Here is a 144,179-nt window from a genome sequence, read left to right on the forward strand (position 1 = left end):
AGATTAAGGTTCAGAGCCAAAGTAGCACCATTTTTAAATGTATTTATTACTGTAAATCAGTAAAGAATAAAATACTGATAATCAGTAAATCAGTCAGCCCACAATTACTACAATTCTACAATGGATGTCTCTTTCCTTTGACTTATTTGTACAATATACGATGTATATGATGGCGTTTTTTCATACCAAAGGCTATACTATGATGTTTTCTAAGAGACATACTCTGTTTGTTCTGGCTCTGGGCTGCTGCACTCCTCCTCTGTTGTTTTCTGTATTGTTCTCAGCTGCATGCCTTCGTCCACCAGGCCTCCGTTGACTCGTCCCACCTGCTGTCTCTGGAGCTGGAGCTGGATGGGAACAGACCAAAGTACAGTCCAATCATGATGCCAGTTGCCTATTCAAAAGGCTCCTTCATCTGGCAGGTGGTGGAACTTCTTTTGAGGGGAAGCTGAGCTGGCCTGGCAGAACTTTGGAGATGTGTTCCAGTGGTTGGTGGATGTGTGGGGAGATAGAGAGGGACCTTTGAATTGTTCAGAAAGGAAAACAGGAAACCCATTGGTAGTTTTAGTTTAGGGTGCTACTGCGGTGTGTTCTTGGCTTTTAAGAGGTTTTTTCATATTGATTATCTTTTACTTTGTTCCTGATTGGAATGCCCATCAATGTCAACATGAAGTTCACTTTTAGTTCTGTTTATTTATTTTTATTTTACTAACACCCATTTGTTTTTAACCCCCTCACATGTTGTGTTGTTGTAAACTTACTCTTTCAAATAAATACTCGTCTAACCCTCTGGAAACCAGCATTGGGACTGTTTCTGTGTTGCTCCTCACCTACTTCAGACAGCCAGGACAAAACAACGTTTTGTGGACCAAAGGCAATACTATGATGTTTTTAGAGCGACATGCTCCAGTATGACGTTTTTTGGACGACATGCTATACTATGACGTTTTTTGGGTGACATGCTATACTATGACGTTTTTAGAGCGACACGTTATACTATGACGTTTCAAGAGCGACATGCAATACGATGACGTTTTTTGGACGACATGCTATAACAATGACGTTTTTAGACCGACATGCTATGACGTTTTTTGGGCGACATGCTATACTATGACGTTTTTTGGGCGACATGCTATACTATGACGTTTGTTGGGCGACATGCTGTACTATGACATTTTTAGATCGACATGCTATAGTATGACATTTTTAGAGCGACATGCTATGCTATGACGTTTTTTGGACGACATGCTATACAATGACGTTTTTAGAGCAACATGCTATATTGTGATGTTTTAAGAGCGACATGCTATACTATGATGTCTTTTGGACGACATGCTATACTATGACGTTTTTAGAGCGACATGCTAAACTATGATATTCTTTGGACGACATGCTATACTATGACGTTTTTTGGACCAAAGGGTATACTATGACGTTTTTAGAGCGACATGCTATACTATGATGTCTTTTGGACGACATGCTATACTATGACGTTTTTAGAGCGACATGCTAAACTATGATATTCTTTGGACGACATGCTATACTATGACGTTTTTTGGACGAAGGGTGTACTATGATGTTTTTAGAGCGACGTGCTAAACTATGACGTTTTTTGGGTGACATGCTATACAATGACGGTTTTTGGACCAAAGGCTATACTATGACGTTTTTAGATCGACATGCTATAGTATGACATTTTTAGAGCGACATGCTATGCTATGACGTTTTTAGAGCGACATGCTATACTGTGACGTTTCAAGAGCGACATGCTATACGATGACGTTTTTTGGACGACATGCTATACTCTGACGTTTTTAGAGCGACATGCTATACTATGACGTTTCAAGAGGGACATGCTATACGATGACGTTTTTTGGGCGACATGCTATACTATGACGTTTTTCGAGCAATGTGCTATGAGGTTCTTAGAGCGACATGCTATACTGTGACGTTTCAAGAGTGACGTGCTATAGGATGAGGTTTTTGGGTGACATGCTATGCTATGACGTTCTTAGAGCGACATGCTATACTGTGACGTTTCAAGAGCGACATGCTATAGGATGACATTTTTTAAACGGCATGCTATACTCACGTTTTTAGAGTGACATGCTATACTATGACGTTTTTAGAGCGACATGCTATACTATGACGTTTTTTGGGCGACATGCTACACTATGACGTGTTTTGAGCGACATGCTATACTATGACTTTTTTGAGCGACATGCTATACTATGACATTTTTAGAGCGACATGCTATACTGCGACGTTTCAAGAGTGACATGCTATAGGATGACGTTTTTTAAATGACATGCTATACTATGACGTTTTTAGAGTGACATGCTATGCTATACTATGACGTTTTTTGAGCGACATGCTGTACTATGACGTTTTTAGAGCGACATGCTATACTATGATGTTTTAAGAGCGACATGCTATACTATGATGTCCTTTGGACGACATGCTATACTATGACGTTTTTTGGACGAAGGGAATACTATGATGTTTTTAGAGCGACATGCTATACTATGACTTTTTGGGTGACATGCTATACTATGACGTCTTTAGAGCGACATGCTATACTATGACGTTTTTAGATCGACATGCTATGCTGTGACGTTTTTAGAGTGACATGCTATACTGTGACGCTTCAAGAGCGACATGCTATACGATGATGTTTTTTGGACGACATGCTATACTCTGACGTTTTTAGAGCGACATGCTATACTATGACGTTTCAAGAGGGACATGCTATACGATGACGTTTTTTGGACAACATGCTATACTATGATGTTTTTTGGGCAACGTGCTACACTATGACGTTTTTTGGGCGACATGCTATACTATCGTGTTTTCTGGGCAACATGCTATACTATGACGTTTTTTGAGCAACATGCTGTACTATGATGTTTTTAGAGCGACATGCTATACTATGACGTTTTTTCGACGACATGCTATACAATGACGTTGTTTGAGCCACATGCTATACGATGACGTTTTTTGGACCAAAGGCTATACTATGACGTTTCAAGAGCGACATGCCAAACTATGACGTTTTTAGAGCAACATGCTATACGATGACGGTTTTTGGACCAAAGGCTATACTATGACATTTTTAAATCGACATGCTATAGTACGACATTTTTAGAGCGACATGTTATGCTGTGACATTTTTAGAGCGACATGCTATACTGTGACGTTTCAAGAGCGACATGCTATACGATGACGTTTTTTGGACAACATGCTATACTATGATGTTTTTTGGGCAACGTGCTACACTATGACGTTTTTTGGGCGACATGCTATACTATCATGTTTTCTGGGCAACATGCTATACTATGACGTTTTTTGAGCAACATGCTGTACTATGATGTTTTTAGAGCGACATGCTATACTGTGATGGTTTAAGAGCGACATGCTATACTATGATGTTCTTTGGACGACATGCTATACTATGACGTTTTTTGGATGAAGGGTATACTATGATGTTTCTAGAGCGACATGCTATAGTATGACGTTTTTAGAGCGACATGCTATGCTATGACGTTTTTAGAGTGACATGCTATACTGTGACGTTTCAAGAGCAACATGCTACACTATGACGTTTTTTGAGCAACATACTATACTGCGACGTTTCAAGAGTGACATGCTATAGGATGACGTTTTTTAAATGACATGCTATACTATGACATTTTTAGAGTGACATGCTATACTATGACGTTTTTTGAGCGACATGCTGTACTATGACGTTTTTAGAGCGACATGCTATACTGTGATGGTTTAAGAGCGACATGCTATACTATGATGTTCTTTGGACGACATGCTATACTATGACGTTTTTTGGACGAAGGGTATACTATGATGTTTCTAGAGCGACATGCTACACTATGACGTTTTTTGAGCAACATGCTATACTGCGACGTTTCAAGAGTGACATGCTATAGGATGACGTTTTTTAAATGACATGCTATACTATGACATTTTTAGAGTGACATGCTATACTATGACGTTTTTTGGGCGACATGCTACACTATGACGTGTTTTGAGCGACATGCTATACTATGACTTTTTTGAGCGACATGCTATACTATGACATTTTTAGAGCGACATGCTATACTGCGACGTTTCAAGAGTGACATGCTATAGGATGACGTTTTTTAAATGACATGCTATACTATGACGTTTTTAGAGTGACATGCTATGCTATACTATGACGTTTTTTGAGCGACATGCTGTACTATGACGTTTTTAGAGCGACATGCTATACTATGATGTTTTAAGAGCGACATGCTATACTATGATGTCCTTTGGACGACATGCTATACTATGACGTTTTTTGGACGAAGGGAATACTATGATGTTTTTAGAGCGACATGCTATACTATGACTTTTTGGGTGACATGCTATACTATGACGTCTTTAGAGCGACATGCTATACTATGACGTTTTTAGATCGACATGCTATGCTGTGACGTTTTTAGAGTGACATGCTATACTGTGACGCTTCAAGAGCGACATGCTATACGATGATGTTTTTTGGACGACATGCTATACTCTGACGTTTTTAGAGCGACATGCTATACTATGACGTTTCAAGAGGGACATGCTATACGATGACGTTTTTTGGACAACATGCTATACTATGATGTTTTTTGGGCAACGTGCTACACTATGACGTTTTTTGGGCGACATGCTATACTATCGTGTTTTCTGGGCAACATGCTATACTATGACGTTTTTTGAGCAACATGCTGTACTATGATGTTTTTAGAGCGACATGCTATACTATGACGTTTTTTCGACGACATGCTATACAATGACGTTGTTTGAGCCACATGCTATACGATGACGTTTTTTGGACCAAAGGCTATACTATGACGTTTCAAGAGCGACATGCCAAACTATGACGTTTTTAGAGCAACATGCTATACGATGACGGTTTTTGGACCAAAGGCTATACTATGACATTTTTAAATCGACATGCTATAGTACGACATTTTTAGAGCGACATGTTATGCTGTGACGTTTTTAGAGCGACATGCTATACTGTGACGTTTCAAGAGCGACATGCTATACGATGACGTTTTTTGGACAACATGCTATACTATGATGTTTTTTGGGCAACGTGCTACACTATGACGTTTTTTGGGCGACATGCTATACTATCATGTTTTCTGGGCAACATGCTATACTATGACGTTTTTTGAGCAACATGCTGTACTATGATGTTTTTAGAGCGACATGCTATACTGTGATGGTTTAAGAGCGACATGCTATACTATGATGTTCTTTGGACGACATGCTATACTATGACGTTTTTTGGATGAAGGGTATACTATGATGTTTCTAGAGCGACATGCTATAGTATGACGTTTTTAGAGCGACATGCTATGCTATGACGTTTTTAGAGTGACATGCTATACTGTGACGTTTCAAGAGCAACATGCTACACTATGACGTTTTTTGAGCAACATACTATACTGCGACGTTTCAAGAGTGACATGCTATAGGATGACGTTTTTTAAATGACATGCTATACTATGACATTTTTAGAGTGACATGCTATACTATGACGTTTTTTGAGCGACATGCTGTACTATGACGTTTTTAGAGCGACATGCTATACTGTGATGGTTTAAGAGCGACATGCTATACTATGATGTTCTTTGGACGACATGCTATACTATGACGTTTTTTGGACGAAGGGTATACTATGATGTTTCTAGAGCGACATGCTACACTATGACGTTTTTTGAGCAACATGCTATACTGCGACGTTTCAAGAGTGACATGCTATAGGATGACGTTTTTTAAATGACATGCTATACTATGACATTTTTAGAGTGACATGCTATACTATGACGTTTTTTGAGCGACATGCTATACTATGACGTTTTTAGAGCGACATGCTATACTATGACGTTTTTTCGACGAAGGGTATACTATGATGTTTTTAGAGCGACATGCTATACTATGACTTTTTGGGTGACATGCTATACTATGACGTCTTTAGAGCGACATGCTATACGATGACGTTTTTTGGACGACATGCTATACAATGATATTTTTTGAGCCACATGCTATACGATGACGGTTTTTGGACCAAAGGCTATGACGTTTTTAGATCGACATGCTATAGTATGACATTTTTAGAGCGACATGCTATACTGTGACGCTTCAAGAGCGACATGCTATACGATGACGTTTTTTGGACGACATGCTACACTATGACGTTTTTTGGGCAACATGCTATACTATGACGTCTTTTGGGCGACATGCTATACTATGATGTTCTTTGGACGACGTGCTAAACTATGAGGTTTTTTGAGCCACATCCTATACATAACGTTTTTTGCACAACATGCTATATCATGAAGTTTTTAGAGCGACATGCTAAACTATGACGTTTTTAGAGCGACATGCTATACTATGACATTTTTAGAGTGACATGCTGTACTATGACGTTTTTTGGGTGACATGCTATACTATGAAGTTTTTAGAGCGACATGAGAGCAACATGCTATACTATGACCTTTTTTTAGAGCGACATGCTATACTATGACGTTTTTAGAGCGACATGCTATACGATGACGTTTTTTGGACGACATGCTATACAATGACGTTGTTTGAGCCACATGCTATACGATGACGTTTTTTGGACCAAAGGCTATACTATGACGTTTCAAGAGCGACATGCCAAACTATGACGTTTTTAGAGCAACATGCTATACGATGACGTTTTTTGGACCAAAGGCTACACTATGACATTTTTAAATCGACATGCTATAGTACGACATTTTTAGAGCGACATGTTATGCTGTGACGTTTTTAGAGCGACATGCTATACTGTAGGGCTGCCACAAACGACGCGTCGACTAATCGCCTGAGCACGATGCGTCATCAAAAGCGGAATTGAGCGCGCAATGCAACAGAAATCACCGTCCGAGTGGAGCGCGGAACACGCATGGACATCCGCGCTGTATCGTGCATATATAGTATATGCATATATTATATATGCACAATACAGCGCGGACATCCGCGCCGCATCGTGCCTATACTATATATGCACAATACAGCGCGGATGTCCATGCGTGTTCCGCGCTCCACTCGGACGGTGATTTCTGTTGCATTGCGCGCTCACTTCCGCTTTTGATGAGGTATCATGCTCAGGCGATTCGTCGACGCGTCGTTTGTGGCAGCCCTACTATTCTGTGACGTTTCAAGAGCGACATGCTATACGATGACGTTTTTTGGACAACATGCTATACTATGACGTTTTTTGGGCAGCGTGCTACACTATGACGTTTTTTGGGCGACATGCTATACTATCGTGTTTTTTGGGCAACATGCTATACTATGACGTTTTTTGGGCGACATGCTATACTATCATGTTTTTTGAGCGACATGCTATAGGATGACGTTTTTTCAACGGCATGCTATACTCTGACGTTTTTGGGTGACATGCTATGCTATGATGTTTTTTGGGCGACATGCTATACTATGACATTTTTAGAGCGACATGCTATACTATGACGTTTTTTGGGTGACATGCTATACTATGAAGTTTTTAGAGCGACATGCTATACTCTGACGTTTGTAGAGCAACATGCTATACTATGACCTTTTTTTAGAGCGACACGCTATACTATGACGTTTTTAGAGCGACATGCTATACTATGACGTTTCAAGAGCGACATGCTCTACGATGACGTTTTTTGGACAACATGCTCTACGATGATGTTGTTTGAGCCACATGCTATACGATGACGTTTTTTGTACCAAAGGCTATACTATGACATTTCAAGAGCGACATGCTATACGATGACGTTTTTTGGACAACATGCTATACTATGACGTTTTTAGAGCGACATGCTATACTATAACGTTTTTGGGCGACATGCTATACTATGACGTTTTTTTGGGCGACATGCTATACTATGACGTTTTTTGGGCGACATGCTATATTACGTTTTTAGAGCGACATGCTATACTGTGACGTTTCAAGAGCCACATGCTATACGATGACGTTTTTTGGACAACATGCTATACTATGACGTTTTTTGGGCGACATGCTATACTATGACGTTTTTTGGGTGACATGCTATATTATGAAGTTTTTAGAGCGACATGCTAAACTATGAAGTTTTTAGAGTGACATGCTATACGATGATGTTATTTGGACGACATGCTATACTATGATGTTTTTTGGACGACATGCTATGCTGTGATGTTTTTTGGACCAAAGGCTATGCAATGATATTTTTAGAGCGACATGCTCTACAATGATGTTTTTTGAGCAACATGCTATACTATGATATTTTGTTGAAGGACATGCTTAACTATGACGTTTGCTGGACCAAAAGCTATACTGTGACATTTTTTGAGCGACATGCTATCTATGACGTTTTTAAAGCGACATGTTATACTATGACATTTTTAGACCAAAGGCTATACTATGACGTTTTTTGGGTGACATGCTATACTATAATGATTGTAGAGCGACATGCTATACCATGATGTTTTTTGGACAACATACTATGCTAAGACATTTTTTGGACGAAAGGATATAATATGTTTTTAGAGCGACATGCTATACCATGATGTTTTTTGGACGACATGCTATACTATGACATTTTTTGGGAGACATCCTATACGATGACGTTTTTAGAGCGACATGCTGTACTATGACATTTTTAGAGCGACATGCTATACTATGATATTTTTAGAGCGACATGCTATACTATGACGTTTGTTGGGTGACACTCTACTATAGGCTTTTTAAACTGACATATTACTATGACTTTTTTTTGTTTTGGTTTTTTTTGGTTTTTAGCAACATATAAGAATTTGAACAGTTTTAAAAATTACTATACTTTTACTTGTGCAATGAAATATTATTCTATGTCATTTTTTAGGCAACATATAGTCTGATGTTTTCTTGAAAAACATATTATTTTGACAATATACTGCACTCTGACATTTTTTGAACCACATATCATAAATGACAATTTTAGGCAACATCCAATCATTTTGCACTTTTTGAACCACATAATAATCATTTGGGTTTTTTTGCCGACATGCTATACTATGAACTACAGGCCATGCTATGTTATTCTTGAAAAGTATACTATACTTTTTCTGACATTTTCATTTGTGACATTTTCTGAACTACACTCTATACTATGGCGTTATACACAGAGTGCTTTGGTTACATGTTGAATTCTAATCTAGATTTTTTTCTGTTTTGTTTTTTGACGGGATTGCCACAGACCTGACCGTGAACACCGTTGACACCCACCTGACGCTGCCTAAGATCTCAAGGCTGCTTGGTCGTGGTCTTTCTGGTCCTGCTCCAGAACGCCTTCATCAACTACGTCTTCTTTTGAAGAGGCCCTCAGATGCTGCAATCTCTGACCTTAAGGAGGAATTGCTACTTTAACTCTGTAACGAGACGGCGGTTATTTTAAAGACCCAGCTCCTGGCGGCTTTGAGTGACAGTTTAACACCCATCAAAACTGAACTACAGACAGTTAAATCTGAGCTGTCGGTCAGTATTTCAAACATCAAGTCTGACCCCGGCGCCCTAAAGCACGCTGTGGGTGAAACGGAAACTTCGCTCTCCACATCACCGACGACATCGTCACACTCCAAAGCAGAGCACCTGTCTGCTGAACTTTTAAAAGTGGACTATAAATGTGAAGAATGTGAGCAGCAGCAGACGGTGAGCAGCGGAACAGATGTGATCAGAAAGAAGTCATATTCTTTTTTCTTTTCTTTCTGGTTGACTTGATGCTGTCAGATGCAGATGTTGGAGCTGATTCTGATCTTTCAGGATAAAAAAGCTGCTTTTCCTTCACAGACTTTTCAGGAAATTATTCTCTCAGGTTTTCTCTGCTATTTATATTTTTATTATCTGTGATTATTTCATTATTTCTTTATTGTAAAAATAAAGTTTGAGGCATAAAGACTCATTTAGTTATTTTAATCCTGAAATCTGATGTAGCAGAACTAAACTTCCATTTTCCTTCTTGTACTTCTGATACTGGAACTAAACGTATCTTCAACATGGATCATCTGCTTTTAATGAATCAGCAGCAACATCACAACAAATGAGACAATTTTCAACAAATTAATGAAACTGATGTCATTTAAAACTATCAGAGTCTGTTTTAGTGTCAAATTAAAGCTGATTACTGACAACTAGAACATATATGTTACTGTTTTAATCACATTTAGTTTCCTGAACGTTACATTAATGTCAGCCAGCCACAGTTTTATGAACTTAATGAACCACATTACAGGAACACAACACACTTCATCTCTTTACATGAAACTCAACACATTAGCTTGATGCTACGTTAGCTTTAATCAGACGACTAAGCAGCTAGCTCGGTTAGCATCGCTAACATTAAAGCTAATATTTACTATGCTAACTTTCTTCTCTGGTCAACACACACTGAAACAAACTCCACCAACATCTGGAGTGCATGGCACACATTACATCTGACACTAAAGCTGCATATAAAGTGCATTAAAAGCGGCACCGATACGAAAGTAAACATTTACTTGCCGAACTATCAGAGTCCTTTCAGTGTCTGCTGGTAGAATCAGCCGAAGGTAGAAAACTGGTTAAAACAAGCCAACGGGCAGGAAAACTGTCTGTGGAAAATGTTCTGCTGCTCCACCGATAAATAATCCAAAGGAGGAGAGCAGAGTCTCTGCTGCCTCCTCCATAGGACCTGTCAATCATTCCAGACCAAACTGTCAATCAAGTAGTCCCGCCCCCTGGCTTCGCAAAACTTTAACGCTCTATAAAAAAAAAATCTATATTGCTTTATTTTAGGATCGGCCACCTGATCTCTCATTTTGACCATGAAAACTAACGAAAAAAAATGTATGTACAGTCTATGCACCTACTGTTTGGCTCCACACTTGCTGATGACCATTTCCGGTATCGGAAAATGAAAAAACTGACTTTTTTTCGTTTCTGTCTCTTACTGATTTTACTTTCTTGTTATTCTAAATATAAAACGAAAATCAAAGCATGTTTTTAAAAAAAAAATCGTATATCCCTTTTTGATCATGAAAAGGAAAAACGCCTTGTATTTCAATTTTAATTTTTGTATTTTAAAATGAAAATCAAATAACCACTCGTTTTTTGTTTTTCAATACCCGTTTCAGAACGGAAAATCCAATTACCAGATCCGTACACGGACCGTGGTGGATGTCTGGTGTGTGTGTGGGGGGGGCTGTGTGTCTGAATGTTTTTGTAAAAAAAAAAAAAAAATAAAAAAAATAAAATGGGGCTGAAACGAGTGAGAGCTCGTATCTGTGCAGGCTACAGCCGAAAACTACAGTTGTAGTTGTCGGCTGAAAAACTACAACTCCCGGCAACAACGTCACTTCCTGTTGATGGGGACGAGAGCCTCTGTGGTATGGACACAAGAATCATGTGACAGGTCATGGCCACAACGTGATCACGCTTATTTCAACAAGAAGTCCTCCGAATACCGGTGGTCTGGTTTATAAAGAGTTTTGTTGTGTGCGCTTTATTGTGTATTTTTACAAACCCATCACTGCAACGAAAAAACACCCTGAGACCTGGGGAATGTGTGAAATGTTAGTGTAACTCCCCAGATTTTATATGCAAAAAGAATTATCCATCTATCTTATCTGGTTTAAAATCTCCAGCCAATCAAAAATCAGTATGCAAAACGTAGAGCAGGCGATACGCTGGGTTCTAAAGGGTTAAGTTACCCATTATGAAAACACCTCTCAATGAAGTGTAGTTAACTCCAGATCACATGACCTGCTCCACATGATGTCATTTCCTCCTGAAGAAAAGACTGGCAAGACTCCAAGGCTTTCTGAATTAGTTAATATAAAGTAGTGTGTGAGTCAAGTGAATTTATCGCATGTTAACAGGTTTACTGCAATATCTTTATAAATAGCTTTCAATTTCATTTTTCTTCTATTGTATATATAATATTTAGAAGAATCTTTCTCTAAAAATGCCATGTGGTGTTTGGTTACAGGCGGCCATGTTGAATTTAGGCCTGAAAACAGCAAAAATGTCAACTATGATACCTGTCAACTATGTTACAAAAAGTCCCGCAATTATATATTGCCCCTATTACAACTATATTTACATCTGTAACATTAACTGTATTAGAACCGGATCACATCAGCCTTAACCTTTGTGCATTTTCTGACTGCAAAAACCACCGCTGCAATGTCATTCAGGGCTGTTTTGGGGTACCTGCTGCACGGTAACTACTTGTGATGACCCAAAAAAGCTGGTCTCAAAAGAACCTGATTGGGTAAACTTAGGGAGGACAACAGGCACCTTTTTTTTTTTTTTTTTAGCATAGACTGTTGTACAAACTATCAGAATGCTGTTTCTTACACCTTAAAAATGTAGTAAATTCTGATCATTTTAGCTATCCATACATCAGATATTTGTCACAGGTGTTATGCCATTTTTTTATATCGCCAACAGATGTCTTTAGAGTAACAGTGGAGGATATTATGGCAGCATTATGCCTGTCAAACTAGCTATGATTCTTTATCTACTCTCATCTAACTTTTCCCAGACAGCTTGTAGCTTGTCTGAACTCAGCTTCGGTATTAGACAATATTTTAATATTTTTTCGGAAAAAAAAGTTATATAAACCTGGAGTATTTCTGATTCAATAATATAATCTGTATTTTTATTAATCAACAGCTGCAGCCCTTAATACTATTCGAGTACTTCTTCCACCACAGCAAATAAAAGAACTTGAATTGAATTTAAAGATGTATTGCTAGTGCAAGTCTTCCAGTCTGTACTCTCATTAGCAGACCAACCAGGGTCAAGGCTGAGAAAAAGTGCAAAAACAAGGACAGCATGTTTTGGAGGCTAATATACATTTCCAACTGGAGACGGAAACCTCAGCTGGTGGACCGCTGGGAAACAACAGCAGTAACAGCAGCAAAAGAACTGTGATGACTACAGGCAGCAAAGCGGCAACATCGACTGGCACCAGCAGCCTCTGCAACAGAAGGTCGAGGAAACATTGGGCAGATGGTTGTGCTGTGAAACATATCTAAGGTCTTAAAACATGTAAAAAATGAGCCGTTTCACATTCATCTAATCCGCCGTGTTGAAGACAGAGATGTAAACAGCGCAAAGTGCCAGCAGTGCTGCCATTATATGTGACAAATGGTGCCCTTTAATGAGCTCATAGGGGAAATCACTCCGAGGTAAGACAATAATAGACGAGCTGTACGATATATTTGCAGTGTTGGTGCAGAGATGCTTGTGTGATTGGAAATAAGAACAGACAATTATATATATATATATATATATATATATATATATATATATATATATATATATATATATATACTTTAAAAAAAATAAAGTGCATTACAGTTTTAAACGCCAGAATTAAGTGACTCTTTAGTAGTGACCACATCAACATACACATCTTCAGTTCAAAGAGCAAAATGAGTTTTATTTGTATACAGTGTTATTAATACAGTTCATCCATATAATCTGCCTCATACGTCTACTTCACATTATCATACTGCAGTAAATATGTTCGCCCTACAGTATTTGTAGCAGAAAAGTTTAGTTCACTGCCTGTTTTTCACAGCTGCCCACACTGCAGGTGTTCTTTGTTTGCACAAATTAATTTAACTATCTTAGTGTAAATACTACACAAAAAAACAGAGCTGAGTGAGTACTGCAGAGCTGTGGTGTAATTCATCTGAAATGACTGCTTGGCATCCACCGCTGGTTATCGTTGTTTTGTGCGACTGCCAGCCGTGTCACACATTACATTAAGTTTATTAACAAAAGCTATCCAAATCTCATTTAGGAAACAAAGCATCTATCTGAAATGGTGAAATTTTGTGCCATGCAATTACTTCTGAAATAATTATTTCTCCACGGCAGTTGTGTGGCTACGAAGTAATCGTCCTAAAACCATGTGGAAGTCTGAGGCCGCCCGACTGGAATAGCTGCTGAACTGAAAGAGGCTGCGTGGCCTTTTCTCTTTGAATACGTTTTCACTTAACTCATCGCTAATGGGCTCATGGAGGACGCACAGCTGAGCCACTGCCTGTCAATAGGCTTTCACCGCCGAGCTGAACACAAAACACACGCTCAGACATACACAACATGCGCACGTAAATGCCCAGTCACATCCACTTCTGTGCAAATGCGATAGTTCAAAGAGGTGCTGTGCAAATTCAAGAATATAATACACTGAGGATGCTCCCTTATACCCACTTATTTATATGTGATGTGTGTGAATCTATTAAAGAAGAGCATCTAATGTTATCCCTGAAAAGAAAGTTTATTTCGGTGTACATGTTGCCACACAAAGGTGAAGGGAAGCAAATAGCTGCCCTCTAGAATCAGTCAGAATATTAAAAGCAGCCATACCGTCCTCCTGACAGGATCGCACTGTTCATATGGTATGATCCTGCCAGGAGGGGAGAAGGAAATGCACCGAGCTCCTTATATCTTGTTCTGTTTCCATTCCAACCCCCCTGCAGACATCTTCCTCCTCTGAAGAAAAAGCAATCAGGCTGAGAACGGTTCTCCTGCGAGTCAGCCAGCAGGGGTCAAGCTAGTCCTTCTCGGGAGCTGCAGAGGAGAGTTGGACACCTAATTTCCCTGCTCCTGTAGAGAAGGCTAAAGGCAGTGTTTGGGGGTTGGATGACTAGCTCCTTCTCGTCAGTTCTCCACGTTGGCTCTGAGGGTACGAGGCTTGAGTCTTTGATGCAGCCGGTAGTCCTGGCTGGCCGCCCTTCGCAGGGGAGCCGGGGAGCTGAGCTGAGGGTTGGTGAGGCACAGCGTCTGAGCTTTAATGGCTCGTGGCAGCGCCCTGCTGCAGCTCAAAGAGCGTCTGTCCTCGACGCCCGGCTGGGGACCCAGCTGAGCCTCGCACAGCTCCAGCAGAGACACTACCTGCTCCTTTAGCGCCAGGGATTTGAACCTGCGACCCGCCAGGTAGAAAAAGGCTTCCACAAACGCCTGGAGTCCCATTCCTGAAAAGCAGAAGGCGGGGTTTTACTCGACAAAAATAGCAAAAAGAATTTCATCGACATGACCTCATCTGTTGCTTAAGTCAGTGACTGTCGCCCCTTTTTGACCAAGCTGGTTCCAGTGCTAGATCGGAGCCAGTACCTGACTTAGCACCAGTTCTTTGTGTTTCCACCACCCAAGCACCGGCTCCAGGCTCCAAGAATTGGTGCTTTTCAGGCACCAACTCTTTGCTGGGTCAGAGTTAAGAACTGAGTAGGTCATGGGCTGGGGGTGGAGTTACGGTGACCAACGATCAACGGCGGAAACACAGAACAGCCATTTTTAAACAACCGAGCAAGTAGTAGTAGTAGCGTTTAGTGTTAGTGTTTTGAAAACAGGTAAATATGAATGCCAGTAGCGTGATCACACATGTGTCCAGGCAACAGCTGACCTCTGCCTTGCAATTAACCTTAAGATCATCTATAAAGATAAACATAGATATTATCAACTTATTGTGTATGTTACACCGCTAACGTAGATGCGTAGGATGCAAACGTAGTCGAAGCTAAGTAGCCAAGCTAACGCTAACATGTTCACTGTTAAGAATCAAAACATCTGTCAATTACCTGATCTTCTATTCGCTGTTGCCTCTAACTATGATGAAGACAGGTAGCTGCTAACAGTTTGATTATTTGTTTCTTCATCGCAATGTAGGCTTGCAAAGTCAGGAACAGCACTTGCATGGTTACGATGCACGAACGTTGCTGAACGGCTACACATGCAGTGACGTACTGACGTTTTATGGTGACGCAATGATGTGGCTCTAACTTGGCTGCTTGTCAATGGAAAAGCAAACCGGTTCCTAGGAGGCAATAGATTTGAACCAACTAAGCACCAACACCGACTAGCACTGAACTAGCATCTGGTTCTTTTTGGTCCAAAAGGGGTATGTGTGGATTCAAAAAGTGGTGCCCATAGATTAAAAGAATAGTTTGACATCTTTGCCTTCTGTTAGACAGCTAGATGAGAAGATCGACACCATTTTCATCTGTCCAGCAAATATGAAGCAAATAGTTAGCATAGCTTAGCATAGAAACAGAAGCTTCAGAGTAAATCGTGTACTTTGTCTTTTGATTTTAAGTTCCTCATGTGCTGTTTAATTCAGTATGAATACAAGTGGGACATACTACTTCCTGTTGCAGTCTGCCGTGTGAAATGAGTGGTCATCTTTCCATGCGATCTCAGCAGCTCAAGTCTGTTTATTCGCATGAGTCGCCATGTTACATGTGATGTAACTGCAGAGGATTGTGGGTCAGAATGGCCTGAAACGTACGCTGGTTTGGTTGCTGCGGAATCTGACGGGACGCAGTACAGCATCCTGGTATTATTAGCATACTACATATGTATTAAGATGTACTAAATCTTTTTTTCTGCCATAACATATAGTATGGTAGTCTTGCAAAGGTAGCAAAATCTCCCAATCAGCACTTCTATAACTCACTAATCAACATATTATGTCTTGTTTAATCCACAGAAATCTAAAGCTTAAGAAGTAAATTCGCTATTTTACAGGGGTTTATGACAACTTTCTTGTCTCTCAGCTACTCCCAGGCAGCCAGTTAGGACTCCAGCCAATAATTCGTCTGTCTTTAGTACAGATTCAAGCCAAATTCTTTATACAGTGCCCAGTTTGTTTACTTCAAGTAAATCTCCAAACTTCCTTTCTGTAGTGTATTCAAAAGAAATTCTGTGGCATCTGCAGGATTATTACTAAATCCTCACTTTAAGTATATGGCCAGAATTAGTCTCTGATAATATTTAAAGCAGAGGTATAAAACACATAACACCATAGACTGACACAGGAAACTTTTTAGGTGTTGCCTTAATTGTGTTCTAAAATAACTTAGCATGCACGTCGACACACACACTGCCAGGAGTTTCAATCTCTGCCAAAATATAAACTCAGTTGCTCAAGGTTATAGTGTTCATTTTTGGCTGATTAAACTTTATGATCATTTTTGTAAGATGCAATTTGGGATGCTGTTGAACTGCGCTCAATAATACAGAGAGGTGTTTCTTCGTTCATACAAATGGGGATGGATAAATGTATGAATAGTAACACAATGCAAATCCACAGCAGCACAAACTGTAGCCTCCCAAATGATCATAAAGTTGAGTCAGCACCTCTCGGTTCCAACAAAAACGGAACATAATAACTTCCAGAATGAAAGGTTTTTCATTTACCCTTGTCGGTGGATGCTGTATCACAAACCAGATATGAATATATACCGCTGTAAAATATACAGCACCGACTGCATGTTTGTATGTATGTTTTTGCCTCCGAGGGAAGAGCAGTGCCCTCCTGAATGCCAGGTTGGACTCTCCTCTTGGCTCGTTAAATCATTCAAGTGTATGCAGCTTTTAAAGAGAGGCTGATGTGATTATAATATTGTAATTTTAGCATTTTCAGATCTTGCCTCGGGGGCCAAGGTCGGTGCAACTCGAGGTCAAAGAATGCATGAGAAAACACCAAACTGAGCTGAATTTAAACCCCAAAGATCTCCTTCCTATTTTCTGTTTTCAACCTAGAAAACCAGTGAATAAGAGTAATGATATGTTAAGTCACACTGGACTAACAACGTGAAAGCTGGTAGGTCATTTGTAATTTGGAGTTCTTTCATTTGTCCTTTTAAAAGTTTGTCCCAAACATAGCTAGAAAAAAAAAAACGTGTAAATGCAAAGTTTTTTGCTTTTTCTCTGTTCCCCACAAATCCACCAGTGCTCACACACACACACAGAAATAACAGACCCTGACATCAGTCTCCCTGCATACGTATGAGCTCATTCTAAATTCAGCCCACAATCTCCTCTGTACAGGCCCTTCCATCCCGGTCCATGTGATCTCCATCCATCCGCTCCGCCTCGCAAACATTCCTCGCAAGGTGCAACGTCTGAATAATTCATGTCGGAGAGTCTCTTCGCTGTCACATTGTGATCTCGGCTCATTTCAATTACGGGAGCGCAGTGTCAGAGGGAATCTGACAAAGAATGACAAGCAATTATCTCTGAGCATATTATTTGCTCCGAGTCTCAAGGATGCCCGGCTCTCTGTCCTCTACATATTGTTTCTTTGAGAGGATTTTGTTTTCGGTGTGTATTAATGTGTGTGTTACCTGCTTCTCTGGAGTCGGGCATCGCTCCCGACCACCGACGTGTGATGTCTATGTAGAGGATGTCCACTGAGGCCATGGTGAAGTTGCTGTTGCTCAGTTTGCAGGTCCTAAGAAACAATCAGGATATATTCTAGGTCAGTGCTCAAGTGCAGCTGTAATTCTGTTTTACAATTTCAAAGAATTTCAGCGCGTTTTGTCACGCTAAATATTTTTTTATTACTAAAAGGAGAAGAAAAGGTCTTAGAAGCAATGTCAGAAATGGTTCATCTCAGCTGGATAGCAGCATGTGTCAGTGTTTGATAGTCAGCAGGCTGTCAGAGTGTCGGTGTTACACTGGAAGGAGCGAGAAAAATTCTGGTAAACACTGTTTAGAGAGTTAGCATATTTAGATAGCTAGTATATGCCAAATTTGAAATCCCTCTTTCTCCCATTGCCCCCATTCTCTCCCATCTCCTGTCCTGTACTAACATGTATAGGATGTTGGAATAATGTTATGAGGTTCAATCCCAACCACTTTTCTTGTCAGAGTTGTGTATGAACATTTTTTTTTTTTTTTTTTAAATTACCACACAACAGAGGTGGGCGGATCAATCCAAATATCGATAATATTGATACCAGCGTTGGTATTGATATTGAATGATACCAGTGTAATGATACCGACACTTTAGTTTCACTTTCTGTCCTATATGTCTGAATTAAACATTACAAAAGTAACTCTGTGCAAAAAAATAATGTAAAAATGCATCCTAAAAGAGAATTTCCTATTTCAGTGCCAGACATCTTACACAAATACTGACCAAACTGTCAAAAATGAACACTGAGGAGGTTATCCACACTGTGATTTCATTGGCACCCCAGATCCTTCCTTGTCTGGCCCACAGAAAACCTACCCAGGAATTAGTCTGATTCTTAGACCCTGTGAGCATTTATAGCCCCATCTTCATTCCAGATCTGGACCATATACAGCACCTAAACTCTGCTCTAAATACCGACTACTGAAAAAGTTAGTCTCGAGTATCGGTATCGATATCGGCCTTGTATTTAGTTGGTATCAGATCAATACCAAAACTTGCAGTATCGCAGACCACTACCACACAAGCAGAACAGACACACACAGCTATATAAAATCATTTAAAAGGGTAACGTCCTGTCTAGCAGCTCAACAGCACTCTGAGGTTTTTTAGGTATGTATTTATGCTGCTTAATGCAATGCAGCTGCCTAACTATTTAACCTATAAACTAAAGCAAAGCAATGCACTTCTCCCCAATGACTGCTGGTGCTTCGTTATGAGCAAAGGTGCAGGACGAGACATGCATTCATATTTGTAAGTCAGATAAGAAGACGACTTTGGCAGGAAAGCAAATATGTCTGTTGTTCAAAGTGTGTCACATAGCAGGCAAAAAATAATAAATACAAGTGCTTTATGTAAGATTTGATTGGCTGTATGCCTGCAAATTGATCATTTAAACAAAGAACTGATGGTTATTTCTCAGATAAAAATGCAGAGGTGCAGGTATGTCATCAGGAAACCAACAAATATGACACAGACTTTTTTCTCATTTGGTCTATAATTTGGTGAAAACACAGACCATGTGACAAACGTTGCACTACATACTGTGCCTATGTATTTATTTATGTTTCTATATGCATTTATGTATGCTGTACCAGAAAAGAGTACTTCCAGTTGGACCATAAGAGTTTCATCTTTTCTTAAAATACTGAGCTGACAGAAACAGCATTATTTTATACTAACCCTCACCCTACAACACATGGAAATCATTCAAAATTAGAAACACAAGATAATGTTCCCCAGACCTGCCTATATACAGGATGATCAGGGGGCTTTCAGACAGAATGCAACGCCGCTGTGCTCTGAAACCCATCATTTCCAAGGGCTTGCACAGCGCAGCAAGAGTTTGCTGGCGCGGTGAGCAAAGTGCACGTGCGGCGTGGTGTGCCGCCCGGTGAGCTGTGCATAAACTTTGACTGTGATGAATACCTGTGCAGCCAACAGTAACAACAACAGCATCCAGCCGGGCACAGAGGGCAAAACGGAGGAAAAGTTGATGTTGTGTGTCTGAATTTTCTGAATTATGACACGAGTATGTGTTTGGGGTTGAGACGCAGGTTTCCATCCAAGTGAGCATGTCAGGTGTGTTTGAAAAGTTAGGTAGGAAATATGTGTAGCTTAAGTTTGTTATGCGTTCTCCCCTAAACAGCATCACAGACCTATTCAAGTTTCGTAATTGAGATGATGAGATGAAGAAGTCTAATTTTAGGAGTCTAAGGGTTACAAACGTATCTTGTTCTCTGCATCCTGACAATGCTGTTCCGAAAATTTAAAAGGGGATTTCTATTAGCAGGAAAAATTGTACTTTTGTCAATCCACTGGTCGTGAAAAATTGCAACTGCTAGATTAGCATTCTCATTCAGAGCATCATTTACTCTAATGATCTGAATTAAGGATCTTGATTAACTTCAATTATCCCAAAGGCAACTTCTTTGAATTGCTCTTCCTTTTTGCATCATATAGCATGCAACCGAGGCTCTCAGGTGAAGCCAGATTAAAAGCCAGTCTGCATGCGAAATGGATTAAGTTACCCAACAGCACTAAATAATCAAAAATTGCCTTCAGTTTAGAGTCAAAAATGCAGAAGAAACTCAAGCAGGTTCGGGACTACATTTTTTTCCTGTATCTGTTATCCTAGTCTTCATTAAGTGGATGGAAAAAAACAATCTGTGCTTGGATGACACGATCTTTGCCTTAATTTTGTTGACATATTGATGATAGTTTTGTGCTGTTATTGATGTGGTTATGTCCAAACTGGTTCGGTTGAGTCAATTCGTTTGAATATGTGGCTTCTAATGGGGATCGGATAAATCAGTCAAATAAAGTTTTGTACCTGATGAAGGTTCGGAAGGCAGTGGGACCGAGACGCATGTTGCCCTTGACCCCGAGGAAGCGTATGAACAGAGCTGCGATTCTCTCCACCAGCCGCAGATAGTTGAACTGTTTGGTGTACTTTGGGTAGACCTGCTTCAGACACAGCGAGGGCAGAGATCCTATTTCTTCAGGGCTCCTCTCTTGCGACTCTGCTTCCATTGGAATCTCTTCTCCATGTTCAAACCCACCAGCCCTTATTTGGGCACTTAGGAAAGAAACAACAACAAAAAAACACACATTATTAAGATTTTTACCACATTCTATTTCAATGACAGACTTCAAAAGTTAGCAAGCTGAACTACCATTTAACCATCAGATTTTGAGACTTAAAGCATTTTTTTGTGCTGTCCTTGACTGAGTAATGGCTCTCAGGCCCTGCAGCACCGACCATAAGACCATCCCAGAGAGCTTTTGTCAACCGAGCTAAAGATAATACACCACTGGAGGTAGATAAATGCACCAAGCCTTTCACTTCAATCTGCACTTACAGTCCGGCTTGACAGGCAGAAAGGAAAAATAAAGCTGTATGAAGGCTAAATAACTCTCGTCATTCCCTGTAGCGCAGTCTGTGCACAGCCTCTTCACAGTCCTTTATTACATCCCCAACATTCACTAGCAGTACTAAACATTCTGAATTTTGTTTTTTTATTCATAACCAGCTGATATTTCTTACAAAATTTGGAAACTTAATTTTGCTGAAAGAGGGGGGATACACTGGTGGAAGCAGCATAATAGCTTATCCTTCACCTGGTATATTTTCCATTAGTCAGTGAAAGCTGAAAAACACATAAAAGCACTTGTGTTGGTAACTTAAATTATCCAAAACTAGTCAGTAGACTACAGATTTGGTCCATTGCTCTCCTGTGCCACAAAAGTGGTTGAGATGCTGGTGAAGAAGATGTTTCTTCCATGCAAAGAGTGAAGCACAGTTTTGTTTGATGATAAAAAGCCGACACGCATGTTTTTGTTTCTTTGTCTGTTAGAATTACTATTCCACAGGGTTCCTTTAAAGGTCATCCACAACAAGCCCCGAGAAAAAACACCATGCTGTGGAGCAACTCTGGCATAATGGCTACAACCAGAATTTCAGCCCTTTTCCTCATTTCCATTCATTTCACAAAGACATTTTTCTAAATATGTCTGAAGTGAGATTTTGTTAACTTAATACCTAATCCGTCTGGTGTAATAATCTTTAAAAACCACCCTGAGTAATTCCTAAACAAAGTTCTGTTTAAATTCAATATTTCAAAAACAAAATGCATTCTGTGTGTTGTTAGGGCTTAATAAAAGCGTTGGATACATTTCATTACCTCTGCCAAGGATGTTATGCTTTCATTACTGGGGTTTTTACTGCGTAGAGGAGCCCCCTAAAGAGGTTTCAGCCAACACCAGAGGAGAAGCACCAATGCCAAAATACTAAGAACTTGTTTTGTTTGTTGTTGAAGGTTCATTCACTCGACCATAGTAAATCTTTTTGTTTTTCAAGTAATCAGAAATAACAGAAAATGCATTGATTTCTATCAAATAAGGTGTCAAAGACTCATTGGACTGACTGTTTGCAGGATGATCATACTAACTATAGTGTGTAATCACCCCCCAAAGGATCCCCTCAGAGCCAGGAAAGACCCTGATTACGGTTTTCTTGTCTGTCTGGAAGAAGGATAACACAAAACTGACCAGGCCTATTTTCATCTAAGTGAGATCCTGTTAAGTTTTGATGAGGATCTGGTTTGGGTTGCATATTAAAAGTGGACAATTAACTTATGTGGAGACCCGTGTTCTCGAAGTGCCCTTATAACTCCACATAAAATACTTAAAAAGCAAACAAAACACTGATCCTCTTATCAGAGCATTGCTTCATATCCCAAAAACTCCTCAGGGTACCTTTAAGAAGCTTCAGAGAGCGGAAACCCAAGTCGGATTAGTCCATCTATTCTGATAATCAATTAATCACTTCAGTTGCTTTTAAAGCAAAAAATGTCAAGCACTGCCTGGTGTTTCTCCAAAGTGTCAGATTTTCTGCTTTGATTTGTTTTATATCATTGTAAAATGAATATGTTTTGGCTTTTGTACTAGATACATATATGGAATGAAGATAATCTTTAGTTTCAAGCAATGTCAGATGTGATTGGTTACCACGCAATGACTTTCGAAACCTTTCGTGTCACAGTTCATTTATTTTAACTTTGCCCTTCGTCCCTTCCGCCAGCTACACCATTGTCCTTTTCCTGAGGGTTATGGCACTTCTCATAGAAAATTAATCTGCGCTCCAAGTTCTGTGTGTTTCTGCCCTTGGGCTAGTGTGGGTGGCTACACACTGTGCTTGACTGACATCTCCCTCACTCTTAATTTAGCTTTGTTGCACCTGAGAGGTCAGAACAAATTATACGTTTATCATTCTTATTAGTACACGGAGTCCAGTGACCTCAAATAATTCCCATCACAGAAAGCTGAGCGGAAGTTTCGTCAGCCAGAAGAAGTATAAAAACACCTGTGTGGCTGTGCAGGACCTCCAAGCACAACTCCTATTGTATGCGAGTGTGAAGACACGCGTGCAACAAAGGTAAATTCACGCCAAGGGGATACAGTACTGCTGACTTTTATGAGGCAGTTTCTTTCGCCATGAATTAGTAAGCAGTGTGAATGGCACTGAGAGAGCACTGCTGAATGTTTAATAGAATCAATCATCCCTCAGCAGCCAGAAGGACACCACCCACATCTATTTAGACAGGACAGCCTCTGCTAAAAATGGACACATCTTCAACAGAAGCTGACAGCCCAGACAGACAGCGGAGCGAATGTCTACAAACACTGGAGCAGAAGGAGAGAAGAAAGTGATGGAGGTGAAGCGAGAGGGTAAAAGGTGAAGAGTGGCAGGTTATTAGGAGAGCATACAGAGGCCTGATGCCAAATGTTAGGTGAGTGTACATGAGGACGCCGAGACCTAATTCTGCTATCATTAACCTGGACAGATGCTGTTGCTGTTCTTTTGGTGTATTAAACTTAAAAGGTGCAGTGCACTGTCAAAGTGTTGAAAAGTGACAGCTGTGTCAGTAAAAAGAAATCCAAGTCTCTGCATGCCTGTCTCCATTTTAGAAATTGGAATATTTTGCCTAAACTTTTCTCAGTGCACAAGTCATACCAAACAACTAAAAGGTTTTTGTTTACATATTTTTTTTAAACACTCTCTTCCCTCAGTTGTTTCTATTCACAAACCCACAGTCAAAAACAGAAAATGAGGCTTACAAGCATTTTATTCCCATGGTTCCACAATAAAAGCCAATTCATGGTCCCTATGCACAGACCAATGGGGGGAAATCGCAGTTCTATTCATACTAGGGCACAAGACGGTCGCACTGTCCTCTAAAATCGAACACAGAAAAACACACAGGGCTCCATGGATGTTCCTGAAAGGTTGGCACTACAGGGTATTGCAGCTGGTTCCAGATTCGGCTGCAGCACCATGGCAATGGGATTATTCCTTAGGTGTGCCGAGTACAGTGGGCAGACATAGCACAGGATTTATGTTCAACTTAAACTTAAGGATTTGTTTTGTGCAGTTTGTCCCAAATTTAGGGTTGTATGTGGACGTCAACAGCGTGGTCTGAGTGGACCTTTGTGGACTTGGACAGATGACAAAATTAATCTCACAAACACCATTGCGGACATGGGGATATCAAAAACATGAACTGGCCCAGGAACATCTCAACTTTAAAGTTTCCCTATGGTAAAAATCCCCTTTTATGTGTTTTGTAGTCATTATAAACACAGAGAGCGTCTTCATCTTGAAGAGGGCAGCTCTATTTGAAGCTACAGATTGTGAAAAAAAAACATTAACAACAGGGCTAAAACCAGGCGCTTTATAGTCATGGGGAAATAAACCATCTTTGCAGTACTATGCAGTATTCTCAGCTGAAAAAAAAAACACACAGTCTAAGACGTGAGACTTCCATTAACTTGCTGAAAAGAGGCACAGTATCGGGCCTTTAAAATTAATGCAATGCATTCAATTCACCTTGTTTCTCTTTATGCAGATGATGTTTTTGTAATCATGTCCTTTGCCCCCTATTTTAGGTACATGTGCCTATGAATATCAGCTTTTTGTTCTCACCCACATTCACCTCTCATAATGGCTCATAAATCACCCTCAGAGATATCATTCACAGGATTAATGAGCTGGGTGCAAGCAGTACATGTCTGATACCATCACACACTCCTCCTTATAATTCCACATTTATCTCTACTGCTGTCTCTCCAAAATACCAGTTTTCTGCCATTTTATACTTATTTATCTCTTATATAAGTCCTTACTCTGCCTTCTTTAAATAGAAATAGTTTTTTACTCAACTATAGCTTTCTATCATGTGCCTGGTCAGATCTCACCTTCATTTCACTTTATCTTAACAAGTGAAATTCATACATGGGTGAATCCAGTCTAAACTGCGTTCTGAATGACTGAATCCCATCCATCCCACTGCAAACCAGCTGTCAGCAAACAACACAGGTATATGTATTTACTGGTGGACCATCTGTGCAATAGGCAGGTTACTTAACCTCCCATAACAATGTTGGGAACAGTTTGTGCTCTGAAAGACTGACTGTTAATAATTCTCAAAGTCTGCAAGAGGAAAAACACAAACAAAAACCCAGTCCTCTCCATTAAAATATTGTAACTGAATCTATATGAGAAGGTTAGATCATGTTTTATTAAAAGCTATAATCCACTGCATCCCTGAGATTTTAATTTTATCATACTGTGACACTAAAATTTTCAGTCAGAAGACATATCATACTAAACGGATCCCCAGTTCTTATTTCCTTTGATTATTTCCTCTAATCAGTCAGAAGTGTGTTCCTCTCCATCAGCAATCAGATTTTTTTTTTTGGTAAACAATGGCCATGAGTTTTTAATCAGTTCACCCAACAAAAACATATTTCTCTTCTAAATTTCGGAAATGATTTCATTTGAATAAGTGTTTGAAGCCTTTTTCCTTTCTAATGAATCATTTCATGCCACTTAAATTCATCCTTTTATTCCACACTGTATGAAAGCTGTCCAAACTAACTAAAGCAGTAACATACTTTATGGAGGTTGATGCCTCTGTATTAATAATACAAAAATGTCATTAAGAAAAATAAATCAGCTGTTATATAGAATGTGTAATTTAATGTTTGATGTTTTCAATACATTTGCTGACAATACTTCTTTTGTAGTACTTTAAAGGGCTGCAAATCAAGATCTGTAGAATTTTTTTCTAGATTAATCAATAGTTGTTTGTTCTATAAAATGTCAGAAAATGCTGAAAAATGTTGATCAGTGTTTCCCAAAGCCTAAGATGATGTCCTCAAGTGTCTTGTTTTGTCCACAACCTAAAGATATTCAGCTTAGTGTTACAGAGGAGGAAATAACCGAAAAAATATTAAAATGTAAGAATGTTGATTTATTGAAATAATGACTTTTTTCTTGAAAAAATCATGAATATATACGGCATATGATTTTGTGCAGATGTAATTACGCAATAAACACACTGTGTGGAGAAGAATGATGCATTACTTCAGGTTTTGTGTTTGTGTCGTTGGCTGATGATTCTATTTTCTGCAGCATATCCAATCTAATAGGTAATTTAAAAAAGATTAGCGATAGCTAGTTCTGACATTATTAGCACTGCTCTCCTGCCAAACACTAAGCTGAGGGTACATTTCCCTGCAATCACAAGCTGACGTGAGCACTCAATGTTTTTGCTTTTTGAATTAGGCTGAACAACACAGTCACTGCCATTTAGTTTCAACTTGTGATATGTATTGTAGGATTTTCAGTCAACACTGATTTAGTTACACCCTTCATCTGGGTCCTCAACTGAAACAGATACTTGAGTTTGTAAAAAAAAGTAGCAACAGTTAAAAGTGACTTTTAACTGACATTTGTGCTTGAAAAAGTGAAAACTTTATTACAATTTTCTCTCAATCAACTAATTGTTCAAAAAAGTCAAGTGTAAAGATGAGATGCAATACATAATTGACTAGCCAATCAGTCAACAACTATTGATTAATTAATTATTAAATTAATTACCAGCTATTTGCATATTTGATTAATCGATTAAGAAAAAAAGAATCTGGTTTCTGTTCTCCTTTGAGCGTTAACAAAACAAGACCTTGGCGGACATGAGCTAGGATTTTGAAAAACCTTGATTGACATCCATTTTCTGACATTTACTAGACCAAGCAACTGACTGGTTCACGGAGAAAATAATCAACAGCATAGTTGACAATAAAAAATAGCATTAGTTGCTAGTTCAGTTGCAGATAGGAAAGTTTTATTTAATCCCACAAAACTTAGGCCCTGAGGTCTAAGCCAACATTTAAAGTGAGGGACATTAAATTAAAGGATTAGGGGTCTTAAAAAAACACAGATAGGACTTAGTTCAAATGAAAATATTGGAACAGCATTTTATGTTGTAGCCTGTTTCCTCCATATATAAGCACAGAATGTGGTTCTGCTGATTCCAGCTACATTCAAATACAGCAATGCAGGAGAAAAGGAGATTAAATATATTCTAGGCGGATTAATATCAACATGTTACCGGTCATGAATATAATAGCTAAGTGGGTATTATCCCTGGGTAGATATCCCTCTCATTTGCAGAACAAAGCAAATCAAACATCTGATATTGTGAATAATCTGGGGAGGAGGCGAGAAAAAAGGCAAGAAATGGAGATGGTGACAGAACAGAAACTGTAAATCCTCTTGTCACAAAAGAAAAACAGAGTGAGAAGGGGAAAAAAAACACAAACCCTAATGGTGGATGAGATTTACTGGCAGGCACCACACAGGGCCAAGCAGCCAGAGAGATTGAGCCACCAGACTAGTATAGTAATGTGTGAATTTCCACCACGGCTCAGCTGAATTTAATTTTTCCATTTAACAAGCTTAGGGAGAGCTGTTGAGTGGTGCAGAGCGGGGCTCCGAGGAGAAATGGGCAGAGTGAGACATCATGTCCTTAAAAGTGGACAGGCAGACAAAAGAGTGGAGGATGTAAGAACTCCAGCTTCAAACTGAGTGCATGTGTGTGTATTTACATTATCGGCTTCCTGTGGCCCGGGTCCATAAGGCGCAGAGTGTCCCTGATCACTCCCACTTTGACCTCCTCATCCACTGGACTGGGAACATATTCAAAAACTCCTGGTGCCACCTGAGAGAAACCAATGCTTTTAACTACAACGTGAATAACAATGACAACACTATGATAATGCTGGTATTGATATTCGCTCTTACTTCCTGCTCATGCTCTATTCTCATGCTGGGGTTGGAGTTGACTTCTAATAATACTGGCTTCAGGTTCTTCATCAGCAGGATGTCAAAGCCTAATATCTGACACACACACACAACATTAGCAGCATGATGCACATTTTATATATTAAGAAATAAGAACGAGGTAGATTATATACCAATCACCTATAACATTAACCCCTTGATGCCTGAATTTATTTACAATTAAACAAAACTTTTTTTGCGTGTTTTTGCTTTCCAGCTGATGCTAAAATAAGCGGAGATTGTTAATTTATCTATTACACATAGAACATGCATACAAAGATATATAATAATAATAATAACAGATATGTAATAATTAGGTCCCACTCCGACCAGCCCTACAAGAAACCAGCGCTTGCAAAAGGTTCCAAGGTACATATTGAATATGCACAAATCGGCATTGGGGGAAAGGATACGCTATCTGGGCTGCAGTCTGAATGAAAGCAGTATGTTGCAAATTCACGACAATAGGTGTCAAGGGGTTAAAGCCACTGACAGGTCAAGTGTATGGATGTGCCTGCAAATTTCACACATATTAACCGCATCAGTACCTCATTTATGTGGTAGAACCATAAGTTATTAGGTATTATCTAGCCTGCTTTATTTTCTGTATTTCTTAACTAGGCATGATGACAATTAAGGAAAAGTTAAGACAAAGTCAACTGAGAGTCACAGTACTGAACCTTAGCATGAGCACATCTCTATACTTTTAGCTTATAGCTTATCCCTTTACATTCTACATTATGCTCCTGCTGCTTTGCCTACTGTTATTACTGTTAAAAACTTACGTACAGGGAGCGCCTTTATATAATTTGCAGTACGACTTTTGGACAGAGGAGGAGCAGTTGGGTCAATATTACAACTAAAATGCTTATCCTATCTGCTCAAAGCACATAAATTGTGCAAATCTGAACAACCTATTAATATGTTCTTACACTGCTACTGATACCCACCTGGAAGCATGTGGGTCCCGGTTTGCCAGGCGGTATGTCAGCCTGATAGTAGACTTTAAGTTCAGGCACCACAGCGATGACCGTCTTGATAACGAGGGCGATGATGTCCGACCACACCCTCTTGATGTCTACACCTTTAGCTGCCAACCTGTACAGCACACTGGAGAGAGTGCGCTTGCTGCCCGTGCTCTGGCTGTCTGAGTGAACAAAGTTACCGCTGTGGACGTTGAGGGAGTAGTTTGTCAGGTGCATGAAAACGTGGCTCAGATTCTTCTGGCTGGGCTCCTACATAATCAGAATAAGAAGGATGCTAATTATTTGCATGCTATTAAAATATAAATACATGCTTCTTTGTATCACAGGAAAATAACGGCTTTAAAGTAAATCCCCCAGCACCATGGTGGCTACCTGGTAGGGCTCAGTGCAAAAGCGCGTGAGGCCTTCTTTGGCAATGTAGATCTCCAGTGGCTCCAGGGACTTTATCAGCACGTAGAGGCGGATGTCAAACTTGAGCTTGTCAATGAGTAACGGCTTTTGGATGTACTCTTGCACTACAGACTGTTTGGCCTGCGAACCCGCCATGAGCTTTAGGTCACTGGGGTCACGGATGAGGTAGATGCCGTCCCCCTGAGAGCCTCCATCTGGTTTGACAATGAAAGTCGGATTCACCGTGGCATCGTTCTCCTTTACCATTCGGATCTACAGGAGAAAAATGAGGTAACAGAAATCTCACAAACCATTGTGTCTGAGTTAAGGAAGCTTTTAGAGGCTTAATAAATAAGTGATTGAATAATGGCTATTGGTCAACTCTCCCCTAGAGGACAGACAATTTATCTTTTTTCTGGATTAATGTTTGAATCACATAGCCTATAGCAAGCGCACTCAATAGACTATGTTGCCTTTTAGAGTTAGAGTACAAACAGATCACTGGGATGAAAATAACAGGATGCAAACATTTGAAGCCAAAATTAATTCAAGACAAACAAATTAATAATGTTTACCATGATTCCTGAGTTAAAACCTCAGTGGGTCTCTCATTGTGTAATTTGGTTAAATAAATGTCCTGACTTAATTTCTTACTCCACTGTATCCATGGAAACCAGGAAACCGCGATCAAAGCTTTAGGTAATCGGTATTTCGAATAAGTCTCATAATAATCTGCAAATGCTAACTTAGGTTTTATCTCCACTTACAGCATAAAACACCATCCCTCTTAATATTTCTTTATCTTTAGAGTTCAACAAGCCCAAAACCAAGTGTTATATTTCTGTTTCAGTTTGATTTTTTATTAAAGTAATGTTGCAATATCTAATTCAAAGCCTTGTTTATTATTTAAATTCTATTTACAGGGAACTGTGCTGAGAAGTATGCTACAGTGATATCTTGGTGCCCCCTGCTGGACAAAATATGGTGTTGCTATTTGACTTCCTAATTTAGAAGTATCAACCCATTCAATTACATCACAAACGCAGATAATTCAGCTACAATTACGATAAAATAATGTATTTTTTTCATGAATCCAAGGACAGTTTAAAAAGTATAATAGAAAAGTTTAATATATAAACGATTGATATACATCAAAATAGATAATATGTATCTGAATGTCACACAAAAAGTAGAGTACAAATCTTTATTTTCAAATTCATTGTAAAGGCACCAGTCCATTTCATAACCTCAGCATTTGTGATCATACTCGTACAATTGGCCGAACAAATTTTGAATATTGAGAGGGAGCATGAAAAAAAGAAATGTTTTTAAAGCTGTCTAGTCATTTCTGTACATACGTTAACTGTCAGTTATCTATACTTAACATATAAAGCGACTGAAGATGGCTGCGTTCCATTTAGGTGTTCGAGGTCCGTGCTACTATGTATATGGACTCGTGTGCGTGCGTACTGTGGCACTTAAAAGGAATTGCGTCAAGTAAAAATACATATGCTGGAGAAAAGGTCTATTAAATTTCAAAATTTGATGCATCGGATTGAAAAGAACACCAGTGAAAACTGTGTTAAATTGTTATTTGTTTAAGCTGTTTACACTATTTAGCTATCGTGATTTGGTTATCTTCTGTTTCCTTATGTGTACACTCTCGCGACACTTCTGATCTCAATTTATCAGAGTGAGTAACAAATCAAGATTTTAATTTCCATCTCTAATCTTTCATCATTTTATCAATGTGTATTCCAGTCAATGAAATAAGCTCTAAAACTTGCACAAATATAATTTCTGAAGGGTTTTAATATGTACATTACTTAGATGAAATTAAACAAAAATAGCACTAAAGTCTTAACCCCAATATTTAAACTTCTTCTCTTGGAAAGCATTTTGGTGTAACGACTGTTGTTTTAAATGTGCTAGACACATTCAGAAAGCCGATGACTTGACTTTCTGTGTTTTCACTGCTGGTGTGGACGGTAATGCAGAAGACCAAAGATATTCTATTTTTATCATTTCCAGCATCATAATGCATTTGGTATCATGTTATGTAATGATACCTGAGTGGAAAACTGCTGGTACTCTTCAGGCAGGATCCAGGAGCGGGGATAGAAGTCGTATTCTTCGGGGAACAGCTCCTGCATCGTCCGCACCGCCCGACTCATGTTGATCTTCCTCAGCATTTCAATCATTCCTGCAAGGCGCAAAGGACTGATTCAGAGATAAAACTGAATTCACCTGGAAAACATATTCAGATCAACTTATATTGTTCAGCATAGGAAGCTAGTTTTGCAGGAAGATCATTTCTAGAAAAGTGCGTCACAACATTCAATTTCTTTTTTCATAGGTAGAAAGGCACTATTTTTTAAATCATAATTTAACATGACACAAGTGCAGAACACAGGATTCTGGCAGCGCATGTATCTTACAAATACATTATTTTTCAAAATCTCAGAATGCAGGTTCATCTTTCCATCACCACAGGCAGAGCAGCTGAGGTAAGGCAGGGTTTATCCACCTTTAATTTCAAGTCAACAAACCACTGACTGTATATATTGATGGGTGAACCTCCCGTGACGTCGCCCATAGATTTCCTGAACAGCAGTTTTGGAGCTTAGTGTGGTAACTCTGGCTGTTGCCAGCTTGGCAGTGCCTGACTCTAATCCAAAAATGAGCATGAGTGGAGGTGAGGCAGGCATGCGAACATGCAGATTGTCCGATGACGGCACCCACCTGTCGCTCCAAGGAGCCACGCCCTTAAATATGTGTTACTTTAAGTCTTCAATGCGATCTAAAAAGGGTGAGTTATATAAAAATGCACTTCCTACAGAGACCAAGACCGTTTTTTGCGAGGGTGTAAACGTGCTTATATTTGCTAGAAACTTGCACATTTTAACATGGAGGTCTGTGGGGATTGACTTGCTTTTGGTGCCAGCCTAGATTGGCCATTGAAGAAACTGCAGTTTTTGGCACTTCTGCGTTGGCTTCATATTTCAGCCCTGATGGTTGCTGCTTCCTACAATCCTGGTTTTGATTACAGGCTACTACATAGATAATTCAACCTCAATCTAGAGCCATTTTTCCAGTTACACTTGAACAAACATTGGTGATGGGTTCTCCTGAAATAAGACATTTGTAAGAGGCTGAAGCAGTGAAATACCTGGGAACTTGTTGACCTGCCCTGAGACGATATTTTCATTGTCATGGAAGGAAACGCCGTGCCAGTAGATATCACAGGCTGCTCGTCTCCCCAACGGAAACTGATGAAAGAGAGGATAATAGTGAAATGAAGAAATAATAAATGACCAACAAAAACAGAGAATGATAAGAAGTATTTATTCACAAAATCAGGCATGTTTGCATTTGTAAGCAAGGTTTAATCTGTTGGTATGACTCAGGACATTAGCAGGGTGTTTGCCCTTCTGGTGATCCCAGAGTGCGGGGATAATCTTGCCTAAAGATGGCAGGTAGTGCGTGCTGTGTTGTGATGAGCTGGGAAAGAGGAGGAGAAGTGATACTATAAAAGGATTTAGAGAGCGAGGAAATCCCATTGGCACAAGGTGCAGCTGCTTCCCTCTTCGCCTCTTCTGCCCACACTCTAAACCGCATATTATCAACCAAAAATATAGGCTATTGCAGTCATATATATTTCATATACAAATGAAAACCAAATACCAATGAACAAAAGTATTGTGTGTGACATCCAATTTTCATGTCTGGATGTTTATATTTGAAATTTCTATTTAAGTTTCAGCACTGTTAAGACCTCAAACTAATACAGACACCTCACTAACACTCAAGAAAGCTTTCTGTATCGCAGTTCTGTAATACGCAGTCTTATAGAAATCTTTGATTTCCCTGAAACAACAATCAATGTTTTACAGTTAAACAGTCGCTATTAACAGGAAAATGAAATTTCTTTCCTTTAAATAAAAGTGAATTTAAAAAAAAAACATCTAAAAGAAAACTACCCAAAGTCATCTGCATCCTGTAATTAAAAGATGTCCACACATGAAAATTACATTGCTTAACACTGTACTGCTTGCTGTATTGTTCCTAGAGTCTGTGTAGACGCTCATTTCTACGTCCAATACTGCCTGAAAATAAATCAGCGTCACATATTTCAAAGATCCACACTCTAATTTGCTCACAGCTCATGATTGAAAAAATTCTAACAACAGAGCTCGAGGCCTAGTTCCAAAACTTCAACACAGAGCTGCAAAGGCTTGTATCGAGACATCTATCTTTGACTTTATTACATCAGCAGGACTCTATACCAAATTGGATTGGAAAGTTAGCAGCATATCATCGCCACCCTAAATGTCGCTCTGATACCACCCACCCTACTGCCAAGCTACTAGATAACCCTATGACAGCGTTGCATCTCATTAATGAGTTAGCATGACGCTGTGTGAAACGGGGAAACCCTGCTCAACAGCCAAGACCTGCTATAAATACGACCACAAGAATGCCAGCATATAACTGTCAAATCGCATCAAGGAAGGAGATCAAATTAATTTCGGGAGTTTCTTGGAATGACGCGACATAAAAATAGATATCTTCTATTTGTGGCCACTGACAGGCGTGGGACTTAAAAGAAAAGTTTGTTTTCCGAGTCACTTTTTGAAAGAAAGCACTTTGCCGACTAGACTAAAGCCTAGTTTAAAATATTTTTTTTTTCCAGCAAAACCAAAGTCAGAGAAATTTAGAGTTGCAGTCTATCTGCCATGTCTCCACTAAAAAGCATTTATAGTTTCACATATTCAGGTTATTATTTTCCAAACATGTTCAAAGGAAGCCTCTAGGTATCATGAATTTTAAAATCCATACACATTCATTTAAAGTGTCAGCTTAGTCTGTAGACTCTTATCAAAAATAAGAAGCCCATAATGAAATGCACATTTTTTTTTATTCCCATTTTCTGAAGTTGTCATTCAGACCCTCAGGCTGCCATTCTCTCTGGCTCCTCAAAGAGGACTAAACATCTATTGGATTAGAAGAGCTTAAGGCTAATAATTTCCCTCTGTGAAAGAGAATGCCATATGCTGAAAGTCAGATGACAGCTATCTCTCAGGCCAGGGAACAGACGGAAAGACGTAGCAAAATGCTAGGTGTTTTACAACCCTCTAAAACTATTTTTCCCCATCGATGTTTATTCCATAACTGATAAACAGGCTACTAGAATTTCAACCCCCTCAAAGATGGTGACAGGTACTTTCAACATGACATAAGATCTATAGCACCCTTGACTTTGCTGGGGGTGCATCATGTAGACAAAGCGTGGTAATGTATAGGCCTTCTGCGTATCGTTTCCGATACCAGACCTGGAAGGGTTTAAGTGTCACGGCTTGGTCAGTGGCGATAAGTAGTCTTTACTGCGCCTGTCACATCGAACTGCTATTCTTCAGTTCTCATGCATAATGGAGACTGTGATAATAATGCCTGATAGCAGGTATTAGTGCATCACATTCAAAATGACCAGATGGTGTTTACGGCTCAGAGTAAGAAGAACGGGATCAATTTAATTTTCTCATTAATGTTTTAATGTTGTTGCTGTTCATTTTGAGAGCATTTCAACCACAGCCATCCTCTGTAATATTATATATCTGAGGCATGCAAACTGAAATTGTTACATTGTGGTTGTGTTAACTGGAGATCACGTCATCCAACAGGGGAAAAGCACAAGTCATTATACTCACAACTACAGCTGCAGACATAAGTGATTTCCTCGATTAATCATTTTATCTATAAAACATCTACCAATTGTGAAAAATACCTGACAGTAAAATATTTTCTGGATTGTCGTTTGACTTCAAACTTTCCATTTCCTTATTGATTTATTGAGCAATGGCGACAGTTCTACGCTATATATGTCATCATGGAAAACATTAAAACACAGTAGAGGTCGAGCGATTATAGGATCCAATATTCAGCATTTTTTTTAAAGACCTGCATCAGTGATTTTATTCATTTTAGTGTTTTTATGAGCGCAGACTAAAATAAACTAAAAATGCGCTACTTTGGCTCTGCTGCAGCTGCATCTCTCCAACTGTATTGAACAACATTTGATGTAAAGCATCTAGCGTGTAATGACTAGCTTGACTCTTCCTTTGACACGTATTTTGCTAAAAATGAACTTCCTTGGTGCCAGAGGCCTCACAGAAATTATATAGTAATAAGATAACAAAAACACGTGACAAATTAAAGTGCATTTGGACGCCTACAAAATACAGCAGTATTTGTAAGCAGGTGAACACAAGTTCCTATCTTTAGCATACACACAGCTTATTTTTAATTCATACTTAATGAGAGCTGAGTAAGTTGATATATAGACGGTTTCATCAACATTTGTTAAGATGAGTAGTGAAAGTCCCACACTGCCACGTCTTCTGGGATCTCCTCACACCTACATCAGTTCCCCTGTCCAACTGACCACCTTCAATACTGTACAAACATCACAATAACAGGAAATGTACATTGTGATTGACTCAGCCAAATGTTTTCTTTCATCTCATTTTTTTACAACCACACAACACTCCTACACAGAGTGCTGTGCAGATTCAAAATTCAGTTCCAACTTCTGAAAATATAGTTTGATGATTCACATTTTGTCAGAGATAGTGCCTCTCATAAAACTTCAGAGCTGGAAGAGTGAAGAGAAGAAACACATGTGGGAGGCTGACTAATGTAATTATTACCATATTCATTTTAGGTGTTAAATACGCTGTGCTATGTTCTGTGAAACACCCAATAAAAGTCATCGCAAAGTAGTGGCGCTGTGCAAACTGAGCAAAACTATAAAATGTGCATCAAGATTATATATATTAAGAGAGAGTTGTCTCTCTGTGGCCTTCATAAATTCAGTTTATGTTCATGTACAGCCTGATAATGTGATTATAATGTGCTATATTGTACTTATGTTGCTTACAAACTGGCCATTAACAATTCTAATATTGTCTGATGGCTGCTACTTTAGACATTACTCAGTCTCAGAAGATCGCTCTTATTACAGTTTAACCACTCAGTGTCTAAAGGGACCATTTAAACCACAGTAAAACAAATACAAGGTCTCTAGTGTTGGACTTTATTGAATGAAAATAATTGCAAAAGTTGTCGTCAGTGGCTCATAGCTGGAGAACAGAAGTTTTCGTCCATGCACGTTCATGACCCACGCCTAAGCGGGTTATCATCTGGATGAATCCCTGATGCAGTGACGTCAGGTTTCCTCTCTGGATCAAGCCCTTGATATGCAGTCTATGCACTGCTGCTTAACCAAACCAGCTCTTCACAGTATTACTTACACAAACTATTCATAGGAATGAAAACTACACAGCACATAGGTACAGCATCATATAACCTCCTAATCAAACAGCAAAAAACAATAAAGAAACTGTCATATAGCTCACCTCTTTCCACTTTAGCTGCCTGATGCTTATCTTCAGGGCCTCCAGCGAGGTTTTGGCTTTTGATGTGTCCACTGTCACAGGCCTTCTCTTCCTTGCGAGTTTGAATCCGTCCTCCCTGCGTGCTTGTTGGCCGTTTTTGGACGCATGGATGGTCACATAGTTGCCATTGGTCTCGGACTTGCCCTGCAATATCTTCCCAGTTCCCCTGATGTGAAGTGTCCGCTCATATCCTAGTCTGTTCAAGTTTTTCTCAGCAGTAGCAGAAACTACAGACCCATGCAGTGACAGATCTGAGATTTGTTTGCCACTGGAGTTCTTGTCGTCTTTCCCCGGCTTACTACGACTTTTGCCCCTGGGTTTGGAAGTGCTGGATGCATCTGTAGCAGGTATGGTGATGCTGGACGGGTCCGGTGAGTCGGAAGCAGAGGGAGAAGACACTGGCACCTGCTCAGCATCCACGCCCTCCTTCTCTGCATCCTGGCCCAAAGATTTCATTTGCTCGAGCTGAACCTTGACTTTTACATAATGATCACTCATTATGCGAAATGCGATGAGTGACGCTGCTGGGCAGGGCACAGTCGTACCACAGAGTGCAGTAATCCGACACCGGCAAGCTAACGTTATCCTGAAACAATGTAGCACGCATTGCTAGCTTAAATGCCCAATTAAAGATTAAAAGCCATTTGCTTCAGTCGGGTCGTTCCCCAAGCAGAGTGAGTGAGCAGACCGCGGAAATATGCGCACAGCCTTAGCTAGTTACCGTCTGACATCTCCGGCTAAAGAAGTGACATAAGCTAACGTCGTTAGCCAGCTGGTCACTATATTTTGATGGGCAACTTCAAAAGGCTAGCGGCTCCCACAAGCTGGCGTTGACTTCTCCTAGCTGCTAGAGACAGGCTGCACTTGTAGCCAGCACTGCTAGCTACTTGATGAGAGCTAAACCTGACGTTCGCCTGTCAAACTTCATTTAGCTAACACACTTACTTCTGAGCCGTGAACGCGACCCTGTAACTCATGGTAGACTTCACCTTGCTGGCACCGTTATCTACTTTTCTAGCGGCGTCTTGGCGTCGCCCATAGCCCTGTGCTCTGTGTACAGTGTGTCTGCTATCGTCCCTGTGTTGTTAAGCAGCAGAAGGCAGACCAGCCCATCGCCCAGCCTCCATCTGCTCTGAACCCAGCTGGTGCTGCCTTTGGAGATCCTCGTAACCCCCTGTATTGTAAGAAGGCGTGTTGGTCCTATGAGTTATCCCTCATTTACTATGAATAGACTCTGGGTAGTGGTGGTGCCTACTTCACGTAAATGTGCATCACCGTTTGATTTTCCTACGCTAGTCTGTTTGTTACCTGTTTTATTGCAAACCGACAGCAGTATTGTCAGAAACGGAATCAACCACAGCAATATTTCGGACTCTAATAATGCATTTCATATATGTTTTGATTTTAAAGCTGGATTTTGGCACTGGAATGGGGTGAAACCGTGAAGTGTACCGATTTGAATGGTATCCCTTCAGGATTCGAATTTATTATTTCCGACAGCACCTGAAGGCAATACAGCGATGCCTTATGTCCCTGTTGGAGCAAAGAGTGATGAATAGTCTCAACTAAACAGAGTAAACACCACAATTCTACAGGGTTGGATGATATATACGCTCACACACGTGAGTATAGATCTGTGTATACCAGGGGTGGGCAATTAATTTTCATACGGGGCCACATGAGAAACTTTGACGGTTGTTAAGGGCCGGACCAGTACACTTAAAAGCTCTGCTCAATATATATCTCAACAAAAACAGTAAATGAAACAATACAATGATATAATGAAAATGTGGAACACAGAACAACTATTTAATGAAAGATTTTGTTTTTTCATTCAAACTATGATTGCTGCCTATTGAGTTGTAGATATTTACTATCATAAAGACATACTTAAAATGTGAAACTGATTTTCCAAGTGCTTTAATTACTTTTCAGCAGTCACTGTTTTTACAAACGAAGTAAGTAAGCCATCACTCAGAACTTATTCTACAACAATATGACCATCAGCTGGCAGAGATTTGAAACTTGCCTTATCATGTCAGTTTTTGTTCATCATGAACGCTATGAGGTAACTGCTACAGCTTATCTGGCCGAACAGCTGCTGGATGTACAATAACACTGCAAACATCTTGTACCATTATAGTGTTGTCAGTTTTTGTGAATCTACATTAAGATGACTGTGAAGCATAAAGAAAGACAACAGCTACCCACTACACTTAGAGCAATGTTCAATATATCTCAATAAAAACAGTAAATTACACAACACAATGATGTACAATGCCCAAGTCTTGAATCTCTGCTCTCAGATCCCAAACTCGTTTAAGCACCTTGTCCAGGCTGAGCCATCTGACAGCTGTCTGGTAACCAAGGTCACCATGTTCACTATCATCTCCTCCAAAAAGACAACAAACTGTCTGTAATTCAATGCTCTTGCCCTGATGAAGTTAACTACTTTAGCTACAACATCAGTCACGTGGTTGATTTTTAGCACCGACTTACACAGAACTTCCTGATGTATAATACAATGCAAAAATATCAGTTTCTGTTCTGGGTTTATTTCAGTCACTTTATCTTGCATCCGTTTCAAAAGTCCAACATTTTTCCCTGTCAAATTTGGACAGCCATCAGTTGTAACACCAAATTCTCCCATTTTAGTCCCAGCTTGTTCATGCGTGTATTTACCTCAGTGAACATCGTGGTTCCTTCATTGGCTGCACAGCTGCCAGCTCCTCCGTCATCTCAAAGGTTTTTGTTAGTCCACATACAAAGATGAATAACTGGGCTGTGTCACGGACATCACAGCTCTCGTCCAGAGCCAAGGAGAAAACGTCAAAATCGTCCACTTTGTTGTGCAGCTGAAGCTCCAGATTTTCGGCGATGCTCTCCACCCGCCTCGTTATGGTTCGCCTCCAAAGGGTCACATTAACGAACGCTCCTTTCTTCTCCGGGCATATAAACGCTACAGAGTCCACCAGACTTTCTTTTAGAAACTCTCCATCAGAGAATGGCTTACTGTTTTTGGCGACTTTGTAGGACATTAGAAAACTCGTCTTGGCTGCTGCATCCCTTGATGTGAGCTTTGGTAAAACAAAGTCATTGCTGCTTTAGAAGTTTAGCTAGCAAACCTTCAGATATCCTCCCCGCTCTGCATCAGTCAAATGTTTGTACTTCTCCGCATGTTTGGTCTCGTAATGTCGATTCAGATTATAATCCTTGAGCACCACGATCTGTTCTCCACAAACCAGCCCACAACTTTACCTCTGACTTCAGTGAAGAAATACTTGGAAGTCCGTGTCTTGTTAAAAACTCTGCATTCGGAATCAATATTTCTTTTTGTGCCGTTAGCTGACATCTTCCCGGGCTGAAGCTAACCAACAAACCAATCAGCGCATAAACCTTATGCTAAGTACGGAAAGCACGCGCGAAAAAACGTTAACTTAGCAGATCTTTCAAAATAAAAGCAGTGCGGGCGTATTGCTTGCATGTATTGTGATGATATATATTTGCATTGACTTTTAATATTTTCCAATGACCTCATACGGGCCAGTCAGGGTCGTCCGGCGGGCCGGATGGACCCGCGGGCCGTAGGATGTCCAGGTCTGGTGAATACACACTCACACATATGCATATGTAAACCCAAAATATACACGTGTTCACACACACACACACACACACACACACACACACACACACACACACACACACACACACACACACACACACACACACACACACACACATATAAAATGTGCTACTGCTCCACCAATAATTACCAACAAATTAGCAACTATTATATCAGAAGTAAACCAAACAAGGATGAGATTCGATTTAGCAGTGAATGAGCATCAAGGCTGCTTTATCCATAGGACCCGTCAATCATTCCAGACCAGACTGTCAGTTAAGTAGTCACGCCCTCTGATGTCACTAAAACTTTGAGCCTCAATATAAAATTGAATATTGATTTATTTTCAGGTCGGTCACCTGATCGTTGGGTTTGACCATGAAAACTAACAGGGAAAAAAAATCCTGAGCTGTAAAAAAGCACTCTCTGGTGTTTTAGTTTTTGCTGTGTAGTGTTAGGGTCTACATGGAGCCAGAGATTTTTGGAGCCAGCCACCGTTAGATGTCGTGGTACTGCAAGTTTTTGACACTTCTTTGCTTAATTTTTTGGGGCTGGTTGCTACGTCCGTTTTTGTCATACAGTCTATGGTACCACCACTGTCATCACCGCCACATGGACATAGTGTTAAGAGTGTCATTGGCCACAATTCCCAAATATAGGAGAAAAAACTATTTCTACCATGTGCATGGCCAGAACTCCCACCATCCATAATGCTCCTTCACACCTGTCAAAAAAAAAAAAAAAAAAAAAAAATCAGCTAAGTGTGACAAGCAGAAAGGTTTCCAGCAAGCAAGAATTGACACCAGTCAGGACCAGCAGACATCTTTATTGGCAGGAATTGACGTGACTTCAAGATGTTAACTACTATGGCTTTTTACATGATCAGAATGGTGAAGTGATGCAGCTGTTGTTAGATTAATCCAGGTTTTACCCTTAACTAATATACTATCACATCAGAAACTTTGAGTGCTTGCAAATTTGAGATGGTAATTGTCTTGATGAAACACAATCCTGGTGCCAGTGAAGTGAATCGTTTAGCTTATTTTCCCCAATGGCTTAAATTGAACCCTCATATAGATATCCATCCATGATCACGAGCAAAATCTAAATAATCAACTTGAAAATCATTTTGTATGAGGAAAGTCCATGATTTACCTGTCATAATTTAGAAATTTAGAAAAATACAATGAAGTCAGAAAAATATTCTACAAAAACTCTATTACTCTATATATTTTTCCGGTGTTGTGTTTCTTTGATGCAGAATTCAACTGTAACTTAGTTTCCTAATAACCTTGTAAATGTGTTTATTCCAGCAAGCTGTTATTACCAAAAGTACTGTAAGTGTTTCATATCAGTAAAGGCAGCGAGACAGAACAAGAAAACTCTTGTCCTCAAATTTTCCTCCTCCATTTCACCTCAGTAGCACTAACAAAAGGTACTATCTTGTAAACGTCGGTGACTCCTGGTGGCCTGGTGTGGTTTTGCCTGTGACTCTTCACCGTGGATGTCAGAATGAGTGTTTACCACCAGAAACACAAAACACTTCAATGCCTGCGTATCATAACCTTTGATAGTCAAATGTTGATTTTATTCTCTTACTACCCATCCTGATCTTACTGATCTGTAGGGATCAATATGTTCTCATGTGAATACTACAACTTTATCACTGGAAAGATTTTGAACCTCTGAAGCGCATAATTTTTGACTCTCCAATACTGACTGTGAATGTGGACACCTCAGTCAGCATTGAAGAGTTTTCCAACTGAGTCAGGATACAATTTGGTCTTCACCTGCACAACTCTGAAGTCTCACTGCTTTAGAAGCCCATTTTGCAACAACTCCTCCTTTCAAATGTAGTTTGCATGTCTGTGTGAATTTTAGACTGAGATCTGCTGCTTCTTCTAGTCACTTAACTTTATTCACATACAACTGAACAATGTCATCTGTAACCTTTTCAACTTCCAGAGAAGATTCGGTTTGATTCAGACTTTGACACGTTTCAAAAGACATTCTGTGGCTTCACTCAGCTATCCATGAAATTCAGATGTGTGCAACTTGTATCATGGCTAAATGCACCTTATTGGGTATTTTCAGATATCCTAAATGCCAATATTTCCCATGTCACTTTGGCAGATTTTTTGACATACACACGTATTTTCCCACCTAATTGCTGAGAACATCACGAGTCTCCTGCGGTGGAATTGAGATATTACTCTGCTTACTCTCTCGTTCGGTTTGAGAACCTCACAGTTACACCTTTGCTTTTTGCAGATGACGTGGTTCCTTCATCAGGCTGTGGCCTTAAAGACACACTGGGGTTTACAGCCGAGTGTGCAGCAGCAGGAATGAGAGTCAGCACCTCTAGGTCTGAGGCTGTGGGTCTCTGTTTGAAACTGGTGTATTGCTCCCTCTGGCGTGGGAGTGAATTACTCCCAGAAGAGATGGAAATGAGCTATCTTGAGATCTTGTTCATGGAAAATGGAACACGAGATGAGCGGATGGATCATTGAAGCGGCAATATGGACGTTCTATCAGACCACTGTGGTGCTGGAACAAAGAACAATTTACCAGTTGGTCTTGGTTTTTTGCAGTGGTTTTGTGGCTTTTTTAGTCTCATTTATGTTCATGAGTTCTGGGTAGTAACTAAAAAACGTGTGATCATGGTTCACGCTATGTCCTGCTTATCTCCATATAAGTGGAAGAAAGTAATGCCTACTCCTATTAAAATGCACACATTTATTGGGCAAAGTAAGAAAGGTACTTCATTTTACACGTAAAAAATTTGAAAAGTTATTGTTTGGCCCTAATTCTAGCCATCTGTGCCATTAACTTTTCACAGGCAGGCTGAACCACAGCATCAAATCAAAACTAGTGACGCTGTTTATTCCAAGCTCCAGAGGGCACATTAGAAAGGGCTGGGTCCTTACAAGATTAATCAGCAAGCCTTCTGACATGGATGTTACGATAACCAAAAGCTGCAACTATTGGGGGGTAGCTAATGTAAGTGATCACTTCTGTCGTTCTTTTAATAAAGGATTCGATAAGCGAGCTAACAGTGTCTGCCCTGACCCCTGATATCTTCCGTGTTTGTGATTTTCTCCCCTATACTTGCTGAATCTTATGTACCATGACCCCGGGTGTGCATTTTGTTCTATAAACAACTCGGACTTGTCTTTAGTTATCTAGATACCCATTCAGATTAATGCAATTTTATCACAATGTACTCAAAATGAATACTCTGAACCAACTTAAGTTTATTCATAGATAAGAAGTTCATTCAGGTTTAATCTTGTGTTGCGGATGTACATCTCCAGTCCAGTTTGAATACATTATCATTATCAGATCAACACCAGCGGAGACATTTCAGTGTTACGGTGTGTGTCCATTATTCCATCGTTACTGTGTATCAACTCTGTTTCATATACTAATTAATTCATACATAGAAAACAGCAATGTTCTACTAGTATTTACAGTTGTACAAAAACTATCACATCCCATCACAGTGTCTCTACTGGGGACAAACAAGGGTATTCTCTGAAACCCAAAATAATTCAATATGTTGGTTGCTATATTTTAAAAACTAATTATTTACATACATAACTTTACAAATAAAGTCATAGGCAGTGTCCTGAGAATATTGTGTGCAAACAGATGGATGTTCTTGTCAACAGAATGCATTGAAAAACAGAAACACGATGGGGCTTATAATAGACTGTAAGAGTTTTAAGCCTGCTTGATCTCCTGTTTCACATTGTGTATGTAACAGTTCACAGTTTTCTTGTTGTTCACAGCCAGTGAAGAGCAGAAATACATGAATAACCACAAGTCTCTAAAACATTTGGCAACGCTTCATAAGCAAAAAATCGTCCATGTTTATGTAATTATTCACTCATATTCTAGAGGAGGAGGTTGGATAATGTTTTCAGGAGTACTGAGTGTTAGAGATCTTCTTCCACAGTAATGTCTTTAGGTTGTTAAGGACTAGTGAGTGGTGGACTTCCATTTGACTTGCCAAACCGCTGAGTGTCACGCAGGTGCGTAGCTGCTTCTCCAGATCCCCACGGAGGTCCGAAGGTGCGCCAAAGAGCAGAAAATCCTGCAAGAGCACACACACTTTTGCCAGATTGGGCTGCACAACCTCAGTATTACACTGCTTCACCAGCCGGTCACATGTAGCCGTGCAGTCCCGGCCGTAAGTGCAGTCGGCGTTGGTCTCACACCGCCGTCCCTTCAGGAATCCTCGCACCACAGCCTCTGACGCCACGCTGCGCAGGTTGGCCATCTTGCAGTCGTACTTTGCATTGTAGCCCACGTGGTGAGGATTGGCATCGCATATTAGGAAACTCCCATAAGACCCGTGGAAAACCTCTTCCACGAACTCCAGCAGGCCGATGGTGATGCGAGCCCTGCGGGGCCAGGCTGGGGCCAGCCAGTGGTTCAGGCTGGAGCTCAGGGCCTCTGGGACGAGAGCCTGCAGGTAATGGGGCACCTCCAGCCTGTAGAGGGAGCTGTGGCCCACGCGTTCTGTCACGTACAAGTCTCCACAGAAGCCCAGCAGCTTTGGAGTGTGCTCCTTCTCCTGCAGCGCCACCATCAGGAGGAACTCGTTGATCTGGAGGAGAGCCCAGATAGACTTGGCCTCTGCAAGAGACACTTTGCCGTCCTGGTTGATGTCAGCAAGAGTAATGACCCTGTCCACCAAGGTGCTCAAGGATGGCTGTTCACCGAGGTTAGCCTGCAGGAGGGAGACATTTATGTTAAATCTTTGTAACCAAGCTCATTTTAATTAGACAGTTTCTGATTTCTATGGTGATAATTGTTCCAAACCTTGAGGAAACTGTGCAGCATCTCTTTAAATTCATCCATAGAGGTCCCACGAGTGGGTTTGTCAAATAAGCTCATCTCCTGCCGCAGTACAGAGTCTGGAGCTCCATCAATTTTCACTGGATCCTCAATGCTGCACTTGATCACAACAGGCCTCTCCTTCCACAGTCCAATGTACACCTGAAATATATAAATATGACAATAGCTTTAAAATGACAGAATATGTCTGCCATGACTAAGGGATACTTTTTAAATGTGTTGTTTAATGAAGTTAAGCTCAGAACTCTCTACGTGATTGTTTTCCACAACCATTTCAGTTGCAGTTGCACTACTGGAAGCTACTTCATCCTTTCTACTGATCCTGACAGTCATGTCTGAGACTAAAGACAGTTAAATTACATTTGTTTTTCCTTTACTACATTTGTTATTAATTATTTAGATGTTGCATGCACCCAAAATTTGTTTCATAGGGTAAAAAAAATTAACTCTATGTTGATAAGTCACTTCTTTTTGGACAATTTCTTTTATTTAACAGTGTAATGTTAAGATTAGGCTTTAGGGGTGCATGCTTAAAATTTCAAAATATAATACTTGTGCCATACTTGCTCAAAAAGCTTTTCATGTTCAGTTAGTGTATGAGGATATTTCAGTGTGAGAAGCACTAACATATGTTTGGAATTGTTCTCATCATTCAAACGTTGCCTTGTGTTCATGTGTTTATTTTACCTGGTGTGTAGAGGAGGTGGACATGCAGCGCTGCAGGGTCAGACTTCTCTGATCACACAATGCCTTGCAAGACGAGCCTGATATTATGCCCCTCCTGTAGTGATCACACTGCAAAAACAAACAAGAAATGTGCTGCATTAAGTGCAGGAAACAGGAAGATCCTCCAAGTGCTTCATCCTCTTGCAAAGCTAAATCCAATATTTATACATCGGGTATTTTAAGCTGTCTGTATATTTACACCTCCAAGGTCTGGTAACCTTCACCCGGGCCTTCGTAGAGATTGTTTGCTGAAAGGCAATAAGGAGACATTGTGCTCCAGCCTCTGCTCCTGCTTTCACTTCCTTGGGTGACTGGGGGCGACATGCATTTCTAACATCATGTTTTGTTCCAGATCTCCTATTCTGTGCTTAGCCTTCAGTATTTTAGCTTTAGTTTAGTTTTAGATTATGATCTTACACTGTCATTAACAATGCAGCATATCTTGATACTTTCAAAAGCATCGACAGAACAATATCATTTAAATCCACCGCAATCTGTTTTTCTTTATATATTTGCAATAATAATTATGTATTAGTGAGTGCTCAAAAGAAACATGTAATTCACACTGATGCGCTCAAGAGTGGACATCTGTAATAGCATCATATACCTCAAGGACTAATTACAAACAAAAATGGCAATGTATGTGCAAAAGAGGTCAAGTTCAAGTGAGGAGCTGTCCGGCCCACACTTATGATTGTAAAAGTTTTTGCAAAACCTCCATCGTGTCTGTGAGATAACACAGGCATCACCTCCTTCCTGAGTCACAACATGTAAATTCTAAACTGATCCGTCTGCTACTTGACTCCTTTCACTCAGGTGATTTTCGCTGATGTGGAGGAAACTCTTCCAGTTGGTGCTAGCAGCTGGTATGGAGAGGTTAGTATGGAGGTCATGTGACATGTCAGCCATCACACTGCCAGATGGGCAGAGAGTGCCGTAGAGACTAGCAGGTTTACTGAGTATTAGAATTACAATTAGAATAGCTTTATTGTCATCATACATGGGGGCATGACGACAATATAAATAGCTGCCACTGGACAGTACATTGATAACAAGCTAAATGAAACAACAACAATAACAGTATGAAATCTGCTTGGACATAACGTGAGTAACACACCAGCCAAAGTGATTTGCTGTCTGTGGTGCGATATACACTGATCAGCTCAACTGGATTAGGATTTGGGGAGTTTGGAGGCCAAGCCGATGCCGTGGGCTCTTTGTCGTGTTCCTGGAATTCTTATTATGGAGCAGAGCACATTCATTGTCCTGCTGAAGTGTGTCAAAGTAACACCCACAACCAAGGTTTTCTAGAAACCTTGCATTCTAATAATGTGATCAATGTCTTCACTTCACTGGCTGCACCTTGACCCCCTGAACCCCAAAACCTGGCAGTAGATATATAGATTCTTTAGTGTCATTGCATATTCTTATACAATTAAATTTCGTTTGATAGTTCTCCTTGTCACAGCAGCATATAAAATAATGTAAAACAGTGCAGGGTGTAAAGTGCAAGTTCATGGCTGTTCCAGCCCTGGGGAAAAAGTTGTTTAAGTCATTCTGTCCATGCCCTCATAACCCTGAGCCTGCCAGAGGGGAGAGTGTCAAAAAGACATTTGACATCCTCCCCTCTGGCAGGCTGAAGCCCAAAACGTGGCTGTAGGTTTGAAAGCAACACTATCTACAAATAATAGCCAAATTACAAATGTCAAAAGTTTGGACACACCTTCTCATTCAATGCTTTTTGTTTATTTGTATTATTTTCTACATTGTTTACAACATAATATGTATTCTTTTATAGTTTTGATGTCTTCAGTATTAATCTGCTATGTATAAAATAACTGAATCAAAACCATTGAATGAGAAGGTGTGTCCAAACTTTAGACTGGTAGTGTAGGTTATGTTATTTTAACAAGTGTTTCATTGGAAAACACAACCAAATCCAAGCTTAGAATACTAATGATAGTGATAGCTTTTTCTCATTGCCAAAAATAAATCATTTCTACTGATCAGGTTCAGTAAAAAAAATAAAATAAATAAAAAATCTGCATCTCTCAGTGCAACCCAGAAGCCGTGACTAACTCAGCTCAGACCAATAGACACGACAAAAATTCTGCAACTTTTGTGCTGCGTTAACACAAAGCAGATAGTATAAAAACAAATTAAAATGTATGTTGTAAAGTAACTACAATATGTAGTTTTTTTCCAGTGCTGGCAAGACCAGGGAGTACTTGGAAACATATTGTAGACCAAACTTTTTATTCTTATTATTTATAACATTTTGACTTTGTTCTCTTTCTTTGTTCTCTCTACTTCTGAGCCCACAGTCAGTAAAAATTGCAACAGGAACAAAAAATAAATTTAAAAAAACACCCAGAAACTGTTTGAAATCTAGAAGGTTAAACAGTTGAATATATTCAGTTCTGAATAATGAGTCATCAGGGTGCTGGCATTAAGAATGCTTTTTTTTTTTGAAGAACTGTACATGTTTAAGGAAGCAAGTTGTTCGTTGAGGGAAATGATACTTGTTTTTGCAGTGAGACAAAAAATGACTAATGCTACCCTCATGTCTGTATGGTAAACGTGAAGCACTCAGAGAGCTTAGCAGAGAGTACTGGGAGAAAAAGAGAAACTAGTTAGCCTGGCTCCGTCTAAAGGCAGCAAAACCTTTCTATCGTACATCTGAAGCGTACTCTTTTTGTAAAAGCAAACATAACGGTTAAATAAGAGGTTAGATGTGATGCTGTTTCTTGGCAAGGTGATAGTAGAGTGGCTCAGGTAGCAGGAGAGCACAGATATGGGAGTGTGTGTGACTGTAAATGGGTGAAAAAGAGGCAAAAATTGCTTTGTAAACCTCTGAGGTAAAAGCTGCTATTTAAGTGCTGTCAATTTACTATTGCCTAGAGTCTTGTCATCATCGTGATGTTGCCAAGCAACCAGCAGAGACTCCGGAAAGTCTCCTGATATTAACTTAAACGGATGCTGGCTGGAACTTCATAACTACCACAGACACGAGAGCTGTATCTGTTCTGCACAAGAAAATGACTTGGATGTAGCTTCACCAGTGCCTTCCCATAATCCCACTGTTCTCACTCATGTAGGTGGTTTGCTTGATTTGTCTTGGAAGCAGCATGAAACTGACTTGCGTTCAGTGTGCAGTTTGTCACTTGAAGCTACAAAAACGGCACAGATCATGACTCTGCCTTGATCCCTGCTGACACTCCCCCACACTGTGCCTCTCCTCGCAGCCACGTTCATAACATGTCACCAAAATACAAAGCAGCAAGGGGCAGACCAAAAATCTTTGTGCATACAGCAAGAATCGCACAAACACCAATCTGTCACGGCGTGATGTTGCAAAATGATTTACCAGTGTATGAAAGGCTTCGGTGTACATCCAAGCACATGCCGACACACATTGCTGTGCAGATCTGTTCGCTGTAACGACGTTGCATCATTGAACTTTCATTGTGCATTGATTAATAGCTGTCCTGTACCACAGTGTGTCATTAAATGTCAATGCCTGACCTCTTCTCCAATAGCCGATAGCTTTGGCAACACCTGGGCACAGCGGGAGAGTAACGGAGCTGCAGGGTTACCAATATATCTATATCCAGAGCTATAAGACGCAAGCCAACCCAAACAGCCTCAAACTGCCCCTCCTCTTCTTCTAAACAAAGTCCTCCTGCCAGTTTGTCCGGCAATATTTAAAATTAAATTTGATAGATTTCACGTTATTTAAGTGTCTAAGCATTTCACTGGAACAGTTGGAACATTGTTCTCTTATTCCATGGAGCCTCTGTTCTTGTGTTTCTGCCTCAGGACTGTGTGCAGCTCTGCGGCGGTTTCAGATCAACTCCCATCATAGTCAGAAATGGAAATCAGATGGTCTTTATAAATTATGGAACATACAACATATGGCACTAAATGTTCTTTTTACTTGTTCAAAAGAGATTCATTCCGTATTGATTTGTATGTCTTCATCTTTGCATTCATTCTTGTCCTGTTAAGTAGCACTTGAGTCTGGGATTGCAAATAGATGTACAATCAGACGAGACAACTAGACGCTGTGGTCAATTATTTGTTTTCTCTCTGCAACTCAACAACATTTGGCAAATATCATGGTGCTACCTGCTTCATGTGTGTTTGGGCCTCCACTATATTTACCCCTTAATGCACTTATTGATTGTTTATACAACTGAAAGACAATACTTACAATGATCATTTGGCAAACATGCCCTCGGCAGAGTTCGGAGTAAGAGGCGTACTGCATGTAAAGGATCCAGCTGGCGATGAGGATGCCCAGCCATGCCAGGAGGAGGTACTTCACCTTAATGGCTGGGAGACGACTCTGTGGGGGAAGAGAAAACACAAGAAGATGAAACTGGCACACAGCAGTGAATATATTGCTAACAACCAAGAAAGTTAGTGGTGGAAGAAGTACTTAGATTCTTGAAGTACCAACACAGTAATGTGAACATACTCAATTAAATGCAATTATGAAGTCGTCTCTGATGTAAAAAGGTCTCAAGTATCAAACTAACTGGACTGATATACATTATTAGATTGGAAACACCGTTTTGATCATTTTTGATAGTGTAGTTGTTGGTTTCTAATAATGTGGCCAAGCTGCCTCCTAAAAGTCACCTAATAAATAAATCTAAATGTGTGTGAGATGGTTTATAAAATAGCAAAGGAAGAAAAAACAAATCTGTGAGACACAAATGATTTTTTTTCTTTGCTTTTGTTGTGAAATATCAAATATTTCCATGCTATGGCCCTCAAACAATTATCAAACCTGCAAAAAATATAAATCCAGCAAGTGATCCATTATATTAAAAATAAGGGAATGTGGCATCTCTGCAGCAGAGTAAACATATGAAATAGCCAAGTAGACACTATATTGGAAATAATAATGAGCAGACAGAGAGTGAGGTCATGGACCAGAGATCACGAGTCAATAACGAGTCACTCATCTGCATACAGTTAATGAGGCCGTCTGTGGTGTTTGTGGAATGCTGTTTCACTCTTCCTGACGGGCTCGGTGACACTGGTGGACATTTTGGAAGACAGAATTGAATAATTTCGTGCACAACAAACGTGGGAGTTTAAGAGCTTAAGCACTAGCTGAAATGCCAGCAGCCAACAGCCGGTTCTCCACTTTCTCTTGTCATCTGTGGCATCGTGTCATTTGAATAAAGCTGACTTTTAATGCAGACTCACTCATGTCTTGGTTATGCTTTCTGGTCATAGTCACTTCTGACTAGGGTGTTGATTAACTCTGTATTTGAGAATGTGTCACCAGTTGAACAGTTAAAAAACATTTTGTGCAAGGTTGGGTAAATTTAATCCCACGCTAACCGTTACAACAGAGAAAAGAATTGGAACTTTTTTGTTAAGTCAGAAAAGAAAACCGTTTGCATGATGTTTCTTTTTTGTGAGGTAGTAGAAAAACAGCAACACTGACAGTCATGTCTGATACTAAACATAGTTAGAACATAGTTTTTTTTTTCTGAGACACTAAATTGATTGTTATGTTCATGGATAAGCCCAATAATTGTTTTTCTTTTGAAAAATAATGAGCAGAAAAAATGGGAAATTCTGTGTTCCAGACCACAGAAAAACCTATTAAATAAGCATTTTTCCATTCGGTATTTATAGTTTTGTTCAGTGCAAAGAAAATCATTATTGGGGAAATTTCTTTGGTAGAATTGTATATCTGAAATGTGACAAACCCTAACTGGACAACGATTGGATATATATATATATATATATATATATATATATATATATATATATATATATATATATATATATATATATATATATATATATATATATATATATGGAATAATCTATGCATTAACTATTAACTACATAGAAAAGATTTTTTCACAGTCTATGCTGTAAAAGAAATTCCATTAAAAATGCTGAAAATCAGACAGCAAGGATACATTAAAAATTGTTACATGTTAAAAATGAAATAGAATTATAATTAATGAAAAGTCAATAATTGTAAATATCTGTTGTATGTGGACATTCTATATTGTTTTGGCTTTGTGATTTTCACAAGATATCTGAATGTGTAAAATATAACTATTTTGCCGATTTAAATGCAGTAAAACAAATCACAGTTTGAGAGAGTACAGACATTTGATGCAGATGTCGGCATTATTTAGAATTTGAGGGGTTTTTTTACGGTTCATTTGTAAAATGATTTTCTGTGACTTCATTAGTTGTTGACTGTAATTTAACTAAACAGCGAAAATCTGTAAAATAACAGTACTAATGCACCTGTACTTGAGTAAATGCACTGAGTTACTTTCTGCACTGAGGCCTGAAGAACGAGTCACTTGACCTCAAGATGACAAGATAGTTGTGGCTCTGCGGCCACAATTTTCAGGAATCGCGACGTTTTGAGGAGTGGAATCGAGGCAGGAACGTCTCTGGCAAACTGACATGTTTAGAGAACGGGAGCAGACTGTGCACGTACCTGCAGGCCTTTGGACAGAGGGCAGAACAGCATCAAATGGACCAGTCTCCGCAGAGCCCTGGGCATCATGAGCGACTCTGTGTGGAGGCAGCGGAGCGAGAAAGCGGAGATCCCTGTCTGATCACATCCTCACAGCAGCCCACCGCCATGCGCCGCAGCCGACACCAGCATTACGCGCAGAAAAACGCATGTTTTGTGCAGCCTGTCCTTTTCTGAAACAACACCACAATCCGCGTCGTAGTGCAGGTTTTCAATACAAATCAGCCGCCGGATGGAAAAACATGATCAAGTGCACGTCCTTGAAATTGAGCGATTTCGGCTCCATATGGCCCAAATATAGAAAAAAAACCAACCTTCGCTCCAGCTCACAATCAAAGATCCTCCTGCATCACCAACAACTAATTCTTCTTCATTAACCCATTTCCATTATGAAAGCGGACATAACTGTGGCACAGAATAGAAGACAATCGAGCGATGTGAACACAACCTCCGTTTCCCAGCGACTCGCTGCTGGAGCTTCTTTAAAGGGACAGATCAGCTGCGAGATGGGGTTTTTTATACGCCGACGTAAAAGCAAAACAGTGCGCTTCCTGTCCTTCTGCATCAAGTGAGCCACAACCCCCCATGGATTCAGTCTGCGTTTATTCTTCCCCAGCCCTGCTAGAGGAAAATCCTCAGTGAGTCCAGATGAGGACGATCAGAAGGTAATATGAACTACACAGAGTTTCAAATTCATCTTCATCTGAGCTGCACAATCTGCTGGAGGGGCAGTCAAATGACCTCAATATATAGTTTTAAAAAAATCAATGCGTTTAAACTGTTTTTAACTGTAATTTTAGGAATATTTTACTGACTGCTATTGTACAGATTCCCCATTTTGTTAAACTCCAGATAATATCAAGCAAAATCACAGAAAATGGGTATTAATTACATTAAAAAAAAAAAAAGAACAGGCCAAAACTGTAAGAAAAAATGTCCAAAACAAAAATGTATTCTTTTATGAATGGTAATTTGTTCCTTTACAACAATTTGACTATATAATTACAATTTTTGTATATATTTAAATGAGCAAGAATAAATAAATAATGTTTTATATATTTGCTGTAATTTAAGAAAGGGTATATTAAGGATTGAATGCTGGTGAATAATTTTTGAAACTGTTTTCCCAGTTTTTGTTTCTAGGTTTGACCAACATATCCATCCATCCATTATCTACACACTGCTGGAGTCTATCCCAGCTGACTTTAGAAACACCCTGTCACCAGATAGTCACCAGACTATCACAGGGCTACATACAGAGATGAACAATCACACTCACATTCACACATACAGACAATTCAGAATCACTAATTAACCTGAGCATGTTTTTGGACTGTGAGATTAAGCCGGAGTACCTGGAGAAAACCCATATATGCACAAGGAGAACATGCAGACTCCATGCAGAAAGATCGCGAACCAGGAATCTTCTAGCTGCAAGGCAACAGTGCTAACCACTGAGCCACTGTGCAGCCCCTTGACCAATATACGAGCCAAATATTGCTGCTGATTATCAGTTTTTTAAACAAGGTGCACAATATTTACTTTCAACACTTTTTTAGGAAAAATCTGAACTAATTTCTGCAAGAAGAAAATAAGAAATGCAAAAATTATTTTAAGTATTTTATTAATTTAAAAAGTCGCACTTCATATGAGTAAGGAAGGTACCCAGGAGCCATCCTAGTCAGATGCCCAAACCACCTCAGCTGGCTCTTTTCAAAGCTCCCTCCCATCACCAATCTCTGTCCATCTCATGCTCTGTGTTCTCATCACTCGTGACCCCAACATAACTCTGTGGTCCCTCCTCACCCTGACTGCACCTTGAGATTCTGTCCTTGAATATGAGAAACCTTCCTTTCAAAGGTGGGAGTGTGAGCTGACCCAGGAGTAGACCCAGGAAAATGTTGCTGGGGAGAAGGACGTCTGGAGTGACCTGCTTAACCTGCTGCCACTATGAGCCAACTGTGGATAAACACAAGAAGATGGATGGATGAATAAGACAATTATTATAATAAATAGTATAAAGTACATCATACAGAAGTCAAAATATAACCCTGAATGAACATGCAACAGTTGTGTGACAGTGTATGCAGTTTTTTAGGTTTTATTTGTTTGTAAAAGTGAAAAGAAAATATTATTTAAAATTGAATAGATCAACAGACATTCACAACTTTTGTATTCCTTTTATATTCCGTGTACACTCAGTGATTTTACCCCTAAAACTCATCTCTGTGCATCAAAGTTCCATATTTAGAAGTTTTTTTTTAACATGAAAACAATCACTTTCTACTTTAAAATGCTTCTGATTTCATTATTTTCTTCCTCTAGAATGTGTAGCTCTGCCACGTCCCTGTCATTTAACCCTCCATACATATTTGAACTGGCAACAAATCCTGAGGAATAATACATATAAAGCCTGACCCTGCAAGTTGACAGGACAGGTTTATTACGTATGAAACCCTGTCTGAATCCTTGTTTTTAGGTTCATGGCAGTTTCAAGGTGGAAATGCTCAGCAATGACGTGGGAGGCCATTAATAACGAGACTACTGGTGTAATTAACTTTTATTTCAGTCAAGCAGATTGAACCTTTTGGGAGTTGTTTATGTTGCGCTGATCAATACATGGTTCAGGCTGCACACTGTGATCCGACTGTCACAAGCTCAGGCTCATTATTGAACAGCCACTCCTCGTTCATTTTGCAACACATCTGACCCAGGATTTAAACTGTCACTTCTATGTTTTTACAGGTTCATACCTCAGTAGTTCGTGCACTTTGTGTGACAGTCACACTTTTGATGATGTCTCATGTGGTAATGCTCCATCATGTTTTAAATCTATTACACAGTGACTATTGAACTGAAGCTTGTAATAATATTGTAAATAATTGTCAGAAAGATAACAATCAGATATTTTCCCTCAAATCGTTCAGTCATACCAGTCAATTTATTTGACAGCTAAAATAAATTTACTACCATATTTACTATCATACTATGAAGCATACTGTTCAGATCGCTTCACTAGCTTCCAGTTGCTGCCTGCAAAAAAATTCAAAACCCCAACATTTGCATTCAAAACTACAATGAAAACAGCTCCCTCCTACCTGAACTCTCTCATTCAGGTCTACACTCCCTCCTGCTCACTACGCTCGGCCAACAAAAGGCTCCTGAAGCAACCACCACCAGAGGGTCAGTCGATAGCTAGACTCTTCTCCTCTGTGGTTCCCCGGTGGTGGAACGAGTTAACAAATGCTGTTTGATCTGCAGAGTCTCTCAGTCTTAAAGAAAAGACCAAAAACCCAGCTCTTCGCTGAACACCTCTGCACCTGACAGAAAGCAAAAATAAACAAATTTGCTACATCCGCACTGCCTGTAGGCATCATGGTCCTGATATCACACCTGAATTTGTTTTATGGCACTTATCCAGGTTGATTTCTCCTGACTAGATCCTTGCTTGTGTTGTATCTCCTCTCAGATGTACGTCGCTATGGATAAAAGCTTCTGCTAAAGGGGCAGTGGTGGTGCAACGGTTAAGTTTTTGGACTACTGATCTAAAGGTCACAGGTTTAAACCCCAATGCGGCCGCTGTCGGGCCCTTGAGCAAGGCCCTTACCCCTTCCTGCTCCAGGGGTGCTGTACCATGGCTGACCCTGTGTTCTGACCCCAACCGGGATGTGCAAAAACTGCAAATTTGCCCTCGTGGGATTAATAAAGGATATTAAAATAAATGAAATTGTACAATACCATAGAACACATAGTATCTTCAGTACAGTAGGCCAAAAATAAAAGGATGTCCTGCGGCATCTGGTTGCGTTTTGCAGTATGAAAGCCAGCGTGTCTTCCTGGCCATTTCAACCCACAATCCTCTGTCACTTACATCACATCACAGTGTCTCATTTGAGTAACAAGCTTCAGCCTGTGAGAGCACACAGAAAGGTGATGTCACACAGCAGACTGCGATGAATATATGAGCAAGACGCTCAAAGCTTAAGGCACATTATCGTCCCCATTATATGCATGCTGCACACAACAGTAAGTACTCTGTAAGATCAGCAGTAGTACATATGGAAAGGAAACAGTAGGCGATTTGCAGTGCAGGGTAAATAACCACCAAGATGCATTGTGATCCCATCATTCAAACCACTTGTCAAGGTGGTCTGTGATGAATTTGACCACTCATCTTTTGTCACGTTACCACGATGTCCTGATGCATCCCTACAAAGGACATAAGGAAAATACGTCATCAATGTAGCATATGATGGTTTTTGTCTTGCTCTCTTTTGTAAGTCACAAATGACTCTGTCCTGCCCAACTCAACAGGTAAAATTGCCCACATATGTATATTTTGGATGTGTCTCGGGTGTCCACCTGTGTTTTAGATTACAAGAAAGCATTTTGAAACCAATCGTAAACACGGTCATACACACAATTACATTTAACCTTTTCTTTCTCAAACAAGTTTAAAGTGCTGTCTTCAGACATTCTGTAATAGTTTCAACACAGGTGAAGCACACATTTGTTCAGTGTTCAAATGCAAATCACTCCCATTCAAAACATGTCTCTGGTGTCTTCTTGACTTACCACAAAACTGATGTGGGATGATGTTTGAGCACAATAGGAAATACATCTGGAACGAGTTTGCTGAATTAGTTTTCGGTTTTAACAGTCATTAAATAGGTTGCCAGTGCTCATCAAAGCTGTGTCTTGATTGAAAAAAATCACTTCAAGCCCTGAATACTGTGATGACAACATACACCTTTTGTTTTCTGACGCATTAGGGCATAACACAATGCTGGACTGCAGCACCACAAAAGTACAAATTCTTACTTTTCCAAGCAACACTGCTGCTGCTCTACAGGTTATAATGACCCATGACAGGCGAACCCTGGACTTTTACATGATGAGGACCTTCATTATGAGGAAAGAATTGAGGCAAATGTTTGAAGCCTCCTTATAATGACAACCCCTCTAGTCTCATATCAAAAACAGATTTTGTCCTACTACCAGTTTTGCATCTCTTAATGTCTCGTATCTTCTTCACATTTTCATTTTTAGAATGCTCTAGGCAACTTACAAATTAGGACTCACTTGATGCAAATAGTTGCATTCAAGATTAATGGTGAATTATGCAGTCTGTGGTCATTTTGTTAAGACAATGTCATGCAATGTCCATGAGTAAGTCTACTTTACTGAATATTATGCTCAATAATGTGTAAATTTGTTTTTATGTATTCACAATGAGATCAGAGTTACTGGTGATGCTGTACTGCACTGCAGTACCTAGCCCAGCCTCTCTGTTTAATATAGACACCTTAAAATATTTCTCCAGTAATACACATATAATCGAATTTACCCATATCTAAGAAAATTAAACATTAAACTTCATGAAGGCAGAAAATAAAACGCATGTACTGATTTGCAACACTACATTCCCACTCACTGTCAGCAGAGTCTAAGTATCTGGCCCGGTTCCATACCCAAAGTCCACTAAACAGTGGAAATTGAGCTATCGTGAGCCCGTTACTTTCTGCCCACTTACTGCGCAAACAGAGACACTGGAGTCAGAGTTGCGTCTCAAGGGGCAACATTAATTCTAACATGTTCAGTTACACAGTTCAAAAAGCTTGAAACAAGACCAGTTACCGTTCTGCGAAAGTCACATGAGATCATCCGTCCTCCTTTGTAAAGCCGATGGGGTAAAGCAAAGCATCTTCCTGCTGCACGTTTACCTGCATGAACCAAAGCAGCACGTTAGAAGACGGTTATCAAATATTTCAATGCAGCGTTACAATCATTAAAATCATTCAAATATCACTGCTTGTTAGTCCATTAACATCTGGTATCAATGAGCTAAACACCACATTCGGAAATAAGAAATGAATTTGTTCTTATGAGTTTAGTGGAAGTGTTTCTGATGAGTTTTAATATGCATCTTCACTGACAAAACATTGTTATCACATTGGCTTTTTTGGAAATTATTCTATTAACCACTTTGCATATTAAAGTGATGGCAGTGTGGAGTCATTTAGAGGTCTTAGTGATGATCGGGAACATTTAATGTAGGCATGCAATGATAAATCTTTTAATTGAGCTACAAAAGTGAATCAGTTTTAGCAATGGATTAATTTAGGTACATATTTACGCAAAAATGCAAAGGCTTCAGTTCAGCCTTAATGACTTGGGGAAAATATCTAATCGTGATTTTTCTGACAGATGCTGGGATTAGTTTTGAAATCTAATTATTTTAAATCAAGCTTCACTTCAGTATTTACTGTGTAGAACAGAATTCAAATACGTAATGGTGCATTATCATGAGACACGATCGAAAATGCTACACAAAGTAAACAGCCTGAATTTTTAAAACCATTTAAAAGACAGTTTAAACCCAATGCACTGCAAACTGCACAACACGAAGCTATTAAATAACAACAATGTGTCACTGTGACACCGTTTGTATTGTAACCCATCCTATAAGCCAGACCTCTGTGCTGCCATTAGAGCCCAAGACGAGCCAGTGATCTTGTGTTGCAGTATGTTTCCTGTTACCCTAACCTGTAACTAATGCTAGCCAGAACTAAACCAGAATTAAACTCTCTTTTCTACAGTTTCCCTTTTGAGGAGGGCAAAATTTGAGGAATTTGAGAAGCGCTACATCGCATGGTGACTCAAAAGCAGGTAGCAAGGTAAAAGGAAGAAGAAATGGATTTTAAAAAAGAAGCCTGCATTTATACAAGGCAGAGAGATGGGCAGATGATATGGCTCTACATGTGCATTCCACAGATCTACTGACAGTAAGAGAAAATGTACAAAGTGCAAAGAAGGTTAGATCAGAATTTTGACTTACACTGCAATCACAACACAAGTCAAAATGTTAGTGGGGATGTTAATTTTTGCACTTAAAAATAAAATAAATAATGCATCCAGATAGTTCAACTGGTTGAGCGGGCGACCCATGAACAGGGGTTATAGTCCCCGATGCAGTGGCCTGGATTTGATTCCAGCTCACAGCGTTTTGCTGCAGGTCCCCCCCCCCATTCTTCTCCCGACTATACTGCTGTAATTTTTGCTGCAGTTTGTACAAAACAAGAGCCCTCTCTTACATCTGGAGAACATGATTTGCAGAGGAGTCATCTTTATAGCACCACAATACTGTATTTATTTATAATTGAAAACTTGTGGAGATTTTTAAAGTATATCGATTAATTGCTTGCCATATCCATAACCCCAAACCTGTCGTATTTTACTAAGCTTAACCTCACCTGAACTAATCCTAACTGGTTATTTCTACTATTACATTTCTACTAACATTGCAACAGTAGGAAATTAATTGTTCTATTGATTTTGATATTTCTGTTTACATTATCCCCACAAAAAGTTATCTGGGAACATATTTACATAAATTATCTCTTCAATAAACGTGCTACCTAGAACATACAGTAACACCCATTTGCACTGATACAGTCACATTTCTATATTTAGCTGCAGTGTGAGGCCTGCAAAAACTCGCACCCTGCCCCACCCATGCTTTCACACAAACAACAGCAAAAGTCTGCTAAAACCGAGCATTTCCATAGAAGTACACTTTCAACATGGCATAATGTCTACATATAACTCATGGCAAAGCTCTTAATCTTATCAGACACGAACCTAACAACAACCTGTTGAATGCCACGCAGTCTGTCAGCTGTTCTAAAGAAAATCTATGACTAAATAAGTGACCAAACACCTAATATACGTTGTTATCTGCAATTAAACCTCGATTTGGATTAATTTTATATGAAATATTGTAGACGTTTAACAGATAAGTGGACTTTCCAACAACTCGTGCTCACTTAAAGTCGTAGGAAACCTTTAAATAATGGAACAAATGAAAACAAATTCGTTTTTATTGAGTGTAGATGACATTACGTGATCAAATACGACGTAATATACTTCTGTATGTTTTTTAAAGCCACACACTGTCACTCACCATTTCGTCGCGGTAGCAGTTTCCCCTGCTGGTCAGCGAGGGACGATACTACAGGACCTGAAATACAACTACGGAGAACCGGAGCAGCCAAATCTCTTTCGCTTTTTAAAAAAAAAACAAAAATACAATTTAAAGAACGTATGTGTATTTTTTCTGCTCATGCAAGGAGTAAATTATTATCATTATTGTTATTATTATATAAAGAAAAGGAGAGCATTTCATAATTCAAAATAAAATATCAGTCTTGAAGAAATTTGTTAAATATTTAGTTTTAGTTTTTCCTGTACATTTTTTAAGGTGGCTTAAAGTGTGACATTTATGCGCGTATTAAAAATATTCAAAATCTGGGAAATATGAAGTCCATTCACATTTTTTGGTTTGTTTTAGGCATTTAAATAGTTACAAGCAGTGGGTGAAGATGTATTCACATGCTTAAGTACTTCCTTAAAGTAAAATGATTAATACTTCATTGTAAACAGCGCCACTACTACTAAGTCCTGAAAAACTATACTTACGAATCCACAAAATGTAAATAAAAATATGAATAATTAAAAGTACTCATTGTGCAGTTAAATATTCCCTCCTGCATTGTCTATGCTTAATTTTATTGCTGCAGATGTTTAAGGCTGAGTCTACTTTACCTACTTTATATATTGCAGACTATATTACAGCAGTATGTGATATTCTATAAAAAGTCACTTTTCATTAGCCTCACCCTTGACAAACAGCTGTTTTCAGCTTTGTGACAGTGCATTTCACAGCTAATTTAAGGGTAAAACAGTTAATTTAATCTGAGAAGTAGAAGAATTGTCTATATCCATAATTAAACACTTAAACCTCCAGTGTTTGATAAAAACTAAAATCATAACATCTGGAAATATGCTGTTTTTACTGGGAGAAAACATGAAAAATTGTAACCTGAAGAGTAAGCAACGCTGTCAGGCAAATTTAGTGGAGTGAAAATAACAGTATTTGCCTCTGAGGTTCAGTCGAGTAGAAGGAAGAAGCATAAAAAGGAAGTATCTATTTAAGTACGAGTACCTCAAATTTGTACATCAGTACAGCACTTGAACAAATGTACTTGTACACATTCCACCACTGGTTACAAGTAAAATTTATAGTTTTAAAAATTATTCATACCTTGATTTGTGCAAGAAAAAATTTGAGATTTGGATTCAACACTTTCCTGATCAACAAAAATGACATCATGACGCACACCTCTTACAAACTGCTTTTATTTATATTTTAATAGGCTGTGAAGTAAACTGCTTGTTGATCGTACAGATCATTTACCTGATCTTTTCAACACTACATTACACAGACTGCAAAATAACAATTAGTTTTAACAATTAGCCTAATAATTGATATATTTCTTTTGTCAACCGTTTTAATGTTTGATGGTTCAAAATGTCCATTTAAATTACAGCAGTCCATGTAAATGCAATGACAGTTATATGAGAGGGAAGCAACGGTAACATTCAGACAACTGGTAAGTGTAAAGAAAATGTTAACTTGGAACAAGAAAACCTCATGTCACAGAAACAAGATTCACTGATGAGTCTTAACAGAAGAAAATGCTGCGTCGTATCGGATGTTTTCCAAGTGCAGACGCATAATGAAAGGGAGCAGCAGACAGTCCTATCTTTAGGAAATGTACTTTTATTGTCTCTTATTTATTTATTCATGGCATGAGCTTGGTGTGGAGGGCGCTGACAGGCCATGAAGTATCTCCATCTGTCTCCTTTTGTCTTTGGCACGGCTGATCGTCATCTTGAATAAGCGACAGTAGAGCTCCATGGTGACTGGAGTGTCGTCATTCCCAGGAATGGGGTACGTCACCAGGCTGGGGTTGCAGTTTGAGTCCACCACACCCACTGTGGGGATGTTCATCTTGGCTGCATCTCTGATACCCACATGCTGCTGAAACACATTGTTCAGAGTTGAGAGGAAGACGATGAGGTCTGGTAGGCGGACTCCTGAGCCGTACTGGATGTTGGCGTTGGTGAGGAGGCCGCCCTGCCAGTACCGCGTATGTGCGTACTCCCCACAATCCTTAGCAGTGCACTCCACCAGGTGGCTAAACTGACGGCGACGGCTGACAAACAGTATGACACCACCACGGTATGCGACATGGGCAGTGAAGTTCAGGGCTAGCTGAAGGTGTTCCACTGTTTGGTCGAGATCAATTATATCGTGGTCTAAACGGCAGCCATAGAGATAAGGCTCCATCAATCTAGAGAGAGAAAATTACAGTCAGGTTGATAAAGTCATGAAAAATAAAATGGGAAATGGATGTCATTTGCTTTAACCCGTAGATGCATAAGCGGGTCGAAAATGACTCGGCACGGTTGTCTTCTTACAATATCTTTGAAATGAAAAGTTTTTATCATTTCATAGTCCAGCTATTCCTCCAAAAACATGTTTTTGATACCTTTCCATTTCAATTTTTAAGTTGCCTTTTATACTTTTAAAGAAATTGTAATATTTGTATTACTACCTCAAGCTCTTTATTACTAATATCACACAAGAGGTGATGCAGTACACAAACCTGGAGGAAAAGCTGAAGGAAAAGAGTGGAAAAATATCAACAAAATGGATGTTGACATTCTTCTACTGCTGTTTTGTTTAATAATCTTCTATTTCAGTTATTAAAATGTTCAAAATCTGTTCTAAAGTGAAAAATAAACATATTTCAAACATGAAATTATTCTTGTGTCTACAAAAATATAAGAACAAAAATACAAATTATTATTCTTAATAAAAATGACAAAAATCATATAAAAACACATTGATTCTTAGACAGGTCATTTTTAACCCACTTATGGAAGAGTATAGGGTCCAATCCCTCATGCATCTAAGGGTTGAAGTAGATAGCTGGAGCAGGATATCTATATTATACAGTCAACTGTATAGTATTATTTTTCAGATCTTCTGCAATCCCTTTTAAAAATGTATCACAGTACTGTTTTTTCCACTAGCAACTATCACTGAATTGACAGTTAACAGTTTTCTGCAGGGTGATGTACCTTTATTGTGATACACCTTGACTTTGCTAGAGGTGTAATTATACGTTCCCACTTGCAAAGCACAATTAAATAGTTCAGATAAAAACACTGAGGCTACATCACAAAAAAAGAGCCATATTTAGAAATCAGTAACAGGAGTTAATGAATTTATGCGGTCACATTTTGATTTGAAATCGCTACTAAACAACAAAAAAAGCCACACACACACACACACACACACACACACACACACACACACACACACACACACACACACACACACACACACACACACACACACAAAATGATGATTGTAGTCATTATCAAAATCCTGCAATCAAGATTTTTATTAATCTTAACACAGTTTTTAATGAAATTTTAGGGCTCCATGGATTAAACAACAAAGGAGTACCCCAATATATTGGTGACTACTATTCAGGTGCTGAAAAAAAGCTCTGCAAGAAGGGCTGCAACAATTAATCGATTAGTTGTTCAATTAATCGATTAGTTGTTAACTATTCAATTGATCACCAGCTATTTGTTGATGAAATAATTGGATGTGAGTAATTAATATATTTTTTTAAAAAGTTTGATTCCACCGTAATGATGTGAACCATCCACTCTAAGCTGAATTCTTTGTGTTGTAGACAAATCAAGCCATTTGAGAACGTCATCTTGGGCTTTAGGAAAGACTGACATTTTCACAGTTTTCTGATATTTTATAGACCTAACTACTCATAAATTCATTGAGAAAGTAGGTGTTAGTTGCTGCATTACTTGTGACACACATACAAATAAGCTTCTAGAATAAAAGAAGGAGAGTCAGGATGAAAATACAAAAATGCTCTTGCAGAACACCTACTATTTCAAAATATATGGCCAATTTGCTGCAGAAACGAAGCAACTTTAGGGCTCAATAGTTCAATGTTCTTGAATGATCGTGTCTAACTAGGAGGGGAAAAAGCAATAAAACAAGTAGGAGTGGAAAATAGGTGCATTGCATGTTCTGCAGAGCATAGCTAGGGAAGACACCAAATGTTTGCTGTTGTTTATGGATTACATTTTATGGTTAGTTTGCAAACCACTGAAGCTCTATGACATTGAGAAACTGCAACTGCATAATAAATATCCCTCTGACATATCACTACTTAGGTAAGTAATTCTAATGGGATAGAGAAAACACACCAACCTGTGCCTGCAACCTTTTTTATGACCAAGATGCACTCTGGCGTCGAACAGGTCTTTCAACGAGAAAAGCTCAGACACACGGAAGAAGTCCGGCTTCTGAAGGGGCTGGTTTAAAATTTTATCTGTAAGGAGGAGAGGTAACGTTGTTGAAAGTCTGGAAGTGAGCAGCACTGACCAAGTTTACATGTATTCATTAGCATTCGTTAGCTCACCTGTATATTCATCAACTTGGGGTTGAGGTGATTTAACAGACGTTGCTGTTGCATAGTGATGTCCACCACTGTATGTGAGCGTAACAGTCCGTGAGTGTCGTAACCCCAAAAGGCCTAAATATAAGACATAAGCATGGATGAAAACACAGTTTAGTGCTAACAACTAATGTAACGCTAGCTGTGACGGTAAGCTAACATGCAAGTTTGTAGCACGTTAGCTTACCGCGCAATTAAAAATGGAATAGCAGATATGAATATATGACCTTTTCTGATGTTCACACAAAATATCCCGACAACGACATGATTCTTTCTGGAAAATAAAACAAAAGTTACTGTGCATACCTCTCGTCAGTGCCCGAGCAGCCATGCTTGCTTAAGATCCACAGAAGGTCAGCACAGTGCGCCTGCGCGTTTGTAGTTCATGGGTTGCCGTCTGGTTGCCGTAAATTGTTTAAAATTGTGAAAAGTTCTGTCGTAAGTTTTTCATAGGAAACTACATCACCCACTCTCACGTTTTTTTTTTTTTACTTCACAACTTTATTGAAACACAAATACAACACCGCCAACAGCAGTAAAATTATGTTACGCAGCCATGAAAGGTTTTAAAGAAAGACAACCAACCTTATTTTAAAGAAATACATAGTCAAATATGTGGAAATATAGACACCATTTCTAACAAAAATAACTGTTGTATGAATAGGATTCATACAAGTCCATGCACAATGTGTAATGAAAAATTCCCATGCTATATTAGGTTTTCCACACTGGAACCATATAAGGAAAAATAAAATGTAAAAGTGTACTTAGGACTAATGGTGCAAATAATCAAGAAGTTCTTGGGCTTGAAGATTTATGTTTTAGCCAAAATTGGAAAGAGATGCCCTTAACTGACTATATTAAGGAAACAAACTGTAGTCTTTCTACTATATAATTAATTATAACATTTTAAAATTGCTAAGCATTGTTCAAAATCAACAGTAACAAAAACATACTGTTAAATGGCCAAAATCCAAAATGTTAAACTGCATTTAGCTTATAAACTGAAAACTAACAGCACGCGTGATAAACACTCCGTGAGATGCTACACAATTACTGAAACCACAGACTGTAACGTCAATCAGAATCTCTATGCACTGCTGAAAACCGAACACCAAGTTTAATCTGTTTTGCTGTGCTGGCTTGGGACCTTCACCTGCAAAAGGAAGGAAACTGTCTAAGCCAAAAAGATGTAGAATGTGATTGTCATTCACTGAGGAGATGCCTTGGGTGCAGCCACATACCTGTTCACTGGAACAAACTGAAGCTTTCTTTTGACCCGCTGCATGGTCTTGTTGTGCAGAGGAACACTGCTGAGAGAAGCTATCCCCTGCAAGCATCGCGCAATACATTTTTTACACTGTCTGGATTTGGAAAACTGTTTACAAAGATGCACGACAGGACTAGTGAGACATACAAATGACCCTAAAAAGCTGCCCTATTTCTATGTATTTGTACCTTCTTGCATTTTTCAGCCAGATACCTCCTGTTGAACATCCTGCCTCTGTCCTCTGATGTTAGAGCTATGCAAGGGCTGAAGGTGATGCCAGGGTCAATGGCACTGGACAAAGACCTGGCAGGGCAAGGCAAAGCAGGATAGGCATCAGACCACCCCCCAGGAATTACTTCACACTTTTAATAATGCATATCAAAGTCCATTTTCAATCCAATAAAAAGTAACCTGTGAATCAACAACGTGGCAAATGATTATACATTACTAATGAAGCGACTCGTTGCTCGGATTCCACTCTTTATTACACAGATGCACTTAAAAGACACAGCAAAAGTTTATTTTTTTATCTGAAAGAGTAAAAGAAAACAAAACACTTCTTACAAAATATTTACAAAAAACCTGGCAATGCACAGCATGTTCAGTCACCTTTTTTTTTTGATAAACAAAAATAAATAGCCTTTCTTCCCCACATTGGAAATTCAAGAAAACTTAAACATAACAAAGAAATGAACACACTAAATATCAAGTTTAGCAAGACAGAGAGGAGTAATTATGTGGTTTCTGTGGAATCTGGAACAACAATTTTGTCATAGAGGTAATAAATCCAAGACTGCTATAGTGGCTTTCATCAACAACAGTCTTAGGTTTCCATCTAGGAGTTTAAACCATACAATGAGCTAAGAGCACTGCGTCTGAAAAGCAAATGTTGGTGGAAGCATGTAGGATAACATCTCTGATTGTTCCGGTAGCCACAAGATTGATCTAAGAAGGTGCCTAGTAGGAATCAAGAGTTTACTCCTTTTTAAACATGTGCGTTGGCTGTATATGCAAAAGTTAGAAAGACTTTCCTGAATCTGTGAGGGAGGTGAGAAGGTAATTTTCTGAAAATCTCATTTGCAGCACAAAGATTTACAGCTTCAGCAGTGTGAGGCGATGACGGGGAAAAAAAAGTAGGACAAAGAGAGATGAAGTGAAGAGACAGGGTTTTTAAAAAGCTGCTGACGGTAGAGAATGACTACTCCTTGCTGGACCTGAGTGGGAAGCAACCACTTGTGGAAGAAAGAGTCGAAGGAGGTTTGATGGCACAAGCAGACACACAAACAGCGTAGAGTGCAGCAGTAGAAAGTTGGCAAAGACAAGTAAAGTGATGGCAAACTCTACTAAGTTGGGTTACTCATGAAAAAATTCAATTTGTGGAAGAGATTTTCTTTACAGCCACAATACAATGCTGGGAATTAAACAGATTAATAAAAACTGTTGTATTTGGGCCTGGTTATATTAATTCATATTAGTTTTTAATATACTTCTCACAGTGCTAAAGTCTGACTGGTCTTTCTTAATTACAAATTTATACATTTATGCATTTAAGCCATATTGCACAGCTCTATGTTAGATTTTACCAATAATTATGTAATTATGTTAGGTGCCGCAACTAACTTCTTTTCAGCACTGACTGATCTGTCACTTAATTGATTGGTCAACTGATTATTCAAGTAGATTTTATTCTTTATCCTTAATCTACAATTCAATGACAAGTCAAAAAAAGGTGCATTTTTTTTTGGCTAAAACTCAATTAATGGAAAGCAGTATATAGTCCAATCTGAGAAGCTAGAACTAGCAAAAATTTGGATCTTTAGCTCAAAAAATAACTGAAGCAATTAAGGGACTATTAAAACTGTTTAATTTTCTGTTGACTGATCAGTTTTGATCTAACAGTGCCTTGTCATTCTTTTGTTTCATTCTAACCACTCAAAAAAAAAAGCTACCAAGTCGTGTAATTTTGTGTCATTTCGATTTACTGTACATCAAATTGCGAATGGATCTAATCATATATTTATATGTTTTGTTTTCTGTTTTAACATTATTGAAGGCGTCGATGGAAATCAACAACAATAATGTCAGCTATAATCACTTTTTAACTTTTAAATAGATTTTTGTCTTTCTCTTCAAGTAAACCTATGTCAGGTAAATAATGCAATAAATTGGAAAAATTGCATGTATATTTTCTCACTAACATTCTGTATTTCCACTTGTACACAAAGAAACATCCTGATTTGAAACATTTAGATTCACACTTTATCTTCATTCAGTCCTACTGAGGTCACTTTTCTTAATCACATCTTTAAAAATCATATTTAAGATGATGCGATTTTCGACAAATAAAGTATTCTGCTTTAGTTTGGTGGCACTTTGCATGCCTCTTGCACCTAAACGTCTCAGTATTGCTTTTCAAAGAACCAATTATACGGATTAATCATAGCCCACAAATAAAGTTTTTCTGATGGTGTCACTGTGTTACATAACTTTATAATTGTACAAATACATTAAAAAAAAATGCCTGTTTTGTTTTATCATATTAACAAACATTTCCTTAGAGCCTATAAATGAATGAGCTCAATCTGAACCTACATTATACTCATCAGCAGGGCACAACCAAGAAATGACCTCATAAACTTATGATGCTATGGGGCATAGTGATCAGGGAAGATACTTACAATGTGGAAACGCCCTGCTTCTTTTCTGGATTTCTCCTGTCGCCTGACTCACACTCTGCCTCGTCTATAAATTCTTCCTCCTTTCTCTCTTGATGTACTTCTTTATTAGCTATCTTCATGCTCTCGCCTTCTCTTTTTTTCTCACTTAGCAAGTCCACCCTCTCCCTTCCCTCGCTCCTGTCCCTGCTTTGAACCTGGACATGGTTGGTCCTGTTAGATTCCAGTTCGACAAACACACTCTTGTCCTTGGATATATGCACCATACTCTGTTTATCTCCTTCCATAGAGCTGTAGGCAGGCACAAGGCTCCGTGTGAAGGACATCTTCGGGTGCTGCCTGGCAGTAGAAACAAAATTCAGAACAGAGGATCTGAACGGGGTATTTACACTTGTCTCTGTCGTGCAGGCGAATGGTGCTCTGCCGGTCCTTGCAGAGGACCAAACGTTGCCTGGAGTCTGTATTTTGTAGCTGATGGCCTCGCTTTGATATGGCAGAGTTGCTGATGCAGTCTCGCTGATTTCAGACGAGGTAATATGGAATGGAGTCCGACTGAGAGCCCTCGTATCGGATGTGGGGAGTCCCAGGCTCTGGCGCCACTTGTTTGACTCTGAGCGAGAATGTGCAGCGTTAAGACTCAAAACTGGTCGAACTCTCTCCATCTGTGGTGTGACATTGTGGATGATGCCTCTCCCAGCGTTAAGCCTCCTTTGCTCGGTTCTAGCTGCCCCTGCTCCATCTGCTGGCTCGAGATGACTGGGGCTGCAGGACTGGACTGAGGGCAGATGTGAACGCGCACTAACATTAGACATGTCAGGCAGCAAACTCTGTGACGTTGGACGTAGTGGTCTATCTTGAGCTGGATTAATAAAAGGACGCTGTCCAGAGAGAGGACTGATTTTTGTGGGAACCTCAGCCAGCTGATTTTCCTGTTTAATGTCTTCATCTCTGAGTGGGGTATGAACCAGGACTGTACCATTCCTCGAAACATCTCCGTCTTTACTTTTATCTACAGTGGAAACTTTGGCCTTTTCAGCCAGAAACCTTCTGATCTCTAGCTCGATGCTATCATCGCTGTCTACAGAGCTGCTATCTTCCTTCATCTGAGGAGCAGCTTCAACAGCCTGCAGTAATTGGGTGTCTCGATTCTCAGCTCCTTTCAGTCTCTCCGTTTCACCTTCATGCAAATCATGCTCCTTACTTTTCTGAATTTGCTTAAGTTGTGAAACACTCTTTTTGTTCAATCCAGACTTGTCTTTCAAGTCCCCCTTGCTCTTGTGGACTTTTTTCAAAGCACAAAATTTGGAAACAGGATCAGGTTTTAACTTTTTAGCCTGTGAAGCACTTCCTAACAGTGGCTCTTCATCCTTGAGGCACTTCCTTGGTTTCCGCTTTAGGTCTCGGTTCTTTTTCTTTGACATCTTTTTTGTCTTGAGCAGGTCTTTTATTGCAGTGTCTAGATCCTCATCACTGTCAAGTGAGCTGCTTTTGTCTCCACTTTGGTCTGTCTTGTGTAATCCAGTGATTGGTTGTGTCTGACTTCTCTGGGAAAACACTAAGATGTTTGATTCTTCCATATGCTCAGGTAAAGCCTTAGTGCTTGTTTCTTTAACAATGTCATCTGTCCCTGACATGTTGCAAACACTAAAGCTTTTCTCTTTCTGTCTTTTTCTGTGGGTTAAAGACAATCTGTGTGGTCTCTTTTGGAAAGTCCCTTCTTTTGCTTTCACTTGGTCTGGTACATTTGCATGGTGAGGCTCTTGAATCACAGCAGAGCTGGGCGGCTGTTTGTGCATTTGAGCCTTCTGCTCTAGAAACTTCCTGATTTCTTGTTCAATCCCATCTTCGCTGTCAATTGAGCTGTCATTGCTTTCTTCATACGGGCAATTGTCAGGAACAGAAGACTGCATGGAAGATTCGGTGGTGGCACAACTGCTGAGGCCAACACTATGCTGGAAGGCCTCAGGCATAACAGTTTTTGAAATGTCCAGGATGGCCTCAGCGCACATGAGTTCTGCGGTTGTATTAACCTTTGAAGGTGCAGGGGCTGGTTGCTCCTTAAAACCTTCTGCTTTCAATGAAAGTAGTCCATTTCCTTTACTTCTGGACCTGTCTGAAAGTGTAGTCTTGGGTATGAAAACAGATGAAGCAGGGGGTTGCAAAGATTTACCTTCTTTCTCTGTTTTGCTCCTTTTTTTCTTAAGTTTGTGTTTCTTCATGCTTTCCATGTTCATGCTCCCAACAGCATGTATTAGTGACTTACTGTAGGGTTTTTGCTCATGTAGGAATGGTTTCAGGATATTCTTCTCCTTGAGCTGCTCGAGCTGGTAGTGGCGAATAGCCTCTTCAATCCCATCATCACTTGTGGAGTCGGACTCCCCTTCGAAAGCGTGTGGATTGAAAACTTCCCTTTTATTCTGCTGCTCCTTTTTTTCCAACTGGTATCTCTGAATGGCCTCTTCAATGCCGTCATCACTGCTGGAATCATTTGACTCTTCCTTCACTTTTACTGTGATTGGTAATTTGACAGTTTTGTTGCAGAGGGTGGTTGATTTTGAGGGGCTCTTCACTGGTTCTTTTGAACTGACTAAACTTGTACTTGAACATTTATTCAATTCAAAGTCCTTAAATGCGTTTTCATTTAGGGACGCCTTGTTTTTAATATACTTTTTTATAGGTATACCAGCTGGTACTGTAGGGGTCTCAGCTTTGACACTTTTGGGAAACTGGCTATTCGTAATCAAGAATGTACTGCTGTCAGAGTTCTGTTTGGAAACCTCAGGAATGGATACATTTTTTCTGGGAATTTTGGATGATTGAAGAAAAGTGGAGCACGGTTCCACTTTGCGTTTGTGATCATCTTTTTCTTTCAGGTATTCCAGTATTGCCTCCTCGATTCCTCTGTCCACAGAATCATCACTGTCAGAGTCACTGCTCTCGTGGTTGTTTGGGGAGGAAACATCTGCATGCGGGTTTTCAGTGGGGCATTTAGTTTGGGACTTAGCTCCCACGTAAGAACCCACTGCAACCTTGCAGACTTGGGGATGACCCTCCTGTCCTGATAGCACATTTCCCTCGATCTCGTCGCCCATCTCGAGTGAGGACTGGGTGCTCCGAAGGCTCTCTATGATCATCTGGACCTTGTCTGAGATAGGTGTGCCTCTGGTGGACAACTCTGTGTCAGAGTCATTGAAGCAGGCTGGAAGGCTATAGCCTCCAGGAGGGCCACATGTTCTCCATTCTGTTTGCGTCGCTGCGACAGGAGGTACATTCATCAAGTACATTCTAGTGAAGTATGGTGAGGTCCTCGACCATTGGAGTGCCGCTGCCTCCGATCACAATCACATTGTTCAGCCTTGAGAGGGAAATAGAAACAGAGAAATTATGATAAGCACGTAAAACTGCCTTTTTTATGACAGCACACAATATTATTTAGATGTTAAATACTTAGTATTTGCAAGAGTTGAGACTGAAGTCCATTATGTAAATAAAATACTGCTGAGTAGAGACTAAAACTGTGGCTAAAGATGCCCATGTTTACATCCTGTTCAACTCTGCATGTCTTCAATTGCTAGTTAATTTCAGGGAGACTTAAAGGGTGTTTTAGCTTGCTGACTGAGATTACTAAGGAATACCAACAGAAATTCTACTGATTAGTTTTGTTCAAATAATTGATTGAATATTGAAAAAGTCTATCCATTGTCTGCTCTTGTTACTTTAAATTAAACCAAACTTTTTTGATCTTATTAATATGCCAATTATTTTTCTTGATTAGTTGTTTGGTCAATAAGACACCATAAAATGATTTTAAAAAATGTCAATCAGTGCTTATTAAAGCCCAAGATGAAATCCTCAAATGCCTTGTTTTTTCCACGACTCAAAGATATTCAGTCAATATTTAATTTTAAGAAGCTGGAATCAGACAACTTGGTGTTTCTCTTGAAAAAAATAGCTCAAACTGATTCATTGATTATTAAAACAGTCGGCGATTAATGCAGTAGTTGACAACAAACACATTAATCGGTGCATCTCTACTTTATATACCATAAAAAAGTACCTTTGTCCTAGCAAACATTTGTACACAAAACATTTCAGTTTCATTTAACCATCACAATCACAAAGATAATGTTCCTCTCTTTCCACACAAACTTAGAAATACATTCAAACATGGCTGACAGCATCTCCTCCTCACTTTACCCAAAAATGAAGTGCATCAGAATCATTTCTCAGCTATACATCAAAACTGAACAGGACCACTAAACTGTGGGCAATTTGCCAAAAGTGGAGGGAGGCAGTGATGCTGGGAGGCTCTGACTGTGAAGTAGCTGATGAACGTGCTCAGGTGCATCAACATTCTGTCACCCTGAGAGAAAGATTGGACTTTATTACAGCTCTAATAAATTATAGCAAATAACCTCAGGTAACGGAGCCAATGCCAAATCGCTGGAGCATGCCAAAAGAAGCAGGGCTGCTCATGGCCAGATTAACCCGTTAGTGGACCCCAGGGCAAAAATGAACTGTGGCATCCTGTTCTACAGTTGCTTCAATTTGAATAAAAGCTTACATATTTGCTTTTAATCAGGCAAAATGACAATTTAAATATTATAAAAAGGTATTGATTTTGACACTCTCCTACAATCCAAGGCTGTAAAGACTAGGTAAAAACACGGGACTCATCATTTATAAAGGAGCACCCAGACAGTGAGAGGCAGGCTAGCGGCGGTGCTTTAACACTGCTGTTCCCCGCAATTACTGAACCCACTTCCTCAAATTAAATTATTGTGATTATCCAGTTGGTCTTTATTCCCTCCACACTTTGTTTCTCATTTAATGCAGAACTACATGTTGTTTAAACTGATGATCACCTTTAAGACTATGCACACCCCCCGCGATGTAACGCAATACAGAATAAACAGCAGAACTTCTCAGTTCCTAAGCATGCTGAGCTACTGGGTTCAAACACTGGCGTTAAAAGTATCAAGCTCTTCTACTTAGTAAAAGTCAAAATGTTACATTTTACTTATTTCACTAGTTTTGAATAATTAGATTATCACTACCACTGATGCATCATTGTGTAAGCAGTATTTCAACGTCAAAGCAGATCAGAGTAGAGCCATGTTGATGTTAATCAATGCACTACACTGCATATTGCTAATTATAGTTTTTTTTAAGTCTTAATATGCATGGTAGTTAATAATTTTAACTTTAAAATGCTCAAGTACAAGCAATTATAACCTTTAGCTAACTACCAGTGGCGAAAGGTAACCAAGTACATTATTCAAGCATTGTACTTACACAGAATTTCAAAATACTTTAATTGTGTTTACATTTATACATCTACGCCACCATATTTCAAAAGCAGATACTGCATTTTTTTTTTGAGGAGCTTAGAAGTCCAGTAAGTTCCCACAACAATTGATGTGTGACCCCTTCAAAATAAAGCAGTGCCTGAATGGGGCCCCTTGTCACACTGTCACACTGATTTACATTTTAAATTTAAGTTCAAGGCTGAAAAGTGAAGGATTACCCAAAACACAAAGAATCTCCTAAAAATGGAAATATGTTTGTGTCGCAGACACTTGTTTTCCTCTTTTCTCCCAAATTTGTGTTACTCTAAGACACACCCAGATTAATCTTATGACCCTCATGGAGATCACTTGACTAAACTGTGTATATAAAGTAGTCAAAACTAGCTTTACTTCTGGGTTGCTTAGAAATTCATACATCAGTATTGGCAATCTAATGAGGTGATAGATAGATAGATAGATAGATAGTGCTGCACCACCAATTTGTATATCACAAAAAACACATAACTTACATTGAGTTGAAATGAGGTAAGAGAAAACATTATTTTAAAAATACTGCAATTCATAAAAATATATATATAAAAGATTTAGAATAGTATAATATATACCTCTCACATCAGTTGCAGAGGTCATTTTCCTCTTTTGTACTCTTGATATTTGTGCATTTGCTGATACTTACAGGACTTTTATTTGTAATAGAGCACTTTTACATAAGTAGTTCTTTCCACCACTGGTTTATGTATTGATTTCAGACTACTTACTTCAGATATAGTTTGCCATTTAAACACAAGGTCATGCAGTTCTTCATATCAACATATGTTCTCATGTTTAGTAGTGCACACAATATTAATATTATTTACTCTTGCACACACAAAAAAAAAACTACCAGAAGTGTTGCTCCTGACACCTGCAGATAGCCTGTGCAGAAGCAGCCTGCAGTGTAGCTCCATGCCTGACCTGAGTAACATAAAGTCCAGTGTTAATCCAGCATTGTGCCTCCATGGACCGGTGAGCCTTCGGACATTAACCCCGGAGAGGAGCCGCTGTGTCGGAGCCTCTGCTAGCCTCACTACCCCTACTGTAACCCGGGTGTTCCAGCTCAGTTTGCAGCCTGCCGGAGGAACAGGCAGCCCGGCTACAGCCTGGCTGACATGTCCATCCGCATTCGTGATTCTAACCCGGTATAAAGTGCAAATGTCTCCACGAAACCAGAACGTGTCGCCAAAGACGCCCCGCTGAAAAAAAATAACAGCCTAAAAACAGCCCATAAACCGAGCTAAAAACGCAGAACACCGGAGCCTCACGCCAACTTTGTTTGATAAATCATGTGTACAAAGTAAAGTTTCCCCCAGACATGCCGACATTTGCGGGTAACATTGTCTCCATTACATAATCGAATGTGTCGTTGCGTGCCTTTTCCCTCCCGGACGCTTTCCTGGTTGAAACAGAGCAACACCGGCCGTCCCCGTAACCCTCTAGCGGCGCGGACTGCACCGATGCCCGGCGTGCATCGTTAGGAGACTCCGCAGAGCAACCATGTTTCTCGGTACCGGCCACGGTTGTCAAAACCCACCGTATTCGGCCATTAACACCGCCACACGTAGGTAATACCAATTAACGCTTTGATATAAGACAGAAAGGTTGGATTTATGGGGGGAAATTAGCGAAACGGAGGGAAACGGTGGAGGGATAAAGCGAGGCTAGTCGGTGACTTGAAAGACACAGGCGGGCCTCCCGGCTGCTGCAGCCCCGGCATTTTCTCCGGCGAAGAAAGCCTTTGTATTGAGCCACAGCGTTACACTCCTAGCCTCGGCTGTTTTCTACACAAATGGAGCCACAAGACGGAGACGGCGCACAAGTTTAACTCACCTGGATGTGACACGAAACCAGCCGCCACAGTGTGCACACAGCCGGGTTTGGTTTAAGATGTTCAGAGAGCCGTCGTGGAGGTATTTCGGTGTCCGTCAGCAGCTCTCACCGCCGAGTCCCCCTCCGCTCCGACTGCCGGGCGGACAAGCTTCCTTAAACCCAGAGTCCAACCAAGCGTGGACCCATTCAAATATGGCACCCGGAAAATATTCACGCTCGCGTTTTCTGCCTTCATTCTACACTTTTACATCACAAAAAAAAAAAAAAAACAACAGCCATCTGTCTAATTTAGCGCTATTAAAGTTGATAAAAAAAAACAGGTTTATGTGGAAGAACTAATATAAAGCTTAACATAAACAACTGAATATATTTGTTTTATATCACAATCTGTGACGTTAGAGAAATGTGTGAGGATTCAGAGACAGTTTGTAACTTCAGACGCCTTATTAAAAAGTTTTATCTCCTCAGACAATTTCCAGTTTATGCTCAACACTGGTATCAGCTGTAGTGCAGTTTGAAGGAACTGAACCATGCAATTTTATTGGCATATTTTCACATTTGCTTCATATTTTTATTGTAATATCTGTATTCCACTCATAAAAGAATGGAATAGTATCTCCACAAGTGCATTTATCGGCAATGGTGGTCATTTGTTCTTTGATTTTATCTGTGTATTGGTGTAAATGAGGCAAAAATACAACTAAAATAGGTTTATTCGGTGACCAAATGTGCCCTACAGTTGCAACTAATGATTGTTTTCGCTATTGATTAATCTGCTAATTGTCTTCTGGATTAATCGATTTCCATTTTTGTCCTTGAAATGTCAGGAAAATAGTGATTTTTTTAATTCATAGTTTGTTTTTAACATGTTTCATTTGAATTCAGACAATATACTTGATAATATATAATTCAAAAATCCAGACATTACAGAAATATTGACATCAGATTCATGGTCAGCAGTCCCAGCTGCCTAATCAAATCGAATAACTAAATTGAAATTGGTACTTTATGCAAACAAATCTAAAACAAAACCCCTTTCCTAATCTAGGATGTACGGCTATGAGATTAACTCCATAATGACTTTTGTCAACCTTTAGCCCCTAACCGCAACATTAAACAACAGAGAATCTAAATCATATTCAGTATGACATATCTACCAAAGCAGAGATTCCAAACTGTGTTGAAAGCCATAGTTTTGGTGTCAGATAATGCACACTGACAAAGAAGTTCCTCACAGCAATAGCTTATGACCTGGAAAAGCCACTTGTGTTGTAAACCTCTCTAAATAATAAACAAAATGTCTCCTGAAAATTGCACTTTTTGATATTTAGCAATAGTTGTTTACAAAAATGTAATTTCTCCGCCAAGGAACGCAGCAGATTTATGTGACGATCGGCGTACGTTTGTCCTTCTGTTTGTCTGTCTGTCTTTCTGTGTGTAACATAACTCAAAAATGGACTAACAGATTTGAATGAGATTTTCAGGGAAAGTCAGAAACGACACAAGGACCACCTGATTAGATTTTGGCAGTGATGCGGCTTATAGTCTGGATCCACGGATTTGTTAAAGATTTCTGTGTAATTACGAGATAGCGGCACGGCGTCACTGTAACTATGACAACAAGTGAACGCTACGTCAGCTGCCTGCTGACGATCACAGGATTGCGATCCTACTACAAATCCACCGCTGCAAACTTATCAGGACTTATCTGTCAGAAATCATACAACGACTGAGTGGCCTTGACAGAGTACTGCGCTCTCTGAGTGCTTTTCTTGTTTGAAATGCTGTGATCATCTTGTGCAGATAATATCCTTTAGGATCATTGATGGAGTCTCCTTGTAGAAAGGAACATAAAGGAAGAACAATGCAACAGTATAATAGAGTTAAATAAAGCTCATCTTCATGGCATGTGCAATGCTGGCTTATAAAAATGCCAGCACCACTCCTGCTGAGAATCATCACTTCCTTAAGGCCCACAGAGTTCACAGTGCATACTATCTTATTACAGGAGTGCTAATGTAACACATTGTTTCAGGTGGGATATGACACAGTTTGACTCTCTTCCAGCTTTGTTCTTCTGATTCCTAAAAGCACCACCTTCATTAATCCGTCAAAGCTTTTGGCCGTTTGCCTTCCGCAAATAAGCACTCTGTACCGTTTGTCATTGAGTTGGCAAAGTCCAAACGTAAAGATATTCACTATAAATGACCATGGCAATAAATCCTCTCATTTGAGAGACGCTGTTTTACTATGTTTGAAAACTGAAATTACTAACCTCTTATCAAAAGAGTTGATTGTATTTCTGTCAATCAACGATTCTTTTCAGCAGTGCAGGGTTTCTTTTGTGTGTCTCTCTGACACATCACCTGTGGTTTACTGTCCATATTGTAAATACATTTTAATATTCAGCTTGGTATGACTGCAAGTCCAATTTAAACTTCTCTTCATTTTAATAAAGATGTAAGAAATGATAATTTTGTTACCTCCTCCAATGAAACTCTAATCACACGCGTGATCTAATGTACTGTGCAATGCTGGTCGCCGAAAGCTTGTTTGTGTGGCTCACAATCAAAAGGGTCTTCACTGCACCTAGGGTGACAAAAAAAATGCCTGGCATGATATTACATTTAATAACATTTACATGCAAAGTGTTCATAATATTTCACTGGTACACATCACTAAATGAAATGAAATAAAATGCAAATCACTTACTGCTACACTTAAATGTAAGAAAATACATTTAGCTGCATAGCTCTATGTTTTTTTTTTTCTGTTGATGAGTGTATCAGTTATTAACAGTAGAGTGGGTTAGTAGAAATCAACTAAAGTATCAGAGTTCCATCTCTCAATATTCATTTTACACGCTAAATGATTGTACTATGTGCTGGTAATATTCCACACAGTGAGAATTTAGATTCTAAGTTCTAAATCTGTTTCAGTTCATCTTTGACATTTAACATTTCTTTTCTAAGATAGAATTCACCTTTTGTGCTCCCTGTCATTTTTGCTTTCTCAACACATTCCTCCTCATCCCCATCTTAGGTCTTGACTTGTGTCTAAGCCCACGTGTAAATGAAAAGACCAAAAACGTAAGTGTAGTTTAAAACCAGATAGTCACTGGTACAGCTCAACCTCTCAACATTAACCTTTAGCTTGTTTGGCAAACCCAAATAAAATGGAAAAGCTTATAAGAGAAGAACTCTAAAGCCACAGTGCTTGTATAAGACTTGATTTGAAAGCTAAGGTCATCTAGGTTGTGAAAGCATGCAGCTAAAACACAGAGTAAACTGTATCCGTTCAGACGTGTCTCAAAAAAGTTATTTTCTGTCCTCGTCTGTAAGTCCCATTTGAACAGTCCTGGGTGTAACACATTACAATGTACCACCTTACTTTCCCTAAATCAACTAAACATATTACACTTACAGTTAATACTTATGTTTTAGGACTGTATAGCGTACTGTTAGTGCCACCTTGACCCTCTTAGAATCACCATGTTTTTCTATAAGGTGCTCTTTAGGCTAACATTGGTGTTGGCAGTGAGGTAATACTTTATCAAAGAGCATATAAGAAAGATCCTGTGTATGTCGTGCTCACTATGATGACATGCGGCCAATGCATTTCAGGCATTACTGTAAAGTGATGCAAAAGTAACATAACATGTAGTGTAATGAAGTGCTTTCTACAGGAGTTAATCAGTAAAACTCACCCATATGAAATTGCTGACCTGTATGCCAAATGTTATATGATCTAGAGACTTTCTGTGAAATTAACTCAGTGGTTAAATAGTGGAGAATTTAACTGTTCTAACCATGTGTAGTATGTCCATACTGATAAATGCTTCAATATATATTTTATGCACACATGCACAATGATAAGCTGCTTTGAAATGGCTTAAATGGTTGGATTTTACAAGGTTACGTTACAAAAGTGAATATATGAATCACCATAAACAACAGTAAGAACACTAGTATTTCAGTCATTGACTACATACTCATCACTGGGTTTGATGAGCACAATCTTTTATATTGCAGTGAAATCTGTGCACAGAAAACAGGTCAGTCAGTCCAATTAGAGAATCCAGCCCCACAGCCTGCATAAACAGTCCATATATTTACCATAAACTGATAAACTGAGTTGTGTTACACTGCTGATGTGTGACTCATGCCATTTATTTTGGATCACAATTATTTTAATAGAGTCATTCCATAAGCTGCTAATGAGCAAGGATGAAAAATCACACTAATATCTACTGAATATGAATGATACTGAGAAGAATATTAAAAGCATTCTATGAACATTTAGCTTAGAAAAGGGGTTGTGTTACCATTGGGGTTTTCTTGATTTTCCACCAGGCTAACTGTTGTCTTCCCCCACAATCAGCCAGGTGAGATCATCAGTGCAAATGAACAATAAAATTCTGCCGGGAATAATTTTTTAAGAAGAGGCCTTCGAAAGGTGCATTTGGTGGTTAATGGTTCTCATCTTGGAACTGAACATTATGCTATTAGATATATAAAGGGATCTCAGTGGATGTATTTTCATTTAATTCATTCAGGTTTTAATCAGCACGGACTCCCCTACTGTTCATGAAATGTTGGAATCTTCTTTGTTAAAAAGAAACAGTTAAAAAGCCTTTAAGAAAGACTGTTAATATTGTTTTTCGATTAGAGACAAAGCTTAAAATCTGTACTACAGTGCACTTCATTTGCATGATTTACAGCAAGAAATTAAGTGATCTGAGTTGTGCCAATGGTTACTGCCTCTATTTTTATGGTAGCAAAGACTAGCACAAGCTGCAACATATTGGTACATTCCTGACCTTGAAATGCCTGGTCATTTGTTGTTTTCAACTGCATGCAAATGAAGAGGTTGTGGGCTAGTCTTTGATACTTGCTGATAATTGAGTCTGACGTTGCACTCAGAATAGACGCCAGGACCACGTAAGTAGTTCAGGCTCATTCATTTGACAATAAAACAATAAGGGCATGATGGAAATGCAAAACAGTGTCTCTGTCTTTGTCCCTTTCTTGATCTCTGCAGCTCCTTTCCCAAAATCTACTGATGCTCAGCCATGCAGAAACATAAAGTTACTGAGGGGAAAACAGAGGTTCAGCACCACGGACAGCAACGCTGCTCATTCCAGCCTCGGAGGGGATGCATACGGAAACATTCGGCATCACCTGCGTAGCTGAATTCAACCTTTACAAGTGAAACACACAATATATCCCTCAGGCCTCATAAACATGCTTAATATATTTCTCTACTATTTTAAACATTTGGAAAGCCTTCTTTGTCCGTGTTACAAGACCTGCTTTGTTTCCACTGAATTTTTCATTGCAGAAGATTAGAATTTGTGTGCTACAACATGTGGTAAAATCATCAACCCCACTCAAAAACTTCACAGGGTAGTTCTAAATTTACACTCTCGTGGTCTGGAAGGTTTTGAGGTAACTGGAGGAAATTGCTGGCAATCTGGATTAGATTAGATTAGATTGGGCTTTACTCTGATTTTGCAAAGTACATGTGCTAAGACAACAAAATGCAGCTGAGCATGCAACCAGAAGTGCCAAAGAAGCAGTAAAAATGCAGTGTAATATAAAACGTCTAAGTGGAACAGCTTAAAGGCCAGTATGTGCAAAGACAGTACGTGCAGTTTTAACAGCATAAACAAACCATGTAAGTATGCAGGATGGGGTGGTGGGTGGATAGAGGCTGTGTGGAGGGGTATCTATGGAGGGAGGGGGCATCAACGTGGTGCAGAGTTCAGTAAGATGATGGCCTCGAAATCTAGAAAATCTAGTGATGCAGGAAGGGAAACATGCAATTTTGCTGAGGCTGACACTTTAACCTGATTTTTGTGTATGCTGAGTAATATTTCATGTCTTCTTTTTATTATTATTATTCTTTATTATTATTATTCTTTTAAAAAAAGTAAAAAAAAAAAAAAAAAAAAAAAAAAAAAAAAAAAAATATATATATATATATATATATATATATATATACACACACATATATATATGTGTGTGTGTGTGTGTGTATGTATGTTCTGGGATAGCATGCAGCAAATGATTCTGCCATTCTGGAATTGAACTAGGGCCATATGCACATGCATTTTGGCCTTCTCTGTTATAAGCTTTCTACATTTATATGCAAAATAGGTGAAAATTCCATTTTTAAAAAAAGCGTGGATTCTGGTTTTCCTATTCAACTGAACCAATGTTGACTTAATGAGTGAGTAATTATTTACTTTATGAGTCGGGAGTCCTATCAAAGTGAAACCTCATTTATTTCCACCACCTCTCTGTGTGCTCATTTGTGAGGGAGCTTGAAGGTGTTTGTAAAAGCTGGAATGGATCACATTAAGTGCATAATGTGGTTGAATTGAAGGAGTGAAAACAAACAAGTTAATGTAAGAAGACACAGAAGGAAAACGATCCAAAGTTTGATCAAACCATCTAATAAGTGACGCTGTTGAAAGACATTGAAAGACAATGAGTGATGACAGTTTGTTAGCTTCATTGGTGATATGAAAAATCCCAGCCCCTCATTGTTTTTAAAAGACTTAGATTACATTTCATGGGCATCTTCAGCAGAGAAACATAAACACTTTGCCTTAAAAGACGAATGCTGTCATCCAAAGACATAAGTGTAACCTCAAAACAGAGCAGTTAAATGGAAGGTATATTTCTAAAAATAGAAAATGAAAAATTCATTCAAATTATATGTGATCTCTGTGAAAGTATTGGCATTCTGTAGCCTGTAAGATATGTACAGCAAAATTAAATCTGCCTGAGGACAGCTCATGGCCAACCGAGTCAAATGCCGTAGGCAAAACCACAAACAGGACAGCACAGTTCTGCTTGGAATACACTGATTGTAGTTATAACCGCCAACACAACTATGAAGATACTCCAGACTGACTTCTGACAGGTAAATGTGGCTTTGTTGAATCACAGTATTTTATTCTCCTCTATGTTCAATTCACAATTTATATTATGGTGCATCCCTAAACCCAAAATAACAATTATAGTAGAGTTTCCTGTTGTTACCACCAGATGGCAGTGTAGACTTGTCCAAAAATACACAGTGCATTTCTTCTGTAGCTTTTGCTTTTCTCATGCAGATTTAGTCCAGTTTTATACGTGTACAGTATGAGGAACAATTTAAAAAATTTAGAAAATAGAGAGAAAGAAGGCACAAATATTAAATACTGCAACTTAATGCTACTTACTTATTTGTGGTTAGTGCCTCTAAACAAGGGTTTATAACTCTCAAATGACAGATTTAGAGTCAAACTCCATTTGGTAATCTTACTACAGGGGGCAGCAGAGACTCACAGGGAACCTTTGCTTTTTCTCTTTCGCAGCATTTGTAGTATTCAAATGAGCAAACGATACTACAGTAACAGCCTTAATTATAACACAAAGTTCAATCTTAATTTGTCTGTTGTCTCTGTATCATCTTCTTAGAGGAGCTTGACAGCCTCATTTGATGGCTGATGTTTATTAACCAAAATTAAACTCATCCAGAGCTTGAAATGCCACTCAGCAGAGCTATTACTTTTCTTAATGCGCCTGTCAAATATTAAAAGTGCACACGTCTTGCTGGTGTATGTTCCCATCTAGAGCTGGTGCTGGAGTCTGGAGGTCGAAAGCGTTCACCAGCTCACCTGTCCGGATGAGGGTGTGGGGCTCAACTGGTTCTTGTTAGCAGCCCTGTCAGTGTCTGCGGTTTCTTTTTTGGGATTCAGTTGAGCCACTGCCATAGACGATGCAATTCATGACATTAACAACACAGAGTAGTCGATAGTAAGGCTAGCCATTGAAAAAGAAAGAAGAGGGCTTGAGCCTGACAGAAAAGGGGAACTTACGAGTTGGTAAGAGGAGGTTTTACAATGAGATGTAAAAAAACACTTGAAGATGGTGTTCAGAGAGAAAGCCAAGACCCCAGCTGTGCCCCTGCTCCCACTCAGCACACATGTATGCACATATGCAGCTCCACCCACACACACAAACACAGCGGGCCAGCGCTGTGTTTGTGTTTCAAACAGCATATTTTAGCTGAGCAGATATACCAGTGATTTTTTTTCTTACAATATCCTGACAGTGTTTAAAAAGCAGAAAATGCGAAACTGAGCCTCAGTGAAGAACCGTCGTCACGAATGTGCATTTGTGCAAGACCAGAATTAGCCGTTACACAAAATACCTGAACTGAGAAACCTGGTGACTGTTTAATAGAGTCTGCAAGCCAAAACAAGCTAAAAACCAGGTCAAGCAAAACAGTTTATGCTCCTCCAGTTGATAGCCAGGCAGTGGGACGGCACCTCGTGAGTGTGCTTTGCATTTTAATGGACAACATGATGCATATTTAATGCATTAAATGTCTCATAAACATACTTAAAGGTGGCAATTTATCGGATCATGTCAGTTAAGTTGCTGTTTATTGATGTAATGTGACTGAGCTTATGATCGAATGAAAGTATTTGACAGTCATTGCACTGAAAGTATCACAACTGGGCATCTGTGGCGACGTTCCCTCAAGACATTCACAAGCCACGCACAGTTACTGACGTGTGTTCCATCACCAAGCACTTACCTTTCTGCCTGTGGGAGGAGGTGGGGTTCAGGCGACAGAATCCATCTTTAACTCCCCTCTGTGTGAGGCGGCAGATACTTCTTTCCTCTCCTGTTTTCCTTAAATATTAGTTGCCCAATCTCCATACTCAACTTTGAGCCCCGTTCCCACTATGTGTGTGAAGGCTCAGAGCTGTCCCACTGTCAAATTACGAAATGTATGAGGGCTCTGGTATGGACTTTTCAATGCCATTATGCCCCCTTTCTATGAGTCAACATCTGCAGACTTTTCTAAGGTACTTGTCCATAGTTCATAGCAAAACTGGTGAGTGTACCCCCCCCAAAATGTTCACAAAGTTTATCTGGAAGTGGCAGCATCTGGCTACTAATGGTTGTGGTTATTTATTATTGTTTGTAGCGCCTTTTGCAGGATTTACTGATGTCCGTGGATGTTCCTTTTGCTAGTTTGCTGTGAGTGATCATCTGAGCAGCTAATCAGAATCCAAATGAGATTTTTATACCATTTGAACCCCTCTTGAAGTCACACACTCAAGCATTACAGCTGTTACGTCAGTTAAGTCTGTGAGGGTTTAGTGGTTAGATGTCAGGGTGGAGACTGGGATTGGGCCAGTATTCCCTTTTCACTTTCATGTGTGGTAGCTTTGAACTGTTACGAAGGCGACTACACAGGTGACACAGGTTCCAATACCTATAATGCCGTGATATTTAGAAAGGCAGAAAAAAGATTTAGAATGTCGAAAATGTCAGAGTATGGCGAAGCAAACTCCCTTTTGCAGTTTTCAAGTCAGTTTTTCTGGCCATTCTGACCTATAATCCTCTGCACAGCATTAGATACGTTACCTACGTCGCTGTGCCATGTGAGTATAAACAGGCTTCAACCGCCAAGGGAGCACAAAGAGATGACAGCTCATTTGACAGATGACAGGAGCTGCAATGACAGATGACAGCGCATTCTAGTGGAACCCAAATTACATACTTTTTCTTTTTATCTCATATTTTGGGCTACAGACTGCAGCAGATGAGCAGACAATTCAAGGCGCAATGTTGGGATAAAGTCATATATCCCAACTGTGTGCAGAGTTATTGCATCAGCCAATACTTTATCCCCTATAACGCTGTAGTATGCAAAGACAAAAATGTATGAAAGTTTGATTGTAGTGCGTTTAAATCTCTGGGAAGTCAGGTTCAAACACACACATGCTTACTATGCATTGCCATGAGTGCTACTACAAAGAATAAGCTTGATGTCTTAGAGATAGCCACCACTTCTAATGTCAAGAATATGGACTTTATGTAAGAAAACAATAAGACCACCATTGCTCCGTCTCCGTCTCTGCATAGTATGTATAGGATTTGATTGGCTTACATCCTGGCAGTTTATTTTTCCTTACAAATACTTTATCTGTTAGTCAAATGAATGTAAGCCTCTCAGGGGAAGAACAAGGTTTTGCATGATGGCTGAGTGGTGCAGTCATGTTCAGGATGAAAAGTCAAACTCTCACCTCAAGAAATGAAAGTTATTTACCCAATTTACAGCTCATATTTTGGGACATTCGCCTCATTTCTACCAAAAAATTCCAACATAATCAAACAGATAAATCTGATTAATTCAGCTCTGAGTTGGTGCCATGTTTAATTTGTTCTTGTACTCCACTTGGGGGAAAGTAGTGTTTGGCAGCCTGTTTGCTATTGACCAACAAGTGAGCACAAGCAGTTATTCTATTGCATTTGGCTCTCCTGCTATTGCAGCCTTCTCAGGCATTCACTGTAGAACGCATTATTACAAGTGTATGTCCCTGTTTTTTTCACAGTCGGGGCACTGTGATGCTCTGCAAAGTCGCTCAGGGGCCATGTTGCATAACTGCTTTGACTTGATGCAATAAAAGTGGAGATTTTCTCACAGATCCCGCAGAAGTTTTAGATTTTACATTTTTACATTATTTGCTTTTGAAGCAGACCTTGTTATCAGTGTATCCTCTCCTGCCAGTCATCATTTGATAGCAAGCCAGGTATGAGAATGTAATGGTTAGGCGTGCTGTGGTTGAAAATGTGTGGGAAGAGATGAAGACTGTAACTATTTTACCATCGTATTTGCAATGTGGATGCAACAAAGTGGTCCTGTATACCCTGACATTTCAAATTCATATTCAGAGTAGATGAAAAAGAGCAGCACGGGAAGACAAATGACAGTGGGAGCACCACAGGCTGGATAAGAACGACTTCTGTCTCACTGCTCTGCACTTGCTTAAAATTAATTCCTTCCAGAGACAATCAATAAATTTATTAGCTTACGATAAAAAACCCTCTCATGAATTCATTCATTGTAAATCACTGAAAGGCAGAGTAGATGAAAGCAGATTTAATGATAATCTGTGATGCTTTCAGCTAAGGTTTGCATATTAGGCGTGTGTGATGACCCTCAGAGCTCTGAGGACAATGTCATGTCAGATAAACACTCCATTTCTAACCCCAACAACCTTCTATCATCTCCACACAGCGGGGTATTGATTGGTGAAGAAAGTACATTTAATTTCTCTCTCAGCAGGTTGGCTGTGCCCAGCTGTCCTTCAGACCCTTTTTTATCTGCTTAATGGAATATTCCAAAGAAAGAGAAAGAGAGATAGAGACACATACAGAGAAAGAAAAAATGAAAAAAGAAAAAAAAATCATGTGCCTTCAACACCTCCACTCCACAGGGAACACTGATTTGATGAGTTCCTGTCATGAAATCACCACATCACAGGGCACTTATGGGAGTTTTCCGCCGATCATTCATTCTGTCATTTGAATACGATTAATCTTTTGTGAAGGATGAGGCTTATAGTAGGTTATCTGCGTTTGTGAAGGATACAAGACATGTTTTCTCCCCTGCACAATGCAAATGATTTCAAGAGCGCAACGAAAATAACACCACAGAGTGCTTTCCTTCTGCAGTCACAGCCTTTGTTTCCTCAACAAGAGCGTATCATTGAAATATTTAGACAAATATTTCACAGAAAGAGAGAAATCTGATGTGAATGTTGCAGACACTCTGTATTTAAAATGATAGAATGCTACATTGTGTTGTATCAAGTGAATTAGAGCAAGAGAACAGTTGTAAATAATATTCATGTAGAATCAGGTGAAAAATTCAAGGAAAAATCTGAATAAATCAGTTGAGAAACAAAATGCAAATGCTTCCATGCAGAGCACAGGGGGTCACTGAATAGTTTCATGAGGGTAAAAATGATGCAAATAATATGCTATCGCCCTCACAGAGCACAGGTGTATTCCAGAAAGTGAAAACTCAGTGTGTAGGGTTGTGTTTTCAGTTTGTTAAACCTGCTAATCAAATAGAAGCTTTTTGGTGACATGTTAGACAGCATTCTGCAGCGCATTATTAAAACACCAAATGAAAAGTATCTTTAAGAAGAAGTGTTTCAACCCCTTCACCAGAACAACAGACTTGTAAAATCCCTGTCAAGGAGCACTTGACTGGCACTGTGGTAGCCTGGTTCCAGACCTCTGAATCACCGCCCACGTCTCAGATTTGCTCAGCAGTTCATGTAGATGTCCTGCCCGGGCCAGCTTCTGGAACTCTCTGCAATCTGTCATTTAGCTTTTTTTTCATTTGTTTTTTTTTTTCTGGAAAATAAAAAAAAATCTGCTTCTTACTTGGGGTTTATTTCCAATGATCTCAGCCAAATCCACTGCAACGCTTGCTGTAAGAAACTAGAAATTCTTACTCAGTGAGCATAGCAATGAGGGTACGTACATCATTGATATGATCAAACCTCACAGGTGTCTACAGCATTTTAGCCACAAAGAGGAGAGCTGAGACTGAGCCAGCACAAGGGTGCCCCTGATTCACTTATTGACTCACCACTTTTCTCGATAAGGGATGTTTAGCCCATGGAGGGAAGGCTTATGGGAAATGAAAGACCGCTAAAAACACAAATACTGAATAAAAATGACATTAGAATGCCTTTCAAAAACTACTCTACTAACGCTGACACAAAAAGTGAGCCACACAGCATTCTTTAAAGAAAGGCTCTGTGCCCAGGCTGGGTTTGGAGTTATTAGCAGAGTTGTTAATGTCTGATTGGATAAATGGGGTTTTGAATGAGGTTTTCTTACTTCTGGAACAAAACCAGGAACTTCCATTTTCTCTGAGGCTGTCTTTAAGTCTGGTATTGTGCCCATTCATGGCTTTTTTGCCTAATTACAGCTTAGTAGGCAAACTTAAAAATGGGGATGCCACCATTTTAAATAGATAGTTAGCCATCTAGCGACAATCATGAAGCATAATGGCAGAAAATTGGCCCGAAAATAGCGAGGCTTCGACAAGATTGCCATCTTTTGAGTCACAAGCTATTGTTAACCCAAAATAACAACTTCTGAATCAACACGTTTCTTTATTCAACATGAAAAATGTGACTTTAACTGCTCCTCGCTTCAATTTTTGCAGTTTAAGATGCGTTGTATTGTATCTATTGTGGTTATGAAGACTACAATGAATATAAAGGTTTGTGGCCTTTTTTTCCCCGTAGCCTGCTATTTGTCTGTCTTCAGGTTTCCAGCTTCAGGCTACATTGTCTTCCACTTCCAGCAAAACACACCCAAATCTCTGACGGAACTCTCTGCTGCATCCATTTCTATTTTGATACAACGGACATAACACTGCAGAAGTGCAAAGCCAGATAAGTTTTAATTTGGGAAATTAACTTTAAAAAGTGCTTCAGGATGCAGCAACAAACTGTGGAATCTGTCTGCTTTGCACAAATGTCTTCCTAATGGCACATTAAAAGGACGTATGGGGTCGTTTTAGTTTTTGCTTTATTAGCAAGGGGCATTCATTCTCCTTAATGTAACTAAAAGCCATGAATTCCTAACTAGAGTGGTTTTCTCTCCCCGTGATAATCAGGTGTTGCTGAAGTGAAAATTGAGTTTTAAATTTTCTGAGCTTTTAGCAGTTGACACCAAGTACCTTTAGGAGTGTTTGTGAATTTCAAATCATAACCATACGCCTTCTAAAGGGACGGTATTCCCGTGTGTCTTTTATGTGTTTTTCTGGGCAACCTCTCCTCTGGGGCTTTTACAGCAACATCCAGCCTCATTATGAGTGTGGATGACATCATGTGCCGTCCCTCGGTTCTCCCTGAAGACCCAGTGAACCTTACTGAACATCAGGAACACTGATAAACAGCCAAGACGCCTCCATATGTCAACCTATACACAACTCTGCATCTGTTTTCATGGAAAGAATCCATAGTGAAGCTTGCCGATTGAATTAATATTGGTAAACAGACGGTAGTGGAAAGTAACATTATATTTACGTACACTACTGTTCAAAGGTTTGGGGTCTTTAGTTTTTGAAAGAAAAGCATTTTTTTCAATGAAGATAACATTAAATTAATCAGAAATGCAGTCTAGACATTATTAATGTGGTAAATGACTATTCTAGCTGGAAACAGCTGATTTTTAATAGAATATCCACATAGGGGTACAGAGGAACATTTCCAGCAACCATCACTCCTGTGTTCTAATGCTACATTGTGTTAGCTAATTGTGTTGAAAAGCTAATTGATGATTAGAAAACCCTTGTGCAATTATGTTAGCACATGAATAAAAGTGAGTTTTCATGGAAAACATGAAATTGCCTGGGTGACCCCAAACGTTTGAACAGCAGTCCTGTTTTAAAGTACAATCTTGTGGTGCTTGTTATATGAGTATTTCCATTTCATGCTACTTTATATTTCAACTCCATTATATTTCAGAGGAAAATATTGCAATTTCTACTCCACTACGTTTCCTTCACAGGTTTAGTTGCTACAAAACAATGCGAAAAGTGTATTTGAGCTGAAGCATAGTACTGTTTGGAATAAATCTCCCTTATCTTTTTGCTTTGGTGATGGCAGTTTACTTTTGTGGATTCTAACGACCTGAAATTACACCTTGTACCTTTAAACTAGTGTGACAATTTTAACAAAAGTGCATAAGTTAGGTTTACTGCTCCTTTAGTTGTGTGTCTAATGTCCGTCCATGTTTCTTCAAACTTTTCTGCTGCAACTTAACTGTTTTTATTTCTTCAAATAGGATTATAGAATAAAGAAAAGCAAAGAACCTTAAGTCTAATGATGAAATCATGTTTCATGTTTCGGTAAAGCAAATATCTAAGTTGGAAAAAACGAAAACTCACGAGAGAGTAATCAACTCTAAATACGTCTGACTAAAATCAGTGGCACTGATATTTCTTGTTAATTTAATTTGGATAAACTTAATTCGTTTCTGTATTACCAACTGAAGCAATTCATTTAAGTGGATCCAACGATTCTCTTTTTTCAGTGAAGATATTATAACAATATTTAAAATACAGCACATTTTTAACAATTCAATCAATAGTTTCCAACCTTTTTGACCTCTGACATCTTACAAGAAGCAGTGTGTGGTCGAGGTCATGTTTCAGATTTCTAAGAATTGTTCACAACTTCTCTAAATGATGCTTCTGCCAACCAAACGCCTTACATGGTTTTGTTTGAATAAATATTCAAATGATCCAATGTCTCACCAAAATACAAAGATTAGAGGAAAAGTCAAAAACTGATAACTGGCTTGTGTATCAGAACTTTGTTTTTCTTCTTTCCTCAGCTGTTTATTATCTTAGAACCCCTCACATTTATGTGCTGTCTCTGTTTATACAACTGTATACAAAGCAGTTCAAACTACTCCACTGGCTGCAGCTCTAACAGCACCATGCTGCTGATATGCTGATGCTTCACTGTTAACACTCTCATCACGTCTCATCACATATGATCATTTATCAGTCACAGGGACAGAACCTGCAATTTTGCTTTAATACGTTAAATACATGGTACTGCAAATACTACTGTGTTTTTACTTAAGAGGGTTAAGTAGATTTTTGATGCAGGGCTTTAACTTGTGAAGGAGTATTGCTACTTTGCTGTATTGGTATTTTTACTTAAGTAAAGGATCTGGATACTTACTGCTGCAAATTGAGTACATCAAAACATTTTTAGGAAACCAAAGGATGCTAATTTTGACATCGATCAAAACTGAACAGTACACTGACATCAAAATGACAAGCTGGAACAAACACAGTGTTTTGCCATTCAGTTGTATTTACACTGCCAAAGCAATGCTAAACAACATACAGCATGACTTTAAAAAAGAGCTCCACAGAATCCATTCTCCAACCTGAGTGCCGTCTTGTGATCACATATTGGTCAATCGTAAATGTTAAGTGATCATTAAAACCTATTTTAAAATATCACTGTTGACTACACTTTTATACGTCCTGTATGAGCCAATCAAACCGCCAGATTAACCACAATGAAAGTTATCGCACATCCTGTTCACTTCTTGGCAGCCGGGGAGAAAATGTTTGCCTAGTCGATGTGACTTTTAACCAGAATGCCCCCTCGGGTTCAGGACTGGGATTGGAGTGAAAGGTTGTCTATAAAATATGCATGTCGCATTAGGGGCTAGTGGTGGTGCAAGTGTGAGTGTTTGTCTCCTCTGTGTGTGTGAGTGTGTGTGTGTGTGTGTGTGTGTGTGTGTGTGTGTGTGTGTGTGTGTGTGTGTGATGGCTGTGGCACGGAGGGATTACTCAGAGGTGTGGAGGTGTAGTGTAAAATACACTCAGTCTGCGAGTAGATTTTTGCAAGGACTGTGTAGAAGTCTAATACAGCCTTAATTAAAATTAAAACGCAAATACCACAATAGAATTTTCTTTTCATTTCATTCCATGTGCACAAAAACCCAAATGCCCACTTTGCAGGTTCATGATCAAATGCATATTAATGCATATTTAATGCCCTCGCTCTCTATGATACGCTTTTGTATGAGAGACAGGGACAGTTCAAACCCAGTCACACTCTTTGTCTGCTTTCTGCCATTTTCTTTTTCATGCGCACACTGCAGAAATGATAGAATTTGTTCAATCATCCAACTTTTAATACATCACTAATAAGGTTTACCTAAGACATATTGGGAATTTGAAGTATTGAACTTATTTCAGTACTTGCAGTCCAGTGTCCATAGAGCAAGTATTTTTCTATTTGCAGAGTGAGCTTCTTCTATTGCATTATTTTGAATTAATTACAACCCACTCTTTGTATTTCAGATAATACAATGTTCACAGTTTTTGTATTGTGACTGTGATGAATTAGAATTTCATATTTTAACAGCGTCAGGTGGTTTTATCTTTTAACCCTTGACACTGGAGCAAGCAGTGCAAACAGGCTTCATGAGGAACATTAGCATTTATTTGGAGTTGTGTTTCTGGTGACCTCATAAATGTAAGTCAGTAAGCACTCCTTTTAGCTCTGTTTTGGCACCCACCAGTTCCCGAGGAAAACATCTGGCTCTTTAGTGGGTAAATGCACCTTTGTTTGTCTGCTGTGTGGAGCCTGCAAACAAGAGAACAGTGAAACAGTGAGCTGAGAGATGCTACAGATGCTCTGTAGAGCTGAGGAGACTGCGGAGCTGAATGATAATTCTCATTGAGTTTGTCACTTGGACTGACACTTTTCCACATTGCTCACGGTCATTTAATCCATTGTTAATTTAGAATATTGATCGGTGCAGCATTAATACAGAACAGACAGGTGTATTTTGAAATTAGAAGATAATGTGCTGTGATATGTGTGTTAATTTCCCCTGTGAGACTGAAAACTATTTATTGTCATTGACAACATCTCCTGGGAGAGTTTATTCTACCATTCTGAGAAGAAGGGTCCCCGTTGCACATATGAATCTGCTTCATCTGCTTGTATTTATGGGGCCAGCATCTTCCACCTGAGCTCATAACCTCCAAGAAGTCCTTCTAGTGTTCTACAGAAGAAGGTGGCAGCCTTAGTGGATGGATCCCTGGCTTAGAAACTGACTGATAGAACACAGAATATACTCTTGGAACTCGTGAGGCATGCTGAGTGGCACCAAACTCCCAGATAAAACTGGACTCTCAGCCCCCAACTGAGCAGCACCGCTTTGCAATGTTTCTACATTTATCCCACTGCAGAACAGCACCAAGCCAACTCATCCTTTTGACAAGGCAGAGGAGAAATGTAAGGGCAGTACAATGAAGATATGAAACCTTCACCAATATTCCCTGTAGCTCTCCAGCAGTGCAATGCAGCCGGCATGAAATATAAATTCAGCTGCCTTAGCAGGGAAAATATCTGTTCCTGTGTAGTCCTTCCTGCATCCGTGTCAGATAAGGTACATATCCAGTGGAGGTCCAGGGTAAATAGAGTTTATCTACTTTTGTAGATATTCAGGCAGATATACAACAGTGTGCTTATTTGTGCCTGGGTGAGAACATTTATACTGCAGCTATCAAGCTGTTTACAACCGGTCTCCAGACCCTCTGATCCTCGATATGAAAAAGAAAATGTGTTGTATGCATGCTTGCACATCACTTCTTGATGTAAGATGATAGCTTTGTCCATCAAAGGCTAGGGGCACCAAAGAGGGATGCAAATACAAAAAATAAGGTGCATGAACCCTTTCATCCATGGTGTCCACTACAGTGGACAGTTATTCAAACTTAATTTTATACCCCATTATTTTCTATTATTATGCTAAACCAATAGGGAACATTTTCTCCCCCCCTCTGTATTTGGTTTGATTCTTGTCTTTCATCATTATAATTATTATTACTGCATTATGTATACTTAATGCAGAATCAAACCTGTAGCTCTAAATTAGCCAGGTTACTCTCCATAATTAATAAAGCTGTGGGGTTTTGGCCATAATATTTATATTAGTTACATTAATTTATTTTATTTATAATATTATAGACTCTTACCTACACTACCATTCAAAAGTTTGGGGTCACCCAGGCAATTTCAAACAGGGTGGAGGGAGGAGATTTAATTGCCAGATTATTTTTAGTTTCACTCATAATTTGTCTACATCCAGGCAAAACCAGATATGAAAGAGGTGAAAACAGACAATCACAAAATAAACCACATCTTAAGCCCCTTTTGCACTGGATTAATATTACCTGGGCACCTCATGTAATTTAGAAATAACTCCTGTTACGTCTGTGTTTCATGTTCATTGGTCTGGATGTTGTGTTTACAAGCTGCCATGTGATAACTGTTGAGGCTGCTGAGTCTGCTCTTGTGGGGAATGGGTCTCTATTCTGTATAGTGCCTTGGGCATCATGAATTTGCACCCAAAATACTGTCCACTTAACTTTTATTTATAATTGCCAGTGCATTCTCCAGAATTCTCAAGGCGGAGGAAGGGTGCAGAGAAAATAAAAACCTTGCAAAAAAAAAGAAGCCCCCCCCAAAACCCAATATCATCACAGGACCCCTGTGTCTTCCATACAGACGACCTCAGCGATTATTACAAATTACCAGAGGTAATAGTAGTCCCATGCAAATACGGCTTTAAAAAGCCTAAAGGAAAAACTTGTACACTTGATCCAACCTTATGTAAACACCTCCTCACTTTGCCCTTTATGTGCTGCAGCAGATCAGGACTCTGTTGTTACTAAAAGACACATACAGTACATTAACACTTCAGTATCTATAGTGTGCAGAAGTGCAAACAGCCTTGTTGGCATCAGAGTGCTTGGTTACTTCCAGTACTGATTATACAATACTAATTGGGATGCCATAAAAAGATTTAGCATCTCTCATTATATAGAGTACTAAATGTAGTGTGCCAAAAATACCAGAATAACCTATTACATCTGCTGCTTTTCTGGCCGGTTTGACCCACAATCCTCCGTGCAGCAGAAGAAATGTCACATATATCACAGTGTCTGTCCAAGTATGAACAATCCGCCGAGAGAGAACAGACTGATGACAGCTCGTTTCCCATTAATGACTGCGACGGATATATGAGCTGGAAACACTGAGACAAAGTAGTGTGTTCCAGTTTTATGCAGCTGAAGTATGTACTGAAAGTAAACAGAAAAAGTGATTTGGAACACAGCCCTTGTCTCTGCCAGGCTTTACCTACCCAGGTGTAAATAGCTACACTGGCTATTCCACCCTGTGTGCAAATAACATTGCTGGCTACTTGTGTGCTAATAGAATGAGCCAAAATGCAATAATTATCTTTGGAGGACATTAATTTTTGAGCTACTGCCTTATCCGCTGTCTTATTGTAGTTTTTTTTTTTATCAACTTTTTAATGGTCCTTTACCCAGTTTGGTCATATTCTTCCTCACTGAACCATTTTTTTTTCGACTCTTGCAGGACCATTTCTGTAGCAGATCCATGAATCTGACCAAATCAAAACATCATTTTAAACAGTTCCCCTGTGCTCTTCAGGTTCTTTGCAATAAAGCATGGCTATACTTCACTATACAGACTGGATCACTGGATGGTGGTTTGGGATAAAGTCACCTCACTCTGTACTGCCAACCCTTTTTGTTGGTTGCTAGGAGACAACACTGTAGTGCCTAAAGGTTTTCAGACAGAGTGTAATGTTCCAGAGCCCTACTTTTTCAGCTAAAGTGTGAGAAACGTGTTCAGAAAGATGGAGGAATGTTCGATGTAGTTAGCATGCCAGTCCGTGAAAATGTTCTGAGCAGGTATCAGCTACTGAGCCATGTGGCAGAATCATTGTTCAGCTACGAGCGTGAAGCTGTACAGAGGAGTAAGCAGCAGATTTCTGTGATGTGCTACAGATTAGAACACAACAAAATGATTACATAAAACTGCACAATCTTATCCAGGAATTAGAGAAGACTTGCATGTTTGTCTTCCTTCCTGTCAGTGCTTGATTGTAAATGATTTGTGCATCTCCACCAGTGGGGGGCAGTAAAGGTCTTTATCACTTTGACACTCATTTATTGGCAACTTTGTTGTTCTTTTTTTGCCCTGATTTTCTTCTCATTATGTTTCAATTTTCTGTCTATCCACTCAAACTAAGTTCCCTCAACAGAAGTGTGGAACCAGAGCAGGCAGTCAATTGACGAACACTAATTTGGAGAAAGAGGTATTTCCCAGGAGGCCTGTCGGGGTTCAAGAAATCCCCACCTACTTCCAAAGCAACCTGAAAAATCATAGGTGAAAGATACACTGTTGACTAAATCAACTCTGAACATATTAAGACTCATTGTCTGTGGGGAGCATCCCTCTGAAGTGCAGGCTACTCTTTTCTGCTTCTAGTAGAAAACAACATACTAATCCGCAAACAAGCATTTAAAGCTTAATTTGGGGCTCAGACCACAGAAGTTGTCATTTTAGCAGGCATCTAACTAGCGACACTGCCAGATTTAGCTAAAAACAGGTCCTTTTTAAGTGAACTAATGGATCCCAGTAGAATTATGGGCAGAGGCAAGTGAGTGGGATTTAAGGTTTAGGCAAAAACAAAAAAAAAAAAAAAAAAAAAAGAAAAAGTGCTATGTATAAATTACAAATGGCTGGGTAAAAGCTTCATGTAGTTGAAAATCAGGACAGCACCCCGTCTGCACATAACCACAATGAGATCATAACAACACATCATTTGGTGATGGCTTTTTAGGAAATTAGCACCAAGAATGTGGAGATTTTCTTGATGATGCAATCTGAAGGTGAAGTCCTTGATGTGATCCACTTAAATGGATGCATCCCATTTTCGAGCAATAGCTCCCACAATGCATTTGTGCACTGGTGATTTTTTTTGTCATATGTGTTTTTTTTCCCATCATTGTTGAATAAAATGAATTAACTGGACCAACGCTGAAACGGAAATTGAAATAGGATTACAATATGCAGAATTTTAATGGTTCAAATCATATTCTTATGCAACACTATGGACATGCAAGTTGTGAAGAAATCTTCTTGTGATTCAGTGTTTCCCACCTCTATTGAAGTTACTGCGGATGCAACGTTCTTTGACTTCAGACCAGCTATAACTAGCAGCCATGGATCCATAATAATGAGAATGATTAAAGGTATTTGTGCCAGAAACATGCATTATGTATATGTTGTTTTTCCCTGTTACACATATATAACCATATATATATATACGTACCATAATATGTTGTTTTTGCTCATTGTACCCTCCTTCCAGAGACTAAAGGATGCCTAGAATAGAAATACAACATGAACCACCAGAAGTACAGTTTAATATCAGCTCTGTAAACTGACAAACCTGCCTGGAAGGAGGACACGGTGTGAACCAGCACTGTAAGCAGTTACCTGTACGGTTTCATATCAGCTTCTGAGATTGTCTGACAAGCTAGACTAAAAGGAACAGAGTGTGTGCACAAGCACATCTGGTTAAAAAAGACTGACTGTCCTGAAACTGGGTATATTCCCAAAGCAAATGTAGGAACGACAGATATAAAGATGTGTCTTGAGTTTCTGGACTATAAGATATACATGTTCACCAGCCGGTGGTTACAGAAATTTAGGGGAGCCACAATTCAACAATTCTATCATCTAAAAATATAGGTGATGCCTGTTATCCAAAATAAAGATCTACAGAAGTATTATATTAGGCCTTGTTTTTTTAAACATCAACTGATTGACACCGTATGCCTACGTCCATTAGATGTAGTATTTCCAGGACCTTCATTCGTAGAAATATTGGATTATTTGATTATGGTCATAAAAGTTTGTTGGTGTGAAGGAATAGTTTCAACACGAGGCAAAAATAGAACAAAAAAAAATGTAGAATACCATTATTACACCTAACAGTGCTCCTAAAATTCTCTACATTTAGAATCTGTTTTCTTGGCTACTGGCTGTCATGTTGCTTGAAAAACAACTTGTTTTCCTTTTTCTGTTGTCTGTCTTAGTTAGCAGTTACCATCTACAAAGGCAGAGAAGACTAACTTACTGAGACAAGTGCACATTTATAAATACACGTCTTTTATAACTGCTGAAGTTCAGTTGTGTTAGCCCTAGCTACCTCAAGACACAGTTTATCTGCTTGTCGTATCTGTACGAAACCTGTAATATGGTTAGATTGTACAGCGTTCGTGCAATATTGCTATTGCACTGATGCACACAATGAGATGTAGTAGATATGTTTACCACGGTCACTATCCTGATCCGGTACCATTTACTACTTACTACTTAGGAGTAAACACACAGCTGAAGAATGGGGATGTGTTTATTTTGCAGGTATTTGGTTAAAAACTGAGTAATTCCTATGTTCCAAGGGTTGGGTGATCCAATCTTCTACATTTGTCTGGTTACAGTCCAATGTTGCCAAGGTGTTGTGCTCCCTAGCTCTATACCTATCACAATGGAAACCTGAAAAGTTCCCCAGCTCTGTATTCACTTAATATGATATGGGCTATTGTTGGAATTTATCCACCAGATTTTCTGCTCCCCAGCACTGCCGTATGGCTCTCAGCATGACAGCACTATGCTTGAGGCTTAGACTAGACTTATACTTTATGCATCCACAGGTAAGGGAAAATCATTTAGTGCATGATTACATAAATTTGGTCATCAGAGGATGTATGCGAGGCCATGTAGGCTCCACTTTCTTGTGACCCACACAGCCAATATGCTAAACACTCAGCTGATGGTGAAACATCTTCTACAGCTGATGGTAGAACTCCACTTAAATGAATAGATGTCCATTTACTGTGCATATATGGAATATATTAAAAATCCAACAGGACTACATCTGTGATGTCCACAGATGTCCATGTGCGCATCTGGAAGGGAGTTTAACTAAATAACTAGGGTTGTGGGGTTAGGGTTAGTGGTGGGGTTAAGGAACATAGGATGTTCAGAACTTTGGACACCAAAATCTTAGGACCCTGGGAAATAAGGTGACTTTCCATTACATGAACTAGTAGAATATCAGTGTAGGATCTGACATTTGGATGGGAGCATGCCACCTGTTGTCCTCTCCAGTTAAACCAGGTTACATTGAGTAGGTACTTTTTTCTCCCCTAAAAATATCACTAAAAGATGTTCTACAGAGGCGGTTCTTACAGTTGGAACATGCACAAAGGTTTGGCCTGCCCTAGAACGGCCCGCAAAGTGGACAACAGCCAATAGATGTTCCTATTAAACACTGACAAGCATCAGACAAAAATCAGACAATAGATCCTGTAGTTACTGAGACATGCCAGTAAAAACGTATAAAGCACCACACAACAATGAAGAAATGGCTGCATACCACACAAATACATTTTCCAGTTTTTGTAAATACAACTGTTGCACAAGAGCCTGATATGTATTTATTTAAAAGGAATGCTTGTGCTGCTGAACTTGTTGAGAATCAACACATTTGTCTGGAACTCCTTGCAGCCATTAGCCATTTTGCAGCTCATTGTTTTGGATTGCTCACTGAGTTTTCACAGATCTCAATTGTAGCACCAGCTTACAAGCCCACACAATCTGACTGTACTCTGCCCGCCTGGAGCTAGTTGGTAGAAGTAGTAATTAAGTCAAGACAGTTGAACATCTACCAAGCTAGCAAGACATATGCATTTTTTATCTGGGGAGTTTTTGGACCTACACACTAAGTAAATATTGGCCTTACTGTGACAAATAGTTGGAAAATGGATTCCAAGTGGATGTGCTTTTCGGTTCTTGCAGAATATATGAGTAACGTTAGGGATTTTTGTTTGTGTAGCTATAAGAACTTGACAAGTTGGCATATCAAGGCTTCTTACTGAAACTTTATGTTGGAATCCAGCAGTCAAAAATAGTTTGATACAGCATTAAAATCATCACTAAGACACAGAGGGAGAACTTCACTTTTCCCCAATTTTCCAGGCACAATTTCACACAACACCACAGTAAGTGTTAAAGCTTCCACTGCCACAAACAAAACAGATTTCTAAACAGGACTTACAAATAAATCAAACAAATCCATAAACCAGTACTTTTGCATGGTGCAAAATTATAGCCCCATCTGTCAGGATTTGATTTGTGTATCCATTTTTATTCCACGCATTAGTATCTGCCTTTGAATTTTTTATTAGAGGAGTTGACGGATACAGAATATTAACGAAATCAGATGTTTTTAAGGCTTTATTTACTCTTTCTGTGCTTGTACTGTAATATTAAAATTCTGTCTGAAATTTTTTTGGATGCAACATAATGAAAATGGCCTGTTTGATCTAATATGTAATGTGGTAGACATACGCAGAAAAAATAATGTTTTTCTTTTTGGTATTTCTTTTGTGTTTTCTGTGGATGCACTGATGCTTCTCTCTCATTTGTGCAACCTACAGTGCTCACTCTGAAGTGATCTTCAGCTTTAGGGACTCGAAGCAGAGAACTACCTTCAGCTGAGAAAGGCTTACAGTCTGTTGGCATGCCTGGAGGCTCACGTACCTGAGGTGATTTGGGATTTGTTGCGAGAGACTTTTCTGTAGTGGCAGCATATGGGAGGGGAAGAAGTATCACTGAGCTAATGGCCCATTCATTTCTGTTGACAGGATGCTGGTGACTCTGGATTTTGACCATATGCTGAGCTTTTGTGTGGTTGTCTGGGGCCACACTTCAAGGAAACATGGTTTAATCCTCAATGGATCAAAGGCTGAAAACTTATTTGTTGAAAAGGTGCAATTTGTTTAGCAGTTCACTGACTCTCCTGAGAAAACTCAGCTGCTGAAAAAGGTAAGATTGGCTGTCTGCACTCTGAATGAGAGGGGAAGCAGGTTACTTCAGGTAGCTTCAAATTCAGGTCAAATAGTCTGAAATTCAGTCAGACACAATAAAGATACCACCATTCCGAGCTTTTGAAGTATAATATATTACAGTGTATATTTTTTGTGATAAGCAGCAGTTTATTCAACAATAAAATCAAAAATATAGTAGTGCAAATGTCATTGACTGTATATAAAGATGGACCAAAAAGGTTTCCAATAGAGCTTAGTGTGTTGTCTCCGGCCACTGACTCCCCCTAAGTCATATCTAATTCAAAAATGAGCAAAGAGATGGAGTGTCCTAAGACATTAAGGGTTAATTCAACTTAAACGAGGGAGTCATGTAAAAATTCACCCCTTGTGCAGTTGTCATGAACAGGGAAATTAGCTATAGAGACCCAAATTACTTTTGTGTTAGGTTTTAAACACGTCTATTTATGCTGTAAAGTTGTACATTTTAACATGGGGGTCGATGGGGATGAAGTCACTGTTGAAACTACCCTGAAGTTTTTGGCACATCCGTCTTGGCTTCCCTTTTAGCCTCACCATCAACTTTTCTGTTGCAAAACATATCAAGAAGGCAAAGCTTAAAAGGAGATTAAACTTAATGGACAAAGTGGATATTTAGTTCACATCATTCTTTCAGCAGAGATAGCACGTTGTTTTGCGCTATAACTGACATACAGGGCCTGTTTTTACGCTCATTTTCAGTTTGTAGATTAGAAGATGTAAGAAAAAAGCAAAAGCTTTGTACACTTGGCTGGGGAGGAAACACGGATGTATCAATAAAAACTAAATGAAAATAGATGCAGTGAATAAATCATCTGACTTAAATATCCACTCAAGCTTCCACTCTTCTTAAGAAACCAAAAATGGCAGCAGATGAAAACACTAGATCTGTGTGTACTGACTAGGAAATTGGCACGTTCTTGAGATAAATACATAAAACAAACTTGAATTACATAGTTTTATCATGTTTTTCACTTGTTTTTTTTCACATTTTTGACACTTTATTGGTGCTCTTGTAATTCAGCATCTCATTACATCCTCTTTTTTTTTTTTTAATTTGCAGTGGTTTCAAAGCATCACCAACTGTTTCTCCAGATACGCCCCCACCTCTAATATTTACATAATATCAGTGGAGGGAAAGGTACATTAATTCACAGTTTCTTTTGTTGGTATTCTGAAAATTCAATTAGAATTCATGTTACATTTGGATGAAAACCGAGATGCTCATAAGACGCAAACAACCTGATCTCATTATGCAGTCTTGTTTACTGTTTATTTGTGTGTCATTAAATTTAGTTAAACAAGCAGAAGGAGCCAGCAACGGCAAAAAAGGAATGTTTTTTTCCACAAGTGAAAACTTATAGCAAACGAAATGTTAGGCTTTTTAGAATATATTAGGATTAATGTATTTTGTATTCAGGTAAATGGGATGATGTACGATCAGCAAATGAAAGGAGCTGAAAAAGAAGTGAATTAAAATCCAGCATAAGGTTTATTTCGTCCAGTGTTTTTATTATGCCAGTGTTTAAGCGGCAGTGATCCTTGTGACTGTAACAGCTTGGTTCCAGCATTAGAAATAAATGCCTTGGAGGACTATGAGTAGGAGACGAGGAATCTGTCCGATGGCAGCAGCCAGATGTACCGTACAGCGCACAACTGAACAAAACTGCAGCTGAATTATTAATGTACATTTGTAAGCTTGGATAGACAGCATGTCTTGCTGTGATCCTACCAAATGTATGTCAGTTCTGATGCCTTTAACATGCACTTACTGTTCTGAGTGTACGGCGTCCACGCTAGCCGAGGCTGGTCTTCACGGCAGAGCGCTGATGAAGGTGGTCAGGTTGAGGCCGAGCTGTCAAACACAGAAACACTTTAGCAGGCTGCATCTGTCATGGCTGTGTCAGAGCAGTCAATGCACAGCAGGCAAGAGAGAAATAAGGGTGGCGAAGCCATTTTACAGCACAATGTCCTGCTGTTTATACACCACTCAGAGCCTGTTCAACTGGAATGTGAGTCTGTATTTTGACGAAGATATTGAGCTTCAAAGACTGCAGCTCTGAGCATTTATTACAACCTTAGCTTCCACCAATGCCAGTAGTCACAGAGTTAAAAGAGGGAACAATAAATCAAAGGTTGCTGAGCCTAGATGTGCACCACACATCAGTTGTTCATGTGTACCATAACTATAAATAAGCAGTTAAGCTGGTGCCTTTAGACACCATTTTAAGATTTCCTAAGAGTAAAGACCAGCTCTTTACCCTTACAGAGCTGCTGAGGGGGTCATGGCAGTTAAACCAGCCAGTCCGCATGTGTTTTGTGGATTTGGAAAAGGTTTACAACTGTGGGAGTAAGTGGTACCGGGGTCATTGTCACGAGCCATCCAGTCTCTATACAACCAAAGTGAGAACTCTGTTTGCATTCTTGGCACAAAATCAAACGCATCTTGTACTGTGCTTTATTGGACCGCGACTTTCAGCACACACCGGAGCTTTTGCAGCTGAGTGTGAACAGACTGGGATGTAAGTCCTCCAAGTCCAAGGCCTTTGTTCTCTGCTGGAAATTGGTGGATTGTTCCCTCTGGGTTGGGCTGGAATCTTGTGTACAAGTGACGGGAAAATGGAGTGTGAGATGGACAGGTGGCTTGGTGCAGCACCAGTAATGCAGTCATTGTACCGGACCATTGTGGTCAAGAGGAAACTGACCCAGAAGGTGAAGCTCTCGATTAACAGTCTGTCTATGTTCCGGCCCTAATCTATGGTCATGAGCTTGGGGTAGTGACCAAAAGAACGAGATCACGGGTACAAGCAACCACAATGAGTGTCCTTCGTAGTGTGGTTAAGCTCAGCCCCAGAGATAGGCTGAGAAGCTTGGACATCCAGAGTGATATTGGAGTAGAGCCACTGCTCCTTTGCATCGAAAGGAACCAGTTGAGGTAGTTCATACATCTGATTCAGATGCCTCCTGGGTGATTTCCTTTAGAGGTTACAAACATGTATGACAGGGAGGAGCTCCCAGTGTAGACCCAGAACTTGCTGGAGTGATTATATATCTCATCTGTAAAATGGATGGATGGATGGATGGATGGATGGATGGATGGATTAAAAAGAAACTCCGCTTATTTCATACAGCTCTTGTTAAGCAGCGCTGCATATGTGAAAATTGTTGCATAGAGGCCTCTGTGGCTCCACAGAGCCCAAGAACTTTGCAAATGACTTCACTTAAATCCAGTGATATTTACCATATTTCCAACCCAACTGTTGCTTTGTGTCAATCCAACATACAAAGTCACACAGCTAAAATACAACCTAACAAATACCAGATATACTCCAGACTGAGTAGTGTAGATTTTGGAGATTGCATAACCTTTTGAAAAATTCTAAAAAAAAATTCACTTATGCCACAAAGACGAGGGACCAGTCGTCTTGGGACTCTGATCTACATACAGGCTGGGGATATGTTTAGAGACAGATAAAGTCTTGTTGATTATTGTTTTTTTCATAGGATTTGTTGAGTCTGGCAAACAGATTATATTGCAAGTTGTAATCTTTATTATCTTTAAATAATGAATAAAAAAATACTTATCAGAAATATTTATACATTTTTCTTTGTACATGTTTATGACATCATCTCTGCAGACTTTTTACAAATTAATATTTGTTTCTACATCCAATCTTAGTACACTATTGCACCACACTCTTGTATTCATACATGCAGTGACCAGCCTCTGTGATTCACTTGTTTTTGTCTATTTATTCTCTTTGTTTTGTAAAATCCAGCTTGTGATATTTTATTCTTGGTCCACTGATGCGCTGTTAAAATCTAAAGCCTTGTTATGTTTTTATTCCCCTTACACTGGATTCACATGAAACTTTAATGATCTCTGTATAGAAACTGGGTCATTGCAGCAGCTGTGACTATAATATGGAATAAGACAAAGTATGGAGAATAGCTCAACTTGAAAATAGGAAAATTATACAGATAAATAATGTACAGTAAAAAGTGCACGTTATGTAACATCCACATACTGTAGATGAGAAATAATTCAGAGATTTCCAAATGATAGCAGATGTGCAAGCAAACCTGCAGCGTGATAAAAGATGTGTCTAATAATCTTGTAGCTGATTTTACACTTTGTTATGTTTGCAGTTTCTCTTTCCTTGTCCATTGTTTAGCAAAGTAACTATCATTAACAATGGTGCAAAGATCAGGGCGATGATCTAACAGTTTTCTGCAAATTCTTCCTCCAACATGCACATCTTCTCCACCTCTGCCACTCTCAGATCTGCATCTGCTGTCAGCCCTCCCACATGCTCTGCTGTGCTCTCTATCTATCCTTCTGTTTTTGTTCTGTTTGTTACTTCTCTTCTTTTTCTTTTACTTGGTTCATCTCTTTCCCTTGAGGTGCTGACACCTGCAGGCCCTTGGCTTGTTCAGATGGACTCTGCTACATCTCCAGGGAGAAGAAAGAGAGGAGCCTCTCTCCTACAGGTAAGAGAATAATGACATGGTGGACAGGTTGTGCCCTGTGGCCTGACTGTAACGTCCAGAACTATAGCAGACGGTGGATTTTTCACAAGTCCAGCTCACAGTCAATTCATGTGCACATGCACTTGTCACCCGTGACATTTTGTATGTAAATATAATTCATCATCTCATGGCAATGCAATAGGCTGATTTCCACAAAGCATGAGGTGGCATGAACAGCATGAACAGGCTTTTTATTTTTATTGTGGTGTAGGATCCAACAGCTTTGACTGCGATGTTATTTCAGTGTGAAAAACACAAACTGTGACTGCAGTTCTACGAGCATGAAGGAAAAAGAACAATGGAGATTTGTTATGTTGACTTATATGATGTTGTAAAGCAGAAAAGGTGGCACAAAAATTGTTCTTGTCCTCTCCGAGTTCAACCAATCACCATTTGTCTACTTCAAGTTTATCCAGTCAGTGTTGAGACCCACGCAGCAGTTTTTCAGGGCCACTCAGAATTACCTACCCGGGAAGTGCTTTTACTTCCCTGAAAGAGGTTCTAACGAGGGTGTCAGAACATGTATGGATCACCCTGGAATGATCTGCAAATTCCTGCAGTGAAAATTAGCCCAGTGTTCTGCTGGGAAACCTTGGGTCCTGGCTTTCATGTGGATAGTTCTGTGACACATACCAAACACACCTTTCATGGCAACAGCACACCCCAGCACCAGGGGTGTATCCCAAAGGACAATGTGGTCCATCACCCTGCAACAATTTGACACAAGAAAGAGCCCAAGACACAGAATTGGCCTCTAAACTCCCCAGAACCCAATAAAATCTGCTATCTAGATCGCAAAACAGACTGATACCAGTGCCAGACACCACAGGACATCTCCACAGGTTATGTGTCCTTGGTAGCACAAGGAGAACCTTCACAACATTAGACAGGTAGTTTTAATGTTGCTGTAGAATAGTAATGAAGGATAGATTAGAGGAGACACACCTACATTCTACAGTCTTACTTAGATTTATTTAAAAACAAGTAAATCTTTTGTACCTCCTAAATGGCCATTTTTGGAGGTGATGCTAATTTGTGATGCTCCTTCACCTTCTGTTGGCTGTTCAATGCTCTTGATGGGACAGAGCTATACCTGTTTCCTAGCAACCAAGTGACTATACAATAAGGTTTCTACTAGCTAAGACATTTTAAAGAGCCATTTGATAAAAACTGACTTTTTGTGTTATTAATATGTCCATATGATATTTTTTTATATGCTAGAAGACACATCATGAGTGAAATAAGCAGCCAAGACCATGACTGAGCCTTTCTGCTTGAAACTGCAGCCAGACTGTCTAACATATAATCAGTGTCTAGCTCAAATATGTACGGCTGGATTGTTCAAATAGTAGAACATGCCATTATATAGCATAGACTAGTTTTATAGAGTTGGTGTAAAATTGTGGGTGAGCTGGTGTGCTCGAGTGGCCGAGGAGTGAATGGATAAGGTGGGGACTTCATAGTTCTGCAGTCGAAGGGAATCAGTGGAGTAGAGTTACATCTAAATCTTTTCAAGTCAGAAAGTGATTTTTAAAAATGAAAATAGCTTTTTAACATCTATCTTTGATACACAGAGATGTGTTTTTAGAGGTTTATTCGATGAGTGCGATAATATCAATGATGCAATTTGAATAAGCTTATTTTGAAGATAGCTGTTACTAAGAACTGAAGGTCTTCATTTATTGCAACCCAGTCCACTGATGGACTGGTGGAGTAATGCACAGACTTGGAGCTTATTTTCTGTCATTTGCATTACTCTGCAACATCTCAGCGAAGCAGGGACAAATTCATAAAGCTGAGACAGGAGCTTTAAAAGTTTTGAAACTGGCAGAGGAAAAAAAAATTAAGTATTTCTCTCAAGTATTAGGAGAACAGAGACTAGCACGGCCTGCTGCAAAATATTAATTAAAACTGTTTTTCCAGCAGAGATAATGTTACATAGCACTCTCTCATTCTCACGCAGACGCCGCCTCTTTGTCTCCCTCCCTCTGGCGCTCTGTCACAAACACATCACACGTTAGCTCGCTGTCTCTCTCCCTCACACCTCCACTTCTGCCTGCAACTTCTCCCATCTCATTATTTCCTGTTCAATTCCATCTGCATTTCTTATGTTGTCTTCTCCTGTCAACCTGTAGCTGTCCCACCGGCTAACAGCTTCACTGTGGCAAAGATAATTCATCATTTCTTCCTTCAATTCCATCCATCCATCCATTATCTATACACCGCTTAATCCTCACTAGGGTCGCGGGGGGTGCTGGAGTCTATCCCAGCTGACTCGGGTGAAGGCAGGGGACACCCTAGACAGGTCACCAGTCTGTCGCAGGGCTACATACAGAGACAAACAATCACTCTCACATTCACACCTACGGGCAATTTAGAATGATCAATTAACCTCAGCATATTTTTGGACTGTGGGAGGAAGCCGGAGTACCCGGAGAAAACCCACGCATGCACAGGGAGAACATGCAAACTCCATGCAGAAAGATCCCGGGAAAGCCGGGACGCGAACCAGGGATCTTCTCGCTGCAAGGCGAAAGTGCTAACCACTACACCACTGTGCAGCCCCCTTCAGTTACATTGCAATCCAGATCAATGCAAATGTGACGCGCAAATGAAGTGAAGGCATTTATCTTTATTTTACCTATTTTCACTGTTGCTGGTGACACAAATAGCACATCTGGCTCTTTTGTTAAGCCTCATTGTTGCTGTCTTTAAGTATAATTCAATCATATAGTTTCAGTTTGGATGCAAAAAATCTTCACATCTTACAGCCAATCAGAATCTTAAATTTTCTGGCACCGTGGTAGAACACTGATGATTACAGCATCACTGATTGATGATGATGGCAAAAATGTTTCCATCCTGTTTCCCCGAGACTGAGTAATGTTTGATTTTTATGTGTTTTACATTTCCATTGTTAATCTGCAAATCTGTGCAATTTAACACCCTGGTGATAAATTACAGGGCAGAAAAAAAATCAATATTGCAATTCTTCAGAATTTTCCCAGATACATTTCCTACACCTCCAGTGGAACATTTTGACTGTTTACAAGCTTACAGCTTGTAATGCTATTTTCTTGAGAAGAATCATGCATCTTTTACTTATTGTTGACATCTCGTAGGAAGGAAGCTGATGACAACATCTCAACATCTTCTTTTTCTGTCTCCGGGCAGCTTGATTTGATTTCTATACCCCACAGCTTCTTCTCCTTTATGGGCTCAGACTGGGCCTCGTGTGTGCTGTCATTTCTATAGGATCTCCAGTCGCTGCTGTTGTACTCTAGTAATGGAAACATACTGGCATTGCTACTCTAGTCAGTCCCCACTGGCTGCAGGCCTCATTAAAGCTGTGGAGGGCTCAGTGGCCTGTCACACCACTTCTCTCTGCCCATTTATCTGGGGATGACCATTGTTGTACTGTTGTGTGTGTGTGTGCAAGTGTGTCAGTGTGTAAAAAAGACAGAATGTGTGTTAGGGTATCAGTAGGTCACTGTGTTAGAGATGTTCTTTGTCTGTCTTTCTTTACCTCTTTCTTTTCACCACAGGAGTTCTGTATGTTTTTACACTTCTGTGCGAAGCATTTTCACATCTTCACATTGAACACGTCTGACGCCATATGAATATTTTAGTAGAATATGGGGAAAATATTGACAGTCAAGGTTGGTACATGGATCACGTATCATTTGCTCAGTCTCTTCTTATCCACATACACACAAGCTGGCAGTTTATGCAGTGGATAAATAAACAGTTGGCTTTTTTACTTTTGCACGTTTCCTTTGCAGCCTGTCAGAAAGTCCTTGCACTTTTGGCATTTTTCATCCTATTAGAATTCCCTGCAGACATAATTCAAGGACGCTCCTGTACTCCAGGTGGATCATTTCAGCTGTCTGGCCACATTTCTGCAGGAAACACTGTAAACAACACGTGAGGAGGGTGACGGAGAGAATAGTTTCCATTTCAGTCAGGAAAATACAAGAGGGTTGTGTCATTGCACAAAATTAGTAAATCCAAAGTGCAGAAAGGACATACAGTGTCTTAGATGACATGTACACGTGCCTAGACTCTTGAATTTTTGAACTAAAGGAATCTCTCAAACTGTTCAGATTTTGACTGATCTAGACTAGTCACAAACTCTTTCAGCCCTCGGCACCCCAGTGGAATCATCTCTCCTTTTTCACTGGAAACTCATTTTGTTCTCTTTTTTCTGATGAAGCCTGTAATTCTCCTTCTTTACTCTGGCGTTCTCCTTGACCTCCAACACACTTCTACTCTTTATCTATTTACCATTAAAGCTGCAGTAGGCAGAAATCTCAAAAAGGGGGAAAAAAAAGTCAGAATCTCCTCTCCTAAGCTTTTTAACACAGACCCGTACTGGAATATGCACACATTTCATGCATGCACAAACACTAACCGAGCCACGTTCCTTGATGCATGAGTAGGCCTGCTAGTCATTAATTTCAATCATGATGGGATGGCGGTTATACAGCAGCAATTCTGTGAGGATTATTGTTCTGTTTTCTTTGCAAGCTTGTAAAGCCCTTCAACATGACAGCAGCTCTAATTATTATCAGCAAGCTCAAATCTAAATTAAGGCTGACACAATCAAAGTTTTCCTTGACTCTAAAGCGTGTCAACGATATTAACATGTATTCTACGGTGTTTACTGTCACACTCTCATTTAGCAACTCTGTTTCCATGCAACCAAACTTCATTCTCTTCAGCATTTTGAAAGAAACATAATTTTGTTTGGAAACGTACTTTCTCACTTGTGATGTTTTAGGAAAGGCCTTCTGGCTGAACGAGCCACAAAAGTCTGCAGATGGAGGCAGAAGTCAGTGACCAGACTCACAGCCAGGACACTAAGGTTGTTATAACACAAACTACTGGGTTAGTTCTCGGAAAATGTCATGATTTGGGTTAAAATAGGATCCTTTCGCAACATGTTTCTAGGTTTTCCTTCATTTTCCGTGTTACTAGGGTGATCGGTCCCACCCTATTGAGTACTTTTGGATGCCTGAAAATAAGCATTAGTGAAGTAAAACAAAGAAACACAAAACATGTGTTGAAACATATTTGTGATTTGGTCACTAACAAATGTAGTTCGTCAGTGAGAATGTTTTCCTTAGTTTAACATAATGTTTTTTAGACTGGGTTGCTCTCTGAGTCTGGCTCCCATTTTGTTTTTGCTCCTTTGCACTTTTGGCAGTTGTTGCTAATGCAAGAATAGCAACTTTCCTGCAGGATTTTCCATTATTGATCCAGGGTTTCCACCATCTGAAGGTACCTCCACACACATCTGCATTCATAGAACAGCCAAGAGAAACCTGCTGTCCCTGAACAGACCCGTGGTTGGCCAAAATCACAGGCAGGAGTTTCTACGCTCTGAAATCATAGTCAAGAGGAGGTGCAGAAGTCTAGTTTTCTCTCAGATCATTTGAAATACTATATCATGAAGGTGTTTGAAGACATATGGGAAATGAATCCTTTTCCTTCATACCCTTGAGTGGATGGGCTGGTGCATGTGCTTGATAGACAAGACTTGGGCACCAAAACGCAATTTAAAATAATCAGCTACTACCAATATTTTCATAATTGCAGTACAACACTTGACAGTGTAAAACAAGATCACAATATGAAAGGAGTGACTTGTAGTAATGAACCTACACAGAAATATATCTGAATAGTCCCTTTTGGCTTTATGAAGCTTTATAGGCTGCATATACCTGCAGCTTTACCGTTCTTTCAGCTCCAGCTGTTTTCCATGTAAAAGCTCAGAAATCCACAGCATTCTATCTGCTCAGCACTAAACCACAGACATATTTAATAGATATTTCCCTCCAGCGCTGGTCGAGATCAAAAACAGAGCTGAAAGACAGCGAATATTACATTTGCCAGGTGGCAAGTAATAAATGAATGATAATGTGGCTCTGTAGCTGCTGGATGATAAGCAAGTGATTTACCATTTCAGTTTGAAAGATCACAATGATCTTCACAACTTGTGTTTAAAAAAAAAAGTCAGAAAATGCAGGTTTAGACGGATTGATGTTGACATTTAGTCACTGATTTAATTTTCTTGAAAGAAAGGACAGAGTGCAGACTTTAAAGAGCAGATATGTTGGGCAAAAACAAGACAAAGCAATCTATTTTCAGTTAGGGTAGTCAAATGGAAAGACTCCCTCTGGTGAAAATCTTTTTTTCAAATCTTGTTAACATGTCCATATGGCATTTCATTTTTTCAATTGCAAGAAGCATAAGCAAAATAACCAGTCAACATTACTGTTGAGCATTTACACCTTGAAACTGCAGTTTTCTGATGACAGTCTCAAAAACAAGGATTCGGGCCGATGCGGCTTCGTACGTAAAAAACCAAACAAAGCAATCCTGTCAGCTTATGGGGTGAAACTGTATCATAAGTCTTCTACAAAATTGGATTCCAGTTCAAACGTGTGTGGCTGAATTGCTACAGCATTACAATTTATCATTGTGTGGTGTAGAGTGGTTTAACAGTGTTTAAGCAGAGTGGGTCAGCTGATGTCCTCAACCTGCAGAAAAAGTCAGAAAGGTGAATGGAGAAAGAGTTGGGGACCTCATAGAGCCACGCACTGGAGAGGATGCAGCATTGTAGAGTTACATGTAAACTATTTATTATCTATACACCCTTAATCCTCATTAGGATTGTGGGGGGCTGGAATCTATCCCAGCTGACTCAGGGCGCCTGTACAGGTCACCAGTCTATTGCAGGGCTACATATAGAAACAAACAAGCACACTCACATTAACAGCTACAGACAATTTAGAATCACCAATTAACCTCAGCATGTTTTTTGACCGTGGGAGGAAGCTGGAAGACCCGGAGAAAACCCATGCATGCACGGGAAGAACATGCAAAGACCATGCAGAAAGATCCCAGGCAGGGACATGAACCTAGCTGCAAATGCTAACCACTGTGCCACTGTGCAGTCCAAGAATGGATTGTTTTCATGGTAAAAATCTAAATATGTCATTTTTGTCACAGAATAGAGTTCTAGGAGGGTTGGCTGTAAAGATTTTCAATCCTTTGAGTCAAGCAACAAGAGCACCTCTCATGGCGCTGTTGCAGTTTGAGCTTTTCTAAGTGAAGCTTTTCACACTTTCCACTTTGACTTTCACTCCTTCTGTTGAAAATGTGTAGCTTCCTTGACCAAGCTGAGACTTCATCATTACCTTGACAAAAGGACACTTGACAAACTTCCCTCAGCGCCACTGTCGACATTACGCAACTTTTCAAAGGCTCAGTAGTTCTCACCATAACTAGCAGATATTATGTCTACAATAGGTGGATTTGCCCTTTAATTACTACACTTTGAATTTTTTGGACAGCAGTTCTTTCTGTGCATACTGCTCATTTACTGAGAAAGATGACTCCATACGCCTTCACAGCCTTATTGTTTCATATGTTAATGATTTTTTCCCATAATGATACAAGAGCAAAACAAAATAGAAAAAAAGCCCATTTGAAAATGTTCCTCTCTCCTCCTCCTGAGTTATTCCTGTACCACAGAACAACACCCACAGCTGCCTTATAATCTCATTTGAAATGTTCCATTTATTTCTTAAGAGGAAAAATGTTTAGATTCTGGTGCTGTTGCCACTGGATAAATGTGTAGCAAATGACTGTCACATCCAATGTTTCATGTTCTTTTAGGAAAACTTTCCTGCTGGTGTTCAGTGCTTCAAGTGCAGAAAACAGAAAATAAATAAGGTGACTCTGGGAAGGTAGTCGTGCATAAAGCTGCTATAAACACGCAGCAAACAGCACATCCAGAACTTTTGGAGAAGTCAGTATATTTAATGGGCCTGGTTTATTACCTATCAATCATGTAGTTAGGTGGTACAAATCCGAAAACAAAAAGATGATGAAGGAAAGTTCATTCTGAGGTGAGACAGCAGCAAGACAGGGAGAAAATAATGACGTGATGAGACACAAGAAGTGACTTTACATGTCTGAAGCAACAAATTATAGCGGATAGTGAATTAGAATATCCCTAAAGATTTCAGGGTGAGGAGGTGGGGAATTATCTGAGGTGTAGGCTCCACAAACAACCTCTAAAAGGCCAAAAGACAACTGCAAAGTTGGACTGTACAGCTGAAGACATAAAACGATTGCAGATACAAGAATACATCGGGTCATGCTCGATAAGATCAGACAATTCAGCAAATGGCTGAAAACAAGTCATTAACTAGGAAATCATAAATCCAGCTTTTATCAAATCAGACAAAGTGACTATGTGATGTCTGATTGTGTGTGTTTGTCAATGTGTGTGTGTAACTGGAACAGTGCAATTATCAAAGATGGAGCAGCAAAATTATATTTAGAGTGAAGAGGAAAAATGGCAGAGGACAGACTGTGTTCCTCATTAATGAAGCGTCCTTCTGATCATCATTGTTAAAGGACTTATGTTTACATTCATTTGAGTTCTCTAGTGCTAGATGGTTACATCCATGTCAGCCCATTCAGATGTCATCTATTGGAAAAATCCACAAAAAATCTATAAGATCTGTAAATGGCAGCAAAATTAATCAGATGTTAATGCTTTATTTAAAAAGATTCAACAAAATCCAATGTTTGACTGTATCATTCTGCACTGACAAAAAATGAGGAATATACACATATCGCAAGGTCTGTGTGTGACACATCAAGGTGGCAGGTGTGTATGATGCAAAGGAACATTTGAAATCAAAACCGCACCAGAGGAAAATACATCAGAGGGGGAATCAGTCACAGATGACGATGGGTGCCCTGACAAATGCAGTAAAGGCTGACGTTACGCTTTGCAACTTCATAGCAGAACACAAAATGCCGTCGGCTGTTTAAAAAAAAAAACAAAAAAAAAAACACCTGACTGAAATCTTACCACACACATGTTGATTTTTTATTAAATGTGATTTTATTTTTACGTCTATAATTCATTTAAATGGGGGGGAAGTCTCGGGCATTGCATGTAAGTTGCAAGTGTATGTGGATGGCTTGACGAACTATTGAACTTGAACATGGAAGACTACAGTTCAGTGCTTTTTGGAGCCCGTGCACGTAGGGGAACAGACATCACACTGAGCAACTTCCTGGTCAGATTTTGTTGTGTACTTTCAAGTACCTTAGATAATTCAGCATGCTTTACCACATGGAACACCTGGGGCTGGTTTTAGGTGTTTCTATTTTCCTTTGGATGTCAAGATGCCTCCTCCTTATTTTGGCTCCAAAACCTGCACCTTATATAATTTCTGTGTCACTCAATTCTCACTCTTGTGGTTTGGCCGTGACTCATCAGTTTGATGGTGATGGTGCACAAAAGGAAGGGAGGAATGGAGTTCTTGAATGCTTAATGTTTTGATCACAATGATTTAAACTCTCGTTTGTTACACCTTTACAAGGAACATGTTATCCTAACCGAAATGAATCCCTCTTTCCTAAATGTGGAATTGAATTTGGCTTCACTGTGGGTGGATACAACCTGGTTCTGGGTATTAATGAGGTCTATTTTTGCTCCTTTCTCAGCAAAGCATAGCTATTTCCACTCACACATTGTCTTTCTAGTTTGGGAGTGATGCCTTCGGATGCCATGAATTAGTAATGGCACATCCACAAATTGCAGAGTAAAAAGTGCACACGAAAAAGGAGGCATGTATGTTTGGTTCCACCCTTTGCTCAACAAAAATAACATTTTGGTTCTGAATAAAGACCAGTGTGCATGATTTATTGGGATCTATTACCAGACATACAACTACGGTTCGTTGCATTTTTGTGAGCTTAGAATGAGCACTTTCTCTAGAGAGGACCTTTTAAGCTGAAGTGGCCGCCATCGTAGGCTCTCCTACTTGCTTTGGAAGAGAGGGGTATGGGAGCGATTTTCAGTCAGTTGCAGTCTGCGACCTGTAACATCAGTGCTGGATGCTACTAAATCCTGTACACTGGACCTTTTTATACCACATCCTGTTTTCTAGGCAAGAAAGTATTGCTTTTGACAACAACCTGCAATTCCATTTGACCCATAGCACAATGCAGCTCTACTGGCTACCACACAGGTAGTAAAAACCCCTTCCTTTAAGGGCTACATGTGAAGAAAAGAAGTGTGTGCAGCTACACTAAGTACATTATTTGGCACTTTTACATTACTAAAGTGTGCACTTTAGGACCACACTACTTTAAGACAGTCTCCCCTGTATTTGAAATCTTCAAAGTACCCTTTTTTAACATGACTTCAGCCACTAGTTGCTTTGTGTATTTTGGATTTAAATACAAAGTAAAGCACACCGTTTATTATACTATTTTAGGGCTGTGCAGTTTTATAGCTGTACAAAAATCAAATATTAATCACAATCCTGATTTTGGGGTTCCACAATTAAATGAGCATGATTGACTGTGAAATTGACCTTTAAAATGTACAATCTGCTTGACAAAAACTCACATGCACATAGGAAACAGCACATGTAGATAAAATCATTTGGCTTCAACTTGGGTAGATTTGACATAAGAGCACCCTAATGCATTCCTTTCAAAGCAACTTTTGGTCACGTCTTTCTGAGTTGCTCTGCTGCAGAAACTGAGTGGAGACTAGAGGCTTCTCTGTGCACAGTTGACTAGCTGTTGTCTACAGTAGCTTGCAAGGCATCTTTAAATTGTATTGTCTATCGATGCAGATGTTCAGCAGGTGAGATATTTTTTTCATTTTATTTACATTTTGCCTCTAGAAAGTCCACTGGATTCAGGTTAAGGTTATTTTGAAATCTTGTTATGATGTAAAGATTTGCACATTAGCAGGAAGGGAGGACAACATGGAAGTGAAAACAGCACTCTGTTTATTTAAATGTAAAAGTGAAATAAAAATATTTTGTTCTGAAAAATTGATGAATTAAAACAGTGATTTCAATACTAATGAAAACAACTGTGATTATGATTTTGGCCATAATCATGCAGCCCAGTCTTGTTTTTAACCCCCTTCTGACAGTAAGAGTAATTACACTGTATGTTGATCACTCATTTGAAGACTTTCATCTTTTCTCTGTAAACCAAGTTCCTTTTTTATCTGGAGCATCAGAAACCATTGCCAGTCTTTGAAGTGTGGTTCAACTACTCCTACTCCTAGTTGCTGTAGCCTACTCCATCTCCACCACTTCCCTCAGTGGTGAACACATCGCTAATGGTGCACAAGCGCTGGAAAGTTGCCACAAAAAACCAGATTTTAAACCCTATAAGATATAGCAAGACTATCTGGAGCTTATTGGCTTAATCAGCATTATGTAAGCTCATTTAACAAGGGCTTGACTGTAAGAGATGTTCATTTATATGTAAAGGTCATCTTGCTTCACATACATAGTAATTAGGACTTTCACTATTAACAAAGTATATTTACACCGTGGCAACTTTCACTGACATAAATGATTTATATATATATATATATATATATATATATATATATATATATATATATATATATATATATATATATATATATATATATATATAATAAAAAGTTTGGGGTCACCCAGTTTCATGTCTTCCATGAAAACTCACACTTTCATTCATGTGCTAAAATAATTGCACAAGGCTTTTCTAATCATCAATTAGCCTTTCAACACCATTAGCTAACACAATGTAGCATTAGAACACAGGAGTGATGGTTGCTGGAAATGTTCCTCTGTACCCCTATGTAGATATTCCATTAGAAATCAGCTGTTTCCAGCTAGAATAGTCATTTACCACATTAACAATGTCTAGACTGTATTTCTAATTTTTTTTTTAATGTTACCTTCATTGAAAGGAATGCTGTTCTTTCAAAAATAAGGACACTTCTAAGTGACTCCAAACATCTGAAAGGTAGTGTATATGATAAATAGGGTGTTTTTTGTTGACATAAGGCAGATGGGTCATGGGTCTTCAGCATCACTTAATCTTACACAGTATAGCTGCTGGAAAGTGTGGCATTCTGCTCCTTTTTGATTTGGTACTACATAGTAAGGATGTCATGATGTCATAAAGTTGGAATGAATGTACCATCACGTTTTCAGATTTTTGTGATTGACTTCCTACCCAAGCATTGGTTCATGTACCATCCCCACATCTGCATACACAGCCTTTTTTAAATGCATGGGCACATTAAAAAGTTTCACTGAATCTGTGGGTGGTTCTACTCCGAGTTGCTTAAAGTTACCACGGGGCTTTATATACAAAAATTTCTCAAAGTTGAAGCCTGAGACTGTCTATCTTTGTGTAGCCTAATACCACAAAGCCAACAGAAGAAAAAAAAAAGCCTCTCATTGAACTAATAGTGAAAGGAACATTTTAGAGCATAAAGAAAAGAACAATATAACAGATGACATAGCCGAGCATTATGTGGACATTGCTCTCCTCAGACCTCATACAATAATGCCTCTGGATATCACAGCTGCCTATTAGTTTTTAATAAGCACCTTCCTATCCGCGGTGAGCCATTAGTAGCTTGAAAATAATAACAGCAGGGCCTAAAGAGTCTATTGGCAACCTGAGCCAAAGAGAGAGACAGAGATGGAAGAGTGGAAAATTTCATTTCGAGCAGACATGCAGCGGGAGTGAAAAGCTGTATGCACAAGTAAAAGAACACCCCACCCCGAAGCATGAACGGAAAACTAATTTTAGAAAGACACTGAGCAGCCTTGACAAATGCCAGAAGATAATGGTTTGGCAACAATGGATTGAAAAGACGATTATTACACCAGGTTGTGAATAGAGAACAAGGCAGATATCCTTTTGGCAGTGAGGAATATCTCTTAAGTTCCCTCCTAACTATCTCAGATTGAATGCATCGGGCAGTGACGGGCCCTGAAGCAGCCATGGTTCTGAATCTAGTTAACCTCAACAGAGACCTCCTGTCAGAGAAGCAACTGTGGTTGAGATAGCCATGGCGCTGCAGCTATTGTGCCGAGTACTCCAACAATCAACCTGACACCTCCTGGCTCTGTGACCCCTCAGCTGTGAAGGGCTCTTACTGCTGGCTGATCAGCCTTTTCCATATATATCTTTCCGCCTTATGGGAAATGACTTTGCCCATGAGTCCCAGCATGTCTCATTGCCTAATCATACATACATTTTTCATGAGAAAATCTATACACAGATAAAAACCCGAAGGCCTCATGATCCATTGTGCTTCTGTGATAGTTATAAAATGCCTCAAGACTTGGCTGTCGCGCTGACTGTGATAAATTTCCCGATGGAAATGAGTGGCTGAAAATAAGACAGCTATAGTTGGGACAAATGCATCATTATGTGGTAGAACCTCTGCGTTTTTGGCTCCTTTCTTCTCCATTAGAGATGATGAACAGTTTTTTTTTTCCTGTGGCTGCTTCACAAAGAAATAATTCCATGTTTAGGTTTTTCAGCTTTATGTGAGGCAGAGATTGTGAAATGTTCTATGGATTGTCAGTAACTTTCTAGAGCTGTGATATGGTGTAAAGAAAGAGAATAGACTGTGAAGTTGTTACCAGAATGCAATGTCTTGAATTTGCACATAAATAGCACATTACGTTTGGCACATTTTGCGTGTCATTTCTACTCTTTTTGCACTTTCCAGGTGTCATTTTAAGGATTTTAAATAACACAGGAGACAGTTAACGTTTTGTAAGGAGAAAGGGATTTTCATAATACCAGGCTGGTTATCAACAGGCAGCTTTTCACTACAGGAACTCAGGGCAGGCATGAGGTGGCACAAACATTTACTGGAATGGTCTCATAATCAGCCCTCTGAGCCTTTTTGTTTTCACTCTTTCAACTGCGATATTAATTCCAAGTGTGCCAAAAACAACTCCAGTTCTATGAACATGCAGGAATAAGAACAGCCGAGGGTTTGCTCTGTTAGCTTATATGGTGAATTTTACATTGTGAATGGTGTCATTAGAGATGACTGAATTACTGCTTCATGAGTATATTGAGAGAGAAAAGAAAAGGCACTTGTTGTCTTCTCCAAGTTCAACCCTATGAACCTCAAGCAGTCTCTGGCTGTTTTTCCTCCCGTCTCATTTCTACTCACTATGGCCTCATTTCTGACCACAATATAAAATCCTGCAGCTCTGTGAAAACAGCACAGCCATGGCTCAAAGTAGAGAGAACTCAGAAATGTCTTTTGTGTAGTACAACATGGCAATAATGCCATAAGTCAGAAACAAAGAAAGCTGAATTTCTTTGAATATTTGATTTAAAAAGTGACAAAAAAATCTCATCAAGGTGTTCATCATTTTTCCAGGTGCCCACTGGTGTTGCCAGAGCTTGACAAAAATGGTAACTCTACCTACTATTGATAGTTTGATTAACTTTTACATGTGTCTCATGTCTGCTCTGCGTAAACACTCCCTGCAGTTCAGCCGACAAATTCCTGAATTTTTGCCACATGACTATTGATCACATGACAGAGTTCTAATGCCATAAATCATTCAAATGAGCAAGGTTTTTAGAGACTCTTTCACCAGTTATGATGTGAGTGAGAGGAAAGTGTTTTGTTTTTAGCATTATTTATGTGAAAAGAGGAATTTCAACAATAGGAAACCAAGCCCAGCTCTCTCTATGCTGTGTTGTTACTTTTCCCCCCTTTTTTATAAAGAGATCAGTTGGAAATCAGTCATTGCTTTAAATAAAAAATAAAATGAAATAAATAATCAATACATGCAACAGTTGCAGTTGGTGTTACCATTAAGAAACAAGAAAAGCACTCAGAGAGTGCAGTACTCCACCAAGGCTGTTCATTCGTTGTCTGATTTCCGACAGATTAGTCTCAATAAGTCTACAGCAGTGGATTTGTAGTGGGATCGCAATCATTTGATCGTCAGCAGGCAGCTGACATAGTGTTCACTTGTAATAGTTACAGTGACGCCGTGCCGCTATCTCGCAATGATACAGAAATCTTTAACAAATCCGTGAATCCAGACTATAAGTTGCATCACTGCCAAAATCTCATCACTTGGTCCTTGTGTCATTTCTGACCTTCCCTGAAGATTTTATCCAAATCCGTTAGTCTGTTTTTGAGTAATGTTGCACACAGACAGACAAATGTACGGCAATCATCACATAACTCCGTTCCTTGGTGGAGTAAAAATGGTTAGAAAACAGCCTTGAAAGAGGTTCTAGATGGGTTAGTCTTGCAGTTGGAACACACACAGTGGTTTGGGCAGCCCTGAATGGCGGTGTCTCTGCAATGGAAAAACAGCTAATGAGGAAAAATTGTGCTAGATCACATGCTGAAAAGTGTTTCTGCCCCTTTGTAATTGGGTAAACTATTTGCATTGCTTACAGGAATGGCAAAAGACTGATAAATACCTAATGGAGAAATCTGGCATTTCTGAAAATACACACAGTCACTTTCTTACTGAAAATATGCAACGGACTAATTAAAATGTTTTATCTCTTTCTGTTCAATCTGTGCAAAAACCTAAGTATATACTCGACAAGTCTACATCCTGCAAAACAACGACTTGTCACTTAGGTGCTAGTTGGCATGTTGTATTGTCTTGGGACTGAGCCATCGCTGTTTCCATATTATGCACAGTGGTACCAGCCTTCTCACCTCACTCTCACCAAGGAAGTGAGAAAACCATATGTCTCAAAACGTGGTATGAATGTTCTTTACATCTCTCTGTAATGTTTGTCCCCTCTCGTCATCATTCCCTTCTAGTTCACCACAACTCTCCATGCGTTCCTTCTCCCGCTGTCCATGACTCTTTCTAATCTCCCTTTTTGCTCTTTGTCTCGCTTCACTCATCCCTCCGCCTTTTTATTCTGGATGGTAGACTAAATTAGTGTGTAATTATAGTCGTTGGCTCTTGGCTGTGTTGCTCTAATGGATCAGAGCCTCTTCACATACCCCAGTAATAGTCTGACAGAATCCAAATGAGGGGGGGGCTCCCGCTCCCAAATGCTAACTTGATTCTCTGCACACACACACACACACACACACACACACACACACACACACACACACACACACACACACACACACACACACACACACACACACACACACACACACACACACACACACCAGCATCCCAGGATGGAATTAGTACAAATGAGATACACAAAAGATTACATGGCAGATAGCTGTGACATTTCCAGTGAGTGTCAGTGCGGTTGCAATGGCAGATGTTGTTGCTGCATCCATTTCTGCTGTGATGTTTGCTCTGTACTGTATATGTTCATGGCACTGCTTTCAATAATGAACTAGTTAGAGAAGCTCATGATGAAGTTTTGTTGTCAGTGGAATGGCTTTTTTTGTTGGGTCATTAGAAGTACAGTATATTTTCATAAATAACGCCAGTCATGCATGCACACACACGCACACACACGCACACACACACACACACACGCGTGCACACACACACACACACACACACACACACACACACACACACACACAGTGAAGCTCATTATCTCCTCGGAGTTGTCCCCATTTTCATTCCTTCAGCAGCAGAGGAGAGGTTTGTGAAATCTCTCCTGGAGAAGCTCAGCACCACAGAGGCCGATCCTGACCCAGATTCATTTTCTCATTGTTTAGAGTTAAGGCTAAGATTTGGAGCTGCAGGTGCACTGTAGGTAAAGAAAACATTTCCTCCTATTAAATATGCACCGACAGCCAAACATGATCTCAGCTGGAGCAGAAGCATCACAGTTACATCAGTGATTTAAGAAGGTGGAACCACTGCAGACTGTAATTTAATGTCATTGTGCATGGACATGGTAAGGATCAAGGCTAACAAGCTAATAGGGAGATAGGTGGTGGTGGTGGTGGTGGGGGTTGGTGAAGGAAAAGACAGACAGGGGAGTGACATAAAAAGGGAACGGATGGATGTCGGGAGTCACTACAGAGTGATAATCTTTGGTTAAGCAGCTTGAGTGAGTTGCTCAAGTGTAGAGGGATGTTTGGGGAGATGCCACTTATCTCATCCTCTAAGATGTTCTAACAAACATCCCACTGCCATCCCCAAGCAGCCAAATCCCAAGAGGTACTTTAGTGGTGAAATGAAAAAAAAAATAAAAAAGAGGGGAAAAAAACGGAAGCAGTTGCTGTGTAATTGGCCTTCTCCTACAACTTTTTACTATCAAAGAAAAAAAATGGAAGGGAACAAGCAAGCGAGGCTGCAAGTATATCGGAGGTGACAAAAGAAAAGATTGGAAAAAAAGGCATAAAGAGGCAGGAAAACTAGACGCACAGTGGCACAGACATAGAAATTACCCCCTATTTTATCAGTGCAACAAGGAAATTCTTACCTCAAGCAAAAACAAATAGTGTAAACTCAACACAGAGTTCTCAGTATACACTCTAAAAATGCCGCATCCATGCAGTGACATGGAAAATTATAGTTTTAATTTACCATATGGCACTGTGTGTCTCCTAAGAGTTGTCCACAGTGGGTCTCTAAACCCTACACTAGGCTACAGATGAAGTGTTAGTCTGTGCTGTTCCCAGCAGTATGGCAACCAGAGCAGCTTCTGATGGAATATTTAATGCAGGAGACTCTAAGAATGCAACATTTCTCACATCTCCTCACTCTGCCTCTTGGTCTCTGCCCTTTTCTCTCTCTTCCCACACTGATATAAAAAAGATCCGAAAAGATATTTCAAAAGAAAACACATCTGCGTGTGTTTTATCTGTAGTATTTCACGAGCGTAACAAGCTACTCCGTGTGTTTTTCGGTTGATTTATGTGTTGCTGCATCATGTTGTAAAATGCGCACATATGCTGAGGTGTGTGAAAAACACTACACACACACACACACACACACAACTGTACACGTAGATGGAGAGGAAAGATGGCTTTAAATGAAACAGGAGAGCCAGAGGAGAGGTGTTTTACAGGAGCACGAGCCAGGTCGCGATGAATTATGTACTGCTGAAATGATTCCAATTCCCATTGTTCTCGCCAAAGAGCCACAGCTCTCTGCTGTCGACAGACCCTCACGTCTCCATCAACGGATGAAAAATGCAGAGGCGATGAGGAACCGAGGGAAGGATGGAGGAATTCAGAGGGCAGATGGATGGCAGTTAGAGAGGGAGAGAGAGAGAGCGTAGGTATGTTCATGAGCCAGAGTGACATTTGTTAATATGTAAATTATATTTTTAATAAGCGCGTCTGTGCAGGGGGGGACAGGAAGCGAGGACAGGTCAAAGGAAGGGAGTAGGAGACAAGAGGAAGGGGAGGGAATGACAGGAGAAGAAAAGAAAGATGTGGACGAGGCTGAGAGGTTTTACTGGAAGCATGTTAGAGATGGGACTATCGGGGAAAGAAAGATGGATGGTAAGAGAAGGGAACTCCATTAGATTATAGCAACCTGTTTCCTCAGGGAGCACAATTTCACCACCGAATACACCGACTGAACCCCGTCTCTCTCCTTCACTCACACACATGCTGTACATTACTGAGGGGAAATGCACTTTACAGGAATTTGGCTTGAATATTTCTTTTTGCAATCATTAGTACTGCAACAGTAAAGTGCAGTAAAAATCAACACCACATAGTGAACTTGCAGCCTAATCTCAACTCTGGCTGCTCCAAAATAATTGGTGTTTTTCTTTGCCAATTTGCTTTGGCAAAAAGTGTTTTAGAAAAAACTTAATTGCTTCCCTGATTATGACTACTGGCAATGTTTTCAGCAGTCCAGGAAGTGCAGCATCCCCTCTGCAGAGAATTCATAGGGAGGAGATCAAGTTGCTTCAACCCTAAAAGTATTAAACAGTTAGATTGGATTTTTATCAACATGTGCTATAAACACCTCGAAAAGACTCAGAACGCATTCAGCATGGGAACGTTTTCTAATCAGTCAGGGCTCTGGATATACAGACCATGCATTTACATCAATAGACAGTCAGATGAAGCCCCAGCAGCATTCCCAAAGCGAGGAATATGTCGAGATGTTTTTGTTGAATTTAGAGCAAGATAATTTAAAGGAATCTAGGGGAATTAAACTTTAATTAATTTCTTATAATGTCTTACTTTAATTAATATTTTGTTAGTAGGTTGGGTATTCATGTGCAGTTTGTTCAGTCAAATCATGTTCAAAATAATGTATTTTATTTCTGTATTCAGTAAGTGTAAGCTATTCAAACTCTGGTGTCTGTGATAGCAATATTAAAACCGAAAGACATAAAAAAAACTGTATAGCTAACATGCACATTTCAGCAATTATCACAAGCTATTTTGTTAACACAATATTGAACAATGTTTTCGCACATCAAAGATATTCGTCATATCCAGCAGGCCTGTTAGAAAATTATATTTATACACTATTACTAATTTGCAACTGCAAACAAGTGAGAAAATATATGAAGATATATGAGAGAAATACAATGCCACCTTAATTATATTTTATATCAACTCCATGGGGAATCTTTTAAATGAACCAAGCTGCAAAGGGTAGAACATACAGTAGCTACAAAATACTCACTTACACTGTATTTAATTTGTTCTTCATGTAATATCCACTCTTAAAATACAATCAAGCATTTCTTTGTAGCAACTAAAGCATGGCTCAGGTTTGTCAGGTCAAAACACTTGATGAAGGATAGGGAGAGATTTTTGTCTTGGTTGAGAGTCTAATAAAAGTAACAAGTGACTGAATATAATCACTGTATATAAATGATTGACCTAAGAACTATGATGTCAGTGGTTTGTGGGCAACAGTTTTGAATCTTTGGTGTGGAATTTCACCATATTGGTCTTTAAAAACTGGACATAAGCGAGAGGTGGATCTGAGAACATTATTTATGAGAATATGGTAGAAAACTGTCAATTACAAGGTAGCCACACCCTAAAACATACTCTGCTTCATCACCATTTTTTTAAAAATCTAAATGTGATCAAAATTTAAACAAGAAAAGCACTCCAAGAGTGCAGTACTCCACCAAGGCTGCTCAGTTGTCGTATCATTTCCGAAAAATTTGCGGCAGAAATCACGGCACCCTAGAGTGTGGAAATTTAGTACAGATGTACCCACAAATAAAATGTTCTGAGCACAGGTGTGTGTTATGCATGTGTACATTATGTACAGATACCGAATCGTGTGACTTAAATATGTAGCTGGTAGCGGGCATTGATGGGACTTGGAAATACCACCACAGTTTAATCAATTGTTCCCGATAAGCCAACAGTGGTGGATTTGTGGTAAGATCGCAATCATGTGATCATCAGCAGGCAGCTGACGTAGTGTTGACATGTTGTCATAGTTACAGTGACGCCGTGCCGCTATCTCGCAATGATACAGAAATCTTTAACAAATCCGTATATCCAGACTATAAGCCACATCACTACCAAAATCTAATCATCTGGTCCTTGTGTCATTTCTGACCTTACCTGAAAATTTCATCCAGATTCATTTGTCCGTTTTTGAGTCATGTTGCTAACAGACAGACAGACAGACAAACAGACGGACAAACGTATGTCAGTCGTCACATAACTCTGCCTTACTTGGCCGAATAATAATGAATGCCAAGTCTTGAAACTGGCGATCAACATCATAAACTCATTAGGAAACTGTTTACTGAGGGAACAGATCAAGTGAGAAGTAGGCTCATTTTCAGATAGACTTCCTTACGTTTGACGTCTTTTATAACAACAGGAGTTGACACCTGTTGGTTCTTCTGCAATGGGTTCACTTTTCATACGTGGAGACTGCATTCATCGTTTGCATACAGTCTAACTACATGCAATACTCAGAATTCAAACCCATAACTTTGAGCAAACTTTCAGATGTCAAAACATCCCCATCTCCTGTTAATCGTGCCTTACAGTTGCCAGGAGAGACTATGTGTGGGTACTGGGATGGACCCAAAGATGGTGCCCACTCACTTGAATAGAAACTGCTCTGTCCCGCCTGCTCCTTCCTGCTCGGCCCATAGACTTGACATTGGGATGATGCTTCATGAATAAAACCTACTTTTTAAGGCTGTGGGAAAGTTTTAAAAATATAAAAATTCTTCATGCGTCTGTGAGGAAATATGGCTGCTGGGCTCCAGGTGATCTCAGCACTGAGTGGCGATGCTGTATCCAGCTCAATGCATCTATGGTCTCTTTCTGTTTAGTTCCCTGAGGTACCCCAAAAGAGATATTAACGAGACTTAGGATTTCAGTAATTTGCTCAACCGGCTACTAAATTTTGACACAAATCTACATTCACTGGCAAAATCATCTGTGCTGTTCATGTTTTTGTTTGTTTAGTTGTGCAAACTGATCAAAGACTCCCTTGGATGATTTTTTGTTAAATTTGTCATCGAGCACCACAGAAAGATGTTCGCTCACCAGGCCTTATCGGTGTATCATGCAGTGAGACACGAGACAGTGGGGAGCCGTCTCCCTCAATTCACTACTGAAGCACTTTTGTTTCCTCGTCACTGAGGCAGTCCCTCTTGTTGCAGGATACAGCTACATTATCATCGGGGAAGCTGTGCTTGTAAGTATGTATCAGCTGCACAGAACATGCGGTATCTTTCTTCTGGTGTGGCCATATGAGATTTGCAGATTTGCATAGTAATGTCTTGCTTTAAATTGGTTTCCACACTGTGCTGTATATATGCAATGAGTATTTCCTCCTCTGCAGGGATGTTTCATCCAGCTAAACAGAAATAGTATCCGTGCGGCGCTATCATTTCCTGCCATTTGTCAACTCTCCTTTCACTGGCCACTTTTTAATTTGTAAGCCACCTGTGGTCCATGTTACTCCTACCATTTTGAAGGAAGAAGGATCGTCGGGTGGTGCGGGTTTTTGTACATCCTTTTTTTTTGAGCTTCTATGCACAGACTCTGACTCTGATAAAGCTTCATACTGTACACACTGTTTATCAACTCAGGGAGCAATCACCCCCTAGATTTTCTCTTGCTTTGGCTTGCTGGAGACTTAATCATTTATTAGTGGGGCGATAAAATTTGTAAGGCTAGGTAAGGATGTGTGGCAAAGTCCATTTCAGACGGCCACGAGAAGCATTTGTGATGATTCGAACTTGTAGCAGACTAAAGGTAAAGGTTTAAAAAAAAAAAAAACAGAAATACTCAGCAACTGTACACTGCAGGAGGGAAAGAATAAAAATAATAGGCAGAAAATCAGGCTGACTACACATCTTACATATCAACGAATATGTAATACGTGGTAGAAAATGCCCACAACAAATTGCACCATAACCGAGAGAATATTTCAGTGAGGATTCCTGCTGAGGTCCCAACAAAGCATCCTTGCTAGTTGTGGTGGGGGCGAATTTTCAAGGCTGAACGCTGAGGTCCTTCCTCTGTCGGTTAGCAGCCCTGCCAGGAGCGAGCAGCGCCGAGATGCTGTAGAATATGTCTGCCCCCGCTGTTCTAACTCCCCCTCTTGATACCTGTCATTCTGACTTCAGTAGCTTCTGGTACTTCTTAATGAAGTCTTTTGATGTGAACTGATTTGTTTCCTTCAAAAATGGAATAAACTGTGAATCTGGTATGATCACAGCTGATCCAGATCAACCCCAGAAAGGCCGTAACAGCAGCTAAGTAACAGGAACTGTTTCATTCATTGAATATCTGGTCTGCCTCTTGTCTAGGCGACCGGCGAGGTGGCTGTCGTAACTCTTGCTAGAGCTATAGCCCCATTCCCAGCCTACGCCATGAGAGACGTAAAGGCTAATTTTGTAAATTACTCTTGGATGGAATGAATAAACTTCACTAAATTCCTCCTGTAAATCTTTGGCACCCCTGACTTGGGGAGCACTTTACGGTTATGGGGAGATTGAGAAAGAACGTGGAGGGAGAGGATTCTTGCAGAGAGCGGGAAGCATGCTTTCAATATCTGTGATAAGTGCTCTCAGAACTGCCAAACTGCCAATGCACTCTGGTGCCATTTTTGGAAAAAGGTTGTGTGATCTCCTCCTCTCCTCTCACTCCCTCCCTCCCTCTATCGCTTCTCCTGTTCTCATCTCTCGCTCTCACAACAGCAAAGCAGCACTCCATTTTTAGGACTTCATGTGCAAGAATCAGTGTGGGAACACATCAAGTTAATTCGCAGGAGCCACACCAGTCAGTCGGCACTAAATGAAATATTAATGCAGAGTTTTTCCAAATGCCTATTCCTCCTTCGCAGCTTTGATCTTAGCTAACATCAAATCGAATGATATTTACTGAGATGGATCTGTAACAGAAGTGCGACCCTGTATCATTCATAAAAAGGAGCGTATTTCCTAAATGACCCTCCAAAGTGCCCACTTATTATCTGAATCCTTTGCATCGTGTTTTGAAAAGCACCTTAAAATAAAGGTTAGTTCTTGAAACACTGGTGCAGAAATATAAAAGTAGTGCATGTACTTTACATTCTTTAGAAAACACATGCTTTTAAAACTGGCAAAATTGGTGGTGGCAATTATTCAAAGCGATCCCGTTCCATTAACTGGCGACGCAGATACAGTAATATATTTCGTGTTTGGTGTGATGCATTTATTCTGCAAAGACTTTCTCACAGCTTTGTTTTCTTGGAGGTTCAGTCATAAATCATATGGTTATAAAGAGATGCGGTGCAGTGATTTTAAAACAGCCCCGCTAAAAGAATATTTGTGAGCTGAGAACATCTCTTTAGGGCAGTTCACAGCAGATCTGAAAATACCACCTCCCAGAAATTTTTTGCACTGCACGAACATAGGAAATGCATTACCTTGAGGCACTGCTGTGTGGAGTGCTGTATTCATGTGGCACACAACCACTCTCTAACCCCAGCATGTTGTGTTATTCGCAGCACAAACCATGAACCATCTATTGTGATGAATTCACAATAGATTCAGGTTGACAGTGACGGCTTGGGAAATAAAAAAAACAACAAAACACTGTATTTTTGAGGAAATTAGATTTGAATTTGCAAAAAGAATCTATGCAGAGCAACAAAAAAAAAAAACAGGGAACACAGTGAGATAGATGATACCATTATTGGCTGAAGTTCTAGTTTTGCTGCTAAATTATTAAGGGATTTTGTCAAATGTTTGTTTACAGCAGTATGATGTGGTGATAGTGTTGGCTGAGGAGACAGAATTTTAGTTAAAGAAATAAGTATGGAGATTTATCTCCAGAGGCTGAATATGTATTTTTTTAACAGCACAGAGTTCTTTGCTAAATTATCACTTTTTTTTAACACTTATTTATATCTATACTGAGAAAATGGTCCAGTTGATACTGTAGTTTTTTCACCTGTGAGAGTAGGAGAATAGTAGAGAATAGAGAATATCCTGTAGTCAGAACATCACAATGAAGGACCAGAGAAACGGTGAAAAATATCTCAAGACTGAGGTGTCCTGGTTACCTGAAAATACTAATTGAGACTTGAGAGGCTGTAGTCAGCTGAGGAGATCTGAAGGCGAGCTGTGATAAAAGGTTGGGCAATTATGGCAAGCCGGTTTAACATTTAATAGCTAGACTGGACATGTATTGCTAATATTCATAATTCAGTTCTTCTGAGTCAAAAAGAACATTTCAGATATCCACAGTGTCACTCTGGTCAGAATGATGTCGTACATATCTGAAAGTGGAATTCTGCCTGGTTAAAATGTAATTACAGATATCTTGAATTAGAGTTTTCACAAAGCAAAATGGTGTTACAGATAATTACATCAGAAGCTATAGGAAGTGAAATGCGGAGGCGACTGGATTTTCAAACATATTGTAGCACTGCAGCCTTAGCTTCATATTACACTTGTTTTACTACCAGGTCAGAGCAGCCTGAGGTCAAAGCTTGAGAAAATTTTGACCACAAGTCTCAAACAGATAAAACTCTCTTTCTCCACAAACTCCCTGCTGCCATGCTCTCATCAATCATATCCACAACAGTATCCGCACTTACTTCTGTTGCTTTGGTGGACCAAAATCCAATGAGCAGCGTCACACAACAATTCAAACTAGTCATAATGACATTTGGGATATCTGCAGATATTATTTGAACTAGTCAAAATAGAATGACAGGTATTTCTAACTCTCATTCTGACTGGTCAGACTGACAGTAGAAATATCTTGAATACGAACTCTGACGAGTCACAGTATGATTACGACTAGTCAAATAGAGGTCGTTGACATCTGTAAATTTAATTCTGGATAATCAAACTCTGCTATTAAATGTTTAGCAGAACACGCAGAAGTATTAGATGACTTCAAATCAGTGTTCTCCATTCATCAACACCCACCGTTTTATTTACAGAGTTGAACCTCACTATATTTTTCCCAAGCACACTGACAACAGACCCAAGAGCAGTAATTGTTTTTGGCTTTTTCCACACAGAATAGAGTCAATCCAGAATCAGTAGTATCATCACCTCTGTACAGATTTTCCCAAAACTGATGCATTCAAGTGAACTAGACTTTAGCCCAAGTGATGTGTAAAAAAAATCATGTAAGAGTGAAATTGACACTTGTACACTTGGGAACACTGAACATTTTCCAGAAGTGGTGCAAAAAACCTCGTGGCAGCCTTATTACTTGACACTATGACCAAATCATGTATTTTACACTACATCCTCTGAACCAGACATAATAACATAGCAAAGGTGATGTCTGCCCATACATGTTCATGATCACAGATTATACTGTATACAATGTAATACACAGTTTAGGTGAGACGTTAGTGTGAGACATTGTGAGAAGGAAATCAGAGTATCTGTTAGCCTGGGCCAGACCTCATAGTTCCATGTACAGTCTGCTGCATGCATGCTGTGGGGAGCTTTAAAAGCTTCAGTGGCTGTAAAGGGCAAAACAATATTCAATATGACCTTGAACCAGTGCAGTGTTTTTCAAAACATGTCTATTCAGGGCAGGCGTATTGCTCGGCCTTCAGTATTGCTGCTTAAAACGACCAACCGCTCATCCAAACCACGGCACAGCTGACACTGGCTGTACAGGGTTATGACACAGTCGACAGTGAAACTCAAATTTTCAGACACCTCATTAACCAGCGTGGTTGGGAGACAAAGTTGACCTAACCCTGTCTTCACATGGCTCTAAGGATAATGTAGACCTGCGACTAATAATAATGCTTTAAACAGATTCATAGAACTGTGGGTTTTCAGATTAGATTGTATCAAGAGAAGTAATTATCAATTATTCTAAAGATTCTGGAGATTTTTTTTCATGCTTTAATGAAAAACTGAACATATGAGCTGAAATTACACCCAAATCACATAGAATATAAGTATGTAAGGTGCCGTGTTACCTTTCTAGATCTGCAGCTTCTAACTGTGGTGGAAACTCCTTTGGTTTTAGATGTGTCTTGACTCTGTCCTGGCTTGTGGCTGCTAACTGGCCTTTACAGTCCCACTCTGCACTGATGAGGAAAGGTAGATAAACGCTGTCATAAAGCTGCAAGAACTGAGTCTTTATTTCTTTCTTGGGGCCGACAAGCACGGCACACAACATTTGGATAACTGCTGGACTGAAAGCAGAGTCTTTCGACACATTTTTTGGCCTATGAAAGGAACTGAATCACTTCGCTGCGACTACATGCTCATAATTTACCTCTCACACACACATAGCAACTGTCAGTTCCTATTAGTACACACTTCGAATTGCACTTTACAGGTTAATTATTCACTAAGTTAAATTCTGAAGGAGGCAGGCTATTAAAGTAGCTGAATAAAATGACAAAAATCACCCAAAATCAGCCATTGCCTCCAAAAAAACAACCTCTATGACTAGTAGTTGATAGATACATCCAATCACCCAACTCTAATGTGGTGTGACGCACAATTCGAGTAGTAGAATTTGTGCTTTGGCTTCATGGTAAACTGAAATGCCTTGCTAAGTGAAGCAGATTCTCTGCTTACACCCACAAAACTACAGAGTGTAAAGGTTTAACCAAAACCTATTGGAAATCAAAGTCAAATGTTCCGTTTAACTGATACACAACAGCGAATATGACTCAAAATCAATATGGCTGTCAGCTGATGGGATAATTACAGATATCAGATCCCACATGTTGGGAGTAGATCACCTAATCTGCAGACATCTGATCTGCCATTATCTTGTTTTCGGAGCATCAAAATTACAGACTGCACCACCGATTTGCATTAATGTCAACCGGTAACAGCTGTGTCCCCTTCTCCGTCGGTTGTGTTGGACCAGCTGTGTAAGGAAAAATATTCATACATAGAAAACAATCCAACATCTCAGGGTAGACCGCATGAATTATGAGTCGCTGTTTTAATGAAGGCACACAACAACAGGTGCTGCAGCTGCATTACCGGCTCTTTTTTCTCCCTCACACTTCCAGTTGCAAGACACTAAGGGGCATCGCAAGAAGGTTACTAGAGTTCAAACAGAATTTAAAACACACGGAAATAGTATGTCCCCATTCTGCGTCCCGGCCTGGGATCTTGCTGCATGGAGTTTGCATGTTCTCCCTGTGCGCAGTTTCACAGGGTTCTCCAGCTTCCTCCCACAGTCCAAAAATATCCATCCATCCAATATCTATACACCACTTAATCCTCACTAGGGTTGCGGGTGGCTGGAGTGGACCAGCGGACTTAGGGCAAAGACAGGGGACACCCTGGACAGGTCACCAGTCTATCACAGGGATACATATGCAGACAAACAATTTCCAAAATTTGTGGATAATTTAGAGTTACCAATCAACCTGAGCATGTTCTTGGACTGTGCGAGGAAGTCAGAGAACTCGGTGAAAACCCACGCATGCATGGGGAGAACATGCAAACTCCATGCAGAAAGATCCCAGGTAGGTGAGGATGTGAACGGGGGATCTTCTAGCTGCAAGGTGAAAGTGCTAACCACTGAACCACTGTACAGCCCCCAAAAACATGCTGAGATTAATTGATGATTCCAAATTGTCTGTAGGTGTAAATGTGAGAGTACTTGTTTGGAGACTTGTGACCTGTCCAGGGTGTCTCCTGCCTTCACCCTAAGTCAGCTGGGATAGACTCCAGCCGCCCTGCCACCCTAATGAGGATTAAGTGGTGTATAGATAATGGATGGATGCAAGTCTGCTGCTCTTAGATACTGTGTGTTTACCCAGTACTACAGTTCATACATGGAGATTGGTTTGATTGATGTGTTCTGCTACTATCAAATGATAAATCACTCTGAAATGACATTAATGATGTTAGGCCCATGTGTTCCTTTGTGTTGTTGTTTTGCTTGAATTTGAATAGAGAATATTGCTTCGTGCAGTGTTGATATATTTCAACCAGCTCCTGGGGGTTGTGAATATCTGGCACCATTCTTTTGGAGGAAAAGTTTTGGAACCACTGGTCTAATAAATGAATTTCTACATTTATTAACATTTATTATAAACACCCAGTAACAGCAATACTGATTTGTGTGTGAACCTTCTACCTGCAGAGATACAATTGTCAATCATGGGCCTGTTTTGTTAATTTGTTTTCCCAGTCATTATTGAATTACTATTATTAAATGTAAATGGGAATGTACCGCTTCTTATTAGGAACTGACATTGGAGGCGGTGGCACATCTTGTTTGTGTAAGAATAACAAAGCGGCTCTAACAAATATGCTAAATAGGAAAAAAAAAAAGTCGCACCTAGTTCTCTCTCCCCCCTTTCCCCGTTCTTTGTGTTTCTGTTACTTCGCTCTTGCTTTCCGTCTGTCTGATTAGAAGGTGACAGGTTTCTGCTTCTCCTCATCCCACATGCCCCCAACTATGTTACTAAATTGGCAACCTCAGCTCCACCATGTTAACAATGTCTCCCATCAGTGAAAAGACCCTGAAAAGCCTGCAGCAGATAAGAATTCACTGACAGAGCTGATGCATCCTCCCACGTTTTCTCATTGTGCACTTGATCAGTCCAAGATATGTAGTTTATTCATCCAAATTCACAATTTAAATATGGTGCTGAATGTTCTCTAGCTGCGCTAGCATCTGTACATGTTATGCAAATCTGTAACAAGCCCGTACTTAAGTTGCATAATGTCGCAAAGTCTCTTCTGAATGCATTTCTTGGCACATCGGAGCAGATGTTGCTGGTTTCTTGCTTTGTGTACTAACTTTAGCCCACATACAGTATGTCTACAAATCTATAGAAAGCCTTTGTGTTACTAGAGAACTATGTTTTGGCATTAAAATGACACTACATGTCTTCAGTAATACACGGCACTTACAGCTTTGTCGAAACGTTGCCAAGTGCTTGTCAGCTGCATGCTTGTTCCCTGAACCCAAAATGTGATCTGCCACAACCAAACAGGACAGCAGTGCATGTGTCAGTAGAGATAAAGCAGGACCTGCTGTTGCTAATCAGAGTGGCCGTGCTCTCTCTATATATTTTAGATTATTTCAAGAATGGTAGTTCACTTCTGCATCTTATCTGAATGATGGATACTACCAGTCTGGTAATAAGAGGCCAAACAGAAGCATGTGGAGAAATACATCACTTACCACATATTTATTTAACTTGTTGATTGCTTCACAGAAAGTTTGCATTTTAGTACACTGGTAATTTAATAGTACATTTCTATCCCATTATCAACCCTGTGGTCAAGTGTCTTTGCACAGTGATTGCAGTGCGTTCCCACCAAACACAGATGTGGGTGTCAAAATGTGCTAATGATGCCTGATGAGAAGCTGCATACAATCAAACTCAAACAGAGGCTGATTTAAATAAAAACTCACAGCAATAATCAAGTGAGTGCAGTATTTTCCAAGAACCTACAACCCCCTTCTTCTGCTATATATGTGTTTGTTGAAATGATCCCACACGTTGTGAAGTTAAAAGCCAAATCTGAGCTCATCCATATGTACAATTCTGATCAATGTGTGCATGTCGACTATATGGATCAGTCAATATATTGGTGTCTTCACTATTTTGGGCTAGAATTAAATATTTTGTAGTATTGGATGATGATTTGTACTCATATTCATCACAGTGTCCAGAAATTTACCTTTAAATGAATGGTAAAAATTTTAGTGGTAAAAACCAACAGACATTCCCATCAGCCTCAGCTGTATGTTGTATATTTGGCGATGATTGGCAAATTTTTGTGTATTTACAAGCTAAACTAAAATAATGAACATGCTAAACATTAGCAGTGAGATTGTGAGCATTTTAACATGCTGACAAAGTAGACCATGGATCCTCAACGTGCTATACCCAGGAGCCACTCTTGCAAAATGAGACAGGGTCAAGGATTTGTTAACCCTCAAGCAGTTACTGTGTGTTTCTTGCTCTTGTCACATTTTAACTCTCTGTGGGCTTGTTTTTCGTAGCAATATAATAACAGTCTTTGACCTCTGTGACAACAGCACAATCATGGCCGGGAGTAGAAAGAACTCTCAAATGATTCAACACAGTTAAAATGCGAAGAATGTATTTTTTTAGAAAAAAAAAATCAATAATGAATTTCTTTTTTATTTGAATTTTTTAGCAAGAAATGACTTTTGATGAAATAATGCAATGATTTTAAGCTGAAATCTGCCCAGGTTTTCGAATGGAACTACACAACACGGATGAGTAGTTCAAGGACCATTCCGAAGGTGAAAATCTCATGGCTCTTCCTGTTTTTATAGTTTGTAGCTATGATGAACTGCGATTTTCTGTTGATTAAAAAAAAGAAGATAACACACCTTTCAAACCTGCTGAAGTTCAGAGGGCTAATAAAACAAGCTAATATTTATTAGATAAAATGAATAAACATTAAAAGGCACATAACTTCTATTTCTTTAAAATTATTAATTTATAATCGATTGAGTAACATCTAAAGGACATCATTGAATGTTTACAATATAAGGAAACAAAAAAAAAAAAATCAGTGTGAATCAGCTTGTTTTCATTGTGAATCAGGTAATGGCCAGCTGGCACTCCTTTGTGTGCCTGTCTTGGCTCGTGGGCCGTAAGTTGAGTATCACTGCTGCAGACTGCTATTCTTGTCAAGAATTATTTTCCGTTTTGGCAATAAAATGTGGTTTATTTTAGCTTTGTTCAAGCAGCAGCACTGAAAAGTCTATACTTGTTGAAAAAAGTGTTAAGACAGTGATTACATAACGCTGAAATACAGCAAAGTTTTTCTTTGTTTATGCAAACACAAACATTTATTGTCTTTTTTGTAAATTTTTATAAATCTTCCCTTTCCCATAACAAGAATAGTGATTAATTATAAATGGTACTTAAATATACTGGGGCCAATTGAGGTTTATATTTACATTTTGCAGGCTGATAAGCTCCCTGCACTTACATTATACCTTAATTATAACTGAAGAAAACCCAACTGTGCATACAAAGGGCACAAACACACCATTCTGATATTAGTGGAGCAGAAAACAAATCACACCCTGCATGTACTTGTTGACACAGGCGGACGGAGTATTTTCTTTTCTTTCTTTTCATCTCTCATTTGCTTTTGACTTTCTCACCAACACTATCACACATTTCACTCCCTTCTCTCTCGCTCTCCATCTCGATCTGTCTCACTCTCATTCTCTTCTGGTCGCTCTCTCTCTCTCTCATGTTTATTTCATTGAGCCCTCCAGCATCTCAGAATAAATAAATTATACATTTCATTATGCACTCATTTCAAAGCTCCTTTCAGGAAAGGGACTAAGCTCATTTGTCCCTGAGCTTCTGTTTATCCTAAATGACTGCATCAGACATGATCATGAGCATCTGGGAGCCCCGACTGTCCATGCTCATTTGTCATGTAGCGGACCTAATTCCCATAAAGTTCACATTCCTCTTTCTAATACCGCAGTCTGGCGCTGATCCTTGCATTAGATTCGGCAAAGTCGACAGCGAAAATATGTGGAAGCACACACAGAAGGAACGCTCACATAAATTACATCACATTTGGTGTTAGTCAAGTTGATGCTCGTACCTGAAGCAGGCAGTCTTTTTTTGTTTTCTTATAAAGCATTAGGGCGAGATTGTTTCATAAGTGTTATTTGATGCCCTCCTGTTCTTTCAAGTCTTCAACCTGGGAGAAAATCCAATTTTGCTTTTGTTCTTCAGTTCCGTCTATATATATTGGTTTTAACAGCAGCCTACACTGACCCTGCTGGGTCACGCTCCTCTCGTAATCGTGCTCTTGTGTTTGTGTATGCTGCTGTGCCATGTTGGTGGACCATGTGTGGTGGTGTATCGCTGCTGACCGACTGACGTTAGCAATGTCGTGTTCTTGGCCCTTCTCCTGCAGACGAGCCGCTCATGCTGAGGGTCAGTTTGACCCATGGTGCTGATGTTAATGTTAGGGCCAGAGAATTGCCCCAATAAAAGAGTTTGCTCTCTTCACACATGGACACGCACAAATTGACAGATTTATCTGTATGCACATGCCTTCGACTGCACAAGATACACAATCCATACTTGCCCATATGGTACACTAAATCATGTAGATTCACACAAGCACATGCATGTACGCGTTCATGTAGACACACAATGCTACTAGAATGCTTGGACACACTCTCTACCCATATGGACCCTTACAGCCATCTGTCCCACTGTGTATGTGCCAGGCACTGCTCATTGAATCTCCTCTCCCTCTTTCTGTGTTGGACCATAGTTCTGCCCCGCTGCAGTAGGTCTCAGCATTTTAGCCCTTTATACATGAACTATGGTAACCCATCGTGAGCTATACTCCTACCAACAGCATCCAAGAAGAGCAGCTCCCAAGTGCTGTTCAGTTTGCATTATATTGAATGGAAACAGCAAACATGGAATTCTCTCGTATTTAAGACTGAGCAGTGTGGCTGAAAGCAGTACTGAAATGTTATATATTTGGTGAAAATGTATTTGAAATGTAATATAAGTAAGGTTTACTTAATTATACTTGAAAAAAAAAAACTAATTTTTTAATTAAACACCCAGTTTGGAAAGCTGAATTTTATGCAACATTTACACAATGTTATCAGCATAAAACACCGCCAGACAAAGCACACTAGTAATATTATAAACAGTCGGCATCCCAAAACCTCCTGACGGGTTTGAAAGGCACATTATTTTTCGAAAAAGATCACCAAAATGACACCATTTGTCAAGGCACAAACTATAAAAACTGAAAAAATTGTTGAAGTCATTCAACTTGCTGCTAGTTCTTGGAAATATTGTATGTGATGTACAATTCCATCTGGAAAATTAAGTAAATTTAAGCCAAAAAAACCCATGCGATTTCAACAAAATCATGTGTCTGTTTTTAAAAATGGCAAAAATAAATGAGTTGGTTGAACCATATTCTATAAAAAACAAATAAATTTCCCATTTTCTTCACAATTCAGAAGCCATTAGTGACTCAGCTACAACCAGCAGTCACATGACAGCATCTTTTGGCTGAGCTCAGGCTGTGTTTGCACAGAGCAAACAGAAGACAAGTATGGAAACAAATTTAGAATGTAGTGCATGCCTGAAAAAAACAACTCGTAAACTCACAAATTAGACATAAAATGCACTATTTGCTCTTGTGCTGACAACTTTTTCCAAACAGCACAGTGTTTACACATTTCAGGAAATTCTATACAGCCGTTAAAAAAAATTTAACTATATATGAAATGAAACTACCTATTTTGATATTTACATCTTTAGTAGGAAACAAATGGCTCGGGGCTTAGAGTGACAGAGGTGTGGAAATCTAATGCATTATTATTTCTACTAATGCATCAGACAGAATGATGTATTATTTGTTTTGGTCCTGTCCTGGGATTTGCTAACAAAAAAAAAAACCAGAATACAGCACTGACCTTCCTAATTTTCTACTAAATCCTCTCATCTTTTAAACTATGAACCAGTCACACACACAGTACTGTAGATGCTTAAACATATAAATGTTTTTCTTGTAAATATTTTAGGCTAAACAACACTCCTTGTTTCGTGTAATTGTAATATGTGGGCAAAGGTGTGGAAAAAACAGAGTGAAAAATTACATTTCTTCTCATATTTATGATACACCTAATAGTTTCAGCTTGCAATTGTTACTACATCTCCGGCACCAGTGGAAACAAATGACCTAGTTTAATTAAGACATGCTGTAGCGTCGTGTTTGTGATTATGTACCTGGTCTCATTCTGGGTGCTGCACCAGTGGTATCGCAGGAAGAGAATGACTCATAGACTGTGGAGCAGGAGCCCCCAGGGGAGCCAGTCTGTTAGGAAGGCTGTTCCAAGGAGCTGATAGGCTCACCTTAAAGGTGTGATGCTATCCTCAGACATGTCACCTCATCCCAAAAAAAGTAACCTTTCCACTGGCTGGGTGTGCCTTTCCAGATAGAAAACAAGTGAGAAAACCCAGGGTTATTTCTGAGTTATTTGTTCTCTGCCTCCCCTTTGATCACACGTCTCTTTCTTGTGTAAATTACAAACAGACTGATGTCCTCATGGAATAGAACAACAGTGGCTGTAGTGATGGGAGGATGGTGAGAGGAAGGGAAAGTTTTAAGGTTACTGTGACCTCATGGGCCATATTTAGTATTGTATTTTGACATGATACTGAATAAATACAAAGGTGCTGAATAGTTTTCAGGAATAAATGAATAACTTATGTTTGAAGATGGGCTGAACAGTGGCTTGGTGGTTAGCACTTTTGAATTGCAGCTAGAAGCTCGCATTCTGGCCTGAGCCTGGGATCTTTTTTGCATGGACTTTGCATGATTTCCCTGTGCATGCGTGGGTTTTCTCCAGGTACTCCGGCTTCCTCCCACAGTCCAAAAACATGCTGAGGTTAATTGGTAACTCTAATTTTTCCATAGGTGTGAATGCGAATGTGATTGTTTATCTCTATATGTAGCCCTGTGATAGAAAATAAAGTCAGCTGGGATTGACTCCAACCCCCCTGCCACCCTAATGAGGATTAAGTGGTGTATAGATAATGGATGGATGTTTGAAGACAACATGAGACTGTCACAACAAGACCAAAAAAACCCAGAGACATACAGTGTATGAGGCCTCTGTTCTGTTCTGTACCTGCTTATCTTCTGCAGATCCATTATGAGCTGATAGTGACAAGTCTTTATATTTAACATCTTCACATCTGCATCCAAAATATCAACTAAGTAAACAACAAAAAGGCATATTACATTAGACGCCAGGGACAAATAAATATAATGTATTTCTGCAAACCGAATTCAAAGCCTTCTTTGCAGGGACTTCCAGGTTCATGTAGGTACTTCTACCTTCAGTAAAGTGTATGAGGCCTTTGCATCTCTTTTTGATAATCCTGTCACAGCTGAGACTGTGGAGTGCTCATTCTCAGCTCTGAAATTTTGAAAACTATTTGAGGAGCGCAGTGGGACAAGAGAAGAGAGGCTGAGTGGACTTATATTAAGCTTTGAGAATAACTGAGCAAAGAACTTTAGCCTTGAGCAGATTGTGGGGAAGTTCATGGAGCACAAGGCTCCCAGCAGGTCACACAGGGAGGTGAGCACAATCACAAACTCAACTTTGTGTGGTTGCACCGGTGCGCCAAACTGTTTCATCAGCACACAAAACATTTTAAGCATTATCTTTTTTGTCACTTCCCATACACAGTGGTAATTTCTTAACACACCACGTAAATGACTGTAAGCAGAAATACAGATGCAGATAATATGTTTTGTACACTTATTTTGTTCTTTTTCATTGGTGTATCAGAATGTGGTGTAGTTCCTATTTTCCATATTATTGCCAAAGTTGAGTTTTATTATCATTCCTGACTCCTCACTACTTGAATTTGCTGCTGCTTGAAGTTTCTTGAAGACATTCTGCTGTTGGACCGCTAATGCTCCAACAGCAGCAACCAAATCCTTTTAGACATGCTGCGGCTGCACTCTTTGCAATGCATTAGCCGATTTATCATATCTCAGTGTTTCCCGCTGTTCAAGAATTAATGTGTGGTGGAGGGTGGTGCAGCATGATTGTTGTGCATGTCGAGAACATGCAGTTGAAGATGATGAAGTGACAATTTTCTGATGCCTCCTAAATGCCTCACAGGCATTCGTAGATACTATAGGCGATTGAGCACAGAGAAGCCTCTAGTCCCCACTCAGTTACTGCAGCACTGACAATTTAGGCAGATCTATGGAAAAAATGACACTCAAAAAAAAGAGTGAAATGTGTGATTTTAGCTATCTGGTCAGTTGTCCCAAAGACACACAGACAGACCTGTTAAATGTCAGACACACTGTTGTGAAATAAAAATGTTTAGTCACATTCTGTAGATTTTTGGTTGCATATGCTGCCAAAATGCTCACACCATGGAGCCCTAAAACTCATAAACGGATGATTCACCTGCCTAGAGATAGCATCAACAAAAATTGTGCAAGCTTTCTTTTTGCTTTAATATGTGTTTTTTTGTGGACTCTGGCTGCTGTGGACTTATAGTGTTTATACATCTAACTGTTGTCTGACTTGATGATGATTTATAGCAGCATCTTTCTTTTATGTAGCTTAATAATGCTTGTTGCATTCACCATGTTGTCCAAAAGCTTTTTAATTTGTTGCCCTTTTCCCTGGTTAATTCTCCTAAAGCTATACCAAAAAAAAGCATTTGTTTATTTGTCATCGATCATCTGCTGTATGCATGCCTGCCTATAGTAGTGATTTATGGCTGATGTGAACTTTTTGCACTCAGGCACAGTGTGATGTTGTTGTGCGAGTGAATTTTATAGATATTATAACAGAAAGTTGAATTATGAATGAACAGGACGTAAAACCAACAGCAAAACATGAAGGAAATATTCATGAGACAATATTTTTGCCTTTCAGACTTGCACAGGATCAACTACATATTTGACAAAGACAGGCTTCCTGAAATATTACCCTTGTGCCTTAAAGTTGTGAGACAGACGATTCCACTCCCAGCATGCCACTGACCTCAAAAAAGCATCAAAGATAAACCAGAACTGTTTGAAGTCCAAGAAACAGCAATCAGTTCTGCCTTGGAGGCTTTCCCTCCACGGTCACCAGACACACTCTCATTCTCATACATCGTGGTGTTCCATTCAGAACATACTTCAAAGATTATTGAATGAGAATCTGAGAATATGGCAGAAATTCATAAAGACCAATGCCATCTAGTTTCTACAACCTTCCCACAGACGAATGCACAGAGAGAGCTCCTCTGTGTTACAGCTGAAAGCCCCACACTAATGATCGTATCCTCGCTCATCAACAAGATACTTGATACTTGAACCCCTTCACTTGAGGCAGCATCTGCCAAGACGACTCAACCCGCTGTTTTCCACTACAGTGCTGTGAATATGAAAGGGCTCATCCTCATCTTAACTAAATTACACTTGGCAGTCCCTACAAGGCACCAGGAGGCTACAGCCCAGTGAATCCAGCAGAACCCAAAGAGCCAGACAGAATTCCAAAACTGTGATGCCAACACGCTCAGTAACGTGATTTTAGCTTGCTACTTTGAGCAGCTCTCTAAAGCTGTGGATAAGACAAAGCTGATCAATTTGTGGGCAGCTGAGCACCTCTTCAGTGAGTAAAATCGATGTGCAACAGATGAGCTGCTCTATGTTCTGTATCCTACAACTTACTATAGTACATCTGTGATGAATTGATCTCAAATCATTGAACATGACTTTGCTCATGTTAGCTATCCATAAAATCTCCTGCTGCCCATACTGAGGCCTTGTCCACAGTAATTGGGATATTTTACAAAACATTTTCTTCAATGTTTGGGCCTCTCATCCATCTGCACATATATTTTTAGGTCTCTCAGACAGCATTGGGAAGATTTTCAAGCACTCTGGTTTAGAGTAGGGATGTCCTGATCCACATCACGGCAATTATTAACCGATAAGTATTAGCACCAACTCAAACCCACTGAATGCATGCATTGTATTAACAATCAAAGTGACTGTTGAGCATACATTACTAAGAGGTAAATGCATTATCCTAGCTGATCCAGCATAAAGATTTTAATGCTTAATCTATTTCCTGAACAACTTTTTTAGTGTAGTGGTACTTTGTCCCTGAAACATGAAAAACAACAATAGTGATATTTTACTGATTCATTTATGT

At 39.5% G+C, this 144,179-nt stretch overlaps 4 protein-coding genes across 9 annotated transcripts; all 4 read right to left on the bottom strand.

Moving 5' to 3' along the window:
- Nucleotides 1-13,467: 13,467 nt before the first annotated feature.
- On the bottom strand, nucleotides 13,468-38,416 carry ttll11 (tubulin tyrosine ligase-like family, member 11). Its single transcript, XM_023286904.3, has 10 exons — nucleotides 37,235-38,416; nucleotides 32,989-33,088; nucleotides 31,889-32,022; nucleotides 29,802-30,092; nucleotides 29,394-29,678; nucleotides 28,405-28,500; nucleotides 28,209-28,321; nucleotides 21,091-21,336; nucleotides 18,187-18,293; nucleotides 13,468-15,036 (listed from the first exon to the last, which is right to left on the bottom strand). The coding sequence occupies exons 1-10, from the start codon at nucleotides 37,769-37,771 to the stop codon at nucleotides 14,723-14,725; spliced, it is 2,223 nt and encodes a 740-aa protein (XP_023142672.1). The 5' UTR covers nucleotides 37,772-38,416; the 3' UTR covers nucleotides 13,468-14,722.
- Nucleotides 38,417-44,129: 5,713 nt separating this feature from the next.
- dipk1b (divergent protein kinase domain 1B) lies at nucleotides 44,130-61,057 on the bottom strand. 5 transcript variants are annotated; one of them, XM_055004026.1, is made up of 9 exons: nucleotides 60,977-61,057; nucleotides 58,651-58,736; nucleotides 57,589-57,634; nucleotides 56,752-56,923; nucleotides 52,975-54,972; nucleotides 50,698-50,832; nucleotides 46,446-46,553; nucleotides 45,723-45,899; nucleotides 44,130-45,630 (listed from the first exon to the last, which is right to left on the bottom strand). In XM_055004026.1, exons 5-9 carry the CDS (start codon nucleotides 53,041-53,043, stop codon nucleotides 44,818-44,820), a joined length of 1,302 nt encoding a protein of 433 aa, XP_054860001.1. In that variant the 5' UTR covers nucleotides 53,044-54,972; nucleotides 56,752-56,923; nucleotides 57,589-57,634; nucleotides 58,651-58,736; nucleotides 60,977-61,057; the 3' UTR covers nucleotides 44,130-44,817. The 5 variants fall into 5 exon arrangements, with proteins under 5 accessions (XP_054860001.1, XP_023142676.1, XP_054860000.1 ...); XM_023286908.3 differs by lacking the exons at nucleotides 56,752-56,923; nucleotides 57,589-57,634 and having other exon boundaries at nucleotides 52,975-53,186; nucleotides 53,328-54,972; XM_055004025.1 differs by lacking the exon at nucleotides 57,589-57,634.
- Nucleotides 61,058-62,195: 1,138 nt separating this feature from the next.
- mrps2 (mitochondrial ribosomal protein S2) lies at nucleotides 62,196-65,833 on the bottom strand. The gene is made up of 4 exons (XM_023286907.3): nucleotides 65,724-65,833; nucleotides 65,382-65,495; nucleotides 65,171-65,291; nucleotides 62,196-63,209 (listed from the first exon to the last, which is right to left on the bottom strand). The coding sequence occupies exons 1-4, from the start codon at nucleotides 65,746-65,748 to the stop codon at nucleotides 62,654-62,656; spliced, it is 816 nt and encodes a 271-aa protein (XP_023142675.1). The 5' UTR covers nucleotides 65,749-65,833; the 3' UTR covers nucleotides 62,196-62,653.
- Nucleotides 65,834-65,920: 87 nt separating this feature from the next.
- Nucleotides 65,921-76,723, bottom strand: ppp1r26 (protein phosphatase 1, regulatory subunit 26). 2 transcript variants are annotated; one of them, XM_023286905.3, is made up of 5 exons: nucleotides 76,538-76,723; nucleotides 69,366-72,717; nucleotides 66,876-66,990; nucleotides 66,662-66,747; nucleotides 65,921-66,573 (listed from the first exon to the last, which is right to left on the bottom strand). In XM_023286905.3, exons 2-5 carry the CDS (start codon nucleotides 72,644-72,646, stop codon nucleotides 66,570-66,572), a joined length of 3,486 nt encoding a protein of 1,161 aa, XP_023142673.2. In that variant the 5' UTR covers nucleotides 72,647-72,717; nucleotides 76,538-76,723; the 3' UTR covers nucleotides 65,921-66,569. The 2 variants fall into 2 exon arrangements, with proteins under 2 accessions (XP_023142673.2, XP_035811601.2); XM_035955708.2 differs by having other exon boundaries at nucleotides 65,921-66,747.
- Between the last annotated feature and the right edge of the window lie 67,456 nt (nucleotides 76,724-144,179).

Source organism: Amphiprion ocellaris, chromosome 17 (genome assembly GCF_022539595.1).
Source record: "Amphiprion ocellaris isolate individual 3 ecotype Okinawa chromosome 17, ASM2253959v1, whole genome shotgun sequence".
In the NCBI taxonomy this organism is placed as follows: Eukaryota; Metazoa; Chordata; class Actinopteri; family Pomacentridae; genus Amphiprion; species Amphiprion ocellaris.

Excerpts from the sequence above, each read along its gene's own strand:
- ttll11 (XM_023286904.3), bottom strand. The coding sequence starts at position 37,771 with ATGAGTGATCATTATGTAAAAGTCAAGGTTCAGCTCGAGCAAATGAAA. Across the intron at positions 32,023-32,988 it reads GCAGGTCAACAAGTTCCCAG|GAATGATTGAAATGCTGAGG; the intron begins GTATTTCACTGC and ends TGCGCCTTGCAG. Across the intron at positions 30,093-31,888 it reads ACCAGCAGTTTTCCACTCAG|ATCCGAATGGTAAAGGAGAA; the intron begins GTATCATTACAT and ends TTTCTCCTGTAG.
- dipk1b (XM_023286908.3), bottom strand. The coding sequence starts at position 53,043 with ATGATGCCCAGGGCTCTGCGGAGACTGGTCCATTTGATGCTGTTCTGC. Across the intron at positions 50,833-52,974 it reads CTCTGTCCAAAGGCCTGCAG|AGTCGTCTCCCAGCCATTAA; the intron begins GTACGTGCACAG and ends CTTCCCCCACAG. Across the intron at positions 46,554-50,697 it reads ATGTTTGCCAAATGATCATT|TGTGATCACTACAGGAGGGG; the intron begins GTAAGTATTGTC and ends TTGTTTTTGCAG.
- mrps2 (XM_023286907.3), bottom strand. The coding sequence starts at position 65,748 with ATGGCTGCTCGGGCACTGACGAGAG. Across the intron at positions 65,496-65,723 it reads TGCTCGGGCACTGACGAGAG|GCCTTTTGGGGTTACGACAC; the intron begins GTATGCACAGTA and ends TCTTATATTTAG. Across the intron at positions 65,292-65,381 it reads CCAAGTTGATGAATATACAG|ATAAAATTTTAAACCAGCCC; the intron begins GTGAGCTAACGA and ends TCCTCCTTACAG.
- ppp1r26 (XM_035955708.2), bottom strand. The coding sequence starts at position 72,646 with ATGTACTTGATGAATGTACCTCCTGTCGCAGCGACGCAAACAGAATGG. Across the intron at positions 66,991-69,365 it reads AAGCAGGGCGTTTCCACATT|GTCTTTGTCCAGTGCCATTG; the intron begins GTAAGTATCTTC and ends TTGCCCTGCCAG. Across the intron at positions 66,748-66,875 it reads TGGCTGAAAAATGCAAGAAG|GGGATAGCTTCTCTCAGCAG; the intron begins GTACAAATACAT and ends CGATGCTTGCAG.